At 41.2% G+C, this 144,179-nt stretch overlaps 2 protein-coding genes across 2 annotated transcripts; one reads left to right on the top strand and one right to left on the bottom strand.

Moving 5' to 3' along the window:
- Positions 1 to 8,504: 8,504 nt before the first annotated feature.
- LOC147425743 (uncharacterized) lies at positions 8,505 to 87,350 on the top strand. The gene is made up of 4 exons (XM_086499858.1): positions 8,505 to 9,566; positions 84,712 to 84,998; positions 85,232 to 85,432; positions 86,233 to 87,350. Exons 2-4 carry the CDS (start codon positions 84,876 to 84,878, stop codon positions 86,974 to 86,976), a joined length of 1,068 nt encoding a protein of 355 aa, XP_086355984.1. The 5' UTR covers positions 8,505 to 9,566; positions 84,712 to 84,875; the 3' UTR covers positions 86,977 to 87,350.
- On the bottom strand, positions 48,123 to 49,368 carry LOC147425744 (uncharacterized). The gene is made up of 2 exons (XM_086500108.1): positions 48,584 to 49,368; positions 48,123 to 48,498 (listed from the first exon to the last, which is right to left on the bottom strand). The coding sequence occupies exons 1-2, from the start codon at positions 49,366 to 49,368 to the stop codon at positions 48,123 to 48,125; spliced, it is 1,161 nt and encodes a 386-aa protein (XP_086356234.1).
- Positions 87,351 to 144,179: the final 56,829 nt, after the last annotated feature.

The following is a 144,179-nucleotide window of genomic DNA, read 5'->3' on the forward strand; positions in this document are numbered from 1 at the left end:
CGGATGGTTCTTGTAGTGAGAGAGAGAGAGAGAGAGAGAGAGAGAGAGAGAACTGATCGGTGGCTTTTTGCATGGGTTGCTAAGATGTGTGGTGGGTGTTTAAAGACAGACAGAGTGCGTCCATTGGTGACATTGCACTGCTGTCCTCGCTACTGCACACGGTCATTGCCATTTGTGGCCTACTGCGTGTGGTCTTTTATAATCTATCATTGGACGCTATCTCACCTGCAATCGATCACTGGCAGTTGTTGCACATGCTCTTCAACCTTGCACTTGAAAATCGGGCTCGCTCTTTGAAAACAAGAAGCTTATTATTCTTATTATAACCATTTTACTTAGGGATCTTTCCCACGATATGTTATGGAACATTGGGGCGGGGGCCTTCAAGACTAAGCTAGGGATTTTCTTTTGATCAGCTCCATCTCAAGGTTCTTGTAGTCACCTCCTACCTTGAGAGAAGAAAGAAGAAATATATACATATAAGTGTGTATGTATGTTTACACCTATTTTGATTTAGGTTTCGTGCTAGATCCCTTTTTCATCCTATGATGTTAAAATATTTTATTATTCTTCTACTTCCTAGCTCTATGAATGATAAAATCCTATTACCTATCTTGCCATGATCATATAGGTCTCCCTTGCACTCATCTTCTCTTCACTCTTACAAGGGAATTATCTTGGTTACTCTAAATTAAAGCCTCAAACTGATCACCATGCCATGAAACTTCATATGCACTCTGCTGCTTAAAATACCATGGTTCAAGCTATCATAATCGAATAGCTCTCCCTCATTGCAATTTGATGAAGGATTATCCTTAATGCATCGTAAAGATTCAAAGATTTTCCAAAAATATGTCAATCAAGATAAACTCAAATGAAGCTAATTAGAGTTATATAATTGCAGTTATCTCTGATACTTGATTGCAAAGATCTACATTTCCAGAAATCAAATTGTGCACCTCACTTGGATATCGAATTCACGATTTCGATGACTACATGTTACCAAGATCATACAAAAGCTTTGATACCACTACTACAAACAAAAGCGTCGTGAGCTCTGCAAAATACCGAGAATGACATGCTACAAGCGATAAAACCACGAATTTTCATACTTGACGAATCGCATAGCACATAATTGAGATTGCACGCAAACTGAGAGAGTCAGAGAGCACGAGAGAATGAGAGAGCACATGCAGGTGCACCTCCTAGAGCAGAGTGCTACGTTGGCACGACGAGAGAGAAGAGAGGAGAGGAGAGAAGAAAGACACGAGGACTGGGCGCAATCTCCCCCCGTGCAAGAGTGACCAATTCCATCTTGCATGGTCAAAGTGAGTACAAACTCACTGGTTGATCATAAATGGCCAAAGCTCGTAAAGAGCACCTGAATAATAAAATGTACATAAAATATATATCTGTTCACATAGGCCTAGCTCAGTCAAGCCTTTTCCACATGTCAAGTGCAATAAATACCAAAATATCAATTCCACTACAGCTTCTTGCTCACGCATTTGGTCAAAGTTGGTTGCCCACTTGCCCCCTTCCTCTTTCTGCTCTATGCTGAGGCGATGAGAAGATTTTTTACTTCTCAACAAGTTGGTTTGCGTGGTCCTGAGCTTCTTCTTCGGACAGATGAGCTTCTTGATGCTGAGTTTGCTAATGACTGAGCCTTGTACTTGAGAAGGCTCTTGAGGTGCTTTGATGTGCATTAGGTGGATTGATCAACTGGAGAATGACATTTGCTTTCCGGGCTAGTAGTGCTCCTACACCTGATTGGTCGCCAGGTGAGGGTTTCAGATGGATTCCTCCAAAAATTGCAATTCGCTACTTGGGTTGTCAGGTTGGAATGTACTTGTCTCCTAAGCAACAAATTGCTTCCCTCCTCCTGTCTATCAGGAGGAAGTTGCTACATTGGAGTTCGGTACATCTTTCTTTGGCAGGTAGAGTTGTAGTGGCCAACTAGGTGTTGTTGGCTAGTATCTAGTACATGACATCTTCTTGGATTTCCTGTATCAGCCAATTAGAGAGGCTGATCAGGAACTTTTTTTGGTTAGGGCGCGACACTCAGCTAACGTGGGCTTGGCAGGTCATCACTCTACCATGTTCTCAGGATCATTGACCCAATAGAGCATAGTAGAGCCCTTCTTGGGAAGTTTGTTATACGAGGACTGCTTCTAGGGTAGGATCCCTAGAAGAAGTTGTTCCTTCAACGGATTAGAGCTTGAGTGCCTCATGCAGGAGACCCTTGGAGCCCATCCATAAGGTGGATCTTTACAAAGATTCACAAAGTTGGTAAGAGTAGGAGACTAGAGGATCGATTTGCTGCGAGTCTACTTCACCCATGTTTTTTATGTAGCCTTCTCTAGTAGAGGTGGTTTGTAGCCCTATGGGCTGTTTGATTAACTAATGGTAGGATCTTTTATTCCAAAAGAAAAAAAATAGTTTGCAAACATATGGTGAGGTTTACCTCTAAAAGTAGGTTTTTCAAGTCGTTAGAAAATGGTTAATGTCGAGTAGTGGTGAGGGGGCTGAGTTGCACTCATTTAACGTGGTGGGTTCAAGTTCGAGGGTCAATTTTTGATTGATGGGCGTCCTTCGAATTTCCAAGATTTTATGATTCTTCAAGCATTCCAGTGTATTTTTCCTCGAATTTTCACCAGTAAAGAATCCTGGCGGGGTTCAACCCTCATCTCAACCTACAATGCACGAAATGGTAGGGAAGGAGGGACGGTAGACGCGGATAAAGAGGGAGGGGGTTTTGTCTCAACATGCAGGACGACTCACAAGTTATGGATTGAAGGGGGGATCGAAATGCAGCAAGCTGGCGCTGCAGGGCAGCTGGTTGCGTGCTAAGCGGTCAAAAATATGCAGCTAGCGACAAGTTGGCCACGTTACGAGGAGGCCACTTTTTGTGAGGGTAAGCTAATCAGCAGACGCCTGCTTTTGGCGGAAAAGCTACTCGCATGTCGTGAGCCGGCAGAGTTTTTGCTCCCGGTGCAAAACCCTATACTCTTAAACAAACCCTTGGAAGTTGGCCCATTTTTTTCCCAAAAACAAGGGGCAGCCTTTGCAAGAATGACCGTCTCGGTTTCACACATGCCTCGTCGCTAATCAGCAGACGCGTGCTTTTGGCGGAAAAGCTACTCGCATGTCGTGAGCCGGCAGAGTTTTTGCTCCCGGTGCGAAACCCTATACTCTTAAACAAACCCTTGGAAGTTGGCCCATTTTTTTCCCAAAAACAAGGGGCAGCCTTTGCAAGAATGACCGTCTCGGTTTCACACATGCCTCGTCGCTAATTAGCAGACGCCTGCTTTTGGCGGAAAAGCTACTCGCATGTCGTGAGCCGGCAGAGTTTTTGCTCCCGGTGCGAAACCCTATACTCTTAAACAAACCCTTGGAAGTTGGCCCATTTTTTTCCCAAAAACAAGGGGTAGCCTTTGCAAGAATGACCGTCTCGGTTTCACACATGCCTCGTCCTCTTCCTATTTATCTTCACACTCCACACTAAAACGCACCTTAAACCCCCTCTCCTAAAGCCATTCCTCCCCTTAGCATCTAGCAAAATCATCTCCCATCCCCGTCAAGGTCTAGGATATCGATCGTGGAGCATAGCATCTGGACCGTAATCTATTGGCTTTTACTTGGTGGAATTTCAACAGAGGCCAACTGACGCCCAACAGCCTGAACGCCACAACTGGGGGGTAATCAATGCACGCCATCTCAGCAGGCGAAATATCACCAACTTTCGACAGCTCAACAACCAGAATACGCCTTGGCTCATTTGATGTGAGACAACTCAGCAGCCGTAATGTGCATGGCAATGATTGCCTGCAAGAGTGCACACTTTCTTCGTCAGAGAACAGTGCCTGGTCCCACTCCGCAAGTGCATCTACCCATTGTACTTGCCTACAGGTGTGCACACCTTCGTCGTGAGAGAACAATGCATGGCCCCCTACCCCTGGACCTTGATGGCCGGGAAAGGTCCTTTAGTGACCTTTCCCTTCGTAATTATTTCTCCCACCACTGGCTCCCCGCCTCTGCGGGTCACCAGGGGATCGCAATAATTACGGGGAAAGGTTCTTTAGAAGATCACTAAAGGACCTTTCCCTACCCCATACAAGACATTTTACAAAAAAGTTTCCACACCCTCCCACCCCCAGGGGATTCACCATGGAAACTTACCACACCACGTAAGTGCAGGGGAGGGGGGGGTTTCTACAAGTCACATAACCGTTAAGTTAGAGACAGGTCCCCAATAATTTATCTCCCAATCTTAAAAATAAAGGAGGGGGTATCATATGTATAGGGGGGAGAAGTGAAAAAAGGTGAAAATGAGAGGAAGTTTTTGTGTTTCAAAATTATGGCTTCCCAAAAGAGTCTGCCCTTGAACTTGTGAGTCAATAGCTACAAAGATACATGCAAGAACTAACACTGCCTTCTATCAACTGCTTGTTTTGTGATTATAGTTCATTTGTTGAGCGATGAAAGCTCTAAAGAGTTTGTATAGATGCAAATTTACACGAAGAACTTAACACAACTTTACAACCATGTTTTTTGAGTAATTTAGATGGGTCAAAATTGGATGAGTAGCTAAAGTGCAAGCTGAGCAGGCACATAGTTTGAAACTCAAACTAAGACACATTTATGGTACATCTAGTTATCAACAGTAGTGGTTCCTTAGTACAATGCTAGTCTCTATGTTACACGCTCTTTGACTAGTTTTACTCAGATAGATCATGTGAGACCCAAATTTTATATGTAAGATATGGGTATGATAGTTTTTTACATTGATTGTCATGTAAGCGTAAAAAGGGGGGTTCGTATTCCCTAATATGAGTCGTATATAGGGGTTTTATCAAAGTTGTCCGCTCACAGGTGGCATCCCGTTTTGTATATAGAGTGAATCCCCCGAGCTCCCACCTAAAGACACATGCCTTGCGATGCAAATTCACACCCTTAAGGATGCAAGACAAGAATGTGGTGGATCCCTCCCCCCATCAATAATGCAACATTCTCCTTCTGTGGCTCAGATACTTACCTTCGACTCTGCCCATTGTACACAAAAGTTGTCCTCGCCTCACACAAGAACTCTTCATAATCCTTGTTCTCTAAATAGATCGACAATCTATATCTTGGCAAATATCTTGCATACTATGCACTATGACGTTGCAACAGTTAGCCAGTCTTTCAAAATTAAGACTTGAAAAGGTTCCATGTCTACCTACTTAAGAAAGCAAGCAATGTCCACAACTACTGGTCATTACTAGCTCAAACTAGCTAAAGAAGCCATATGGTAGGCTCCCTCCTCTCCAAAATGTTAAACAACATGACCTTTTTCCCTCAGAGACATACTGACTAACTACCAAGTTGCCAACACTATGGCTAAAGTAAGAGATGTTGATGACGTGGAGAAAGAGTTTCTCCTCTTCATTACTCAATAGTGGTCGTGTAATCTATTAAAGCTTTTGAATAGCCATCCAAAAAGCTAGATACAAGGATTGAGCATCTTTGTTTTTTAAAAGTGCTCTGTTGAGCTTGAATTGCTTTAAACTCAGAAAGCTACAAAGAGCCTTGGCATATCCTTTGCATAGGGGTTTCCAAAAAAAAAAACATCAGAGAGGACAATTATCATCCCGACTTACCTTACTTAGCTAGAAAGTAATGGCATTTAGCATTTTAAACTAGAAGGTAGAGTCCACCTATTTGTTGAAATTAAGAATCAACTTGACATAATTAATCATTCTAAAATCATACAACAATAAGGAGAAAGATCGTGCCAAGTACTTTATGGCCAGTAAAATATGTGCATTATGGATAACCTTTGTGTGTACATCATTAGGGTGTTCTTTTCCTTTTTGCAATTAAGGAAAGAAACCCTAAATGTGTTTGCAAAAAGAGGAAATTAAAAGCATGATGGGCTCATCATTTGGTATGACCTCTTGGTGAAATCTAGTAGGGCTTTGATTGATGTCATAGTAACGAAACAACCAACCTTTCGCTTTTTAAACAAGGACTTTAGCCTTGTTATCTTCCACGAATTATTTAAAATATTTTGGAAGCTCATCCCCAAGTAGCACTTGCTTCCAACACCTTTACATTCTTTTCTTACACTAGTATCACTCTCACACACACTCACTCACTCACACACTATATATATATATATATATATATATATATATATATATATTGTGTGTGTGTGTGTGTGTGTGTGTGTGTGTGTGTGTGTGCGAACCTGTATGGTATATATACATATACAAGATATGCATATATAGGTTTGTGTATGTGTATACACTAATACTTAGAAAATTATGATATAAAATGCTTGTGAAGAGCATCAAACGAGAGATATATTTAAGATTTCTACCCTTTGTTCCTTCAATTATTGCTCGGGGGTTGCAGTATGTAATCATGTTAATGTATAACGTGAGTTCAAAAGGAGGGGTTTTAAAATACCAAAAAATTAGGGAATTTAACAAAGATACATTAAAATAAAGAGTTTTTATATACGAATTTGAAAAAAATCCTAAAATAAGGGATCATTTTATTCATTTAGACATGTTAAAAGAGGGGTTTTTTTCATACCCCGCGAACGCACGTTACATAGGGGGGTATTGAACGGTGAACCCCCCGAGAACTCTTGTAGGTTTTCTCTCCCTTCTAGTTTGAAGTTATAAAGTAAAATTTAAATTTGGTAGGTTTTATTAGAGCATCGATGATGTGTGCGAGCATGTGTGTGTGTTGATGTGCCCCCACAAGGATGCAATCTATCAATGAAGGTAGCTAAGGCTTTACAAATGTGTCCTTCTTGTCCCACAGACAAAGAGGTTTCTTGTCCTAATATCTCATATCACTTATTTGAAAGGCACTTTTCCACATTCTCTTGGCTAGATGTTCCCTTCTCATCATCCTTCCTTATCAATGGAGATCATCTTTATTTCAAAAAAACAATTGAAACTTCCATGTTAATGCCAATCAAGGCACTTCAAGAGAAAGGTTATAGGCCGGGTTTATGAGGCATTTCAAACATCTTCAAGAATGAGTCGAGATCAGGCGTGCACATCAGGTATAATTACATCGACAAAAGGGACTAAACCATTACTGTCAATAGACATTTCAAATCTCTTTGATGCACTCCTTAATATAATATTTTAACCTCTCATCCACATGTTTTTGAGGTGGCTCTTTTTGGTCCAAGAGAGTTAAAGGGTTTAAGGATGGAATGTATTTTTTAGTATCATATTCTAAATAAATATGGTGTAGACTACTAGGTGCGTGCACTATTGAAGAGACCTCCCTCTCACCTAAGAAGCTTATATTTTCTTTGATTAGAGAATCCTTTGGTCCTTGTCCACTTATAGGTTGTTCAAGTAGATAGTGGAAAGATGCCAATAGTGTGCTATTCGACACTTTTCAAGGACTTGCATAGTGAATGGATAGGCCCACCTACTTAATTTTGTCCCATTGATACAAAGGGGCCAAGGGATCAAAGAAGGTGCCCTACTACATATTTAAAGCAATATAGGCACATATGATCAAAAAATTTGATCCATTTACTCATAAGCTTTGAATTGAGAGAAGATAATATGACATCTCTAATGGAGGAGTAAATGTGGATGCAATTGATAGAACTTGGGAGTGGTCATGTGATGCATAGTTATTAGTTACATTTTGAAATAACTATGTCTAAAACATGGTCACAATATGTGCGTCGGGAAGACGTTTGTAAATTGCATCTAATCTAGAAAGCCCTCATCATAAGTGATTACAATTAGTGGGGTCATCTCTTTAGATGTTTCTATAGAATGGAAGGGGTGTTTAATTTTGATTGCGATGTTTAGGTGAATAAGAAGTAGGCCAATACGGGCTAGATGTAAGAGTGGAATGTTGTACACTCCTGATTACATGACAATGGTAGTTTCATATTGAGATGGTTTGCCTACATCTAGCATAGGAAGACACACTGCTAATGTGGTAGAAGCTTGTATAGGATGTAAGTGTTGGAAGTGTAGTCCATTATCCATGGAACCTTTATCCTAGATAATTGTTTCACTTTTCAATCCGACTCATCACTTACAGAAAATTGGGATCATGACTTCCAAGAATGCTTTTAGCATATGGGATAGAATAACTTAAAACAAGATATATTGGACCTTTCAAATTGACATAAACAATGTAGAGAGCATCATAATTTTGTATGTGGAGGTTATTCTAAAAGGTTCATGTGGGCTTTGCTAGAAGTTACAAGTTACCAAGATGCCACAATCAGCATACTAGGGCTACAAGGAGGTGTGCAAGGGGACTCGTGCAATATGGGTCCCTCAAAGGGCCACATGGTATGTACGAGCGTGAGAAGAAACCTTTATTCCTTCCTTACTGTTGTCCTTTTGTAAAGATGATAGTAATACACATGAAAGAAAGCTTTTGGGACTGTGTAAAGAAAACAAAGGAAGGAAATTGGTCAAATCTTGAGCTTGCAAGCTTTTGAGAAAGGCAAAAGGGTGGATTAGGGATGCTTAAGTGAGAGAAAGGGACAAAATGCTCTTTTTTTAGGCTATAAGCATATAAGCGCCAAAATCTAATGTGGTGGCTTGAAGCTTTGGCTATAATTGCTTCCTTCCCTTGCTAATTATTGTGAGGTTTTTGCTGTGTTATTGTGCATGCTCTCTCTTGTGATCAAATAATAATTACTTCCCTTTGCATGGTGACGACAGTACTAAGCTTTTCATATCCATGAGAGAGCGTCAACCTCACTAGCAAGAGATGCATCAGTTAGACCTGCTTTGACAAAACCATTTGAACCTATTGATCAAAGTCCCTATTGTTACCGCAGCCAGCGGCCGCTAGCAAGATCACCACAATGAATGATATTCAGCTTGTAGATGCATTAGCCGTAAATGTATTCAGACCTAAGAATCTAGTGTGGATGATTCTAAGAATACTAGATACTAGTTGCAGCACCATAATATCTTGTTAAGCTTGTAGGCCACTGCCTTGATCCAGCCTCATTACCATAGTACTAAACTTCCTAGTTAATCCATGTATAACAAGGCATATAAAGTAATCAATCATTATTGCAGCTTAGTACAATATACTGGTTATAGTCTGATACATAATCAAGTGACTCTTCATTGCAACACATTCTCATAATTAGTTGAAGCTTAAGCTGGCAATGCTGATTACATTACAGGATCAAGGCAGCCTCTCGTGTTGTTGTTGCTTCTTCTAGATTATATCGTATTGATAGAGGGCATATTGTGTGTGGTCATTGATTAGCTGAAGCTATTGTGGGCTCAGAAAGAAAGAGCTGGCAAAGCGAATGAGGCAAATATGACGCTAATTAGAAGAAAGAAGGATCGAGCTGCAGCAAACGATCTTATGGCGCAGATGGAAATGAGGACGCTAGTTACTCAATTGTAGGGAAACTAGATCTGGTCATCCACCAACTGCATCCTCTTTTCCAATTAAGAAACTGAGACGGCCTCCTCTCCACGATATATTTTATTGCTGGCAACCGCCTGCGTCGGCAGTCCTCAAAAAATTCGGAACCAAGGCTCATCCGTTTTGCGCTTGTAAGTTCTTAATTTCTCCTTCTACTTGCTCAAATTCCCCACGTATATTTACATCACCCACCCGTGTAATTCTGGAAATTTCTTTGGCAACCACACACAAATTCCTTTCTTCTAGTGTTAAGAAAATTAGTGGAAACGAAATGCTAGATTAATTGGAGAGTAGCTTCAGCAGGAGTTAAATCCTCTCTCAAAGTTACGTCTCCCATTTCAGTTATTGAAACGCCCTTGGTCCAAATTAGGAAAATTTAATAATATGATGAACCTAGCTGAATGGAAAACGCTTAATTGTTAGAGGGTGGCCATGCATTGAAAAAAGGAGGAGGGATTGCACAATAAGGTTTAGAACTTTCTTAACATGTGTGTGTATGTGTGTGTGTGTGTTGAGTTTGGGGAGAGAGAGAGAGAGAGAGAGAGAATGTTGTCTGAGGAGGCTGAGTTTCTTATAGACCATATGAAGTGCCCTCAAGTGTAAGATTATAGAGGATGTAGCTCCTATTGGCAAGACCAATGATCTTTTTTGTTTTTTTGCAAAACTCACAATTTGTGAGTGGATTGTATTAAACACAATATAAAATTTACAAACCACCCTCAAGCTCAAGTCGAGCCTTGAGGTGTTGTAAGATTACAAGATGGATGTCTACCGCCTCTCACTGAGGCTAATCATAACTGGCGAACTATAGTTCTAGGCTTTTACTTCTAGTAGGTTGAAAACATGACATGGGTAGCCCTAGACCGGTCTTTGCTTGCTTTAGAGCGTATAGATCACCACTTTGCTTTCTTTTATAATCTCTGAGAAGCTGGCAAGACCAATATTCTTATGTATGTTGGGATCTTATACCAATTGTAAGCTCCACCATCTACGATATTGCACAGTAACAATAAGGATTTGAGAGAGAGAGAGGGGGGGGGGGGGGGGGGGGGGGGGGGGGGCGCAACTCTTAACTGATAATTAGAAATGATCTTATAGATTTTTTAGATAATTCATATACAACAATGCAAAAAAGCTTGAATGGTAGGGAAGGAGGGGGTGGATGAGGATAAGAAATGCAGGGAGTTGGCGCTGCAGCTGGTTGCGTGCTAAACGATAAAAAATAAGCGACAAGATGGTCACGAACCATACGAGGGGGCAAGTCCAGACGCCTCTTTTTTTGGTACTGGTGAGCCCGAATACTTTTTACTCGTCTTATTACGCTCGCACTCACAGAATGTTCTTTGGTCGATGCAAAACCCTATACTCTTAAACAAAGCCTTGGGCCATTTTTCTTTTAAACAAGTGATAAATCACAAGGCCTGCTGCCGAGAGGAAGAGACTATAGTAACACTAAGGGAAAATTATCAAAATACCACTCTAATTTGTGGAAATTTCCAAAACACCCTTCGAATTTCAAACATTCCCAAAATTATATCCTTGTATCTACTTTGGTTGGATTGTTCAAGATTTTCGAATCTTCGTTCATTTTCGACAATTGAGATCCGTTTTTGAGTGTTTAGCATGCAATTGAAGTGGTCACAAATTACCTCACAAAAAAAGGGAATTATGCCTTAAAACAATAAAGCAATTCATCTTCAAAACATACATAACCAACCCAAATTCTAGTTTTCGCATCTTGTATGATAGACAATCAGTTTGATTATGAAAACTTGCAAAATTTTTGTTTTTGGAGAACCTCACAACCAAGGGCATGTTGGAAATTTTGAAGGGTATTTCAAGAATTTATGACAAAATACTAGGAGAAGTTTAGGAATTTTTAAAATTTGAGAGGTATTTTGGAAATCTCCACAAATTAGAGTGGTATTTTGGTTATTTTGACTAAAATTTAAGTTTCAAACACTCTCTCTCCAACTAGTTTGCACACATACACACATTGTTGAATCTCTCTTAGATATCGATGCCAATTCGAAACATTATGATGCCCTTTCGAAACCCATTGAAACTAAACAATTTAGTCTTCGTGATTAAGTGCACATGACACCCAATGTTGGGATAGTGATTAAACTTGAAAACACCAAGAGATCATTCTACAAAGGCAACTAATGGGAAAATTGATAAAACCGGTAGTTATACTCATCGATGCTTTGTATACTTCATCTATTTATGGTACTCGATCCAATCTTCAAGTATAGTAGTATAAGCCCTTTGCTTTGAATACATTTTTATCCACCACCAAAAAGTTGACAAAAACACTGGGCTTGCTAGGGAAGAGAGCAAAGATAAGAAAGAAAAATGAAGAAAATAAATTAAATCTTTGCAAGTTCCTATGCCACCCTTGCACTCAACAAAGTTGACAGACAGTGGAGAGATAGTTAATATGGAGATCAAGATTCTCACAACATACATGGACTTCAAGTCACAACATACATAGACTCCAATGCTACATTTTTCGCTTGCAATGAGTCAATTAAAGCAAGTTGAAATTGACTCAATGCTTTTTTTTGAACTCTACGAAGTAGAACCATTAAAAAACAATCAGTGCTTGTGAGCCAATTAATAAAAAGCAACCAAATCCTACCCAATCACGTGGAGAGAGAGAGAGAGAGAGAGAGAGAGAGAGAGAGAGACTCTCTCTCTCTAAAATTTCTGATGGTGTTGTCTCAGACTCTCTCTCTAAAATTTCTGATGGTGTTGGTGGATATTCAATCCTATCTCGATTCTCCCCTTTTCCATACACAATGGTCACCCTTTTCCATACCCTATGGTCACTTTGCAAAGGCATACATTATTCATTGCCATGTGAAATGATCCGCATGCAATTGCCTAAGTGCTGTGTGTGTGTGTGTGTGAGTGTGTGTGTGTGTGTGTGTGTGTGTGTGTGTGTGTGAGAGAGAGAGAGAGAGAGAGAGAGAGAGAGAGAGAGAATGGTTCAGAGTAGATGCAAACCCTACAAGCTGTTGACTTCATACTTGACCATGACATCTAAATCTGCTCTTCCATTGCCCTAGTCCATTCAGCATCACAAAACAAGTCTACCACCAAACAACCTTCAACATAATGCAAATGGAATTTGAGTCAGATTCTTGTGACTAGCCTGTTTTCATTACTCTTTTCCTCTCGATCTGTTTGGAGCTTGCTTTCGTGCCGTTTCCCTCCCCTCCTTTTGACCTGCCTTGGGCGGATCAACAACTGCCATAGACCCAAAATTTTCCATAATGCATACTACATGTGTCTTGTGACAACAATATAACCGGAAGTGTGATACACAAGGTCATCATACCTCAAGCTCTCCATTATTGTGTGGAGCTGCTCAAAGCTAACAAACACACACGCACACACATATTCTCTCTCTCTCTCTCTCTCTCTCTCTCTCTCTCTCTCTCTCTCTCTCTCTCTCTCTATCTCTCTCTCTCTCTCTCTCTCTCTCTCTCTCTCTCTCTCTCTCTCTCTCTCTCTCTCTCTCTGTGCGAGCCATGCATAATGAGCTACTCATTCTGCTGCATCGCCGTAGTGCAGCAGGCCCGCCGGCTCCCATGGCCAGGAAGTCTTATCCATTTGCATGCCTCGATCAGGCTCATGAAGAGCCGTCGGACTCTCAAAGATCGTTTGTTGGCTATAAAACACCAGCGTATCCACCACTGTGATATTCGTGGCAGGGTCTATGAGGAGAAAGGGGGTATTGCTTATTCAATGGCAACCCCGCCCACGCCCTCCCCAACTCCTTCACGCTGTCGAGAGCCGACTCCGCATCCTTTCCTGCACCAAACATTCTCTCCTGCAATGCCCAAACCAACGCCACTTGCGACTCTATCCTAGACTCCCTCCACCCACAACCCCGGAAGATTCGATGCCGCTATCTGCTTCCACATGTCGCTTGCCCCTTTCAAGTAATCGCATGCCATCACTATGCCATGCTTCCCTTTATATAAGTGCCTAATCATATTCTTGTTGAGCTTCTTTATCAAGGGCGGCCGAATGTTGCGTTTGTAATCGCGTGTAAGCTTCGTGAATGCGAAATCCAGGATCCTGTAGACCTCGTCTTGAAAGCATATGAGGCTATCCTCTTGGAAAGGCCTTTAGAAGAAGCACGCAGGGGACAGAGCAGCTGTACTCAGGCCCGTGCTTCCGTGGCAGCACAAGCTGCGCAGAATGGGGCGAAGCACTTAAAATGGCACCTTCAACATCATCAGAAAGGAAACAAAAGCATGCTAGAGAGAGAGAGAGAGAGGTTCCATCTCTTCAGCTTCCTCATTCGACCTCACCCCTGCAATGGCCGTTCCACGTTCATCGCCAGCAAAGAAATCTCCAAGAAGACCTGCGTTGTGAATATTGCAATTGAAGGTGAGATGGCATGAGCACGGGGCGAAGAGTGCATCAGAATGCGCAGATGCTAAGATGTCTTTCATAAGTTGATGTTCTTGTGAGAGACACAGAGAGCACAGCCCCGCGCGTGAGAGCGAGAGAGAGACAGATAGCATGCGCACATGCCTACCAGCGGTGGCTTCTCCCGGCGAAAAAGAGCTCTGACCCCACCATAGGCCCGCCACGCTCCTGCAACTAGCCATCGTGAGACTCAACGTGGCCATCGGAACTTCGCGCCTGCTGCCTTAACGGTCACCCGCGGCGAGAGCCGTTTGCCTAGAGGGAAACGGTTTTATTGGGTGCGACAGATGATAGCTCGTCTGGAGAGTTGACTTTTGTGATTGCCCTTCTTTACCACGGCCGTGGCTGGAGCATGTGCGCATAGTGCCGACGGGCGGTGAACTTAATGACCCGATCGGCAAGCCACCGGGACCCTTAGCATGTGCGCAGGCTAAGAGAGAGACGACGATGAGGACGCGTGTCCTCTGGATCGAGTAAAGAAACCAATCACCAAAAAGTTAAAACCTTTCAATTTCTACAAACCTTACAACTTGGTCATGGAGGATGCATCACGAGAAAAGAGGAGCCAGCTTCCAGACTCTAATTTCGAGCATATTCAATAATCTAATCTTGGAAATATCTTGCCTCAAGATCTTTAAACATGAGATTGTCCCCCCAGCAGGTCCCGAGCGACTCTCGGCAATCCAGTAAGTCATCTGACATACCAATGACCACATTGGATCCTTCAGCAACCCCCAAAAGGCTCAAAACTAAATCGACATATTTTTCATTAGAGACAACCCAAAATCTTTAATACATGTCCATCATTAGAGTTACACATTCTTCATTTAAAATGAATGTCCACTATCTTATTTCAACCGATGGGCAATTTTTGCCTATCAAAAAATGCTTTAAAATACAACTCAATTTTTTTCTATTTTAGTCAGCAAAAAGAGAATGCATCTCTATAGCCTTTGCCCTTTGGGTAGGCCAAAAAAGACGCAGGCTTGGCGATAATATTGGTCGTCTTGATTTCGCACCTGCCTCCTACCTTAACCTCCTCTCCTACAAACGTAAAGTCGTTCCTCCCCTTTGCCTCTAGCTACATCCTTAATGTCATCACATAGTTTTACACTATTTTTCTTGAAGTCTAGGTAGGATTTTTCCTTTTCTCCTTCCTCTCAACCTATAATTTTTAATAGTGGTGTGGCCGGCAGCCTTCGGCTGCCTCTTTCTCTATTTGCATGTGGTGTCGCTGAGTGCGCAAGGTTGCAAGGCACACTACCGAGAGCTGTCGGACAGAGGAGGTGCTGACGCGTGGTAGGGAGGGGGGGGCGGAGTCCCTCCCCCCATTATATATGTAAAGATTCAAAGCGGCAAAGTTGTAGGCTGACACAAACATTTTCCGAACGCTAATCACAACAATATATTGTAGTGCTGCATCAAACGACTTTCTATATTGGTCTACATTGCTCTTTTAAACGGAATCTCGCCAGATCCCATCCGTCTCTCTCTCCTCTCTCTTCCCTCGGCCGTCGCCCGATGTGCTTCGCCATCGTCGTGCTGTGAGCCCTGCCTGCACAGCAGCTCCTCAGCAACATCTGGAGTGAGGCGCAGCCCCTCTCGCCCCCGGCCCTGCTTCTGAATAGGAGCTCCTTGCACGCTACTCGCCGCCACATCTGTGTGTATACTCTGCACCTGCAACCGTCCCATAAACCCTGCGCAACAGTATGTCTGCCATAGGGCTCAGCCACCTGTCCGGTGTCCACAGAGGGGAAATAAAAAGGTGTCTCTCTCTCTGCCCCTCCTGGCTCCGCTGATCCGTGCCCCCGTCTCTCTCTGGCTGGATGTCCTTGCCGCCGCGCCACGAATCAGACACAGAGAGAGCCCTGCCTGAAAACTCCAAGCTTCCTTCCCTCGCGATCCAACCCCATCACAAAATCAATGCAATGCACAGGAAGCCAAAAAAATCTTCCCGTCTCTCTCGCTGTTGCTGTCTCACAGGCAGCATGGCAGATGTCTCTCTCTCTCTCTCTCTCTCTCTCTCTCTCTGAACAGGTCTTGAGTTCAACTCTCCTCGTCAACTAGATCTTTAAGGTCTCTTGGATAGTTTCCTACGACGTTAACACTCTCTTCTTCTTCCTGTTCCACCTCGCAGGTCTCCTTTTTTTTCCTCACAGCCACAAAGACCAATTTTCGGGAAAAATGTGTCTCAGCTTAATATCGCGCCGTTTTGAATTTAAAAAATGCCGGTAGAGGGCAAGGGGAAAAGGAACAATTCCCCCCCAAAATAGAAAAAATAGTATAAAAACCTAAACAATAGACCTAATTTTCTACGATTTCCTCTTGGCAAATTCAAGAAACGGAATTTTGTATGTTTTTGCATACGAGTAGTCGCTCTAAGTGCTCCAGGTGTCAAGTGAGACTTTGACTCCTCAATTTTCTAGCGCTTCAAACTCCTCTAACCACTTGGTGGGACGAGGCTCTAAAACACTTAGCTTTACTTTTAATCCCTTCAAACAAAGGTATCTCCTTGGATTCTAACAAAATTAATGAATGCAAAATGGGGAGGACTTATTCGGTCTATCTGATTTGATTAGGCCGAATCTCACTAGATACTGATCTTTCCTCGCTCCTCTTTACAAAAAGAAAACACTCTATTCGCTCTATCTCCATGGCATGTTCCTGCGATAGACAAGAGTAATTCAGTACGCGCCTCGTTCCCTGGTCACGTCCTGTTCGTCCTTGCCTCTGGCTCCCATGCTTTGCCCTGTGCATTGGCGTTCACAGACGTAGATCTTCCAAAGAGCCACCATCCCGATCTACATCGCGCAAGAAGCTGGAAAAACAGACACGCATGCACATTCCTTCCGGTAGCCAAGCTGGCAAGCAGAGAGAGAGAGAGAGAGAGAGAGAGAGAGAGAGAGAGAGAGAGAGGATTTTTGCGCAGGAAGCTAGCTTGTGCTCCACGCTGAGGCTTGCAAGTTTAATCGAGGGAGCAAGCTCGTAGAGAGAGCTATGATGTCGTTCTGTACAGTCTGTACACTACGACTCTCTCTCTCTCTCTCTCTCTCTCCCCCCAAAGCAACGCCAGCTATGATTCCTATATCCCTCCGATCTCACTTCAGCTCTCAAGACTCTGCGCATGAGCTCCAAGGCTTCCATCCCGAGTTGTGTACTACAATGCCGATAGCATGAAGATCACCGCGTCCTTTCGAGCCAGACAAAATTAAATCTCTCTCTCTCTCTCTCTCTCTCTCCGCCTACGTGCACGACACATGGCGTCTTTGATCTCCTTGGGCCTCTTCTCCCCACCAATCTCGCGTGACCTTCGACCCAAACAGTAGGCTGCCTACCTCCAACCCTTGCCGCATCGCATTTGTGTATACATGTCGTGCGTGCACAAGTGCCGTCATTTTGCTTGTCCCCTAGTCACGAAGCTGGTAATATCTATGCCCAGGCAATTAGTCCCCAAGGGAATTTTCAAGCACTCCAAGAGAGAGACTGACGTCCCTTCTTGCACACGTCAAAACAAAACACAAACAAAAAGATAAATTGTATTCCCTTTATTTAATTCTGGTTTAGCTTGCAAAGGATCTTCTTTGATTCGCCCTAATTCAACGTTGGCACCACCTATTTTTGCGTCTTGACTGACATATTACAAACAAAGCACTGGAAGCTTTTTAGAGATTGGTATTGCACCTGTATTATAATTAGCACTTGAGAGAGGACTTAAGGCAGGGGCTTTGATACTTTCGGGGTCATACATAGTCTCATCAAGTGTTTGATGTTTCTTCCCATTGTATTAAAATCTAGTTTAATACAAACAAACAGAACGATTGGCTAGATTACCACTTCTACACTAGGTTCGTTTAGCCCAATCAGGTTGCATGAATCTATGTAGAAGATATATATGCATGTATCTTTAATTCCTATTGTAGATACATGGGTTTTTTTCTAGGTACTTAACATCTTCTAAGTAGTACTCCAATTCAACCAAAGAGGTTAAAATAAAATACTTCTACATTAGGCTAGCTCAATCCAACCAAGAATATCAAGTCTCTTTCAAAATTGATACATACTCACCAGCTTGAAATCAATATGTTGCAACCTCAGGGAGTCCAATGTATAAGTATGGTTATATACCACGTGAGTTCAATATAAGGGGATTTTTATTTCTATAAATTTTATGCAATTTAGTAGATACACATTAGCAACGGGGATTTTTTTTCCCATTTGAAATAATTCATAAAAGAATGGGAGCCAATCTTTTCATGTCCACATTTTAATAGAGGGGTCCACATTTTAATAGAGGGGTCTCCGAAGTACTGTACAAACTCATGTTCCATAGGCATGTTCTTAATAATGGAGCCCTCGAGGTTGTACCGGCATAGGCTTTGTATAGCATAAGACATAGATCACGATGGGAATTTAACATGGAACAAGAAGGAGATAAATTGTGTTTTATGGAGTTTGACCCCATTAAGAAATTTAATGGAGCCTCCGAAGTTGTACGAGCATAGGCTCTGTACGGTATAAGACATACATCACGATGGAAGTTTAACATGGAACAAGAAAGAGATAAATTGTGTTTTATGGAGTTCAACTCCATTGAGTTATTTTATTCTAGTGACATTCATTTCGGTGAGTCTCACTACAACACGTCGCGTAAAAATCGGCGGCGCAGATATCGACGAGACAAGCTTTCTTTTAAAAGTAAAATACACTAGAATAAGCATCGTAATAAACACCGGTATCGTAGCGTCGTTATATATACCGGTAATCACGGTCGGAATATACCAAGTTATAATCGTCAGAATACACGCAGTTATATACGCCTGTATGCATGCAGTTATCCGCGTCGGAAATTTTATTGATACCAACGGTTCTTCCGAGACCTGTACCGGCATATATACCAAACTCAGTTCCAAAGGCCAAGCCTGCAAAAAAAAATTTGGGCTGAGAGGGTTGGGAATTGATGTTGCATGTACTGCAACAAAAGAAAACAACCCTCTCTACCCAAAGGAAGAGTGCACAAGCAACCGCACTCCACATATAAGTTGACGCTAAAGAGCGGGTGTATACAGATTAACAAAATTGTAAACAGAAGCAAACCACAAAATCAAAATCTTAATCATGACAAGTTCTCAAAAGCATAACCATAACGTCGACTCCCCAACCGTAGGCACAATGGCATAACCATAACCATAACCATAATCTGATTGCCAAACCATAACTATCATATGATTGCCATACCATCACTGAAAACCACAACCAAAACTTGATTGTCAAACCCTAACCATACCATCATTGCAAAACCATTACCATAACTTGATTGCCAAACCATGACCAAAACCTTTGTGCCATACCATAACCATAACCTTTGTGCCATATCATAATTGCGAAACAAATCATAATCACAAACAAAATGCAAAACCATAAACATAAGCACTACAAAACTGTACATGCAAACAATCACTGAGTAAAATTGTATCAAGAAGACCACAGCTACAAAAAAGATTGTACAAAGAAGACTGTATGAAGATGACTGAGTAAGACTGAACAAAGAAGACCGTCATGGTAATGCCTCCTAGTAGACGTCCTCTCCCTCCTCTTGCAGTTGGGTCAAAAGGGCCACAAGTCCATGCTTGTACCCATACTTCTCCTCTCGACGTGTCGGAAGGCGCTTCACGGCAACTTCCTACAAAATTATGCTTTAATCATGAAATAAACTCTTCAAACTTCAGATATATTTTCCACAATGCAAAGCATACATTGAATACTTACAAACTCATGTCAAAGTGTATCATAGCCTCCACTCCCAAGATGTGATGCTCCAGCAGACTCCAAACGTGCTCTGGTTGCATCTCTATGCTGCTGAAATATGTCTGGATTGTCTTGTGTCTCTCGTACAATCCCCGCCCACTCCTCTGCGTCCAACCATGCCATCTTTGAACTCCCGGCATTGTACATGTCTCTCGCCTCTGATCGACAGTGTGACTTGTGGCCTTCGCCACACCCAAAATCCAGTCATTCGAAACTTGATCGTATCCCTCCACCGGCTTGTACTCTCTGTGAATAGCCTCGACGATGTAACTCTTTCTTTCATCATCGGGATTATCCCAAACCTCCATCACAGAGTGACCAAACTGAACTGTACACAGTTGTCTACTTCTCTGCTGCATGGCCTTTCCGACCCTATCCACCACAACAGCCCCATCCCTGCTCTTGTACACCTTGCTTGGATCATGCTCGTGTGATTCTCAAGGTGTACGTGGTGTGTCAATTAGTGAACTATCTACTAAAGAGAGTGGAGAATGCATGGGGGATTCATCAAAGATTTCACGTGAGTGTACAATTGCTACAAACGGGAGCGTCGCGGGCCCTGCAAAATAGAAAAAAACAATATACTACAAGCCATGAAACGAACAAATCTGCATACCTCGAATCGCACAACACGTAATCCAAGTTGTACACGAGCAGAGAGAGAAGGAGAGTGTGGTAGAACGAGAGAGCACGTGCAGACGCACCTCCTAGAGCGGAGTGCTACGCCGGCACGGCGAGAGAGAAGAGGGAAGAGGACAGAAGAACAACACAAAAACTGGGTGCAATCTCCCCTCGTGCAAGAGTGACCATTTTTCTCTTGCACGTATTTAATTTATAGATTCTTGAATGGTCAAAGTGAGTACAAACTTGCCGGCCGGTCATAAATGGCCAAAGCTCATAAAGAGCACTTGAATAATAAAATGTACATAAAATATGATATCCTTTTGCAATAGCTTAGCTTGGTCAAGCCTTTTCTACCTGTCACAGCTACAATAAATAATAAGATATCAATTCCATAACATACCTCTCCGTTGGAAAGAAACTGTCCTTGGTTGCAAAGATAAAAATCTGCAAACAATACTTGTCAAAAACAGTGATTAGTATGTTGTGTCAAAAACATCACATAATAAAAGAAAAATTTATGAAACTAAACAACATTAGCTTATGCCTGCCATCATCCACATACTACCTATTCGAGTGTCCCATACCACTAGAATAAGCAGTATATGTCATACCCTGATGAATCAAGATATCATTGGTCACACTCATCATTAATCTCATAATGTCAAGTCTCATCACATAAACACTGCCATAATAATCACCAGATACCAAATCCCAATCCAATTCCCAATTCCACGATATAAGTCCAAATCCAAATCACTGTCATTATGTACCCGGGTAACAAAATCATACCCGTTGTAGTGGTGGCCAGCCACTGTAGCATGATTTTGTGATTGGTGTTGCCTTATCCGGTAAGTCTACACCAATAAAGCGTGCTGCCTAAATCGGCGAATCTGCACTAATGCTGCCTAAATCGGCGGACCTGCATTGGATATTGTTTAAAAATAATAACTCTGAAGTTCATCAATGTGCTGCCTAAATCGACGGAATTGTACCAAGATGAGTATTTACACACTGCCTAAATCGGGGAATCTATGTGTTGGTGACCAATGGAGTAGGCTAGACATAAAGGAGAAAATATATTTACCATGTTGCCGACATCACAGTGTAGTATATCAAAGCCCTTAAAAATTGTTGTTCACTATCCCAGAGCACCTTAGCTCGCTTGAGTAGCTTCATAGCTTATTGACAAATCATCTCAACAAAAATTCCTTTGAATACAATCTTCGGGGTGTTTGAGTATCCTTAGATGAGTTAGAGAAATGTAACAAAAACAAATGAAGATTATGATAAAAATCATTTGATTATGGTCAAGCAAGGCAGATGCGTTTATTTCCTTAAAATTGTGGTAAATGAACTAAACATAGTGGTGTGGAGCAACGCTAATGTACAACAACTAGTAAAATGTAACAATGAGCTATTCAAAAAGGAGAAAATCCAAAAAATCTTCACAGTTTGAGAAGTCTAACAAATTTGAAGTCCTTAATTAAGAATGCAGGATATTTGATAATGTTGATCGATACAAGGAATCTCACAAAGAGCGTGCAATAGAGTCGAGTCGTAATTAGAGGAAGTTGGAAAAAGTGGTTACCGAGCAAACTGGCAGTAGGAACATGAGCATAGAACATTTTGTACTAACATGTGCTAGCATTAACCAACTGAATATAAAATGATAATAGCATTGCTAGGAATCGCAAAGGTGTTTAAAATATTGTGCTACGTACCGACAGAATACCATAAAAAAATCTTCAGTAAAATAAAGTCTCTGCAAATAGTGTGATATAATCCATCATGTGTTTCGAAACACTTGCTGCGTAAATTTGTGTTGTTACCCATCGCAAATGTGTATCATTCATTAATGTTCCTCATAGTGCTTTAGGTAGATTTGTGGATATTATTATCTAGCCAGATTGGAGTTGTTGATGGGGTGTATTGGCAATGTAATTGGGGGGGGGGGGGGGGGGGGGGGGGGGGGGGGGGGGGGGGGGGGGGTAAAGGGACAGGGATACGAGCAGAGGCCAGGATACAGGTACCAAGAGAAAGCGATATCACAGTATGGCATCGTCCAATATACTATGAGATAGGAAGCCACCTGTATTGTCTGTTTAGAGAGTGATTTTAGACTATTGAGCATGATCAGAGATGCCTTAGGTTGTTTGTGCTATCTAGAAGTGAATAGACACTAGGAGAGTTTCTTGAGAAGAGGAAACAATGGGGGGATATTTAGAGAGGGAGACCATTGAATGCGATAATTTAGAGACTCGGTATTGAAAGAAGCAAACTTCACGGCAGACTTTGGAGGTCACCTATACCAAAGGTGTATTGACTAGCAAAGTCATTAAGGTTGAGAGAGCCATACAGAAAAAATGAAATGAATTATTTTATGAGGCGTCTTCAAAAGGCAACACCCACTAATGAATTCATGACATTGGACAACCTAAATTGATGGACGAAAACACAACCTAAATTGATGGACGGAAACACGAAGAAAATCATGTGGTATAGCCTAGATGTAATTGGATGAATGTGGACAAGGTGGTCACAAAGCAAGGTAGCAGTAGGATTATTTGTAGATAGGAGCATATAACATTTTGTACTAGCTTTGGATGTGTGGTTTGTCAATGTACCAATCGCTTCAATATACCGTCGCATCTAATGCATCACTTGATTATACCATCTTCCATAACCCTAATACCCCAAAACTTGCACTTCAAAGTTTGTTATAGGTGACGATCAAAGAGAACATGTGTAGGCTATCGTCAAGTTCACCTTGGAAATAAATAAATAAACATATAAAATAAATAATAAAAATTTGAATTTGAACATGTGTAGACGTGTTGCTTTCTAGATATGGAGATGGAGATTTCGGTGAGCTGTAATAACTATACAGAGAGACAGATATTCACTTCGCGAACAACGGTGGTGCCAGAATTTGTTACAGCTAGTGCTAACGGTGGGGCTCATGAGCATGCAATGTAATAGTGCAGCTGCAATCAGCAGCTTCACAAATTTAAGCTGGGAGGAGGTGATTGGTCATGCCAAAGCGTTGATTGCCTTGAAGCAGGCCATTATAAGAGATCCCTATCAGGCCCTCATGGGCTGGATCATTTCCCTCGCCAACAACAGTTGGCATTGGTAGGGCGTAACCTGGCTTCCGCACACCTCCAAGGTCTTGTCCATCTCCCTGCCAGACCTCGCCCTGCATGGCACAGCCTCTCGCCCTGCCCTTGCCTCTCTTCAAGGCCTTACTTCCCTCAATCTATCCGGAAACTACTTCACTGGCTCCATCCCTGTTGCCTTAGTCTTATGCTCCACAAGTTTGAGAGATAGAGATAGAAAAAGAGAGAAGACTTAACACTAGGCGTGGTCATGAATCCAAGTACAGTAGTATGTGAGCACCTCACCAGAAAGCCATAATAGAATTTTGAATATCAACCCGGCCCCTAGCTTAGGGCTTGGTAATATAGTCTATATCCATCATTTTACAAAAAAAAAATTGAACTTGAAAAATTTATGGATGTGAACATCAACTCCCAGATATGAAAGATCATATAGAACACGCACAATATGTGTGTGTGTGTGTGTGTGTATGTGTATTTTAAAAGGTCAAAGAGACCAAACTGAAACAATCTATGTGGATCTAATCTATTGTTGGTTTTTTTTTTCAAAATTATTTATAAATGAATTAAAGTTAAAGATTACTAAAACTAAAAGCATAAGATAGCAAGGTGTAAATCATCATCATCACGATCAATGCCCAAGGATGCCTAGGGTTGTGCAAAAAAAAGTATTGTAGGCGCGGCCGCGGCAGAGCTTCGTGAAAGGGCCATCCATCGGAGGTAGTCCTACTAGGAAGGGGAAGAGAGATGGAGAAATGAAATGTTATATGAATAGTTTACAAAAGGCTCGAACTCCATATGAAGCCATAGACTCTACAATCTGTATGAATCTAATCTAATGGCAAGGTACAAATTAAAATGAAGTAAGGTTAAAAACTGAGAAGAAATAAATAAAAATTTAAAAATTCAGCAGCATGTGTTATCGTTGTCAAGACTTCGCAGTCGTCTTGCTGGATGAATGTCCGCTTCTTGATCCCTCTCTCTGCACGTCACGCCAGGACCAGGAATGGAAGGTAAGTTGGAGAAGAGCTGGACCATGCGAGAGAGGTGAGGTTGGGCAGAAAGAAGGCATTCATGGGAGTTAATGAAAAGATGAGGTTGGGTTGCAAGGAGACACAATGTAGGTATTCGGATCCTAGAGAGAGAGCTGCAGTACTTCGAGGAGTTGCAAGCCATGCGAGTTAGCATTGCCAGCGGAGGGACCTTAGAACTGGTAGCTTGAATGAGATACAAATTTGTCAAAGTCCGCCTAAGTAATTAGATGGCGGTGGGGGGGGGAAAAGGGCGCCATGGGAGAGAGAGAAAGAGTTAAAAAAGGGAACTAGAGTGGGTAGTCGTTGTACAAGCTGCAGTCGAGATAGAAAGAGACTGAAACTGTTCTGGTTGGCATCTACGAAGCAGCTGCAGAGCCGCAAAACTGGAAGGCCCTCATGCAAGCGAGAGTTCAATGGTTGGCTGCCGTGGGCATGCGAGAGTGGAGAGAGAGATGAGGCAGTGGAATTGGCGGCTGTAAATGGGAGAGAGAGAGAGTTTCGCATGGTATGCGGGTTGGTGTGCACGTGCACTACAACAACGACGGGCGGAGAAAGCGAGAGAGAGAGAGAGAGAGAGAGAGAGAGAGAGAGAGAGAGAGAGAGAGAGAGAGAGAGAGAGAGAGAGAGAGAGAGAGAGAGAGAGAGAGAGAGAGAGAGAGAGAGTAAGTGGGTGGGTGGTTTACCACCAAAGAGAGAGTGAGAGTAAGAGATATTGCATGACCTGCAGTTTTTTTTAAAAACACTGTGCCGCAAAGTTTATTGGAATGTGTGGGATTTTCCTTTTTTTCTGTGGCGGTTGCCATCGCGCCGCCATGCGAGGGGTGTGAGGTGCGTCTGTAGCCATGCAGCAAACCAATATAGGCGCGTGGATGTGGATGTTGAGAGAGGCATGGTAGACAGAGAGTGTGCACCAATTGGGTAAGGCAAAGGATCCCGACTTGCAACTGTCGAGGTTCGCTCCTTATTGCATGGAGGCACAATACTAAAGTCACTGATGTGAGGTCCATCTCCTCATGAGCGCTGGGCTACATGGCGAGTGAGTGCACGCCATACAGGCGAGAGAAAGAGAGAGAGAGAGAGAGAGAGAGAGAGAGAGAGAGAGAGAGAGACTGCATGGGGTGCTAGTCACCTGCAACCACGAAAAATAAAACAAAAAACAGTGGCGAGTTGGTGATGCATGCACTGGTCGACAGGAAAAAATAAAATAAAAATCATTTTATGTGGTCGGAATACGACGCTATCGTAATGCTAGCTAGGAGAACTTTTGCTAACACCTCTGGTCGCTGTTCCCAACAACATTGCTTAGAGTCCGAAATGCTAGGGGTGTCGCCACTACTGGTACAGGTGTTGTTGCAATAGATTGGAATGTCTAAGTTGTGGTAGCGCTAGTGGTGGTTAATTTACCATTTACTACGACTAATTTTACTAAAATCTGAAGTTTTTTCTTTTCTCAGGCATGGGATGGGGTTGAGCACTATTAGAGATGGCGTGGGATCATTTGTGATGAGAGTCGGAGCGAAGGTTGAGCAGGGTGATGCTATTGTCTACGCGAGATATTAGCAGTCAAAAATAATTTACTACAAACCATTGTTGTTGAGGTCAATAATTTACTAGAAAATTTCTATCCTATATAATCGCTTACGGTTGCATCCCATATCCACTACTCATTTCTTGATTCTACTTGGTCGATCTCAGTGTGAAAAAAAAACATGCGTCCTCTACGTGGTCTTGAAACTTTCTGTCCTTTTTCTCTAGAATTAGTCTAATACAGACAATCAGATACCGTAGCTCTCTCTCATCTATTGATATCCCTAGATCTTAAAAATCAAATGCAAACCTATTATGACTCTTAGCAATTTTCTACCATTCAAGCACCTACTCTTACAAAGCATGTGTAATTAAACACTCAAACAAAATTACATACAATAATTAATACAACCATGAGGATCGTTGACGTAAAAATGAGTAATTAAAAGGGACTTAGCTCCACGTTTGTCATGATCTCCCTTTCTGCAATCCATATCTCACTAGGAACGATGATCTGTGCTCTGATATATACCACTGCTACAAACGGGAGCGTCGTGGGCCCTGCAAAATAGCAAAAAACAATATACTACAAGCCATGAAACGAATAAATCTGCATACCTCGAATTGCACAACACGTAATCCAAGTTGTACACGAGCAGAGAGAGAAGGAGAGTGTGGTAGAACGAGAGAGCACGTGCAGGCGCACCTCCTAGAGCGGAGTGCTACGCCGGCACGGCGAGAGAGAAGAGGGAAGAGGAGAGAAGAACAACGCAAACACTGGGTGCAATCTCCCCCCGTGCAAGAGTGACCATTTTCCTCTTGCACGTATTTAATTTATAGATTCTTGAATGGTCAAAGTGAGTACAAACTGGCCGGCCGGTCATTAATGGCCAAAGCTCATAAAGAGCACTTGAATAATAAAATGTACATAAAATATGATATCCTTTTGCAATAGCTTAGCTCGGTCAAGCCTTTTCTACCTGTCACAACTGCAATAAATAATAAGATATCAATTCCATAACAACAATAGCGGGGTTTTCTAAGGCCAAATGGATAGATTTTACATAGGAGGGTCCCGTATGTAGGGGTTTAAAAGGCAATTTTATTGCACACAGGTGGCGTCCCCCTATTACTACTAGTGAATCCCCCGTGGGGGGACGCTCTCTCGGTGGTGTGGACGCATCGGTAGAACCGCTGCCATAGCAACCACCGCCTCCAGAACGACGCCTACCTCGTCTCAAGGATGAACCATCCGTCGGTGTATGGGACACACTAGTCGTAGGCGTTGGGTTGGCTGTAGTAGGTCTAGAGGAACTTGTTGCCCAAAGTTTCTATGTCATCGCGATTTGCTTTGGTGTGAACTCTGTCAAAAAGAGATCCATCTGCTCGGGTGACATGCCGGCTGGAGTGACAAGAAAACTAAAACTAGGAGAGTATGGCTCATCATCATCGGCCATGGCTACAGATACACAAATAACACTCAGAAAATACATTAGTTTACAGAAGAAACGCTTAATCAATACAAATTACAAATACAACGAATCGCCAACACAAATGAATGAATCTAAAGTGTATTGTAGACTCATAAAAAGAGTTTTACAAAAGAGTTCCTAGTAAAAATCATTAGTTAATCTCTCGTTTTGTATGAGATTTGATGCACCAAAGATGTCTATCTCAATCTATACTTCTGCATCTTCGTTATCAAACCGTACTTCCTCATCGCTCTCCACATCAGCTTCAATATTTGACACTTTATCTCTAGGCTCAGGAATATGCTCATCACTGACCTCCAGCTCAAAATCCAAACTTATATCATCCGTCGGCCTTGCACTTTGTTTATGAATCACCTCTTTGACCTCAATGTCCAATCCTTCACCCACTTACTTGCTCCATGGAGCAACTTGAACAACATAGAGCCAGCGTAGTTTAGACAGATCATTTTCATCATTTTCTCTTCACAGTGGATTGAGTGTGAACACAACTTCTTCATAATGCTCTGAAAGTACGAATGTATCCCACGCATCTGTCCATGCCCGCATAGAGTTCACCAATCCTCTCTTGTCTTTACGCACAGTGGCATTAGGGCTGCTGGTAATAACTTTGAACCACTTGACATCAAAGATAAAAATATCAAACTTTCTAAAGCTGGTTTTCAAGATGTCTTGGATATAGCCAAAGTATTCAAGTTGGCTAGTCTCTGTGTTCTCATCCCTGGCACTACTCCTACTTTCTTGGATGAAGCTTGACCTAACACCACTGTCGAAAGTGACCGATCCGTTGCACTCTGAAGTGTTTCCCATGTGACCACAAAGATCCATATTGGTGATATTGCAGCCACAAAATTGAAACAGACTTAACGTTATTAAAGTAATGTTATCATGTGGAGCTCGAAAAGGAAGTTGTGAAAATATACATGCCAATCGCAACCCCTTGACATCTCCTCTTCCTCTTCAGTAATCAACACTCCATTCCTCTTTGCCTCTGAGATTGTCGTAACTAACCACCACCCAGTTGGAAAGTCAGGCAATTTTTGAAGATGATCTGGAAAAGGAAGGTTTCTAGTGGCACAGTTGCGCTTGAATTGCAGGAGATCAGTCAAGCATTGTTGTTTTTTCTCTTCGTACCTCTCGAGCCACTTTTGCATGATGTCTGAGTTGAGAAGGAAAAATCTCATAACCTTTTCTCGCATTGTGATGTCCATCTTCCTAACGATGCCTTGTCCCTGCGGCTCGTCCCCTGTCACCTTTACGTTGACCTCAATAGTCCATATTCGGGGCATCTCTGGATCAATTGAGATAAAAAATTCACTGATGAGAACAAGAGACTCTTGTACAAGCCATCCTTCGGCCATGCTACCCGCAGGGTGATCCCTTTGACGAACGAACCCCTTTAATCAAAGTCTTGATAAATATCTCCAAGAAGAACATCCACCTGCTATGGACTGCCCCAGCAACTGCAACTTTATCGACCACATGCACAAGTACATGCATTTGGATGGTAAGAATGTTTGTTGAAAAGTACTTCTCCACCATGCACACTGCTTCAATAACATTTATGCGTGCTGCATCAATGTTGTCTTCTCTTATCTCTTTTGAACTGATCCAGCATACCAACTCACTGATTTTGTAGATTGTTCTTCTAATGTCATCTATCAAACAATCCTTTATGACAATTGGTAAGATAAACTGTAAAAATGTGTGCCAATCCTGAGACTTAAGACCACTGAGATTGTCATCTCTTGTAAAATCCATTCTCAAACATCGCATGCACCCAATAAATGAAGATATAGCCTTCTTCACTTGTTGTTCCTCTGCACGACTCAAAACCCATGGTCCTTTTTGTATAGCAAACTTCCCATTGGGTTTAATTTGAGGCCACATCTCTGGCATTCAACCCACATCATGCAGGTCATCTCTTTGGGCCTTGCTCTCCCTTTTCCCAATGATGGTTTTCCATATGATCTCCCCCACATTCTTGAAGATGTCCATTGGGTCGAGCAAATGATTAATCAGCAGGTCACTCCAGTACGGGAGTTCATGGAAAATAGAAAGTCTTTTCATTCCATGTGGCATCCAATCTCCTCTCTTCCAGCCACATGTTTTTCCAATCGCTCTCTTTCTGTGAATGCATGTCATGTATGCATATATTTGGTCCACATAGCTCATGTCCTTCAGGAAAAAATCTACCATGCTCCTCGTAAACCGTCTTGCTCAAATGCTCAGAGCAGCGGAAGCCAAGTCGAGGACCACATTTCGGACATGCATGATTGCCCAAGTAACTCAAGCTTGAAACATCACAAAATTAAAATATAAAAGCATTGGTATAGCCAGGAATAACATGTGTGTGAGGGTTTCAAAGGCACTTACCTTAGCACTCACCAAAGCCTGGCCAATCATGCATGGTTCACATGAGAATGCCTTGCACATGTACATTCTGTTGTCCGATTGGTTGGGACATATCAACCGCATCGATTCCTATCCACAAGATTTGGAGCTCTTGTATAAGTGGTGCCACATAGACGTCCATGTTCTTTGCTTTGTACTTTCCTGGGACGATTAGTGACAACAACAGATGGACCTTCTTGATAGCTAGCTATGGTGAAAGATTATAATTAACCAAACAAATAAGCCATGTGCTCCATGAAGAACTCCGTAATCCAAATGGGTTTACTCTGTCCATTGCCAGACCAAAGTGGATACATCGAGGCTTATTCTTAAATGTAGACCAACTTTCCTCTATGTGCTTCCATGCACAAGATTCAGTAGGTACACATCATCTGTCGATCTAGTATTTGAGTGCCATGTCATCAAAGCGGCTATGGACTTGCACCTGAACATGCTCTTTATTCTTGGAATGATAGGAAGTGTGGAAGGACCTTTATAGGGAAAAATTTTCCTTGTGTGTCCTCTCTATACTTGTTTGATCCACAATTGGTACATTGTTCCAAATTTTCATACTCATTGTAAAAAAGTATACAATCATTAGGACATGCATGTATTTTGTGATAATCCTGGCCCAAATTAGTAAGAAGCTTTTTAGCGGTTGGATGTGTAGGGGGCATGTGATTCCCTTCTGGCAAGATTTGCTTGTTGAGCAACCTGTCGTTACATGAACAAGTCAGCCCCTTGATCACATTATCAAATTGTAATTTGTATTTTATCATGCTTAGGATACAATGTATTTACCTGAAAAGCTCTGTGACTGAGGCGTCAGACCACTTGTAGACAGACTGCGAATTAAGCATTGCCAACGCGGTACGAAGAACTGAGATTTTTGCACCATTGAAAAGCGGCATGCGTGCAAGAGTTTTCATCATCTTGCCCTCTTTATAGTTGCTATCATGCCGTTGATATGGACGGGATGGTTAAGGTTGGTCCGCAGTATTGCATTGAATGTTGTTGTCTTCTAGGTTTTCAATGATGGGATCCATGTCAAAAAACACGTCTAACATCTGCTCCATCTCTACTTCTTGAAATGCCACATCAGATATTGGTTGGGAGGACTCAATCGATGGTTGTTCGTTTGAAAATCTTCTTCTCTGGGATGAAGTTGGAGCAAGATCTACTTGTGGAGTTTGATCTACTGTCTCTAGACCATGAGATCGATAACGGAGATGTTGTAGTTGCTCTATCGAAAATAGACCGTTATGTGTGCTAGTCGCAGATTTTTTGTTTTCGAAAGGTTTGATGCTTGCAATGCGCACAAGAACATGCCATCCTATTGTAACTACACACTACTAACTACATAACAATACATGATAACCTCGCATTCTCTAGCCAGGCCCGATCCCCTTGCACACCTCGGTCTAGAGGTGCACGGAGATTAGGACCACAGGGTAATAATCTCGTCTTTATTGGTGGTCAATGACTATATATTAAGGTTGTTGAAGTCTGTGTACACTTTTGAAGTCTGATTGCATTATTTTACTTTGTTTATCACTTTCCGTTTGCATTTTGAAGTACACAAGGTGCTTTTGAAGTCTGATTGTGTTATTTAACTATTTGCCACTGGCTCTAACAACCTCACATTCTCTAGCCATTCCTGATCTCCGCACACCTCGGTCTAGAGGTACACAGAGATTAGGACCACAGGGTCAATGACTATATATTAGTGTTTTTGAAGTCGGTGTGCGCTTTTGAAGTTCAATTGTGCTATCACTTTTCAAACCTATAACCTAAACCTAACCTATAACCCATAACCTAACCTATAACCTAATTAAACCTAACCTGTAACCTCACCTATAATATAACCTAATCGAAGTCTGTTTGCGTTTTTTGAAGTACACAAGTCATTCTTAAAATCCGTTTGCGTTTTTTCTACTTTTTGTCGCTAGCTCTAACTTAACTTATAATCTAACCTAACCTATAAATTAAACCTTACCTAACCTAACATAACCTAGAACATATAACCTAACCTATAACCTATAACCTTAACCTAACCTATAACCTAACCTAATCGAAGTCCGTTTGCATTTTTAAAAGTACACAAGTCATCTTCGAAGTCCATTTGCATTTTTCCTACTATTAATTTACCGCTAGCTCTAACCTAACCTATAATCTAAACATATCCTAACCTAACATAACCCTAAACCTAAACCTAACCCATAGGCGAACCTAGCCGAAGTCCGTTTTCATTTTCTGAAGTACATGAGTCATCTTTGAAGTCCATTTTCATTTTCTCTACTATGAATTTGCCGCTAGCTCTAACCTAACCTATAATCGAACCTAACATATAACCTAAACCTTACCTAATCTAATATAATTTATAACCTAATCTATAACCTAACATAACTGAAGTCCCTTTGCGGCTTTTAAAGCACACTAGTCATCTTCGAAGTTCGTTTGCATTTTTTCTACTATTAATTTGTCGCTAGCTCTAACCTAACTTATAATCTAGCCTAACTTGTAGCCTAAACCTAACCTATAATCTAGCCTTAACCTAACCTATAACCTAACCTAATCGGAATCCGTTTGCGATTTTTGAAGTACACAAGCCATCTTCGAAGTCCGTTTGCATGCATTTTTTCTACTATTAAATTGTCGCTAGCTCTAACCTAACATAACCAATGACCTAAACCTAACCTATAACTTAATGTCGCATAACCTATAACCTACCTAGCCTATAACCTAAACCTAACCTATAACCTAACATAATGGAAGTCTGTTTATGTTTTATTTACTATTTGTCTCTAGCTCTAACCTAACCTATAACCGACACAATCTTGCATGGTGAATGGTGTGTATTCTAATCCAACCATTGCTGTCAAGGTGTTATCTTAGATAGATCTTGCTTTGATGAAGCCTTGTTAGTGAGGAGTGACGCCCTTATCCAAAGTGAGAGAGAGTCTTGGGCAATTGACTTGGCAATAATTTTGTAAGCTACTACTGACATCATGGTTATGGGCCGCCAATGTTTCAGTTGGGAGGATCATATTTTTTTTGAACCAAACCTATAACCTAAGCATTAGTTAACTTAACCTATAACCTAACCTAACCTTTTACGTATATACAACCTATGACCTAACCTAACCTAACATGTTGCCTAAACCTAACCTATAATCTAGCTAACCTAGCTTACAACCTATAACTTAAACCTAACCTAGAACCTAACATATAAGCTAATCTAACATAATTAACGTCCTATAACCTAACCTAACCTATAAACTAACCTAACATATAACCGAACCTAACCTATACCATAAACCTAATCTAACCTAACCTATGACCTAACATAGCCTAACGTATAATTAACCTAACTTATAACCTATAATTTAACATATAACCTATACCCTAACCAAAAACTATAACCTAAACCTCATCAACCGCATAATTTCTAAATGACATAATTCAAATCTAAATTTCTTCAAAACATAATTTCAAAACAAGATTTTTCATGGCATAATTTCAAAACAACATGATGAGATGGTAGCGTAATTTCATAACATAATTCCAAAGCATAATTTTGAAATAAAATTATCACAAACCATAATTTCACAACACAAACCATAATTTCAAAACCATTTTTTTCCAAATCATTATTTCTAAACAAAATGGCATAAAAACTTAAAGCATTGAAAGTTTAAAGCATGAAATTTTATTTTGTCAATATACAAATTAATTTAATGCATTAAAATTTTGAGCACTCATGTGCGGCCTATTTGAGCAATAAAGGGTCTTGTAACATCCTTGAACCTGCAAAAATGCACACACACACACACACTATATATTAAACCCTAAACCCTAAACCTACAAGCAAAGTTGAAAAGTCTCACTTTGGTGTTAGAGAGTAGTCCACAAGCAAGATTTTCACCTCCAGCAAGTTGTTAGGCACCAGATCTGCAGTAGTTGAGGAGGAGGAGGGCAAGAGAAGAGGCACAAAAACTAGAGAAATGCATAGGGAAAGATCCGCGGGTTTGTGTTTGTAGGGTCCGTCAGTACAGGCATCGGTCCAGGCGTCGAAAACTCATCTATACATATGTAGGAAGAGACATCGGTAGCTGCGTTGAAAATTCAAAAATGGTTTTTTTTAAAAATTCATCTCCCTCCATACTTAGCTACACATATACCGACGCCTGCCATTAAGGCCGGTAATTTGGCACCGGGATTTAAGCGACCTCTTGTAGTGTTTATACCATATCATGGGAGAGTAGTATGTATGATAAAGATTAGATTGATTATAAGAGGCGAAAAGATAAACCATGCGGATCACATCCAAATAATACCTAGATAAATAACTACCTTAACACTCCTCAATTAAAGGTAGCCTAACTATGCACTTCTTACAATTTACTTAGTAGTATAGGTACAAAAATCATGTGTTAATAATGCCTAATTTCTAGCTTCGAGGTGCAAGCTACAGATATAAGGTCGTGCATTTAAAATAGAAACAAGATATCTGTATGAATGAGTGGGGTAGCTCTTGATACACACCCTACTATCTAGATTCTATGATGGTGCTCACATGATACACACCCTACTATCTATGATTATGGTTCATAATTAATGATGGCCAAAAGATTCAATCCTAGTACAAATAGTGCCATTGTAGAGCATGTCATGTATTGTTGTGTGTATATTTTGTGCATGTGTGGACTTATTTTTAGATGGGTATTGTGTGTGATCATTGATAGGCTGAAGATCTTATGTGTTCAAAAATAAAGATCTAGCATAGAGAAGTAAATTATGAGGCTAATTATTACATAGTTAGAAGCAACAAGGCTCAAGATGATCTGATGTAGATGGGTATGATGTACATGCAACAAACAACACTAATTACTCAAACACAAAACTAGATCTGGTCATTTGGAAAGCACATCCTCTTTCTCAATCTCAGAGGGTGTATCTTTAAAAAACTATTCATATAACATGTGTTCAAAGGGATTAAAAACCCCCTTTATTTACATGCTTAAGGTAATAAAATAATCCCCTTTTCTTCAAAAACTTAAGGATTTTTCTTTAACACTAGGCTTGTAATGAGCCACAAAATTGGCTGAAGCCACAAAACTGGCTCACATCAAAATTCTAGTAAATGAAACATGATTTTTTTATATGACATCAAAACATGAAACTTTTTAATTATAGGTTCAAAATATGAAAAAGGTTTCTAAATAAACAATTTACATGAAAAGCTCAAAAATAAAAAACACTTTTCTAAAATTAGTAAATTTTATGTAAAACTACACTTCAACACTTAACTTGGAGAAGCAAAAATATATGAGTCTTTGTATATGGGTTAAAAAAGCTTGGTACCTACTCTGCATTCTCCTGCGAAGCCATTTTGTAAGCGATTATTATCTTGCCCGAATAGAATCGCGAGTATCGCACTTTGAGCTTTAGTTAATAATCGCATATGCAAATTGAGCCTTTAGTTAATAATCACCTTTTGCTTGCTACCCTCTTGATACCTTTGCTTTAGAAATAAACACTTTTGCCTTAGCCTTCCCATCCTAAACAATTATTAACTTCTTATGTGAAAAAGAGAGGTGGTCATTGCACCCCTTCATTGGGAGGATATACCTGGTTGATAGGGCCTTTGTGCCTTCAAAATCCGTACACTTGCTAATGGAACTCGACGTGCTGGCCCTAAGTGAGGACATGTAAAATTTTCACAGATGTTAGCGATGGTGAAAAGGTCCAAAATGGAGCTGGTTGTGCCAATGGATGTAGGCGGTGGCTCGGTCTTGAGGCCGATGCATGACACGGAAATGTCAGGCTCCAGCTCGCCAAAGATATCAACCATGAAAGAGGTCAAAATTATCCCGACTGAGAAAGTTCCCTCTAAGGAAACAAGAGAGAAAATGGGATCAGTGCAAGGGTTCAAATTCGAGGTAAAAACCATCAAAGACGGGGTTCCACAGGGTCCCATTAGTGCGAATGTAAATAAAGCGCCAAGTGCATCGGCTACTTGCAGGCCAGGTGTATCATTTGCTAGCATACTCAAGGGGCCTAACTCTAGGGATTATGGAAAAGGCGCAGCAGAAGGGATGTCAAGTGAAGGAGATATCAAAAACCTACAGAATGCAAAAGCTAGACTTCAACAAGAGCTCTTGGAAGTCAACAAAATGATTGAGGCCGGCCCTAACAACAACAAAAGAACTTGCTCCCATTCAGAATTCAGTGGGCTAGTAGAAGACGGGTTGGAAGATCGAGCATTCTCTGCTTTAAAAAAGTCTTTGCCACAGCAGGTGGAGGTTGCCGAGGCTATTACCGTAGCGATTCCACCAGCACTTATAAAAAAACAGCTAGCCAGACAAGCTAAGCTGACGCTTGTATTTGGGTTCAGTGGAAGAATCCCGAACAGGTTTGAGATGATCCGATGGTTTCACGGCCCTCAAATTATTGGTCATGGAGGGGCAGTTGAAAGTACTTCCTACCTAGCTAAAGGTTTTTGCTCAGTGAGATTCAAAGAGGCCTCTGATGTGGAAAAGATCCTTGACAAAGGGCCCCTAGTATTTAATAGGACTACGGTGTGTGTGGTGCCTTGGGAGCCAGTGTTCGACTCAGTTGAATCTTTGCAAGCATTTCATCTAGTCTGGGTTGAGTTTGTGGGACTGCCTAGCTGGTTGTGGGATAATCTCAGGTTGCTTGCTAGCCAACTGGGCACTCCCTTATTTATACCTAGCAAGAGAGGGTCTGGCAGAACCTCAAACAAGGTTTGTATAGGATGTGATGTGTCTGAAATGCCACCTAAAAGCATAGTTATCAATGTCGGAGCTAGGCTTGTTACCATTCCGCTAAACTTTACTTTGGGGCATGTTTTAAATGCAACAACTTTGGTCACTTTGCCAAGGATTGCCCCTTGAATTCTAATGGTACTGCAGCTCTGGCAACACAGGCCCCCAATAAAATGGAATCCCGATGGGAGGGCTGGAGAAGCAGGGAGACAATAACCAAGGGACTAATACAGGGAAGGATGAAGGAGAGATGGTATGTGAGAAAACGGATATGAAGATGCAGGAAAAGTTGGTGGAGGAATCAATTCCCATACAACAAGCTTCTGAAGGTACAGACAATAATAATAGGATCATACTCTAGCTGCTACCCCCAAATTTATGACAGTGACAACGGCGATGGCTATCCAAGTCCCTAGTCTGATAAGAGCCAAAAGAGTTAAGGCAGTGGCAAGAGACTCCAAAGTGCTGCAAGTTGTCAGAACAATAGAGGTGAAAGGATCTAGTTCATCCTCCACCCCTTCGAAAGGAGGGGGGTTCAGTGTGCCTCTGCACAATCCATTTGCAATACTGCAAGAAAAGAGATCCTCTGACTTGGAACCCCCGGATTCTCCTGAGACCAAGGAGAAGGGGAGGGTGGGGGGGGGAAATGATTCGGATGCTTAAGAATTCGTCCCTCTATCCCAATGAACCCGTATTAATGATGGAGTCTCTCACTATCCAATCTTGGAATGTAAAGGGGTTGAAAACCCATAAGAAGAGTACCCTATTCTGAGAGGAAATAAAAAAGGAGAAGACAATCAACTTTTGGGCCATCGAGGAACACCACCTAGATGCCCATAGCAAGAGGAAGCAAGTGCTAGGAAAGAAACTCGTATTCTATGGAGAAGGAAATAACGGCTTCAGTGGAGTCCTCAACATTGTGGACAGAGAATTGGAGCCGAATTTGTTTCTTAACCATCCATCCGGCAAAATCCTGGGGATGAGAATCAGATGGGAAGGGCATCCCCTCACCATTGTGAATGTGTATGGCCCTTGCAATGAAAAAGATAGAGCTAAACAATGGATGCATCTCAGAGATACCCGTATTGAAGGGGAGTGGTTATTGGTTGGCGACTTTAATATGGTGGAAAAGAGCAGGGATAGAACAGGATCCTCCAGTGTGTCGGCTGGCTCAGAAAGGTCTAAATGGAAAATTTTGTGTGAAAAGTGGGCAATGATCGACTTATGGGAAGCTGGCCCATAGAACAACACAAGCCTCCAGTACGCCCGCACTTCCTCCAGACTGGACAGATGCTATTGCTCGCACCAAGCTGACTGGATATCGACGTTGTTGGAAATGAAGGTGGTCCCGAAAACAATCCTTTCGGATCACATTCCTCTGCACATACATTTTAAGAAGAATAAAGAGGAGGAGCATACCCCAAGAGATGAGAAAAAACTGTTGGTAACAGGGGCACACCTATTCAAAGACCCTCTTTTCAGGAATCTAACCAAGAAAGCACTGGGTAAGCTAAAAAAAGATGTCGACCTCAACAAACACAATGTGTGGGACCTCTTTGCTTGGAACATCCAAAAAGCAATCAAAACCGCGGGCCCCCAAATCAAGAAATCTAGGGAGGATCACCTTTTGCATCTTATAGCGGAGGTACAATTGCTTACCTCTATAAAATCCAATGGGCATGCCACTGCGGTCGAACACAAAGGATGGCTTGAAGCCAAATCGAACCTTGCGAATGAGCAGCTAAAAGATATCAAAAAGGCTAGACTTCTCTCTAGGGAGACTTTTCTGCAACCGTAAGCCTCCAATCAAGCTCAGTGTTTTAGGTCTTAAAAAATCAAGTAGAGCCGGGGCCACATCCGCTCGCTCGATGATGAGAAAGGGACAACAGTTCATAACCAGGACGAAATGGCTGGTTTGATGCTGAGCTATCTCAGCCAAATCATTGGACGACCGGAGTCCCAGCCCCAAGAAGTGGAAGAAGCCAGAGGAACCTTACTTCAGAGTGTCAAGAAGGAAATTCCCCAATCAGAAGCTAATAACTTGGAACGGGCATTTTCCGAAGACGAATGTTCACTAGCATTGCAAGCCCTTCGTAAGGAAAAGTCCCCTAGTTGGGATGGGATGACAGTGGAATTCTATAAAGAATTTTGGGATGATCTCAAGGCCCCAACCACAAGTTTGTCCAATAAAGCCATGGTCGAAGGGTCGTTGGAGACAAGTGTGAAGAGAGGGCTTATCAAGCCCATCCCAAAACAGATCTGTTTTTCTAAACTGAAACATTGGTGCCCTATAACAATGATGTCAGTGGCCTACAAAATAATAGCTAAAGCAGTGGCCCTACGACTGGCCCCCTTACTAACCAAGATCATCTCCCCCCATCAACATGGTTTCATAAAAGGAAGGTCCATTTACGATAACATCTTGGCAGCAATGGTGGGCATAGAATACGCAACTATCACAAAGCAGGAGTGCGTTCTGCTGCAGTTGGTGGACCTGGACAAGGCCTATGACAGAATAATATGGACATATATAGAAGCCATCATGGAATCTCTAGGCTTTGGGCCGTGCCTCTATCGTTTGGTTTGTGTAGTGGGGGCTAGAAGTCAGTCAGACCTCCTATTCAACGATAGAATTGTGGGCTCTTGTGAGGTCAAAATGTCTATTAAACAGGGATGCCCTCTGGCCCCCCTACTTTTCGCCATAGGATCACATCCTCTAATCATGACACTCGAAGCTAGTGTTGAACGAGGGGAGGTGCAAGGCCTTGTTTTACAGGGAAATTTCCAACTCCTGGCAAAATGTTTTGCAGACGATTCTTTCCTCTTCTTGAAAGCGTGCCCCTAGGTCATTAGAAAAGCTCTGGAGATTGTACAAATGTTCTCAGTAGCTTCGGGGTCCCAGTGAAATATAAAGAATTCAAGGATGATTTCCCTATCGAAAAATGACTCATTTGACCCTTCTGTCTGGTCGGAGGAGATTGTCACAAAAGGGAATATCTTTAGACATCTAGGAGCCCCCTTGGGGGTGAATGTAACTCACAAGCAAAGATTCGTGTGGGTGCTTGAAAAAATCAAAACAAAAATGAGTAGGTGGGAGTATGCTCTTCTCCCATTCCCAAGTCAGATAAGAGTGATGAATGTCTTTATGATTCCTTATATTGCCTTCACTAGCCCGCTTCTCAAGATGGCTAAGTGTCACTGGAAAGAGTTCTTAAAACCATTAAAAATAATTTTATGGAAAAATAACACGAAATCTTCCAGAACATGGCAATGGGCCCGTTGGGAATCAATTGCTCGGCCAGGAATCAAGGAGGCCTCGGAATTATCAACCCTGTGGCCCATGCAGAAGCTTGTTGCGCCAAATTTGTTGTTTCCTTGGCTAAACAGGATCAAGTTTAGGTTGTCATGATCAGAGATATGATAGAAGCAGTTGTACTTGGCTCGAAGGGTGGAAAGTGGAGAGGGGTGGAGATTCATGACAAATTGTTAGCCCCGGCGTGGTCTACCTTAAGACTGGGGGGCAGTTCAGGAGAATAGGTAAGAAAATGTAGTAGAGCAGCAGGAGTCTTAAAGTGGGGGGAAGAATCCAGATACTTCAAGAACTCCATCCTGCATTGGTCCCCTTGGCTCTCCAAAGTTGTAGATTCTCCACAAACTCCCTATTGGATTGAGACAGCCAGGAAGCTGAATAACAAGGGTCTGAACCGGCTTGAGAACTTCTGGGACAGTGGCAACAAGAGTTGGAAAACCATTGACCTGATGGTTGCCCAGTACCAACTTAATAGCTTGGAGGTCTTGCTTGTCCACAAAGTGATGAAAGAGCTTGACAATCTAGTGATGCCAATCTGTGATTTGGAGTTGGACTGGAATGCCTGGAAATGGCCCGAAAGCAGTCTATTGTGGAAACCCCATACTAAAAGCATTTATCAGACAATGATGCAAAAGAAGAATTGGTCTAGTCCCCTTAACAAGCTATGGAAAAAGAAATGGCCGGAGGAAAGGTGGGAGAATGTAATGGAGAACATTTGGAAGCCAAAGGTTCGGCAGTACATGAAGGTTTTCTTATGGAAGGTTGTTTGGGGTGCTTTATCGATGGGGGTGAAGATTCATGAGAGAGGGATTGGGTCAGATTGATGCTTGGGGTGCAGGTTAGCTAGTGAAGATCTGGCCCACCTATTCATGGACTGCCCAACTATAAAAGGCCTCGCAGGGAAAGTATGCAAGTGGGTCCAGAGAACATGGAAAATTAGTCCTGCACTCCTTGTCAACACTCAGATCGTCAGATACTTTTTCTTTCATAATGTATGGCAGACAAGGAACCGCCGTGTTTTTGAAGGAGGATTTGAAGTGGCAAGCTTCGCAAAAATTATACAAGAAAGCAAAGTGCTAATATGGGCACTCAGGCGCAAGCAGCACTCAAAGGATTGGTCTAGGACTACTTGTGCCTTGTTGTCAGCAGATGGAATGTCTAGGATGGCCATCGATAAATAAAAGACATCAGAATGAGGCGGGGTGGTAGGGGTGTTTACCCTCATTGTAATTATGATCCCTGGATGTTGTCATGGCTTAACATGAGCATGACAAAACCTTGTAATTTTTTGGGTTGCTCAATATAATACACTCACAATTGTGAGTTTTGCTAAAAAAATAAATAAAAAAATTCTTGGTACATCTATCACATACTATTGAGGGATTTTTCAAAGAAGTTTGGGTCTGTTTAACAATGATTTGATTTACTTTCAAAAGAAAATAGAGAATTTTTGTCCATCCGCACAAATTAGTTGTAGAAGATGGCAATGTGAAGACACCTTTAGACCTTCATTTAGCTTTGTACTATTTTTTATCAACTCATATTGAGTGTTGGTCATAATTCCTTGAAACCATTTTCTATTTAGATAACTAACATAATGTTGATTATTTTTATACAAAAATCTCAAAAAGCCACAAAAGTGGCTGATTTTTTTACGGGACTAGTGTTAAAGTCAATTGAAAAACCCCTTTTGTTAATATAATCCTGTTAAAATTTAAAAGTTTTTCCAATTAAAAAACCCATTTATTTGAACTCACGTGGTAACTTACATATCTAAGAGGTGAATCCCCCCACGAGTTCCCCATAAGGATACTATGATGGGCTCCTCTACACGATATATTTATTGTTGTCAGCTGACTTCGTTGAAACCCCTCAAAAAAGATATTCCTATTTGAAAGTAAGATTCATTCAATTTGCACCTATAAGTTTTTAATGTCTACTTCAATTCTCACCTTACATTTGCATCACAACTAGTGTAATTTTGGAAATTTTATTTTTTGCAACCACACAGAATGCCACTTTATGAGAGGAGAATTTGAAGATTTGAGTTATTTTTACTAGTTTTACATTATTTTTCTTGAAATCTAGGCAGGTTTGTCCTTTTTTTCTTCCTCTCGACCTGTATTTTTTATTTCAAAAGCGGCACAACTGGAAGTGGAGACGAACGCTAATCCCAAAATTTTCTATGCCACATACATACTTGGATTGAAATTTTAAAGCCCTTTATAATCTATTTGGAAGAAATCAAATTAGCTTTCAAATGGCTCTTTCTCTCAAATTTGTCATGAATTTACCGCCCCACCTTCAATAAATAGGAATATGATGGCCCTTTTCTTCACCTCAAGTGGCAACGTAGTGTTGCAGGTATATTGATTGAGCTAGCCCCAATAGAGTGCACTAGCCACACTTTTTTGATTTTAGAGAGTAAAATTGATCAAGCAACTTGATCTGATCCACTATATTAGTATGAACAGGCAATGAGGAAGAAAAAGTCCCTTAGGTGGGATGGACTAACAACCACATTTGTAAAACAATTTTGGGAGGATCTCAAAATTCCGCTAGTGAAATTTGAGAACAATGCGCTCTTGGAGAAACAATTGGATGCCAACCTCAAACAAGTTCCGATCAAACCTATTCTCAAATTGGTTTGTGGCTCTCTTCTAAACACTCGCGTCTTATCTCAATGATGATAGTGGTATACAAGCTCTTTGCCGAGGTGATTGCATTGAGGATCGCTCCAATCTTGAAAAAAATCATCACCCACCATCTACATGGTTTTATCGAAGGACATTCTATTTATGGTAACATCTTGGTAGACATAGTCTGCATTCGATATGCTACTTTCACCAAGCAAGAATGCATCCTTCTCCAATTTGACCAGGATAAGGCTTACGCAAGAATCTCGTGGTCTTACATTGCAATGGTCATGAAGACTTTGGGTTTTGGACCCAAAATGTATGGGATAGTCCACATGCTTGGGGAGGCAAGTTACTCTAAGTTTCTCTTCAACGAAAGGCTAGTGGAAAGGTTGGACGCTGTTACGAGTTTTTTGGAGCAATGGATTGTGCATTTGTAAATACCCATGCATGGTGCATCGAATAAAGGATTGCCCATTTTCCAGAGCCAGGTGGTTACATGGGGCCCACATGTGTACAGGTAGGGCAGCATGTACATAGTGCATCGATTTTCACTATCAACAGTACTAGTGTGTTTTTTCTATAATAATGAGGAGTTGGTAGTGCATAAAACTTCTCGAGGAAGCTATCCACGGACCAACGACATGAGGTAAGTAGGTGCGTCAGATGGCATCCAGTGGCGTCAGGAGGTCGAATGGGGTCAATACTTGCACGTGGATAAGTACGGACACAACGTGGATGTTTTCTTGTTATCATTATGCAAAAAGGTCATCATGAATACCATATTTTGGGGCCACTTCACGTGGTTTCGGGATGCATTATTGGAAAAAGCTGAGTGCTAGGTGTGCGGATGGATGCAGCAGGGTGACAACTATGCACTGCGAGACCACTTTTTTGCCTGGTCGGGGTCCATTTGAGGTCAACTAAAAGGCCAAAGGTGCCCCAGTAATAAATCTAAGTGTGGGAACTGAAAAACCTGAGAGAAGACTAGAAAAACGTGGAGAGAAGAGGAGGAACAGCCGCAACTGAGCTTTTGCTATTTTTGGAGCTTGTTTTGGCCATAAACTGCTCATCCGAGGTCGGATTTGAGCACTTTGACATTGTAGACTGGGGTTTTGGGCCATTCCGGACGCGATGGCACTGTCCATTTTGCCAAATTCTCCACTATTTTTTTTTGTTTTTTTGGTTGTGTAAGTTTCTCCTATGAACGAAGCTTCTGCTCCAATTTGTGATTGTATCTAGCATATTTTACCCATAGTGTGTGAGCTATTTGCTCCATTGGTGTTGGCCCAAGCTCAATTGTATCTAAAAATCATAAATTATCCTCTTTTGAGATGAGTTTTTTGGGTGTGTGTGTGTGTGTCTCTCTCTCTCTCTCTCTGTGTGTGTGTCTGTGTAGAGTGGGTAAATGGGTAGTCTCTCTCCTCTCACTCCATCGGTGTGTTCCCTGTCTCTGCCTGGTGGGTTGTGTAAGCCGAGTGGTGCCCCATAGTTTGTGTGTGTATCATCCCAAGAGTGTGTGTCGGGTCATTATAGAGGCATTGTGTGTGTTTCCATCCCGCTCACAACGCAAAGCAATCGATCAAGCAAGTCTAACCCCTTTCCCTGTTGCTCTTTGGTATTGGCTCTCACCCTCTCGTAACCTAGTGTCGAAAAAGGGAAACTTCAAGGTTTGTCCCTTCTTGGAGGTAAACAATTGCTTGCAAAGTTGTTTGCAGACAATTCTTTGCTCTTTCTTAAAGTGGAGACACAAGTGCTAAGAAGAGCCCTTGAGTTTGTCCACCTATTTGCTACTACTTACAATCAACGTGAAAGATTGAGAAATCAAGATTGATTTCTCTCTTTGAAAGTGGCTCATTGGACCCGACGGAATGGTTAGGGGAAGATATTGGTAAGGTCACTATGTTCAGGCACCTAGGTGTTCCACTAGGGGTGGATATATTGCGACTAATTCTTGAAAAAGATAAATAGCAAAATGAGAAGATGGGATTTTGTGCTTCTCCTCTTCCATAGCACAGTTACTTTGATCAATTAGTAGAAAGTATTTTATTCTATATTTTCTCACAAATTTACATACTTCTAAGGGTGTTGAAAAAATGATCTTGAAAAAAATTATAGATTGAATAGGAAAGGGGTTCCTTTTATTGGTGAAAATTTCACCGCCAACGGGTTTTATAACTAGTCCTTGAATGCACGTTGTATATAGGTTTTACATATAGTAACTCCCCAAGCTTGCTCCCCAAGATTCCTGATACCTACACTGAGCTAGTATACAAAGAAGATTGGTTTGCCCCACTCACCAAAATATGAAAGAAAATTTGGTCGGAAGAGCGTTGGCAAAAGAGTGTTAATGCCATCTAGGAGATCAAATGGCCTCAATACTTGAAAGTCTTTATCTGGAAGGTTCTTTTGCGAGCCATGCCTACTAGGATTAAGGTTTGCACTAGAGGGATTGTCACTCACACTTGCTCAGGTTGCATGAGGACCCCCTACTTCTATTATAGCACCAGGGAGTTCACTAAAGACTATGTAACATAGCACATGTGTTGAACAGAGGGGGTTTTCTATTCTTGTGAACATACAAAAACATGTGCACATTAATCCATTTTGGTAAGCGCACATGATATAAGAAAATTTTACATAGTGAGAATGCCCTAGGGCTATAGCAAGTGCCCTGCCTCATGAAGGTTGGGCGCTAAAGTTTGAAAATGGGTATGGAAGACCGGAATATTATCTTCTTTACAGATTCTAGAAGGGCATAGTTTGCAAAGCTAGGTCATTTTGGTTTGCAACCAAATGAGTAGATTTTGTTACCTTAATCATGTTTGGAAGTCTAGGAACAGAAAGACTCATCAATCCTTACTACAACTTAGTGCAATATATTGTTAGTCTCCTCTAAATAATTTATTTGCAACCATAGCTTGTGCCTCATTAATTACCGTAGTTAGTGTATGTATAACATCGCATTCTAAGACACATATACCTCGGGGGGGGGGGGGGGGTTTACTACGTATAAATTGTGTATATGGCGTGCAATAAAGGACTATTTCTAAAACTCCTTATCTGTGAGTTTTTGACAAATAAAATACACTCTTTTCCATTGCAAAATCTTAGCTAGATTCCAAGTTTGCCTTGAAGTAATTGCCTTGAAGTAAATCGCTAAAATTTTACTTAGTGTAGATATGAACAATTTCTTAAATTTTAAATTTTTATGGCCATTGGCCTTCAAAAAGCAAAGTTGAGCCACTATTTTGGGACTATTTAATTTGAGACTGGGGTTTGATAAAGACTGGGGTTGATTATATTTTTAACGGTCTAAAATTACAAAATCTTAGCTAGATTCCAAGATTTCCTTGACTATTTGAGACTGGGATTCGATAAAAACTGGGGTTTATTATAATTTTAACGGTCTAAAATTGCAAAATCATTGCTAGATTCCAGGGTTGCCTTGAAGTAAACCGCTAAAATTTTGCTAATCTTTTTTTTTTTCCAATTCCATTTTATGGTACCCTTCTGTATGTGAAAATATGAAAAAAAAAAGAAATTTAATAACCCCTTATGATGCACTCACGTGATAGTCACATAATTATTAAGTGACCCCTCTGAGACATATACTCATTAATCATTAGTGCGGTGGTTATACTCTATTGCACAATCAAGTCTCTCTTCACTGCAGCATATTCTCATAATTAGTTGAGGCTCACAATGTTAATTACATTATTGAAGTAGGGAAGCCTTTGGGTGTTGCTTCCTCTTCTTACTTATATCGTAGTGTGGTGGGGAGGTGGTGGGCTAATTATTAGATAGGTATTGTGTGTGATCATTGATTAATTGAAGATCTTCTGGGTTCAAAAATAAAGGTATGGGATACGAAGGCAATTACGATGCTTATTATTAAACAATTAAAAGAAAAAAGGCTCAAATTGAGGATCTGATGTAGATGGGCTTAGTGTACATGCAACAAACAACACTATTTATTGAAACAAAAAACTGGATCCAGACATTTTCTAACCACATTCTCTTTCCCAATCAAGAAACCACGAGGGCTTCCTCTACACAATATATTTATTGTTGGTAGATGACTCTATCGGGACCGCGCAAAAACACATTTCTATTTGAAACCAAGGCTCATTCATTTTGAAGGTGTAAGTTCTTCATTTCTCCTCCTAATTACCTCATCTACACCATATATTTACAGTTATATTACAACCAATGTAATTTGCCAAATTTCATTCTTGCAACCACACACAGTTCCTTTTTATGAGAGGAGAAATTGAGATTTTTTTTACTAGTTTTACACTATTTTTCTTGAAATCTAGGTAGGATTTTTCCTTTTCATCTTCCTCTTAGCTTGCATTTTTTATTTTAAAAGCGGCACAATTGTGAGCCGAGAGAAATGTGCTAATCACACCATTTTGTAGGCCACATACATACTTGCATTGAACTCTTACAAGCCTTAAAAATACATTTGATTGAATCAAGTTAGCTTTAACATGGCTCTTTCTCTTACATTCTCCATGAATTTACCTCCAGAACTTAGAAATATAGGAATACAATGGCCCTTTTCTTCACCTCAAGTGGCAACATAGCATTGCATAAGTATTGGTCAAGCTAGCGCTAATCCTTTGATTTAACTAAGTACAACGGATCAAGCCACTTGATAGAAATCACTATATCAAGTAGTATGAAACCTAGGCTGTTGAAACACCATCTAATGCTCTTAGATGGTGTTCTGTTGAAACACCATCTGAAGAGATTTGTTGGATCTTAGACTACTAAGTGTGCTTGCCCATCAAAACATATGGAGCTTCTTCAAAGATCAACATTGTGTCTTGATTGGCACATTCCACAAACAAAGTTCTAGAAGCTTTTTGGAGACTTGATAATTAGCACTTGAAAGAAGACTTGAACCAGAGCGGGGCATACTTAGTCTCATCAAGTGTTTGACGTTTCCTAAGTTGTATTCAGAAGCCAATTTAATACAAAGAAACATAATGATTGCCTAGGTCCAGGAGCGGATTAAGGCGAATCCGCTCAGATGCTACTGACATGGATTTTTTTCGCGCACAGCGAAAAAAATTTCTGCTGACGCTGACGCTGCAGCATTCGTGACAGCCGCAGTCTTCGGTATCGACTCCGTGGTAGATACTCTACTGAGGTCGTGGCAATCATGACACTATTCACACGGTTTGGGAATCATGACAGTGTGCAGATGCGGTGTATGACTATTCTGTTGGTGTTCATGACAAACATGAGACAGAGATCAAGATGAGCCAAAGTGTCAAGCAGCTAGAGATTTTTGGTACACAAGGAGCACAAAACAGAAACTGCTGTTAGGAGTATACAGAAACTACTGTTGGTCATCGCAAAGACGAAGATCTGTTAAACAGTCTGTAGATTGCATAACAGAAGGAGCTACATATTTTGTACAGACAAAAAGGTTAAACCATCCACAGAATTTGCTTGATTTACATTATTAGAAAGCGCCACAAGTTCGAATACGATGTCCAGAATTTATCATGCATTCTGGCTGCGATTTAGCATATTCGAAAACCTAGATAGTATTGCATTTAACCGGTTGACTTGTGCTTTCAAAGCCATTAGTTCTTTGCCGAACGAGAAAATCTGCTCTTCCAGCTTTGTCACTTGTACATCTGCAACATTGATTGCATACTCCTCAATAGTGTTTCTCGAATTATGTATCGCTTCAATAACTTCTGACCGTAGTGAACTTGTGTTTCTGCTTTGGTCTCCAAGTAACTCTTTCAAAATTGCAGCAAGAGCATCCTCTATCCTATCAATACGTGCGTCTTCTACCATAGCAAAAGAGTCATCAGGTTGTGTTTCGCTTAGATGAACCATGCGGGTTTCGTCCTCTTCATCCATCTGATCACTGCAACAAAAATAAATCACCATGAGCTTATATTTTTTGGTCAGATTGAAAAGTAACAATGTTATTGCCAACAAACGGACCAGACTATGCAACTGTCGTTACATCAACACGGTGTACAAGCGGAATGAAATCATCTCCTATTTCTGGACTTCTTATCGCAGGTTCAACATCAAAATCGTCGACAAGAATTCTCGGTGGACTACAAAAGACGTACACGACAGTCAAAAAGTTGACAACAGATACAACCACGGTTAGGCTATCATAAGCATACCTTTGTGTCTCTTGCCAACGGGAGTTGAACCACTCGGCACGAGATTGAGTGTTTGGATAGGCATCATCACTAACAAATATATTTAAAATGTCTTCATACGTTTTTGTGGATGGGTATATCATACATCTCCACAATGCTTCGATTTTTGCAAGATGCATTCCACGGCCTTGGTAAGGAGTTATCCAACATGATGATGGGTAGTAATTCCCACTCTTCAACATTACATGTAGTGTAGACAGAAAGTCGTTTCCTGCTGGATGTCGAAGCTTAAATTTCCAATACATTAGCGCTCTATCAAAGATGTTTGCTGGTGTTAGGCAAACCCTGTTCTTCAATTGATCAACACCATATAAGCTATACAATTCTACACCGGCATTCACATCGTCACTAGTTATATTGTGGACAACCTTTTGAAAGTGTGGTTCATCTTGGTCTTTCAGACAATACCCCACCATGACTTCAAACGTATGCATCTTGTGCTGCTTTAGGCCACGGCACAAAACCATTGCACCTGCACGTGCCGATTTAGCCCAACCTAAGTACGCTTTTATCTTCCTGTTGACAGCAATCAATGAAGTTGCCCAAATACGGATAATCATTTGTAGGTGAAGGTGCAGTAGCACTCCTCCTCTCTCCAATGCACATAGTCCTGCTAAAGTTTCTCATTCAAGAAACAACTGCATGCACCCCAGCAATCCTACATCTATATCACCACCGCCAACAGATATGGTGACACTGACTTCCATTACTCTCGCCTCCGGTTTCTTTAGTTTTGACGAACCGGCATTACAACCCCCAGTATTCATGACAGGTTCCTTCCCTTTGCCCCGCGCCTCAGACTTTAGCCTGGCCATTCTCAAGCCACCTACTATGTGGATACTGTCAGACACAAAGTGGCTCCAGCAGCGCCCCCATCAAATCCACATCAGCAAACTATACAAAGCATCTAAATACAGGCTATGATAGATCTTTGCAAACAAATACTACTCACTGTGTGTACCCAATAGCCTGATATTTTCCCTCATTGCGTATAGCACCCAAAACAGATAGCATAAGCACTCAAAGAAACACTGCAACCTGCACAGAGCATCTAAATACAGGTTGTGATAGCTCTGTGCAAACAAATACTACTCACTGTGTACCCAATAGACTGATATTTTCCCTCATTCCGTACCACTGACATCTCGTACCACATCCAACAAACAAAGCATGGCGTATGCAACTAAACACAGAACCAAACAATCACCAGCTGGTGTCGAGACCAGTAGAACAACACAACAAAGGTCAGTGCATTACCTGTGTGTGTCACGACGACTCGAAGAGAAGTCCAGCGAGGAGCAGCTCTGAGGCACACTGCGAGCACGCTGTGAAACACGCTCCAAAAAAATCCAACCGTGCCTCTCTAGAGCCTACCCGCAACTCGTCGCCCGTGACGAATCAGCCCTGCATGGACGTGTCAGCCCTGCATGGATTAATCGAGGCAGCATCTCGATAGATTCTATCTATTCTAGCTGCTTCCCAAAATTGGGGCGCGATACTAGGCTCTTTTGGCCCAATCAGATAGCAAGAATCTATCTAGAAAATATATATGCCTTTACCTTCAATGCCTATTGTAAAAACATGGATGTTTGCCAAGTATTTAACACCTCCTGATCATACTTAGAGCTAGTTCAATTTAACCAAAGAGGATGAAATACAATAATTCTACATTAGGATAGCTCAATCCAACCAAACGTAACAAATCTTTCTCAAAATTGATACATGTTCATATTGAATTCTTATGTTGCAGCCTCGGGGAGTCCAACGTATTAATATGCCATTTGAGTTCGATAGAAGGGGCTATATATTGAAAATTTTAAGCAATTTATTAGATATACATTAGCAAGAGGGAATTTTCAAATCCATTTTGGAATGATATATTAAAAAAGGTGTTGGGGGGTTGGGGGGGGGGGGGGGGGGGGGGGGGGGGGGGGGGGGAAGGCAATATGCTCATGTTCACATTTTAATAGAGGGGTCTTTGAGGTACCTTACAAAGGCGTGTTATATTTGCGGGCTCTTAATAATGGAGCCCCTGAGGTTGTAGCAGCATAGGCTTTGCACAACATAAGACACACATCAAACAAGAAGGAGATCATGAATTCTGCTTTATGGAGTTCAACCCCATTAAGCAAACTAATTCTAGTCATATTCATTTTGGTGAGTTTAGAGCAAGACCATAGGAGATTAGTATGCATGATAAAGAATGGTTTCATTCAAAGAGGTGGAAAGACAAACCATGCATACTTGGATCACATCAAATGGTTTTGTGTCCAAACTCATGATTGTCACACAAAATTCATGTGCTAATATACATTTGATAGTTCTAGCCTTGATACGAGAGTAGTAAATATAAAGTCATGCATTAGAAGTGGAAGCAAAGGATTAGACTCTTACCCATGCATATCCGATATTGCTTCAGTTGCAACCTTGCCTTACTCTTCACAATTCCTTTGTTTCCCAGTGGCAAAAATTTCTTCCTTGCTTTCTTGAATGATCTCCGTGAACCTTGCTGATTCAATGAGGTTCTAAAAACGTCGAGAGTTCCCAGCCTTGTAAACGTGTTTGAAGCAACAGAACCTGACAATTTGTGTATTGATTAGAAGTGGTTGGCTCTTGATCACCTTCCCACCCAAGAAAAGATCGTTCTTGAAGAACCCAATCTTCCATGTCTTTCGAACCCACTTGCATATCTTTCCTGCCAGGCCACAGATTCTTGGACAGTCCTTGAAAAGGTGGGAGTGGTTCTCACTTGTTGATCTGCATTGTGGGTGCCATCTATCTACATGACAAAGACCTTGGTGTTAAGATTTCTAGCTATTTCAATCCAATGGTTATTAAGGCCCAAGCCCTCGACTATGAGATCCCGTGGAGACCAATGACTAGCCGTCCTTTTCTTAGTATGTGGTCTCTTCCTTCCACACGAGTGTATATGTGGCTTTACAAGTCATGATGCGTTTCTCTAAGAATGCAAATGTTGCTACCAGGAAAAACATGATCTCTTTTGATGCGGTGTCATTCTTTTGTTTGATAGGCAATTTTTTTTACAAAATCCATGTCTTACAGTTAGTTGTTGTCATGAGTATCATTAAGCTAATAAGCCATAAGACATGGCAGAGCCTTGGGGTTTTCACCTTTCAAAACTACCTATAGCAAGTGGTAGAACCCTAGGGGCATAGCTATTTGAAAGATGAGCTTCGAGACACAATAGTATCCACCGTTGCTCAAAAAAAAAATTCCATTGTCTAAGAATATTCCTAATTTTCTACCTTAAAAATAAAAGTTCAAGAAAATTGCAACCTTGAAAATGAAAATGAAATTTCAATGAAATTGTAATCGATGTAAATAAGCTAGTGATACTTGGTAGACAAGATGGTAGTGCGTCCATTTCCACCCTTAACTTATAATTACTTAGTAAGGTATCAAAGCAAGGTGTCTCTCTCTACATAAGGATATGGAATATTGGAGTTAAGCGATGGCGAACATACAAGGTGAAAGAGGGTAGGGTTGCGTGCAGTGAATCGTAGCCTTGTTGAACAGTTTTAAACCAAGACGCATAAAGCTGTCACGTCTATCCCCTCCTTGATTTTTTGTGTGAATTACTTCCCTCGTTGCACCTGCAACATTCAAGAGACGTTGCTATTGACTCCCCCCGCTATAGCTTGCTTGGTATGGTTGTTGAAACTATGTGAAGCCTGCTGCTCTCTCGTCATCCTTGTAGTCAACGTGCCCTCTCTCTTGAGAGATACTCGCTTGAGACATACTCGCTCGATGTTAAAAAATTTGAATAAGCAAGAAGATTCCAATCGTCCTATTAAACCACATGCCCCCCTCTTCGCCTATCCTGAGCACGTAGCCAATTTGCATCCGCTTCCTACCTTTGCCCTTCCTCCCCTCGCCGCCTACCTTCACCGCCAAGCTTGCTGACCTGCTTTTAGCCTGGCGCCCCACTCCAGGCATTGCAAAACTATTGAGAGAGAGAGAGAGAGAGAGAGAGAGAGAGAGAGAGAGAGAGAGAGAGCTCATGCCTGCCTCCCAATTGAGGGGAGACAGAGAGCCTTGTGAAAAACAAACACATACACACACACACACACACAGTTCCATCTCCTCAAAACGGCCCGTCATGTCCCTCGTGAAATCTTTAAACAATAGCCCTTGAGCAACATGACGAGAGAGAGAGAGAGAGAGAAGTACCAGTTCTCATGCTGCATGAGAGTTCTCTGATTTTTTTAGTTTTAATCAAATATAAGTGTGGCAGAGAGAAGAGAGAGAAGCTGTGTAGATTCTCCTCTCATTTCCTTTTCAAAATGTGTAGAGCATATTCACTTGTCACCTTCTTAAACCATTTGTTGCAAGCCATGTTGCAAGCCATGCCGTTCTGCTGATAATACCACTTGTGATAAGGCAATTTTGGCAATTAAGTGCTCTCCAAACTTCCAAGGAATTATCGCCTACTACTAGGTGCGTTTATCTTTGGCACTACTTAATCATCGCTTAGCCCTATTGAGGCATTTTTTCTTTTGTTATCTTTGATGTCCTTTGTTCTCCTATTATATTTGGTGCTCTTGCCTATTGTTTGTGCATCTACTAGGGATCCATCCCACCATGGCACGGCCCTGTTTGCCCCCCCCCCCCCCCCCACCCCAAAAAAAAAAAAAAAAAGTTTGCTCCAGGACAGTTCCTAGCATTGATGCCAAGATACTACCAATAGAGGAGGACATCCAAAAATTCTTGGAGATGCTTGTGACAAAAAAGATGTCAATGCAAAAAGGCATCATGTTGATGGACGAAGGGGTTGAACATACACCGCGTACATCAAACTCCATCAATATGAGAGATGAAACAGTGATTAAGGAACCGACCTTGCTAGTTAATAAAGAATGCTCGGTTGAGATGACTCTCCCAAAAAAAGATGATGTGATCGATCTCAACACTAAAGGGTGCTATTTTGAGGCAAAGCCACTCAAGACTGGGGAGCCTCAAGGAACCATTTTCACAAACACCAACAAGTTGGCTACCAGCACTGGTTCTCTCAGACCAAACATTTCTTTTGCAAGCATTTTGGAGGATCCTAATCCTTTGGTCTGCAACAAGGCAAGAATTTTTTTAGGGATATAACGATGAAGGCCATGATAAACTGAAGAATTTAAAGCCACTGTTCAAAGACGAACTGAAAGAAATCAACAGATAGATGGAGATCGGACCTAGCGGTAACAAGAGATCGAGCTTACGGACGAAAGTGGGGGCTTCTCGAAAATGGGCTGGTGGATTGATCTTATAGTGCTATGAAGAAGTCTCTTCCGCAGCAGGTGGAGGTTGCAGAGGCCATCACGTTAGCCAATGATTTGGCTTCCTAGCCATTTCGTCTTGGTCTTGCGTAGCATTCCCATTCGCATATGTGAGTGACTGGACGAAGCCCAGGCTTTTCTTGATTTTCAAAGCCCTAAAGAAGTGTGCTTGATTAGCGGCCTCCGGTTGAAGGAAGGTCTCCCTGGATATCAATCTCGCCCTCCTAAACTCCTCGAGCTACTCCTTGGCCAGGTTGGCTTTAGCTTCCAGTCATCTTTTGTGTTCTTCTTCGGAGGCTAGCCTAGTAGCTTTTTTGGAAGTTAGACAAGGAACCTCTTGTTTGAGCTCCTTCCAATGCTCTTCCCGGGCCTTTTTCATCCGAGGACCGGAGCTTTTGATCTCTCTCTATATACTTTGAGCAAAGAGATCCCAAGATTTAGGTTTTTCTACATTTGTATATTTATTGAGTTTACTCAAAGCTTTCGTGGTTAGCATTCTAAACATAGGGTCCTAGTAACAAGCAACCTCTTACTCCCTCTGGGGGCTTGCCCCTCCCCTTTGGCTTTCTTGAGTTTCATGTGTAAAGGTAGATGGTTTGAGGGGCTCTTCATTGCCATTACCTGCATTTCAAGCAGCGATAGGATAGAGTTAGCTTGGTGAGAGAATTAGCACCTGTCAAGTCGGGAATCCATGCAAGCATACTGTAGGCTTGTGTATGTGAAGCGCTAGCCCGGCTTGCTATTCTAGGGACCCACCTCCCATAGGTCCATCATAGCCCATTTCTCACAGAGATCCATCCATTAGTTTTTTTAGAATGTGCCAACAGTTTGGTTGAGCCTGTACTGCTTAGAATCAGAAAGTTACAAAGAGCCCTCACATATCCTTTGCAAAGGGTTTTCAAGAGAAAATACATCAGAGGGGATGACCATCCTGACTAACCTTACTTATTTAATTTGCAGCTCTTACTACAATGTATTTGGCAGTCCAAAGATGTGTTGTTTCAAGGAAAGTGTAATCCCTTTGACACAGATGATGTTCTAAAACCATAACTTTGAAGATTTTAGGTGGAACATTTTGAGTGCTCTCCACTAACGACATTGTACACAACCTACGCAATGACAAACAAATCCACTATTTTGTCCTGAATCTCTACTATTTATGTACAATTCTCCTCAAGGGGAATTTCCCTTCCCCTTCTTTCCTTGTCCTCAAATGAAACCTTTTAATTTCCGTGCGGGGGAAAAAAATGCGTCAACATGACATAGTGAACACTTTTCAAACAAAGGGAAGCTCCCAATGCTTTAGATGAGTTTACTAGACATTAGGCCTAAAAAACTATAGGAAATATTCTTTGTCAAGCTATAAAAGTTTTATTTTTTATTTTTTTAACAAAACTCACAAGAGTGAGAGTGAGTGGTATATTAGATAACCACAAAAAGAATTACAAACCACTGATAGCCCTACTCACACCGAGTCAAGGCATCATCAGTACATAAAAAGTCATCCGTCCCCACCAAATACATTGTTGATCTGGGAGCCACCTGGCCTTAAGGACAAACGGCTGACAAGGCAGCCACCCTGATAACAAAGCAAAGGTTGAATTGGGAGCCACCCATCCGAGGGAAAACAACAAGGACAATCAGGTTGCCACCAAGCCCACGAGGCTCCCACCTTGCATGGACTGACCACCGAATCGGCCGCTGATAGCATCACCACAACCTCCATCGCATATCATCAAGCAAAAAGGATCTTAAAACCCCAACCAGAGCCATGCTTCCAAATAGAAGTGAACCAACCCCAAGAGAACACATAAGACTGAGCCAACATGGTTCCAAGGAGTGCACCCGCAGGAGAAGATGCAAAAAGAACAACATCTACCATCGAGTATCAGGCCATTAGGGTGGGCAAGAACCTACTAGAGAGAAATCACCACTAAGGTAGCTCAGAAACACACCGAAACCACATAATATTTCCCTTCTTCTCAGTCACCAACAGAACATGTAAAGCTATCCAGCACCCAACACCCATCCCCATCTGAGGACCGTAATCCTCCCCGCGAAGGGTTGCTAGAGGTTGGGAACCGCCCACTCGCCCTTCTAGAGTGTCCCCAATGCCCCCCCCCCCCCAACCCTGGGACCAGCACCGCAGGGTTAAAGGTCGTGCAGACCAACACATAGCCAACCCTAGCATGTGATTTAAGATTAGCTCAAAAATTCTTAAAATAATATATGTTTACCTATTTCCCTTCTCAAAGGGCTATCTTAGCATGTCAAAAATCATCATCATTACACATGAAAATGAATGATTAACATTATGTATTCCATTAACTACACTACTACACAACCTATTGTCGGTTCTTTTTTGGTTTGATTAATGGGAATCTTTACAGATTCCTTTCCTTCCCTCCTTTCCTATCCATACCTTCCCATTGTTGCAATCTTGTCTTGCAGCCATAGTCCCCCCCCCCCCCCCCCCCCCCCCCCCCCCCACCCCCCCCCCCCCCCCCCCCCCCCCCCCCCCCCCCCCCCCGCCAAAAAAAAAACCCTTGCTCCCCATTCGTCCGTGTTGGAATTAGGGTTGCAAGAAAACACACACAGCTTGGAGAAGACGAAGGAAGATCAATGCACACAATAGAGAGTGTATTATTTAGTGTGCAATGGAAAGATAAGTTAGACCTAGAGTTATGGGCGTATATACAATGCACGGGGGAGAAAACCTCCTAGTGAGGGAAAAAATTCCCCGGCGGTCCTAAGTGTGTTTACACACATCACTGCCACATGTATATGATAACAAATCCCCCTCTAGAGTGATGCAGTGAACGAGAGCTGGCACATAGAGTAAAGGGAAGTGCCATGCCCTGAGGACATGATCACTCCACAAAGGGGAGTAATTCCAAAGCTTTGCATAAAGCTTCAAAATTCTCACGAGACAATGTCTTTGTGAAAAGATCTCCAAGGTTGTCCTATGTTGGCACATAAGCCAAGCTAATCTCTCCTTCTGAGAGTCTCTCCCGTACAAAGTGGTAATACACCTCAATTTGCTTTGTGCGAGCATGAAAAACTAGGTTCCTCGCAACTGCCAATGCGCTTTGACTATCAGTGTAGATAGTGTTAGAAGTATCATGTCCAACACCCAAATGAACAATAAGGCGTCTGAACCATACACACTCAACCGTAGTTGTGAAGACTATCCTATACTCGGTCTCACTAGAAGTGGCCATAGTAGATTGCTTCTTGCTAAACCATGATATACATCAATTGCCAAGCATGAAACAAAAACCACTTGTGGACACTCGCGTGTCAAAACAACTACCCCAATCTAAGTCCGAAAAAGCATGTAATTATGGCGGCAATGATCCCCCCTTGGGATAAAACAAGCCAAGATCTAAAGTGCTACTCAAGTAGCAGAAAATCCTCTTGCCAAATAGCCAATTCTTAGACTCTGGGCTGCGCATGAATCTGCTGACGTGTGAGACTGTAAGCTGAATATTCGGCCTCAAGTTGCATACATAAATGAGGCATCCAGTAGCAGTTTGGTAAAGAGTGACATCTGTACAATCATCAGCATCATGAAGACTCAATTTTAAACCTATTCCATGGCAGTGGAAATAGGTTTGCAATCCTCAAGTTCAAACTTACATAGCAATGTCTCTATATAACTTTTTTGACACAAGGAAATACCACCATCACACTGCTCAAACTGTATACCCAAGTAATGATGCAACATCCCCAAATCTTTCATCTTGAAAGTAGCATTCAAATCAGCCTTAAACTCAAAAATATGTCTCTCATTTGTTCCAGTGACCAGCAAATCCTCTACATAGAGAACCACAGTGAGAAATACATCACCCTCACGCTTGACATACAATGTGCTTTCTATTGGATTCGTACGAAAGCCTCGTTTGACCAAATGAGTGTCAGCCTTCTCATACCAAGCACGAGGAGATCGCTTCAACCCATACAAAGCTTTCTTACATTTGCACACTTTATCCTCTTGTCCTTTCTTCACAAAACCGCGAGGTTGCGTTATGTAAACTTCCTCAAATACGTCACCATTCAAAAAAGCAGTAAAAATGTATGATTGATGTACATCCCAACCAAAATGGGCTTCCAATGCACATAGAAAACGCACAGTAGTCATATGACAAGTCTCTTCATAATATATGCCTTTTTGTTGTGCATGACCCTTTGCAACCAGTCAAGCCTTATAGCGATCAATCATACCATCTGTCTTGTGTTTCAACTTGTAAACCCACTTCGTACCAATGGCCTTTTTGACAGAAGTAAAATCACATAAAGTCCATGTGTCATTTTCTATAAGGGCATCATAATCTGATTGCATGGCAGCTATTCATTGAACGACAGAGGTTTCTCAACATCATGTAACCTAGACACAACCAAATCATAACAATATGATGCATAAGATGCATGGTGAAAGCCTGAATGAGTACGACTAGATAAAGGTGCATCCAATTTACTGTCATGCAATGTATGCACCAACCATTTTGGCATACCTCTAGCCTGCTCATTTTCAGCCCTTTTGTCATCAAATACATCATGTACATCTGCATCAGTAATAGGCTGATCTGTAACATTTTCAAAAACCCCCATAGGCTATTCATTTGCCTCATTGAAATTTACATTCAAACTTCCAGCACTAAAAAGAGGCAACAAAGAGTCATAAATGTCCTGTGAGCTTACATTATTGTCTCTAGTACATGACAGCAAGGGTTGAACAGAATCTTCCAGAAACACATCCCGTGAAACTAGAATACACTTTTTTTGTGGATGATACAACCTTTAACCTTTTCTTTTAGCATTATAACCAACAAAAATACATTTGACAGCCTTATCATCCAATTTTTTGCGTTGTGTCTGTGGCAGCAAATCATATGCCAAATAGCAAAAAACACGCATGTGCTCAATAGAAGGCTTTCTATCATTCCATACTTCATATGGAGTCATAGATTGCAAAGCTTTCGTAGGACACCTTCTAAGTACATAAGTGGCACACATGATTGCCTCAAGCCCAAATAAATGCGGATAAGCTTGACTTTTGACCATACATCATTCCATTTACGTAAGTGACCTATTTTTCCTCTGAGAAACACCATTTTGCTGAGGCGTATAAGGCACTATACATTGATGTTTTATCCCATGACTAGCCAAAAATGCATTAAATTCATGAGACATATACTGCCCCCTCAATCGGAACGGAGAGTGCCCATAGTACATTTCGAGACATTTTCATCCATACCCAAAAAATGTTTGAAGCACATAAATACTTCAAAGTTTGCTTTAAGCGGATATACCCATGCATGTCTGGAACAATCATCAATAAAAATCACCAAGACGTAAAGGTAATTCCCCAAGGACTGAGTATGCATGGGCCCACAAACATCACTATGCACAAGCTACAACCTGCATGTTGCCCTAACTGAACCATCCTTTGGAAACTTAGAACGTTTCATCTTACCAAAAATATAGCCTTCACAGACATGTTTGACAGGTGCTTCAAGAGGCGGCAAAGAAGCAACCATATCAGATTTTTGCAAACGCAACAAACTGGAAAAATTCAAATGACCAAAACATGCATGCCAAAGTTTTGCATCTGAAATAGCCTTTGAATCCACAGCTTCATTTGCAAAAAATTTCCCACACTTGTCATACAAAGTGAGCTTATAAAGCCCACGGCATAAAATGCTAGATGGAAAAATTTCATCAACCAAAACTGAGATCATGTAGTATTGTACATCTGTCATCCACAAATCTGACTACAAGACCAAGTCTAGAAAGTGTAGATATAGATAAAAGATTCTTCTTGATCCCAGGTATATAAAGTGCATCAACAAGTGTAAAAGAACTGCCATTTGCAGCAGTAAGCACAATCTTTCCAACTCCCTGAATCAGATAAGAGGCATTGTTGGCACAAGTAGCTGAATTCCCATGAGGGATGGACTCAAATGATGTGAGGTAATGTGATTTGTAGCACCACTATCAAAATACCACACATCTGAATCTGCAACAACTAACATGCATGCATCATGGAGAGTATGATTATAAATGCACTCTGCAGTAGCATCAACATCAACATCATAGTCTCCTTTCACAGAAGACTCAACAATGGCTGCATTGGTAGTGGAACCAGCATTTGCATTGGAACCATCCTCTTTCTTCTTAGCCTCTTTGGCCTTCAACTTAGGACACTGCTTGATCAAGTGATCATTAGCTTCACAATAATGGCAACGCATCTTCTTTTTGCCCTTATCACCAGAATTGCCAGACGAAGTGCTGCCAATAGAAGCATTGGGAACATAAGTGTTGCCACTCGTCGCAGAACCATAAGAAGTGGTTGCATTGCTGTTACCACCCTTTCTTTGAGAAGCAATAAAAGCCTGTTCAATTGCACGCTGTCTGGCCCTGTTTTTTCAGGAAAGTGACTCTTGCAATAGCAATGTGCATAATGCATCAAACTTCTCAACTTCAGGATTTCCTTGGGTCATAAGTCCAAGTACTAGCAAAATTCTGGTAAGAATCTGGTAAGGCATCAAGAACAATTTTCACAAGGGAACTGTCTGAAATGACTTCACCTGCAGAAATAAATTGCTCATTGATATCCTTGACACCAGCAAGGAAAGTGTCCATATCATCTTCCTCATGCATAATCTTCGATTCTAGCTCTTTACGTAGCAGAGCAATTTTAGCCTCATTGCGACTTACATAATGGACAACTAGAAAATCCCAAGCCTGTTTGGCAGATTTTGTTGAAGAATGTGAGGAGTAATAGTGCACTTCATAGACAATGCAGAATGTGAGGAGTAATAGTGCACTTCATAGACAATGCAGAATGTGAGGAGTAATAGTGCACTTCATAGCAGATTTTGTTGAAGAACGTGAGGAGTAATAGTGCACTTCATAGACAATGCAGTCAATGCATGAACTTGTGCATCTTTTACATCCCAACGAGTTTGTTCTATCGTAGGCAAAACAACTCTAACAGCAACATTTTTTGCAGCAAAGAGCTACAACATCCTCAACATTGCCTACATCCTTAGAACCAGGACATATATCAATTCCCTACACAATATTATCGACACCCTTTGACACAAGAACATGTTGCATCCTGTAACCACACATAGGGTAATTGTCCCCATCCACTCTATCGTCGATAGCAAACATCTTGAACATATCTGTGTTGTTGTCGGCCATGACGAATGCCTGCACCTAATGTGAAAACTGCCCAAAAAGAGGAGAAACGAAGTGAGAACAGCACATGCTATATAGCACAAACCGTAGAAGACTGTAAGGGACCTGTTATGCAAAAAAAGGCACTACAAAAATTTTGCACAAAATGATGAAATAGGCTACGCAATACTTCCTATAGTGGAAAAGGAGTCCAAAATGAGGCCGAATTAGAAATCAGATATAGTGAGGAGGCGTGTGCTGGAGCTGCTAGCAACTAAGCCCGAGGGGATGCAACCTGCTCTGATACCAATTGTTGGAATTAGGGTTGCAGGATAACACACACATCTTGGAGAAGACGAAGGAAGCTCAATAAGGCACACAATAGAGAGTGCATTACTTAGTGTGCAATGGAAATATAAGTTAGCCCTAGACTGATGGGCATATATACAATGCATGGGGGAAAAACCTCCTAGTGAGTGAAAAAATGCCCCGATGGTCCTAAGTGTGTTCACAAACATCATTACCACATGTATATGGTAACAGTCCGCAAGAAAGCGCATCACAAATTATTCTTTGAGTAGAGAACACTTGCACGTGACAATTTAATTAGAATTCACGAGTGTGGGACTCCCGTTGCCTTTGGCAGCGGTGCTACCTACAGTAGTAGCAAAGAAGTCTTTCATTTTTTTTCCCAAAACTCACAGTTTGTGAGTGAATTGTATTAAGCACTGATTAAAAAACAGCTGGCAGTGACGGCCAGTCTGTCTCAAGCTTTTGGATTTATGGGAAGGATACCCTCACAGATAGAGCTCATCATATGGATTTCTAGTCCAGTGGTTCTCAACCAAGGCGGAACGATTGACTACATTCAATATTTGACCAAATCATTCTTCACTATAAGGTTCAATGAGCTTGGGGGATTGACAAGATGCTATCCAAAAACCCATTATAACTCAACCTCTCCCCAATGCGCGTCTTACCATGGAACTCGGTCTTTGAATCCCCAGAGGCCTTCAAGGAGTTGTGCCCAGTGTGGGTGGATTTTTCCAACTTGCTAGTCTGGTTGTGGGACAACCTCAAAGACCTTGCTACACTTTGGGCATCACTCTATTTGTACCAACGCAAAGGAAATTAGGGACATCAAAAAATAAAGTGTTCATTTGCCTTCTCCAGAAACCATGGTGATCAATGTAGGGGCAATTTTGAAAGTTATTCCACTTAGTTTGATACTTTTTTGGAGCATGTTTTTAGTGCAATGGGTTTGGTCACTTTGCTAGAGACTGTTGATGGGAAGTGAGGCTATGGTGGGTGCCACCTTGAGCAGTCCGTGGCAACAAGGAGAGAGTGCCGAACGAGATGGAGAGAGAAGGTACGAGAGAGTCGACACAAAAAAATCAAAAAACACGCTATGATTGTATTTTGCTTGTGTATATTCTCAAAAAAAACATTACATATATATAACAAAAGATGTGCCATGCAAACTGGTAAAAATTATTGAAGCTTCATCTTCATGCTTCAAGCGGTAATTCCCATGGGATGACATCAGACAAACTCGACCACAATTGGCTTGCATACCCAACACCCCCCCCCCCCCCCCCCCCCCCCCCCCCCCCCCCCCCCCCCCCCGCCCCTCTCAAGCCCAAACCACGGACTATGGACTTGAGACAGACCATGGCAGAGTCCAATCACCTGAAACCATGAGTAGAAGTCCCTCCCTTGATTATAACATGTGTTTGTGTGTGCACTTCCCTCAAACAACCATCAGTGTGAGACACACCAGAACTCGACCAAACAGCAAAGGATGGTCTTACCACTTGTTATGTGTCAATGTCTATAACCCGCACAATTTTGACATGATAACAACTAACAAGCATGACAAACTAAAACAAACCTTTGATATGAAGTAGATGATAATGTTGTCAAATAAAATCATAGCAAACCTGTGTGACACTGAACATGTAAAACCAATTTTGAACTATGTAGATTGTTGATGGACCAAGTTCTTGAAAGAAAATCTTCTTTGTTCTTGTGGTTGTCAATGTATTTGAGCATGTCATAAACCTTTCTTGGCACTTTGAACATGCCTATGCACCACATGTATGTTACCATATACATGTGGTAGTGATGTGTGTGAACACACTAGGACCGCCGGGGCATTTTTTCCCTCTTTAGGAGGTTTTTTCCCCCGTGCATTGTATATACGCCCATCACTCTAGGGCTATATATCTTTCCATTGCACACTAAGTAACACACTCTCTATTGTGTGCCTTGAGCTTCCTTCGTCTTCTCCAAGCTGTGTGTGTTTCTCTGCAACCCTAATTCCAACAATTGGTATCAGAGCAGGTCATGTCCTCCCGGGCTTAGTCGCCAGCTTCTCCAGCAAACGCCTGCTCACTTCTCCGATTTCAGTGATCTTTGGCAAGCCTTCGAGGTCGACAAATACTTTGGGCTCAGAATTTTGATTTGGGCTCATTTCGGCCTCTGTTTCCACTACAGGCAGTACTGCACAGGCTATTTCGTCATTTTGTGCAGAATTTCTGTCAGTGCCGTTTTCTACATAACAGGTGCCTTATAGTCTTCTACGGTTTGTGCTATATAGCACAGGTTGTTCCCGCTCCGTTTCTCCTATTTTCGGGCAGTTTTCACATCAGGTGCAGCATTTACCATGGCTGACAACAACAACACAAATGTGTTCAAGATGTTTGCTGCTAAGGACAGGTTGGATGGGGACAACTACCCTATGTGGGCTTATATGATGCAACATGTTCTTGTGTCAAAGGGTGTCTGGAACATTGTGCAGGGCATTGATGTACGTCCTGGTTCTGAGGATGTAGGCGATGTTGAGGATGTTGCGGGTCTTGCTGCAAGGATTGCAACTGTTAGAGTTGTTTTGCCTACAGCAAAACAAGCTCGTTGGGATGTTAAGGATGCGCAGGCTCATGCATTGATTGCGTTGTCTGTGAAGCGCACCATTGTTCCTCACATCCGTTCAGCAAAATCTGCAAAACAGGCTTGGGATATTTTAGCAGGTCTTTACGCAATGAGGCTAAAATTGCTTTGCTGCGTAAACAGCTGGAGTCGAAGATTATGCATAAGGAAGATGATATGGACACTTTCCTTGCTAGTGTCAAGGATATCAATGAGCAACTTATTTCTGCAGGTGAAGTCATTTCAGACAGTTCCCTTGTGCAGACTGTTCTTGATGCCTTACCAGATTCTTACCAGACTTTTGCTAGTACTTGGAGACTTATGACCCAAGGAAATCTAGAAGTTGTCAAGTTTGATGCATTATGCACATTGTTGTTGCAAGAGTCACTTTCCAAAAAAAACAGGACTAGGCAGCGTGCAGTTGAACAGGCTTTTATTGCTTCTCAAAGAAAGGGTGGTAACAGCAATGCAACCACTTCTTATGGTTCTGCTGCGAGTGGCAAAAATTCTATTCCTAATGCTTCTGTTGGCAGCAATTCATCTGGAAATTCTGGTGATAAGGGCAAAACAAAGATGCGTCGCCATTATTGTAAAGCCAATGATCACTTGATCAAGTCATGTCCTAAGTTGAAGGCCAAAGAGGCTAAGAAGAAAGAGGGTGGTTCCACTGCAAATGTTGGTTCCACTACAAATGCAGCCATTGTTGAGTCTTCTGTGAAAGGAGACTGTGTTGCTGATGTTGATGCAGAATGGGCTTTTAGTGCAGAGTGCACTTACAATCCTGTTGTCCATGATGCATGCTTGTCAATTGTTGCAGATTCACATGTGTGGTATTTCGACAGTGGTGCTACAAAGCACATTACCTCACATCGTGAATTGTTTACCTCTCTCGAGTCTGTCTCTCATGGGAATTCAGTCACTTGTGCCAAAAACGCCTCTTATCCAGTTCAGGGAGTTGGAAAGATTGTGCTCACTGCTGCTAATGGTATACCGTTCCTTCACACTTGTTGATGCACTTTATGTACCTAGGATCAAGAAGAATCTCTTGTCTGTATCCGCACTTGCTAGACTTGGACTTGTAGTCAAATTTGTGGATGACAGATGTACAGTTCATGATCTCAGTTTTGGTGATGAAATTATTGCATATTGGCTTTTGTGTCATGGGCTGTATAAGCTCACTTTGTATGACAAGTGTGGACAAAATTTTGCAAATGCTGTTGCAGATTCAAGGGCTATTTCAGATGCAAAACTTTGGCATGCACGTTTTGGTCATCTGAATTTTTCCAGTTTGCTGCGTTTGCAAAATCTGATATGGTTGCTTCTTTGCCACCTCTTGAAGCACCTGTCAAACATGTTTGTGAAGGCTGTATTTTGGGTAAGATGCAGTGTTCTAAACTTCCAAAGGATGGTTCAGTTCGGGCCACATGCAAGTTGCAGCTTGTGCATAGTGATGTTTGTGGGCCCATGCAAACTCCGTCCTTGGGCAATTACATGTACTTCGTGACTTTCATTGATGATTACTCCAGGCATGCATGGGTATTTCCGCTTAAAGAGAAGTCCGAAGTTTTTATGTGCTTCAAACAATTTTTGGCTATGGCTGAAAATGTCTCGAAATGTACTATGGGCACCCTCCATTCCGATCGAGGGGGGGAGTATATGTCTCATGAATTTAATGCATTTCTGGCTAGTCGTGGGATAAAACACCAATGTACAGTGCCTTATACACCTCAGAAAAATGGTGTTGCTGAGAGGAAAAACAGGTCACTAACGGAAATGGCACGATGTATGGTCAAAAGTCAAGCTTTGCCGCATTCTTTTTGGCTTGAGGCCATTATGTGTGCCACTTATGTACTTAACAGGTGTCCTACGAAAGCTTTGCAGCTTATTACTCCATATGAAGCATGGCATGATAGAAAACCTTCTATTGAGCACATGCGTGTTTTTGGTTGTTTGGCATATGCTTTGGTGCCACAAGTGCAGCGTAGAAAATTGGATGATAAGGCTATCAAATGTATTTTTGTTGGTTATAGTGTTGGAAGCAAAGGTTATAGGTTGTATCATCCGCAAACAAAACATATTCTGGTTTCTCTGGATGTAGTGTTTGTGGAAGATTTTGTTCAGCCCTTGTTGTCATGTACTAGAGACAGTAATGTAAGCTCACAGGACATTTATGACATTTTGTTGCCTCTTTTCAGTGGTGGAAATATGAATGTAAGTTCCAATGAGGCAAATGTACAGCCTATGGGGGTTTCTAAAAATGTTTTAGATCAGCCTATTACTGATGCAGTTGTACATGATGTACTTGATGAGGAAAGGGATGAAAATGAGCAGGCTAGAGGTATGCCAAAATGGCTGGTGCACACTTTGCGTGACAGTAAATTGGATGCACCTTTGTCTAGTCGTACTCGTTCAGGCTCTCGCCATGCATCTTATGCATCAGATTGTTATGCTTTGGCTGTGTCTAGTTTACATGATGTTGAGGAGCCTCTATCTTTTGATGAAGCACAGAATTCAGAAAATTGGATGGCTGCCATGCAATCAGAATATGATGCACTTATAGAAAATGACACATGGAATTTATGTGATTTGCCTCCTCGCAAAAAGTCCATTGGTACGAAGTGGGTTTACAAGTTGAAACGCAAGCCGGATGGTGAGATCGATTGCCATAAGGCTCGACTTGTTGCAAAGGGTTATGCACAACAAAAAGGCATAGATTATGAAGAGACTTTTTCTCCCACTTGTCGTATGACTACTGTGCGTTTTCTATGTGCATTGGCAGCTCATTTTGGTTGGGATGTACATCAATCAGACATCATTACTTCTTTCTTGAATGGTGAAATATATGAGGAAGTTTATGTAACGCAGCCTCGCGGTTTTGTCATCAGCGTGAGGGTGATGTACTTCTCATTGTGGTTCTTTATGTTGATGATTTGTTGTTCACTGGACCAAATGAGAGACATATTGCTGAATTTAAGGCTGATTTGAATGCTACTTTCAAGATGAAAGATTTGGGGCTGTTGCATCATTACTTGGGTATACAGTTTAAGCAGTGTGATGGTGGTATTGCCTTGTGTCAGAAAAGTTACATAGAGACATTGCTATGTAAGTTTGGACTTGAGGATTGCAAACCTATTGCCACTCCCATGGAAACAGGTTTGAATTTGAGTCTACATGATGCTGGTGATCCTGCTGATGTCACTCTTTATCAAACTGTTGTTGGCTGCCTCATTTACGTATGCAACACGAGGCCGGATATTCAGTTTGCAGTCTCACAGGTCAGCAGATTTATGCATAGCCCAGGGTCTAAGCATTGGTAGGCTGTCAAGAGGATTTTCCGCTACCTTAGTGGCGCTTTACATCTTGGCTTGTTTTATCCCAAGGGGGGATCATTGCCGCCAGACTTACAAGCTTTTTCAGACTCAGATTGGGGCTGGTTGTTTTGACACGAGAATGTCCACAAGTGGTTTTTGTTTCATGCTTGGCAGTTCATGTATATCATGGTTAAGCAAGAAGCAACCTACTGTGGCCACTTCGAGTTGTGAGGCTGAGTACAGGGTAGTATTCACAACTACGGTTGAGTGTGTATGGTTCAGATCCCTTATGGATGATTTGGGTGTTGGAAAGGACACTGCCAACACTATCTACACTGACAGTCAAAGCGCATTGGCAGTTGCGAGGAACCCAGTTTTTCATGCTCGCACAAAGCACATTGAGGTGCATTACCACTATGTCAGGGAGAGGCTCTAAGTAGGAGAGATCAGCTTGGCATATGTGCCAACACAGGACAACCTTGCAGATCTTTTCACAAAGGCATTGTCTCATGAGAAGCTTGAAGCTTTCCGCAAAGCTTTGGGCTTACTCCCCTTTGTGGATTGATCCTGTCTACAGGGCATGGCACTTCCCTCTACTCATGTGCTAGCTCTCGTTCACCGTATCACTCCAGGGGGGATTTGTTACCATATACATGTGGTAGTGATGTGTGTGAACACACTAGGACCGCAGGGGCATTTTTTCCCTCTTTAGGAGGTTTTTTCCCTGTGCATTGTATATACGCCCATCACTCTAGGGCTATCTATCTTTCCATTGCACACTATGTAACACACTCTCTATTGTGTTCCTTGAGCTTCCTTCGTCTTCTCCAAGCTGTGTGTGTTTCTCTGCAACCCTCATTCCAACAATGTATTTCTTGGGGGGTTCACTATGTGTAAAACTACCATATCACGTGCATTCAAGACATGTTTGGCTAATCATTAGCAGCTTAAAGCATTCAAGACATGTTTGGCTTGGGTTAGCAACTGATGGTGTCAACCGAAGAGTGAGAGAGAGTGCAGAACGAGATGGAGAGAGAGGGTATGAGAGAGTTGACACAAGAAAAACATGCTATGATTGTATTTTGGTTGTGTATATTCTCAAAAAAACCTTACATATATATAACAAAATATGTTCCATGCAAAATGGTAAAAACAATTGAAGCTTCATCTAGCAACAGCCAAGCCTCACCAAGTTTGCAGCTCGCTACATTCCATAGTATCAAACCTCCCATGAAGCCACCTCAAAAAATTGTCGTGCCCACGCCCCCCCCCCGGTCGATGGATGAGGGATGGCAGCAAGTCTCCGTGATTAAGTGCAAGCGAGTGAAAACATTGGCACGGAACAACTTCCACCAAAAGGATAATCCTCCAGATCATCAAGATGCCCCCATCAATCTAGTTAATGTCTTTGAGGTGCTTCAAGATAGGAATCTAAAGGGCTTTCCTACCGCAGAGCTATCTTCTTCTCAACTAAATGGGAAAAAGGAGGACAACGCAGGAGAGGCGAGGAAGTATAGTTCTTCACATGTGAAATGAATAAAGTTTACAAAGAAAAGCACTCTCTTCTAGGAGGAGGTCAAAAAAGTAACTACAAATTGTTGTCTGATTCAAGAACACCACCTTGACCCTTCTTGCTTTAGGAAGCAGGCTATAGGGAATAAGTTGGTGTTCTATGGAGATGGTGATCTGGGGTTTAGTAGGGTTCTCTCCATTTTTAATAGGGAGTTGGAGCCATAGGTAATGTTTAGCCATGGCTCAGGAAGAGTCCTTGGAGTAAGGATCAAGAGGGCAGGCTAGTCCTTCACCATGATCAACATATATTCTCTCTATGATGGTAAGGGGAGAGCCAAAATTTGGGTGGATCTCAGGGAGCAACCTATCAAAGGTGACTAGTGCATCATGGGATACTTTAACATGGTTGAAGCTCCCAAGGACAAGACAAGAAGATTGGCTAGTCTCTTGGTTGGTGGCTCTGAAAAATCCAAATGGAAGGCACTCTGCAAGAAATGGCATTACTTGATTTGTGAATGAACGTCCGTGGAGTAGCTCTTCTGGCATGACATACACGATCCTCCAATATGCCAGCACGGTGTCCATTCTAGACATATGTTACTCTCCCATCAGGCAGACTGGCTTCCCTCATATGCGATGCTATGTGTCGATACCTCCAAAAGCATGTTAGATCACTTTTCGTTTAAGCTTCACATAGCCAGGGCCAATAAAGGCGCATATTTCCCAGAGGGGAAGAAGAAAAAGTTAGTCTCAGGGGACCATCTCTTCAAGCTAAGGCAAGATGTGGGAGCCACTGACCCTCGCGCATGGTCCTCTCTAGTGCGTAGAATCCAATGTGTAATAAAATGAGCAAGGGCCAAAGTGAAAAAGGCTCTAGAGGACACAAACATGTAGCTGAAGGAAGAGGTAGAGGAACTAGCCAAAAGAAACCAAGAAGGAAGAGCTCTTCAGAAAGAGCACAAAATATGGTTGGAGGCCAAAGCATGTCTTGATGATCTGCAATCTAAGGATATTAATAAGACATGACTGGTGGCCAAAGAGCTTGCCATCAAACCCAAGACCGCTAACCAGGCACATTTCTTCAAAGCTCTCAAAGTTAAAAGAAGAAGGGACTCTAGTATAGCAATTATTGGTCAACCAAAAGTCTACGCTCAGGGGATCTGGGAGGCTAGAGCCCTGCTTCTTAGTACAATTAAATGTGACCTACTTCCTACTAAAGAAAAAGCATTGAAGAGGTCTATCTCTATCGATTGCCTTGCAAGATATGAGGAAGGAAAGAACCTTGGGTGGATGGACTAACTACTGAAATCTTCAAAGAGTTCTAGGAGGATCTTAAAATCCTGATAGTGCAACTAGGTAACAAGGCTCTACTAGAGGGGAAATTAGATGCTAGCCTGAATAGAGGGTTGATCAAACCTATCCCGAAGTTGGTATGATGCTCTTTGCTAAAGCATTGGCGGCTTATTTATATGATGATAGTAGCGACAAGATCATTGCTAAAGTGATTTCTCAAAGACTGGCTCCAACCTTAAATAGAATCATCACCCCCCATCAACATGGATTCATAAAAGGCAAGTCAATTTATGACAACATCTTGGCTGCCATGGTTGGTATTGAGTACGCTTCTTTCACCAAGCAAGACTGTGTCCTCCTCCAGGCCCAATCTAGATAAGGCCTACGATAAAAACTCCTGGTCATACAATGAGACAATCATGAAGGCTTTGGGCTTTGGGCCCAAAATGTGTGGAATTGTCCACTTGTTGCGGGAAGGAAGTTACTTTGATCTCCTCTTCAACAACAAGATAGTGGGAGGGTTTGAGGTCGAACGCTTGATCAAGCAATGCTGCCTCCTTTCCCCGCTGCTTTTTGCTATTGGCTCTCACCCCTTGGTGACTTCACTTGAGGAAAGCATGGCGAAACATGAAATTCAAGGTCTTTCACTACCTGGAGGAAAGCAATTGCTTGCTAAGATCTTTGCAGATGACTCTTTGTTGTTTTTCAAAGCTGAGTAAAATATGCTAAGAAGATCCCTTGAGATTGTTCAACTTTTTGCACATTCCTCCAGCTCAATTTGCAATATTGAGAAATCTAGATTGATATCTCTCTCAAAAAGCGTCAACCCCACGGAATGGCTAGGAGAAATTAAAGGTAAGGGCAGTGTGTTAAGGCACCTAGGTGCTCCACTTGGGATGGGCATTACGGATAAACAAAGATTTGACTGGTTCTTGAACAAAGTTAACAGCAAAATGAGAAGATGGAAGTTTGTGCTCCTCCCCTTTCATAGTAGAGTCACAGTGATTAATGCTTTCATGATACCGTACATTTCCTTTGTATCGTCGTTGCTGAAAATGAGAAAATCCAATTGGAAAGAATTCTTGAAGCTTATCAAGAGGTTTCTATGGAAAAGTAACATGAAATCCACAAACCCTTGCCAATGGGGGATATGGGAATGGGTAGCAAGACCTAAGAATACCGACTGCCTCCCCCTCAGACCAGCTCAAAAGAAACAAGAGAGACTTTCACTTCCACTTTTCCTTTTTCAATTGAATCAACATGAGCATCTCCTCTGATTCCTATAGAAACAAGTAAAAGAAAAGATTGTACCAAATTATACCTCAACAATTGGCTCTTTTCCAATTCGTTAACTAGAATCTCTGAAGATTCCCTTAACCTATTTAAATCGGTGCAATGACTTCAAACTGCCAGGGATGAGCCTCCGCACTATTTGGCATGGGGGCTTTCAAATGGGATCAAGGGTGAGGGTAATCCGAGCCATCGCATGTGTTTTTGTAAATTTGGCCGATTTGTAATTTCGAGGTGAAAAGTAAATTTGGGCCAACATGTAAGTTTGGGTCCGCACCTTGAGCCTCGGACCCACGACCTCCCTCGTGTGGTGCATGGGCTCTAACCACCACTCTTGCACGCGCTCATTGAAGTATGTGGCATTTCAATGCCACATATGTAAATGTGGGCCGATTTGTAAATTCGAAACAGTTTTATAAATTCGGACCGCATAATCTTGTAAATTCGAATCGCAAGGATTTGTCAATTCAGGCTGCCCAATCACACAGCTTACAATGCGTGCGCCTCACCATTCTCACCTCCACCCTTGATCCCATTTGAAGGTGCCCGTGCCATATAGTGTTGAGGAGGGACGACCAAACTTGAATTGGGGCGTCCGCAACCTGAGCCAAGCTAACCTTCTCATGCCTTGTGTCTTGTTGTTGTCTACATGAACTTAATTATTTAAAAGAATGCTCTATCGATCAGCTCTTGTCCTTGCGCACCTACCATGTGCATTACCTACATACTTGCCCCTTGCACGACAGAGCCCCCCCTTTCCTTCTTTCATTTCCTTTACCTTTTGCTTCAATAGGTCTTCCCAATCTCATAAAAATAAAAATTCTTTCAAAATATTAGGGTGGGTTTAGGAAAATGAAGGTGGAAAGTCAAAAGGCATATGAACGTGGAAAGTGAAAAGACCTTTTGTGTCCATATAAAGAGGTGACCAACTTCACATTAGTATATTTGTGTTTCTCCTCTTCTACTTTTTCGTTAGCTTCTTCTTCTCTTTAAAGTGTCCTTGCTCTCTCTCTCTCTTTATCCTTCCTTGTTGATATTGTTGCAAATCTACGCCCTTTGTCATTGCTACGTGCTATAGACTAGCACATTGTTTTTGTTTTTGTTGCAGGAATCTTTGAATTAGGAATACTTTTTAAATTTTTTTAAAGCCATTAGGAATACCTTTTAATTTATCAAACTACTCACTTTTCTCCCAAATAGCATCTCACAGTGATTCCCCTTCATTAACACTAGAATGGTAACCTAACAGGACATAAAAATGTCCTTTCGGGTTTTTGGGAAAATTTTCCAAAACCATAGTAGATCCACTCATTTTGAAAAATCCTTTCATGAGCTTATAGTTCAATAACTACTACATATGGAAAAAATGATAAACTTGTAATTTTTCTCATCCCTTGGTCACTACAAGTCTCCAAAGTTGATGGACAAGTGCATTTTGCCTAAAACAACAATTTCTTACGGTTGACTGCATATAAATAAGAGTGGGGATTTTTGTAGGACATGAGATAATATGCCTCGTTAACTTCAATGGGTTGGTGACCAAAACATATGGTTGCTTTTACCTCACTAATGTTTTTTTGGGCAAAAAAAATAGATACAAAAAAGTTGCATTTTTGCCATTCTGCGGACCTATCATCAAAGTTTCTATAGTCACGCTTAATACAGATACTATATACATGTTTTCTTAGTTCCCTTTGGGCATTTGGATTCAAAAGGAGCCATGGAGCATGTCAAAAGGATAATGAATCTCTTACAATTGGAACCTTGGGGGCAATGATAAAGTGCTAAATACAGCAAACATGAAAAAAAAAACTGGGTTTAGTATTATGACCTCTAGAAACCCATAGAAACTACTCAATATCTAGCCAAGTTTGTATTCTATGATTAGATATGGTTACTGCCTACAAAATACACACAATTGGCCTAAGAAACTAGCAATATTGAGAAAGTTATACTTGCTACTCTAAAATGTATCGTATTGTTCAGCAATAAAAAAACTCAACCATCATCATATACTATGCTATATAGCATATTAGGTCCCCCAAAACTCAAGTAAGATTAGCTTTATGTTATACATTACACTTACACAATCAAAATTGAATTTGGATATCAAGAAAGCCACCAAAAAAATCATAAAAGTGCTAATTTTGGCCAAAAAATTAGGATTATGCAATTCTTGTAAATTGGTCATAACTTTCAATTTTAACACTTAGCTCTCCCTACAAGCATCAAAACATGTTGAGAACTATGAAGGCCTAACCTCCATCCATCCAAACCTCACAAACATGAAGTTTAGAGTGGTATAGTTGCCAACAATTGAAAAAAAGCCAAAAACAGGACCCGTTTTTCCACACAGTTTAGGTTCAAAAAAGTTGTGCAAGAGTAACGTTAATGGTGAGATCTATACTCCAAAAAAAATGCTAAGTTTTTTTCATCTCATAAGGCAACTTTGTGGATATATAGCACCTAGAAATTCATTTTCATACTCTTCAAATAATTCAAGCAAAATGGTCACTTAATAGGACACAAAAGTGTCCAAGGACATAAAAGTGTCATGTTACCATTCTAGTGTTAAATGCTTCCAAAATCGTACATTGGATATCAAATTCCCTCTTTAGTACAAGTTCTTGAATTCCAAACACATTGTGAATACATCCTTAAGTTCTCTTGGATCCTGATTTTCGCCATCGGATCACATCCTCTTATCACGATGCTTGAAGCAAGTGCTACGCGAGGGGAGTTACAAGGCGTGACTTTATCGGGCAATGACCAACTCCTGGCAAAATTGTTCACAGATCATTCACTCCTCTTCTAGAAGACGTGCCCCCAGATTGTCAAAAATCTCTGAAGATTGTCCAAACGTTTTCCGTGGCCTTGGGTTCCAAGTATAATATTTAGAAGTCAAGGCTAATATCCCTGTCCAAAATCGATTCCTTCAACCCTTCTGATTGGTCATGTGAGATTGTCTCAAAAGGGAATATTTTCAAGCACCTAGGGCCCCCCTTGGGGGTGGATGTAACTCACAGACAAATATTTCATTGGGTCCTTGAAAAAGTCAAAACAAAAATGAGACGGTGGGAGTATGCCCTTCTCCCAATTCTAAGCCGAATTAAAGCGATAAATTCTTTTATGCTCCCCTGTATCGCCTTCACCAGCCAACTTCTCAAGATGGCTAAGTGTCAGTGGAAAGAGTTTTTAAAGCAAGTAAAAAGAATTTATGGAAAAACAACACAAAATTCACCACACCATGGCAATGGGCTAGATAAGAGTCAGTCGCTCGACCAGTGGACCAAGGAAGTCTCGGAATCTTTACCCGATTGCCCATGCTGAGGCCCAATTCGCCAAATTCATGGTCTCATTTGCTAAATAGGACCAAGCTTGGGTTATCATGACCAAAGATATGATAGATGCAGCTAAACCTAGTTCAAAAGGGGGTAACTGGAAAGAAGTAAAATTTCACAACAAACTCTTAGCCCCGACGTGGTCTAGCCTAAGTTTGGGGGCATCTCAAGGGAACTGGTAAGGAAGTGCAAAAGAGTAGCTGAGAATTTGGAGTGGGGGGGAAGAAAAAAGGTACTTCAAGAACTCCATCTTGCACTGCTCCCCTTGGCTCTCTAAAGTTGCAAGACAACCACTGATGGGGGCTTTTCACAAGCCAAGCTCCCATAACACTCTTCTCTCGTCCCCACCCCATAAAAACCCCCTCTTATGGAGGGAGTGATAAAACGCATTGGAAAAAGTAAGAAAAAAATAAAGTTTGACTATGTAAATATATAAGAAAGGTAAAATAGGCCACCTCATGCCTACGGGGTAGCCCATCCCCACCTTGCCTCCTTTTTCTTCACTGTTGCCCCGCCGGGTGTCCCTTTTCCTCTCCTCCACTCAAAAGGTCAACCCCCTCTCTCTTCCCTTTGTCCTTTCTCCTTTCTCTCTCCCCTCAAGCTACCCCATCTCTCACAATAATGCATTATAACTCACCAATAATGCACCCTCTAACTCACATGCAACTTACCCTATCTTCCAAAATAGTATACCCCACCCCTCTTTCTCTCTCCTATCATATCCCATGACCCAAATACCCCCCTCTCTCTCTCTAAAGGGCGCCATGTCTCTTGTCTTGTAGCTAAATAACCTCCCCCACACTCAGTTCACTGAAAAAAGGTGCCCACAGACCCATCCCCCCGGTGGGTTACTTGATTTTTCTTGTGTTCACACACATCTGCACACAGATTCACCTCTGAGCACACTCCCCTCTCTCCCCTCTTGTAATTACTTTATTCTCTATGTCACCTCTCACTTTTTTTTCATCAACCCATCTCTCTCTCTTCAGTCTCTCTCATGAGACTGCTGTTCTGGCACATATACACACAAGCCAGACAAGTGGGGCCCACAGTCACATGGCCTATGTAGATAATGAATTTTTTCATTTCTAAATTCTAGAATTTCTCTCCCCCTCCCCTATATAAAGAGGGGTCACCATCAACAAAGACACACACAACATCACCAAAGAACACACTATGCACTGTGTGTGCCTAGTGCACACACACACACCACACACCATCACCGCAATCACCATGCTTGTCTGAGCATGACTCATACCCTTGGCTATGGAAGATAAGGATGAAGAGGCAAGTAAATGAAGGATGATGGCCATATCCTCGTGCGAGTCTTCGCCATCAACTCCCACCTATCCGCCATGTGCTCTACCACCACTCTCCCCTTGTTCATTCCCCTACCCTATGCTCCCCATTCTCATTGCCTCCTTAATTCTCTAAATAAAGCTTGAGGTTTTGTGAGTATGTTTTCTTGCAATGTTTTGGCATGTGAGTGTGTGGCGGAATCGCACACCTAGTCTTGTGTTTGGAGTGAGCTGTGTATAAGTGTAAAGGGGTGTGCGGATTCGCCATCCTTTTGTGGTGCCTAAGTACTAAGCGCCGCTATACCCCTCCCTCACCCTCTATCTCTCTCACTTGATCTCATTCCCTTTCCTCTTCATCATTACTCCCAAGCATCCATCTCTCTTGGGATGAAAACTTTGTTATGGTGGTGTGTTGTTTGCGTCCTAGCCGCTGAAGCTAGGTGGTGCCCCCTGTTTGTTTACCATGACAAGCTCGAGGCGCGCCATTTCGGTCCCCGAGTGTTTTAGAGGCCGTCGGGGTTCGGAGTTCGCTTTGCTCCCGTCATTTGGTGCCCCCACTGAGGATCTTTTCATGAAAACCCTTCAGTTTACAAGACTGAAACCCTTAAACTATATGTGATGGATGAATGGCTAGCAGGATTTGCTAATTGGACGACAGAAAGAAGAAGAAGTGCTCCAAGCACAACTAGATGAACTCCGCATCTCCATCGACGATTGAGTGCCAGGCGTAACGTAATCGAATTGCAGTGGGAGAGTCAACACAACACGCCAAACCCAGTGGATAAACATAGGCCAAGTGCCAAGAAGAAGAAGGAGAGAAGGTCGGAAACCATGTCCGCAACCTACAACCAACCCACAACAACAAAATGGAAGGAGCTCTACACAATAGAGAATCAACACTATTCTACTTTTGAGAAACGGGTAACTCAAGTCACCGAGGTAATTATCACAGTCAGTTTTCAAGTCGCAGCTGATGCTGCAAGCACAGATAATGGAAGCATTGGCTCACACTCTCACTAGAAAACTAGGATCTACTGAGTTTGGTTTCAGGAAAGAACACCACCCTTCCCACAAGCTTGGACAGATGACTAAGCACCTCTAAGCTTCACATGAATCAGTACAACCTACCTCAAGACAGATCACACATACCAACACGTGTACGCTCAATCAAGGTAATACAGGATTTGAAGGCTCACTACCAGCACGTCATAGACACTGCCAGAAAAGACCGGTGGGGAGCGGTTTTGGAGGTTCTGGCATCAGATAAACCATTTGTCTTACCTTTGGTACAAGCAATGTACGTTTGAAAGAAGTTTTAATCTATGTACTAGTATAAGAAGGGTATACCACGCCTCCTTGTAAGTAAGAAAAAAAACTATTTGCAGGTAGAAGCAGTGTGTCTTTCTAGCTCTCTCTCAGTAATCATGGCAAGTGTAGCATTTCCAACATTTAAAGGAAAGAAGGGGGAGGATTTGGTAACAGACTTCCTAGATGAGGCTTTGAAGTAGCATGTGTAGTGAGCAACAAAGATACGGGATGAATCCCGGGTTAGAATCTTTAAGAATCTCATGAAGCTAGAACCTAGATCATGGTACAATGCACTTCCACAAGCAACCAAGGATGACTGGGAACCCTTAAAAACCGCTTTTAAGAGGCGCTTTGGGGGAGGTACCACTTCAGAAAAGTTGTGGGACAAGTTGAGAGACTTGAAGCAGGAGGGTCTTTTAGAATATGCCACCTATGAGTCCAAATTTGTGGATTTGTGGGAACGGTGGGTTGAGTCACTGGCTAGGGGGGAAGCTGCACCCGATTTCCTAAAAAAAGATCGGTTCACGCATGGCTTATGGCCGCTTCTCAAGGAGAAGGTGAAAGGTAGATTCCCGGCTACGTACAAGTTAGCCATTGAGATTGCTCGCCTTAAAGACAAGAAGCTGTGAATGAAAGCCAAAGAAACCGAGTCAACAGAATCAGGAACATCGCGTCGACCAGCAACTACGACAACCACCATTCCACCACCACCACCGGCTCTTGGGGTAAGAGATGACCAACAAGATATGTTGGCCCATATTACTGACCAACTGCAGAATTTGTCTATCCACTTAATACAACAAGGGAGGAGTCAAGAAAGAGATCAAGACCCTGGAAGAGCACGACGACAAAACAGGGAGTATCATTGCTACAACTGCGGAGAAGACGATCACGGTATGTACTATTGTCCCAAACCACGACAAAACTATAATAGAGGAGGTAGGAGGAACCAATTGTCACCCCCTAGAGAAAGAACACCCCCACCCCGAGCACCACCCCCACCAACACAAATTCTACGTCCACCCCAGACACCACTACAAGCATCCATCCCACCTCTTCCACCAGCCCCACCACCTGATCGCCCTGTAAACATCGTAAGGCTAGAAGAGAAAGGAAAAGCCATAGTAGTGGATCCACCCAGAGCAAAGGAGAGGGACAAGGGTAAGGAGAAGGTAACCTTTTTAGAACCACTTGAATCCATGACTGTGAAAAGATCTAGGAGGGAGAAAGCTACACAATCAGATGATGAGAGAAGCATGAGAGGAGAAACTAGCAAGAGGCCATCCAGGCCACGACGGAAATTGGGCATCACCGACTTCCAGCTAGGGGAAAGTTCTAAGCCCTATGATCTAACATTGGATGTGGCAGAGCAAGGACCGAACATTACATGGCCACAGCTGCTACATCTTGCACCAAAAGTAAGGCGACAATGGTCTAAAATAGTAAGTACAAGACGCTCCAAAACAAAGGTAGCCGGAGCAAATTCGGGATGCAACATGGATGACATCCTTCCAATTGTCGACGTAAACATAAAAGGAAAGAGGGTTGGAAACACCTACATTGATGGAGGTGTACAAATCTGTGTAATGAGCGAAGCTATGATGCTTCAATTAGGGCTCGAGGTTGACAGGCCTTCTCCATGCAAGGCAAAGATGGCAAACAACGCAAAAGTAAAGTGTGTGGGTGTGGTAAGTGCCGTGAAAATCAAAGCTTTCAACACTGAGGTAGAGGTAGATGTTTTTGTGATGCCTACTAAGGGGGAGGGCTATCCACTAATTTTGGGAAGGCCATGGTTGATGGCCATGAAGGCAAAACAGGACTGGGGTACTGGCCTTCTACGCATGACCGGTAAGAAAGGGGAGACAATCTACCACGACATGAGGATTGGCAAGCAGAAGCAAATGAATCTGGAAACATCGGCAGATGAAACCACTAGCGAATCTTCCAGTTCTGAGGAGGAGACCACATCCACCGAGGAAAGTGACAGTTCCATTGATGTGATGGGTATCATTATGAAGGATCCACAAAGGGTAAGCACAACTGGTGATCCATCACCAAAAGGGAAACCCAATGAAGAGGAGAGAAAATCACATGGGCTAGGAGGAAGTAGGTTGAAGGGTATGTTGTCTACGGAATTAACACTTGAGGAGAAAGATAGTTTTTTGCAAATGTTGATGGGATTTCCTAACCTGTTTATTGACAACTATGAAAGAATCACAGGCATTACAGTGGTGGAACATCATATTAAGCTGAAGGAAGGGGTAAAACCAGTTGTGCAAAAGCTACGACGATTGGGGGTCATACAAGAAAAGGCACTCTTGGCCGAGGTAAGGAAACTGCTGGAGGCGGGATTCATCTATCCTGTAGAAAACTCAGAATGGGTGTCACCCGTAGTGGTGACACCTAAAAAGAGTGGTAAGTGGAGGGTCTGTGTTGACTACAAACCACTAAATGCAACTAGAAAGAGAGACCACTTTCCTCTCCCTTTCTTGGATGAAATTCTGAATGAAGTAGCGGGTTTTGAATGCTATACCGTCTGTGATGGTTATTCTGGATACTTTCAAATACGCATAGCCTTGGAAGATCAGCTAAAAACCACTTTTATCACGCCATGGGGTTGTTTTGCATACAGGGTTATGCCATTTGGTCTCACAAATGCACCTGCCACATTCCAAAGATATGTCACATATGTTTTTCAACCGTTCTTTGGAACATCCATAAGAGTGTTCATTGATGATTTTTGTATATATAGCTCCCGTATTTCACATTTAGAAAAGGTAACTGAAGGTTTGGCCAGGTTGTAGAGCCTAGGTGGGCAATTAAATGTGGATAAATGCCACATTGGGGAGAGTAAAGTCATTCTACTAGGCCATGAAATTTCAGCAAAAGGTATCAACGCCGACCCAAGTAAGGTGTCCACACTCATAGCCCTACCTTCACCAACGACCGCACGTCAACTGGTCTCTTTTCTACAGAAGGTGAGGTACTTAAGTAGATTCATACATCTACTATCACAACTTGTTCTACCACTGCAACAACTCACTCAAAGATCAACTTTCACTTGGGATGAGGAAAGTGAACATCACTACAACAAGGTAAAGGAGGTCTTAGCCACTCTGCGAACTATCTCACCACCTAAGTGGGATGAAAAATTCTATGTCACCTCAAGTGTTGGTGATGACTCATTGGGGGCTGTGCTACTCCAAAAGGATACGATGACATCTTTCATGAGGCCAATCTACTTCTCTAGTCGAATGATGACAGCAGGAGAGAAAGGTTTCACCCATGTGGAACACTTAGTCCTAGCTCTTAGATTTGCAACTACAAAGTTTAGGTCATATTTGCTGCCTAAGCAATTTGTGATTCTAACCACGGATGAAATATTTCCCTATGTTGTACAACACATGGATGTGTCTGCTAGAATTACTAAATGGCTAGTTCGTCTGCAAGAGTTTGACTACACGGTACAGGTAGAAAGCACGACAAGGGCAAGTTTGGGGGGACTCATGACCTACCAAGTCTTTGAAAGGAAGGAGAAGCAATCTAAGGAAGGAGAAGTCCGATTACCTCCAGTACCACCGATGGTAGAAGGAGCATACTCTCTCTACTTTGATGGAGCCTACAAGCGAGCGTCCGACAAAGCAGCTTCAGGCATAGTGGTCTTTGACGACAAAGGGACAAAGGTATTTTCGTTGGGCCAATTGTTAGATTCACATTCTAACAATGAAGCTGAGTATGCAGCACTAACCAAGGGTCTACAATGGTGCGTCTCGCAAGGTGTACAACGCCTTAATGTATTTGGGGATGCTCTACTTCTGGTAAGGCAAGTAAATGGAGCATGGGCATGCAAGAATCCTAGTTTAAGGACTCACTTAAGTGGTGTAAAAACCTTGTTGGGTAAGTTTGAAGAAGTTCAAATACACCATATCCCAAGGGCTCAAGGGACAAAGGTATTTTCGTGGGGCCAATTGTTAGATTCACATTCTAACAATGAAGTTGAGTATGCAGCACTAACCAAGGGTCTACAATGGTGCGTCTCACAAGGTGTACAACGCCTTAATGTATTTGGGGATGCTCTACTTCTGGTAAGGCAAGTAAATGGAGCATGGACATGCAAGAATCCTAGTTTAAGGACTCACTTAAGTGGTGTAAAAACCTTGTTCGGTAAGTTTGAAGAAGTTCAAATACACCATATCCCAAGGGCTCAAAACCAAGAAGCAGATGCCCTAGCAAGTGAAAGACTACAGGAAGTGGTGGTTGGAGCAATAAAACTAAAGCTCCCTCTATTTCAAGGAAGTGATGCCTTGCCTGACATCATGCATTTTTTGGAAACAGGGGAATGCCCATCAGATTTAACAAAGGGACAGAAGCAATGGCTGACGCAGAAGGCCACAAGGTATCGACTCATCAATGACGGTTTGTATTGTAAGGGTAAGGACCAAATACTCAGAAAGGTCCCTCTCTCTCAGGAAATCACGGGAGTAATTGCTAGCTGTCACGACGGGGTTTGTGGTGGTCACTTTGCCCTAGACATAACAAGTAGGAAAATCTTGCAGGCAGGCTTCATATGGCCTAGCCTCTCAACCGTGATGTACACCACTGGTGAAAAACATGTAAGTTGTGTCAAAAGGCCGGCACTAGGTCACTTATGCCTGAACCACAGACACCTATTCTCTCATATGGCCCATTTGAAAACTGGGGTATCGATGCCATTGGGCCATTACCTAGGGCCAACTCAGGAAAATTCTACATTATCATGGGGGTCGACTACATGACTAGATGGGCAGAGGCTATAGCCACCACTAGAATCACAGCGGTAGAGGTAGCTAAATTTATCTACGAGCACATATGTTGTAGGTTTGGCACACCTTTGGAGATCATCTCTGATAGAGGGCCAGGTTTCAGAGCAGACTTGGTAGGAGAATTAATGCAGAAACTGGGCATTACAAGGAGGCACTCTTTACCATATTACCCTCAATCTAATGGCCTAGTTGAAAAGGTAAATGGAATGGTTTCTAAAATTATTACCAAGCAGGTAAACAATCATCCTAGAGACTGGGATAAGTATCTACTACCAGCTTTATGGGCCTACAGAACTTCATTTCGTACATCCTTGGGATTCACACCGTATCATCTAGTATTTGGTAAGGAAGCAATCTTGCCCATTGAAGTGCAACTACAAAGTCTCAGAGTAATGGCAAGCCAGCTTCAACAGCCCAACATGCATTTGAGAGATCACATCATCAACTTGGAAAGACTGCAGCTGGACAGAGAAGAAGCAATAAATTATTATGCAGCACAAGCAGAGCATAGACGGCTTAGCTTTAATGAGCATCTCCGGAAAAAAGAATTGAAGAAAGGAATGTTGGTGCTCCGCTACGACAATCGCTTCGACGCGCGCAAGGATAAGAAACTCCTACTCCGATGGGAAGGTCCTTTCATCGTCAGGAAAAAGTATGCCAATGGAAGCTACCAGCTTATGGAGGCTGATGGAAAACTTCATAAAACCAGGGTAAATGGTTGGCGACTTAAACCTTATTTTCTTCGATTTGACCAAGCTCCACCAATTGACATTCCAGATGAGGACACACCATCAGCCGCCACCTCTGACGATAATGATCAAACAGATGAGCTAGAGACATGAATGCCTCTAGCCAAAAGGAGAGGGCTAATGATGGGGGCTTTTCACAAGCCAAGCTCCCGTACCCCTCTTCTCTCGTCCCCACCCCATGAAAACCCCCTCTTATGGAGGGAGTGATAAAAGGCATTGGAAAAAGTAAGAAAAAAATAAAGTATGACTATGTAAATATATAAGAAAGGTAAAATAGGCCACCTCATGCCTACGGGGTAGCCCATCCCCACCTTGCCTCCTTTTTCTTCACTGTTGCCCCGCCGGGTGTCCCTTTTCCTCTCCTCCACTCAAAAGGTCAACCGCCTCTCTCTTCCCTTTGTCCTTTCTCCTTTCTCTCTCCCCTCAAGCTACCCCACCTCTCACCAATAATGCATTATAACTCACCAATAATGCACCCTAACTCACATGCAACTTACCCTATCTTCCAAAATAGTATACCCCACCCCCTCTTTCTCTCTCCTATCATATCCCATGACCCAAATACCCCCCTCTCTCTCTCTAAAGGGCGCCATGTCTCTTGTCTTGTAGCTAAATAACCTCCCCCACACTCAGTTTCACTGAAAAAAGGTGCCCACAGACCCATCCCCACCCGGTGGTTACTTGATTTTTCTTGTGTTCACACACATCTGCACACAGATTCACCTCTGAGCACACTCCCCTCTCTCCCCTCTTGTAATTACTTTATTCTCTATGTCACCTCTCACTTTTTTTTCATCAACCCATCTCTCTCTCTTAGTCTCTCTCATGAGACTGCTGTTCTGGCACATATACACACAGCCAGACAAGTGGGGCCCACAGTCACATGGCCTATGTAGATAATGATTTCTTCATTTCTAAATTCTAGAATTTCTCTCCCCCTCCTCCCCTATATAAAGAGGGGTCACCATCACACAAAGACACACACAACATCACCAAAGAACACACTATGCACTGTGTGTGCCTAGTGCCAGGCCGGTGGTCCGCTGCCCCCAATCGTACCTAGCTAGGTATGCGGCGCCTCCCTCGCAGAAGCTCATGATGTTGAGGTAAGTCACAATGTGGGAAATATTGTGAGAATTTGTCCAAAACTTCTTGTGATTGCCTAGCAGTAAAATTGATTAAACGGGTGCATATAGACTTGTTTTGGTTCTCGTATGCATATACTTCTCGTTTGCAAAATAAAGAGTGATATGTGATGACACTTTGGGAAATGTACCTTATGAAATAATAATACAATCTTTCAAGTTTTGGGTTTATATAAGCACCATATGATAAGAATAGATACATTGCGTCCAAAGGAGCTAGTTTGGTTGCTTGAACATTCATCCTTGGTGACCACGGTCATCAATTCGAATGCGGCCACGTGATCCGTTGATGCCCACAGATGTACTTTGTCACCTCACACGGAAGTTATGCAATTTGCCCAAAAAAAAAAAAAGGAATGGAAATGCTATAAAAATTTTGTTCATTTATAATGCTATGTTTCAAGTAGGAAACTAGAGGGTAGACTCATTGAGATGATTAATGTGTGCCTTTCCCAGAAAGATGCAGAATAGATGCAAGCAACCAAGGAGAGTGGTACTTTTTTAGTCACAAGGACAAGAAGTACCCAACTGGAACACGAACCAACAGGGCAACCGCAGCTGGATTTTGGAAAGCAACCGGTCGCGATAAGGCTGTGCACTCTAATTTCAAACGCATTGGGATGCGCAAAACCCTTGTTTTCTATCGTGGGCGTGCACCCCATGGGCAAAAAACAGATTGGATCATGCATGAGTATCGCCTTGATGAGAGCTCTGAGGTTAATGGGGCTTCCTTTGGTAACAATGTAAGTCCTTGCATGAACACAATTTGTATTTTAATGGGTAAAAATGTGATTACAAATCACTAGATTCATATAGAAAACTCTAGACTTGTGTAAAATCTCTAAAATTTTGAGGGCAAGGGTGCCCCACAAAAATGAACCCAGGCACTGGCAGTCACCGTGGGACTACAATATTGCAGCTAGGTGGTTTTTTTTTTTTTTTTTTGGAAGGGGGTGATAATGTATGTATGTTGCAGGAAGATGGGTGGGTGGTGTGTAGGGTATTTAAAAAGAGAATCCACCACACCCACACCACCTCTACCTCCTTTGCTCACGTCAGCAAAGCGCGATGGGATGCTACCACATTCCATCACCACCAGAATACGACTTTCGAGGAGGACCAAGCGAGCCTTGCCGACACCCCCTTCTGCACCCCTGACTACTTCACAACCCACCAGGTACGTGCATGGCCATCTTCCTTTCATCCACTACCACAATTTTGGGTCCTCATATACACAAGAAGATTTAGAAATTTTCTCATGGAGGAAAACGGATTCTTTCTTAGTGTTTTTCATACAATGCATAACATCATGAGCTTCTGCTCGAGAGGCACCGCATACCTAGCTAGGTACGATTGGGGGCAGGGGACCCCCGGCCCCCCCATCGGGCCGGCGGTCCCCTGCCCCCAATCGTACCTAGCTAGGTATGCGGCGCCAGCTCCTTCACAGAAGCTCATGATGTTGAGGTAAGTCACAATGTGGGAAATATTGTGAGAATTCGTCCAAAACTTCTTGTGATATACGTGCCACATATTGTTTGTGCCTTGATGCATGTGTGTTGTGGGTGTGTGTTAGAGAGAGAGAGAGAGAGAGAGAGAGAGAGAGAGCACATCTTACAGAGTCTTGACCATGGTCTCCAACTTAGATAGCATTGTTGTGGTGTATCTGTTTCACATATCACAACATGAATAATCGTGTTTCACATGACCAGAGCCCAATATTTTCAAAACGACTTTTTTGACACATCAAGGAGAAACTAAACAGATTCAGAGAGGGGAATTTCACGTGAATAATTCTTTTTTTATAGTTTTTCCCACAAATAATATCCTGGCTTGTGGAAATTCTAGCCTCTTAAATCCTCTATATTGAATGCTAATAGAATAAAGATTGTATGTTAATGACAATGCAAATCACACCTCTGATTAATGGCATCAAATGGACACTCTTTTCTAACTACTGCATGCTCATGTTGATGGCAGGGAGACCATATTTGTGGAGCAAGGCAAGCATTTTCTTGCAAGGAAGAGGTAGACTATGATGATGACTACGACAATGATCAAATGCCCTTCTTGCATCTTCCACAATTGGAGAGCCCAAAAGGAAAGGTGAAAGATGACCCCATTTCCTATAATGATTCATCTTTCAACACGGTGAAAGATGACCCTCTTCATGATCAAGATATATCTATGAACCATATGAAGTACATCAAGAGACCCACAAGTAGTTGTCTTCACCATTGCACAAGCTCTCTATCCTTCATGCAAGAGCACACTAGTATGGGCACTTCTCCTATAGCTAGCCTTAACAACAATGTTGATCTCAACAATAACAGTTCATCATGCACCTCCACCCTCAACAACGCTATATTTGCATTTGCATGTGCAGATGATGATAACTTCATGATCAACACAAGATCGCTTAATCTTGCGGAGTTTATATGTCCCTCCGATCAATGGACCCATCTCTTGGAAAATCTCCCCAAGGACTTGAGACTATACCACCACGCAAATGCTAATACAAGTGTTAGTGATCATGTATTCACTAGCATCACTAACCCTTTGTTGGGAAATGCTGACCAATTGCCCACAACTAATGTATCGCTCCTCACTCAAGTGCCACTCAGTAGATCGTCCTCGTCGCTCACACATCAACAACTCCAAGACCAACCACTCCCAACTAGTAATGATGATGCAGATATTTGGAGTAGCTTCACAACAAGGTGACTAATGTGAACTCTTAAGAGAGTTTGCACATAAAAGGTGATTAGCTTTTGAATTAACCCCTCAAGCCTTAAAAGATACCACTTTCTCTCCAAGAATTTTTGTGAATATAGTTAGCCCACTAATTGACCACCATTCTTTACCTTTACAAGCTCCATGCTGTCTGCATCTCAATGCAAGTCTACCACCACATTGCGAAGGGCTCACAATATGCATCTTCTAATGTGTTCTCAAGGCACTCTACGTGCTCCAATTGTATCATAGACATCAAATACAAGCTCACCAACCTACTACCCATGAGCTACTCTCTTTGCACCATTTCTTTGTTTTTATAACCAGCACTATAGCATAATAATAATATAACAAATTTTTGTTTTCTTCCCCATAACTGTGTTCATCTTCCTTTGAGCCTTCTGTCATGTATGCTTGAAATGCAAGTTCTTTTATACGTCACTTGGCTCTTTCATTATAGTTTAGGGTATCTTTATGTGGCCAATGTGTCTCTTGGGATGGTCACCCTATGCATTCATTAGCATTTAGGCTCCATCGGGTCTTGGTCGGACACTCTAATCTAGTCTCTCTAATCGGCCACCCGCATCTAGGTCTTCTTCTTGTAGGCATTCCATTTATTTCATTTTATGTTTTGGTGGTGGTACCTAGGTTGTCCACTAGGAAATATGTGAGATAGCACCTGCGAACAAACTAAGGGATTTATAATTAGGTATATTTACAGAAAAATGTACTTACATAATGTTGAAATTAGAGTTGCAGAGAAATGCATACAGCTTGGAGAAGACAAAGGAAGCTCAAGGCACACGATAGAGAGTGTGTTACTTAGTGTGCAATGGAAAGATAAATAGACCTAACGTGATGGGTGTATATACAATGCACAGGGGAAAAAAACCTCTTAAAGGGGAAAAAAATGCCCCGGCGGTCCTAGTGTGTTCACACACATCACTACCACATGTATATGGTAACAAATCCCCCCTAGAGTGATGCGGTAAACGAGAGCTGGCACATGAGTAAAGGGAAGTGCCATGCCATGAGGACATGATCAGTCCACAAAGGGGAGTAAACCCAAAGCTTTGCGGAAAGCTTCGGGATTCTCACGAGAGAATGCCTTTGTGAAAAGATCTGCAAGATTGTCCTGTGTTGGCACATAAGCCAAGTTGATCTCTCCTACTGAGAGCCTCTTCCTGACATAGTGGTAATGCACCTCAATGTTCTTTGTGCGAGCATGAAAAACTGGGTTCCTCGCAACTGCCAATGCGCTCTGACTATCAGTGTAGATAGTGTTGGCAGTGTCCTGTCCAACACCCAAATCAGCCATAAGGCGTCTGAGCCATACACACTCAACCGTAGTTGTGAAGATTGCCATGTACTCAGCCTCACAACTCGAAGTGGCCATAGTAGGTTGCTTCTTGCTTAACCATGATATACATGGACTACCAAGCATGAAACAAAAACCACTTGTGGGCACTCCCATGTCAAAACAACCAACCCAATCTGAGTCCGAAAAGCATGTAAGTATGGCGGAAATGATCCCCCCTTGGGATAAAACGAGCCAAGATGTAAAGTGCCACTAAGGTAGAGGAAAATCCTCTTAACAGCCTACCAATACTTAGACCCTGGGCTATGCATAAATATGCTTACCTGTGAGACTGCAAACTGAATATCCGGCCTCGTGTTGCATACATAAGTGAGGCAGCCAACAGCAGTTTGGTAAAGAGTGACATCAGGAGGATCGCCAGCATCATGTAGACTCAACTTCAAACCTATTTCCATGGGAGTGGCAATAGGTTTGCAATCCTCAAGTCTAAACTTACATAGCAATGTCTCTATGTAGCTTTTCTGACACAAGGCAATACCAACATCACACTGCTTAAACTGTATACCCAAGTAATGATGCAACAACCCCAAATATTTCATCTTAAAAGTAGCATTCAAAAATCTTTTCTGACACAAGGCAATACCAACATCACACTGCTTAAACTGTATACCCAAATAATGAGGCAACAACCCCAAATATTTCATCTTAAAAGTAGCATTCAAATCAGCCTTAAATTCAGCAATATGTATGTCATTAGGTCCAATGATCAGCAAATCATCTACATAAAGAACCACAATGAGAAGTACATCACCCTCATGCTTTACATACAATGTGCTTTCTGTTGGTCTGTTACGAAAGCCTTGTTTGACCAAATGAGTGTCAGCTTTCTCATACCAAGCACGAGGAGATTTCTTCAACCCACACAAAGCCTTCTTACATCCGCACACTTTGTCCTCTTGTCCTTTCTTGACAAAACCGCAAGGCTGCGTTACATAAACTTCCTCAAATATGTCACCATTCAAGAAAGTAGTAACAATGTCTGATTGATGTACATCCAAACCAAAATGAGCTGCCAATGCACATAGAAAATGCATAGTAGTCATATGACAAGTGGGAGCAAAAGTCTCTACATAATCTATGCATTTTTGTTGTGCATAACCCTTTGCAACAAGTTGAGCCTTATGACGATCGATCTCACCATTTGGCTTGCGATTCAACTTGTAACCCCACTTTGTACCAATGGCCTTTTTTCCAGGAGGCAAATCACATAAAGTCTATGTATCATTTTCTATAAGTGCATCATATTCTGATTGCATGGGCAGCCATCCAATTTTTTGAATTTTGTGCTTCATCAAAAGACAGAGGTTCCTCAATATCATGTAAGCTAGACACAGCCAAAGCATAACAATCTGATACATAAGATGCATGGCAAGAGCCCGAACGAGTACAACTATACAAAGGTGCATCCAATTTACTATCACGCAAAGTGTGCACCAGCCATTTTAGCATACCTCTAGCCTGCTCATTTTCAGCCCTTTCCTCATCAAGTACATCATGTACATCTGCATCAGTAATAGGCTGATCTATAACATTTTCAAAAACCCCCATAGGATGTACATTTGACTCATTGGAATTTACATTCGAACTTACACCACTGAAAAGAGGCAACAAAGTGTCATAAATATCTTGTGAGCTTAAATTACTGTCTCTAGTACATGACAAGAAGGACTGAACAGAATCTTCCACAAACACTACATCCCGTGAAACTAGAATACGCTTTGTTTGCGGATAATACAACCTGTAAACTTTGCTTTCAGCACTATAACCAACAAAAATACATGTGTGTTTGTGGTACTAAAGCATATGCCAAACAGCCAAAAACATGCATGTGCTCAATAGAAGGCTTTCTATCATTCCATCCTTCTTATGGAGTAATAGACTGCAAAGCTTTCGTAGGACACCTGCTAAGTACATAAGTGGCATACATGATGGCCTCAAGCCAAAAAGAATGCGGCAAAGCTTGACTTTTGACCATACATCGTGCCATTTCCGTAAGTGACCTGTTTTTCCTCTTAGCAACACCATTTTGTTGAGGCGTATAAGGCACTGTACATTGGTGTTTTATCCCACGACTAGCCAGAAATGCATATAATTCATGAGACATATACTTCCCCCCGCGATCGGAATGGAGGGTGCCCATAGTACATTTTGATACATTTTCAGTCATAGCCAGAAATTGTTTGAAGTACATAAAAACTTAGAACTTTGCTTTAAGCGGAAATTCCCATGCATGCCTCGAGTAATCATCATTGAAAGCCACGAAGTACAGGTAATTTTCCAAGGACGGAGTTTGCATGGGCCCACAAACATCACTATGCACAAGCTGCAACCTGCATGTGGCCCTAGCTGAACCATCCTTTGGAAACCTAGAACGTTGCATTTTACCTAAAATGCAGCCTTCACAAACATGTTTGACAGGTGCTTCAAGAGGCGGCAAAGGAGCAACCATATCAGATTTCTGCAAACGCAGCAAACTGGCAAAATTCAGATGACCAAAACGTGCATGCCAAAGTTTTGTATCTGAAATAGCCCTTGAATCTGCAACTACATTTGCAAAATTTTGTCCACACTTCTTACACAAAGTGAGCTTATATAGCCCACGGCACAAAAGCCCAGATGCAACAATTTCGTCACCAAAACTGAGATCATGAACTGTACATTTGTCATCCACAAATTTGACTACAAGTCCAAGTCTAGTAAGTGCAGATACAAACAAGAGATTCTTCTTGATCCCAGGTACATAAAGGGCATCAACAAGTGTGAAAGAACTGCGATTTGCAGCAGTAAGCACAATCTTTCCAACTCCCTGAACCGGATAAGAGGAATTTTGGCACAAGTGACTAAATTCCCATGAGGGACAAACTCAAGAGAGGTGAACAATTGACGATGTGAGGTAATGTTCTTTGTAACACCACTGTCGAAACACCACACATGTGAATCTGCAGCAACTGACAAGAATGCATCATGGACAGCAGGATTGTAAGTGCACACTGCGCTAAAAGCACATTTCGCATCAGCATCAGCAACACAGTCTCCTTTCACAGAAGACTCAACAATGGCTACATTTGTAGAGGAACCAGCATTTGCAATGGAACCACCCTCTTTCTTCTTAGCCTCTTTGGCCTTCAACTTAGGACACTGCTTGATCAAGTGATCATTAGCTTTACAATAATGGCAACACATCTTCTTTTTTCCCTTATCACTAGAATTTCTAGACGAAGTGCTGCCAGCAGAAGCATTAGGAACAGAAGTTTTGCCACTCGCAGCAGAACCGTAAGAAGTGGCTGCATTGCTGTTACCACCCTTTCTTTGAGAATCAATAAAAGCTTGTTCAACTGCACGCTGTCTAGTCCTGTTTTTTTTGGAAAGTGACTCTTGCAACAGCAATGTGCATAATGCATCAAACTTGACAACTGCAGGATTTCCTTGGGTCATAAGTCTCCAAGTACTAGCAAAAGTCTGGTAAGAATCTTGTAAGGCATCAAGAACAGTCTGCACAAGGGAACTGTCTAAAATGACTTCACCTACAGAAATAAGTTGCTCATCGATATCTTTGATACGAGCAAGGAAAGTATCCATATGATCTTCCTCATGCATAATCTTTGATTACAACTCTTTACGTTGTCGAGAAATTTGCGGTCTTGCCAGGAAAGCACCGGGCTTATGGCTGTGAGAGTTTGTGAGAGAACTCAATAAAAACTATATGAAGGAGTTAAACCATAGATGCCATGAAGACTAGGGTTTGGAAAGAAGTGCAATCAAAGAAGACTCACTCTTTCTCTCTCACAAAAGAGAATGTCAAAACAATACGAAGATGAAAACATCAAGGCTATGGTCATATCGTATCATGGGTAATATGAAAGGGTTAATGGATGAGTTAATGGCATTCAATCTTGGCTGACCAAATAGGCTACGAATTGTTCTTTGGAATTGTAGTTTTGTGCTTACCATAATATATATATTTTGTCTAGTGATTGGGATTAATTGTGTGTACAAATCCTCTTGGTTCATAGCAAGATAACTACGCTTACATCAAAAGAAAAATTATAGTCTATGAGAGGTAGTATGATGGGATCCGGTGATAGAAGTATTTCATTAAGCCTTTCTGGGCCAAAGAGAAACACTATACGTTGTTGAAAGTGTATTTTTCGGCTAATCCATACGTTAATTCTAATAGATCGTACAGAGTGAAAGCGATAGAAATGATCATCATGTGGGTTATTCATCTAGGATAGTATGTGAGAAATGTAGATATGAGAGAAGTGAAGAGATGAGAAGTTTCCCTCCCAAGCCCTATTCTTGCCCGTAGGCAATAAGGATACTGCGGGGAGAGATGTACCTGTAGCAAAGAGAACCTAGAGAGGATGAATTACTAAGAATGAGAGAGATAGGCTTGGTTAAGGAGATGAGATTAGATACATATATATATATATATGTTGGATTAGAGATGAAAATGAAAACAACAAGAAATCAAGAAAACATCAATGTAGAACACATCTTACTTGAAACCCTTCAGCACCATTATTGATGGGAGAGAGAAGAAGAGTGGAGAATTCCACTTTGATTGATACACCAAGTGTAAGACCTTCTTTGATTAGAGTTGATCTTCCAAGGTTAGCTTGTTGCAAGAATGGCTAGTCTCCCTCTAGGAGAAAGTGTAGGCTTGGGCTTATGTTAATGGCTAAGTACAATTAGGCATTACTACTCACTCCCTCGAGAATTCCTCTCATCAATGGCTTGAATGCTTGAGTTCCTTCCAAGGAAGAAGAGGTCCCCTTTTATAGGTGAAGGGAACCCACAAGGGTTTACACAAGAAGAGAGGAGCCAGTGTGAACAGGAATTGGAAAAGTTGGAAATGAGTTGTCCCTGCATGATGTGGGCAGACTGGGGTCCAGTATTTTGATCATATCTCCTCAACCGTAGCTCTAAATAAAAAAGTAAAAATATGGGCAGAAACTTCAGCTCATTAGCTACGATTTTCATTTTAAAATCATTTTTCAATTCGGATTGGAACCTTGTGTAAAAAATTCATCAAAATAGGGTCCATTTATGGCAGCAAAAGTCTTCATGTGGTCTCCTTAGCCTTGACTTTCATTTAATTCCAAAGGACACCTCATGCCATATGAAAGCATGACATTGCTCCTTGACAAAGTTTTGTAATCATGCTTGCAATAATGCATTAAAATAAGTGTATCTTTGAAATCATGCCACCTAGTGTCCCACTAGGATTTGATTCTCTCCTAGAAGCTATTTAAAAAGAAATATAAGAAAAGTATAAAAAATACATAGAATATATATATATTGGAGTTTACCCTAGATATAGGATCTAGCTAGGGTGTGAGATGATAATGAAATAGTAGAAAGAAAGAATCAATGCTTTTTGCCCCAAGTTAAAGAGGTGGAGCTATTGACACTTTTCCCATAGTATTTGTTTGATGGTAAAGTAAGAATACATTACCCTTGAGATAAATAATAAGATGAGATAGAAAGCTTATTTTTATACTTACATACGCATATGTACATTATAGGAAATATAATTATGTATCTAAAAAAAATACAAGATAGATCTTATAGCATGCGTTCCCACTATGTACGTGTCACAGCACGACAACGTAGCAAAGCAATTTTAGCTTCATTGCGGCTTGCATAAAGACCAACCAAAATATCCCAAGCCTGTTTTGCAAATTTTGCTGAACGAATGTGAGGAACAATGGTGCACTTCACAGACCATGCAATCAATGCATGAGTTTATGCATCCTTTTACATCCAAACGAGATTTTTCTGCCGTAGGTAAAACAACTCTAATAGCAGCAATCCTTGCAGCAAGACCTGCCACATCGTGAACATCGCCTGCATCCTCAGAACCAGGACGTACATCAATGCCCTGCACAATGTTCCAGACGCCCTTTGATACAAGAACATGTTGCATCATGTAAGCCCACATAGGGTAATTGTCCCCATCTAATCTGTCCTCAGCAGCAAACATCTTGAACACATCTGTGTTGTTGTCATCCATGGTAAATGTTGTACCTGATGTGAAAACTACTCGAAAAGAGGAGAAACAAAGCGGGAACAATACGTGCTATATAGCAGAAACCGTAGAAGACTGTAAGGCACTGGTTATGCAGAAAACGGCACTAACAAAATTCTACACAAAAAGACAAAATAGCCTGTGCAGTATTGCCTGTTTTGGAAACGGAGACCGAAATGAGCCCGAATCAAAAATCTGAGCAGACTAAGCTCTGCCAGCTCTCTCAAAATTTTTTCAACCTGCGAATGCTCGCCAAAGCTCACTGTAATCGGAGAAAATGAGCAGGCATGTGCTGGAGCTGCTAGCGACTAAGCCCGGGAGGACGCAACCTGCTCTGATACCAATTGTTGGAATTAGGGTTGCAGAGAAACGCACACATCTTGAAGGAGATGAAGGAAGCTCAAGGCACACAATAGAGAGTGTGTTACTTAGTGTGCAATGGAAAGATAGATAGCCCTAGAGTGATGGGCGTATATACAATGCACGGGGGAAAAAAAACCTCCTAAAGAGGGAAAAAATGCCCCGACAGGCCTAGTGTGTTCACACACATCACTACCACATGTATATGGTAACACATAAAGGGTTTTTTAATTAAGAAAGAAAATTTTTTTACATAAGGGCCACTTTTTTTACAAAAAAGAATCCATAAGGGGTACATATAATACTTGAAAATATACAGGTAAGGGATTATTTAAATTTCATACAACTCCAATGTGTGCACATTTGCATATTTTTCCAACCTCGCATAAATTTCCTAACTTCACCTAAAAGTCCACTATAAAGGGAACCCAGTGCCCAACATTTCTCATCATAAGTTTGCAAGCACTAATATCCAACCCAAAAAAACTTTCATTGTATCTACAATCTTGATATTTTTCTCTCAGGTCCCATATTTTAGCAGATCAACCCAGTAGTTTTAGATTTCAACCTTTTCATAGGTCAAAACCTGCCCCAAGTCTTGGAGCTCTAACCTCTCCGGGTCTTGTGGCCCTAGCCTCTCCATTTCTACCTGATACTTTGATAGCCCATCCAGCCTCTTCTCAGCCATTGTCGTGCCTCATCAAGTGCTCCCATTGTTGTCCATCATTAGCATCATTATCATTTGCATTTTCAACCCTCTTTGGGATGATACTACATTTTTCATGCTAGATTTACATTGTTGCAGCCAACGTTCAACCCTTGTTTCCTCTCACATCAAGAGCACAAATCAGCCCCAGTTCTACCCCTTGGTGGACATCAACAACCTCTCATAGAGATGGATCCAAAGATGTATTAAATCAACCCCAGAGGTGCTTCAGTTTGAAGAGTTACCATGACAACATTCACCATGATTCCAGTCAGTTAACTTTGCACTTGAGGCATTGCATGTGTCTACATTCCATTTACACAATCAAAAGAAAATACCACATTGACAATGGAGTGGGGGCCCTTGAGAGGGTTTGTTAGGACCCCATCAAGTGTTAATCTCCTTTTCTCCCTCTCCCTCATCACATCTCGACCTCTCTCTTTCATTCCCTCTATTGAAGGAAATAAAAGGAACCATCTCTCATGCTAAGTAGCACACATTAATGCAAGGAAATAAGTAAAGATTTGTGGAAGTGTAAAGTCAAGATCTTCACCATTTCAATTTTGCTGCACCTGATAGAAATCTCCTCAAGATTGTCTTTACAGCTCGCTAATCTGATTCCAGATGGAGAAGTTATGGGTATTTTGATATTTTTTGGGGATCGGATCTGTTGTCTTTCCACCGGAATTGAGATTCATGCTCGAGTGTGTGGATTGAATTCTATAGAGTTTGGAAATATATTATCAGCATGGGCTAGAGCATGTGCTTTGCATTACTCTAATCGGGCACTAATTGCTCAAACTATGCTCGATACAGCACAAATTACGACTTCCATGAGCAAAGGAAATTTATGTGAAAGCAGATCAAGTTTGAAGAATTGTTGATGTGCTTGGCATTGCTTTGCTATGTATGTGGGCCAAGTGTTGAGATTGGCAATGCTCTGGTCCATAATTATGCTAAAAATGGTGCATTTTAGAAAGAATAAAGGCTGCTTAAGGAGCTTCCAGACTGGAATGTTCTCTCTTAAGTACACTGACTATAGGGTATGTGTTTAGTAATGCTTTGGTTGATAAGTATGCCAAATTTGGTGTTCTTTAGAATGCTTTGGTTGATATGCATTCCAAATGTGATGCACTTCATATATTACAAAAGGTGATGGAGGAGCAGCCTACGTGTTTGACAATGGTTAACATGTATGCCAAATGTTGGTTGAGCTATGCATGCCAAAAATGATGCACGTCATATATTACAAAAGTCAATGGTGGAGCTTCCTATGTGTTTGACAATGCTTTGGTTAATATGTATACCAAATGTTGTGCTTGGAACTTCCTTGGTCAACCAACATGTCAAATGTGAAGTGCTTTTAAGACCACAAGAGTTCTTGATAGGCTTCACATCTAGAATATTATCTCTTAGAGTGCAAAGATTGAAGAATATCTCCAACATCATAGTGGAGTTACTTTTGCATGTCAAATGTCATGCACTTCATATATTACAGAAGGTGATGGAGGAGCTTCATATGTGTTTTCAATGATTCGGTTCATACACATGCCAAGTGTTGTTATTGGCACTACTTTGGTCAACCAACATGTCGTATGTGAAGTACTTTGAAGGCCACAAGAAGTTCTAGAGGATATTATTATCTCTTGGAGTGCAAAAGTTCCAGAATATGTCCAACATTATAGTGGAGTGCAATCAGAGAATGAGGTTGTGCTTAGCAATGCTTTGTGCTAGGAAATATAATGTAGCTAAGTAGATAATTGAGTAGTTTACTTAATGGAGAGAGATAATTTTTTCATATGAGAGACTATAGAGGAGAGAGAGAGAGAGAGAGAGCACACATGATGTACGTGATTCACCCAATGTGGACTACATCCATGGGAGAACAGCCACTCAATGCCTTTAGTACTTCAAAACAAGTAGATTAAAAAGGGATTATACCCTTTTGGAGCTCCCCCCTTGCTTCACTCTCACCACCTCACATCAACTTCACAATGGTTCACAATCTGTTTTTGTATATAGAAGAGGCCTCCTTTTATAGGCCAAAAGGGTTGCCCTCTCTCATGAGAGGTAGTTGTGTGTAGACGCCCTTGTGTTGACACATCTGACTTGGACTCTCCAATGCACCTATGTGTGGACGCCCTCGAGAAGACAAGTCCATCTTGAAATCATCCACCGGTCATTGAATTTGGCCACCGCCCACTGGCCATTGACATTCGACCATTGGCCACCAGCCATTGACTACCGGCCAGCCGACCGATCATTTTGCGGCCACTTTTTGGCCATTGTCCGGCCATAATATTTTGGTGGTCGTGAAAATTTTGGTTTTCGGTGAGTGATTTTTCTTCACGCACGATGGCTTCTCCTCAACGGAGGCCTTACAAATGTGCGTTTTTAGTACAAAAAATTACAAGGGGTAAATCACACGCCATACTTAACAATCTCCCACTTGGAGACTGATCTCCAAGTGGGAGATTGATCTCCACACCAAACATGTGAATACTTTCCATCCTGGCTTCTTATCCTTGAAAGACGATAGAAGATGAGGAAAAGCTCAACTTCTCCTTGTTTAGTGTGGAGACTGATCTCCACACCAAAACTGTGACTGCTTTCCATCCCGGATTCTTATCCTTGAAAGCTGATAGAAGATGAGGAAAAGCTCAACTTCTCCTTGTTGACCACCTTTGTAAACATGTCTACAAGATTTTCACTTCTATGCATCTTTCCTAGATTTAGTCGTTCCGCTTCCAAAAGTGTGCGTATGAAGTGATATCTCGCCTCAATGTGCCTTGTCCTTGAATGAAAGGCTGAGTTCTTTTCAATATGGATAGCACTTTGGCTATCACTGTACAAGACACAATTGTTTTGTTTGAATCCAAGCTCTTCTAAGAATCTGTAAAGCCAAAAAATTTCTTTGTTTGCCTTTGTCATTGCTACATACTCTGCTTCTGTGGTAGAAAGTGAGACCACTTTTTGTAGCTTTAAATCCCAACTTATTGTTGTGCCTCCAACCATGAAGACATAGCCAGTAGTGCTCCTTTGAGTATCTTTATTACCTGCCATATATGCATCAGCATACCCTTGAAGACAAAAAATCAGTTCCTCCAAAGTACAGAGCATTTGTTGCTTTCCCTTTTAGATACCTAAGTATCCACTTCATAGCTTGATAGTGCTCCTTACCTGGGATGTCCATGAACCTACTTACAACTCCCACTGAATGTGCAATGCCTGGCCTTGTCCAGACCCTAGCATACATACGAGAACCTACCACTGTAGCATATGGAACTTTAGACATATAGGCTATCTCCTTTTGTGTCTTGGAGACATTTCCTTAGTTAGTTTAAAGTGACCAGCCAAAGGTGTAGAAAATGATTTTGCATCTTTCATTGCAAACCTTTCTAGTATCTTCTTGATGTAATCCTCTTGAGATAGCTTTATTATCTTCTTCGTCCTGTTCCTTGAAATTGCTGAAAGCGGAAAGAAGCCAGCAGCCCGCCGATACCAAGTATCCTCTTTGCAGCACCTAAATCTTTCATTGAAAAAGATTTATACAGCTCCTCTTTTAGGTCTTTGATGTCCTACATGTTAGCACTTGCAATTAGAATGTCACCAACATACAACATTAGGATGATGAACTTCTTATCTCCCTTCGTGTAGACGCAATGATCTGAGTTTCACCTTTTCAATCCATGATCCAGCATCCATTGATCAAACTTCAAGTATCATTGTCTTTATGCTTGCTTTAAACCATACAAGCTCTTCTTTAATTTTCACACCATTTTCTCCTCACCCTTTACTTCATACCCCTTTGGTTGAAGCATGCAAATTTCCTCCTCTAAGTCATTGTGAGGGAATGTCGTATTTACATCCATTTTCTCAAGATTTAAATCATGATGAGTAGCCACAAGGTTTACCGTTTGCACTCCTTGAGTCTTCACCATCCTCAATCTCCATGTACTAATCATCACATGTTTCTTTTGTTTGTTTTCTTTCCAATTAATCTTTGTACATATTTTGTTCATTGAAAATTACATCCCTACATCTAAAGATTTTACCATCTTCAGGATCCTATAGGCAATACCCAAAGTCACCTTTTCCATAGCTAATGAAGAAACACTTTTTGGACTTTGCATCTAGCTTTTATCTTAGGCTTCTATTTATGTGCATGAAAGCCTCACACCCAAACACTTTGAAAAATGAACTATTCATCGGTTTACTTGTTTATGCCTCCTCTATAACTCCCCCATCCAATGTCGTGAGGTTGACGGGTTGATAAAATACACATACATACTTACTGCTTCCTCCAAAGCTCAAGTTGTAATCCTGCATGTAGCCGCTTTGTGCTCGCTCCATGATTGTTTTGTTTAATTTGTCCTTTCAAAAATTCCATTTTGTTGAGGCGTCCTTGGGGTTTTCCTTTGCCTCCTTCAAATGCCATTGATAGCACAAAAGCTTTCAAAATCTTGGCTGCAATATTATGCCTCCGTTGTTGAATTTGAGACATTTAACCTTGGTACCTACTCCATTATCCACAAAGGATTATCACCTTTGAAATATGGAAAACACACCGGATTTATTCTTCACTACATAAACCCATGTTTTTCTAGTCGCATCATCTATGAATGTTACATAGTACAATGAGTCACCAAGGGATGGTGTACTTGTAGGACCCCAAACATCAGAATGAACCAATTCAAGTTTTTCATTTTTTCTTTCATTTCCTGCTTTTTAGGAATTTTATCGTCTTTTGTTTCCATAAACACAATCTTCACAGAACTCTAAGTCCACCTCTGTCAAACCTAGTAGAAGCTTCTTTGATTGAAGGATTTTCATTCCTTTGGCACTCATATGCCCAAGCCGGTAGTGCCACACCACATTGTCGACTTCTCTAGTTGTTGCACAAGCTGAAGATTGCAAGCTGACAATACACAAGTAGAGTGTACCAACCTTTCCTCCTTTGGCAACCACCAAAGATCCCTTTGAGGGCTTCCACCATTTGTTTTTGAATGCAATGTTGTGACCTTCATCGTCCAATTGTCCTATAGAGATCAAATTCTTACAAAGAGAAGAAACATGCCTAACATATTTAAGCTTCCATTCATTTCCATTGGCAATTTTGACACAAATTGTACCTTTACCGACAATTTGACAAGCTTCATCATCTCCCAAGTATACATACCCAACATTACCTTTTGTGTAATCTTGGAAATGTTGCTTGTGTGGTGTCGCATGGAATGAAGCCCGGAATCTACTATCCACGAATTAGACACATTGTCTAATGAGAGAATTAGAGTGTCTTGCTCTACTTTACCTGCCACATTGTCCTTCGATGCTGGCTTGTTTTCTTGAGACTCTGACTCTTTCTTCTTCTTGGACCATTAATCCTTCTTGATGTGGCACTTCTTGCCACAGTTCCAACATTGAGGAACTAACTTTGTGATGCATGACTTGCTCCGCCTTGAACAATCACGATCCTTTTTATTTTTTATCCTCTCCTTAGGCCTTTCTCTTGTTTTCACTAACAATGCAGCACTTGATGATTCTCCTATGCTTATCCTTTGCATTTCCTTGCTTAGGAGAACACCAATAACATCATCAAACTTAAGATTATTTGTGCAAGAGATAGAATTACTTACAGCCATCACAAGGATGTCCCAACTATTTGGTAGAGACGATAGTATAAGGAGAGCTCACACTTCATCATTCAAATTGATTTTCACTGATCGAAGTTGACTTATGTTGGTGTAAAAGTCATTTACTTGTTTTGCAATTGAACCATTCTCTTGTATCTTTAGATTGAACAAGCGCTTCATGAGAAATACCTTATTGGATGCCGATGGTTTCTCTTAGAGACCGTCAAGTGACTTCATCAAGTCCTCCGTGGTCTTCATCTTTGAAACGTTGAAGGCCACCGTTGACACCAAGCTTAGCCAGATCGTTCCTAATTCATTTCAGTCAAGGACAATCCATGCTTCATTTGCCATTTTTGCAGGCTTCTTTGCAGACCGCTTAGTGGCAAATAAAGGTTCTTCTGATAGAGTGTGTTTTATTTGTGAGCTTTTGATTTCTAGTTTTTGCAATCAAAACCAGTTTTGCGAGCTTTTTGATTTTAGATTTAGAGCCTTTTCTAATGACACAAAAAGATTAATCCAAAACAAAGACATCAAAATATTATGCACAACAAAATACGTCTTCTCATCTCGTAACAATTTGGCTTAAGTTTTTGAGTCTCTTTTAACAATACACACCAAAAACATGTACAAGTTTCAAAAAGCCCTAGTTTTGAGCTTGTACAATTGTCTAGATAGATACCACAAAGCATGCTTCTCTTATTGAAAGGAATTCAAATAAAGCCTCATGTGTCTAGAAAAGCTACTCCACATCTAATATATAAGAGAAATCTCCTTCATTTCATACCTCTACATGACATTCTCTAAGATTTAGGTTCACTACACCACCCGTTTATCTCGCAGGTTTTCCCTAATACAAATGCAAGGTCTGTGGGAGTTAGTGCAAGCTGATGACCATGTTCTCTTCTAGTTGATGCCCTAGAATATGCACATACACATAGTACATCGGCTTACATGCCAAAAACTCTTTATGTGTAGATTCTCTCTTCTAAAAACCGGGAGAGGTGCAACTAGATTCTACCTTAATGTGTACATCATAACAACTCTCTGTCAATACCTAAAAAACTATGTGTTGTTCGATTTCTAGTTTCTTGTCCAAGAATGTTGCAACATACTTGCAACTGACTCCAATCTCTTTTGTGCTTCTTTGTAAATACCATGTCTCCACTTACACTTTCCTGCTACTAGAGCCTCCTTGTGTAAGAGCAGCATTTGTATTGTTCATGCGTCGTAGTGGTGTTGCAAAATCTGCAAATTGAAACCCAATTTGTACCAATCTGTCACTCTCTTCCTTTGATAATTTGGTTCCAATATCCACTTGCCCCAAAAAGTAGGAATCACAGGTGAGAATTTAACTTGCCTCTGTACTTTTTGTGTGTGGCCTACTTCATAATTGCAAAACCATATCCATTGTGAAATTTTCTTGTCTTTAAAAGTTCTCTCAAACGAAAAACAGCGAGCAACCATTCCCACTTGATGGCTCTGTAATTTGTTACCACAACTTCTCTTCCCTACCATTCCAAAACATTTTCTCATGCAATTGGATGGCATCCTTCGTAAAGCCCACTCTTTGCGGAAAACTTTGCCCTCTTGAATACACCTTGTTGAATTCTCCCCAGGCTTCACTGGAATGCTCTCTTCTGCTTCACTATCAGTGACAACATATACTTGTTCATTGTCCTCTCTCCCTCTGGTTTTGCTCTATCTTACTTCCATTACATATCAAGGTTTATGTGAGATTGTACTCACTGCACATGTTTTCTTATTTTGTTGTATTTTCTGTTTGTCACCTTTCATCACAGGCTCCTCATACAGAGGACTACCAGCAACCAAGCCTTTTAATGTACTTGCAAAATGAGTTGGATTTGGAGATTCTCTACGTTGGAACTGGCCATCATTGCTTCTATGGAAGGGCCCGTTCCGATGTATCTGCCTATGGTATATCCCAATCTTTTTTCACATTGAATATATGCATTCAAAATGTCACAGACACATGCATCATAAAGTGAGACTTTACATTTATCACCTTCACGCGTCGCCAGCCAACTAGCATGGATACTCTCTAGCAAGTTTATACTTGGAATTTGAGCTTTCTCCCATGGACTCTTACTGACCTATAAATACAAAATGATTGAAACCATATATATGTAAATCTCTATTTTCATGTCTTTAATAAGAAACAAAAAAATGATTGATATACCATTGTCTCAGCGCTTCTCCAATGGGCAATCCGTTGCTCCCACCAATTAAACCATCTCTCTAAAGCCTTTTTATTCTCGCCTATCACATATTTCACCCACCATTCTTGTATTGTGGAGGCTATACAGGAGGCCTCATTTGTAGTCTTTGCTAAGCACCATGCTTCACACATCTTAATGTGATGCATTTGTCTATCTGAAGCGACATGTTTTTTGTGTGTTTGTGTAGACTCTTCTTCCAATGGAAAAGACACGAGCGCTCCCTCCCCTCCATTACATTATGTTGTCCTCCATTGTATACAACTTGTATTGCCATCCAATTAGCCCTGACTTCATCGGATATAAATCCAGCAAAGTTTGTTGCTTCATACCCACACCTCTTCATAACTTTGTTTAAATTTCTCCAAAATAAGACTTTTGTTTCTAATTCGTCTTCTTTTTTACATTCACATATTGCAATCACATGTAATGCTTGCATGTTGTACACATAGAAGAAATAAGTAACAAAAGGTGTCTTATATCAAAACATGTTATCCAACACATTTTTATAAATTCACTTACCCAAGACCATAAATCGAGCAGGACATAGTTGCCCATCCTTCAATGCAATGAGTATGATCAAAGTGCGCCCAAGCACTACACAAATCTCCTATCCCTCCTTGCTTCATTCTATTGACTAGTTCAACTCCAAAAGAAAATCCTTTTGTGGACATTTTAAATACGTAACATTTGTCGTTAGGTCCTCCCTAGCTTAGAAAACGACTAACATAAAAGAATGGAAAAACACAGCGTTTTTGTAATGATAACCATTTTTGGCTATTTGAAATTGTCATAGTGAGCTACCTCACCCTATCAAATCACTCAAACACTGTGGTTATGTTCACCCTTTCACTATACATAGGCGTGTGTGAGTTAGGGGACTTTTCCCATATCTTCTTTAAATAACCTCAATTAGCTAGTCACTATGCTAGTTGAACCAAAAAAAAAAAAAGTATATTATGGCCTTTTTTGTGTGTAAATATTTCATTGTATATATGGTTTAAATATAGGGATTTTTAGAATTATTTTGATATTATTTAAATATTTATACTTAGGTGTGTGTTTTATTAAACCTATATACACCTTCTTTCATCCTCTTGGACCATAAGTATATTTTTTATCAAAGTGTGCATACTCTAACCTCATATTTTTCTTTTATACAAATCACCCCCACATTTTCACCCTCACCCTCGGGAAAACAAAAAAATTGATTTCTACGTTCTTAGTCACGTTTATTATATTAATTTCATTTACTTGCATACCTTTTCCTCTTTCACCCAAAATAATACTAAAGAGAGATCATATCATATGACTCCAATATTTTTTTCCATATTCATAATTCTTCCATATTTTTTTCTTATTATATACTCATTATTCTAACACTATGTGCTCATTGAGCTAAAATCCATGAATAGTCCATACACTAGTTCCACCATGTATATATTTTTTATTTCATCAATAATCCTCCTCCATGCATGTGTAAAGGGAACTTGGATGCCTTGTATCATGATATGACAAAGGAGCGGCTCACTCTTGGATGCATTGTACAAATTCAACAAAGGAGGGGACCACTAAAAGACTTTTGCAGGCATAAAAAACAAGCTTTTTGGTGAGATTTTTGGCGCCAATCTCCGTTCGGAATTTGAAGAAGTGGTCAATGGAGAAAATGTAGCCCATAAGCTGAATAATCACCTCAAATTTGTTCATGAGTTTTGGAGCTACCACCGGTGAGATAGGATTTTTTGAGTGGACCTCAGTCTGCCCACTTTTCTCACAAAGTAACCTATAGTCTTCACTCACCTCCTTTCCCACTTCCACACACACACATACTCATTCCTCTCAATCCCTCACTCAAACGTGCACCTTTCATGGTTTCTCTCACCTTCTTCACACCTCCCCTCTTATGCACATAGCTCTCATATGAGCTCTCCATGTACATACACCATCTCTATGCCTCTCTCTATTACTTCCAAAGTACAATTCCATCTTACCCCTTTCTATATACATAAAATTCAGCATATAAACCATGCTTAACCTCTAAAATTTGGGAGATCTCATCAACCAAATTACCATTTTCATCGCGATAATCAACCTTGACGGCGGTGGCATAAAGAAGAGAAGAAGAAGAAGAGGATCGATAGTCATTTTGAGAACCTACACAAGTAAGTCCAAAACTTCTTCAAGCTTCACCATCACAAGGATTTCCTCACTTCATTCAACCATCTTACTTCAACCATCCACCTCATTCTACCCATTGTGAATATAACATTAACTTTCTAGTGATTACTAACGCTAACCACTAACATACTAACACAAAATAGCTATTGACCTAAGCATAAAAGACACCTCACCTCAAGACATGTACATAGTAACTCTCTCTCTCTCTCTCTCTCTCTCTCTCTCTCTCTCTCTCTCTCTCTCTCTCTCTCTCTCTCTCTCTCCTTCCTTAAAACTCTACTTTCACCTTATCTACCATCAATAATGCTCTCTTTTGAGTCCACATCCATGACTCGGGCAGACAAAGAAGGCCCACAATGTTTTGATATTCAAAAAAAATCATAATCCTGATTTGTTAGCTTGTAAATTAGGATTTACAATAATCTTAATGAGTAATCTTCAACCTATAAATAGGCCCCTCTCCTTCTTGTAAACCAACCTCCAATATCTCACATAGCACCCCAACACTCTATGCGTGAGGAGAGACTTAAGTGTAGCAACCACTTTCTGATGCTTCAATTTTGGTGTAAGAGAAGCTTTCAAGCTACACATTTCAAGTGAGAGAGCATGAGTTCAAGAATTTCAAAACCATTGTTGTATATGCTTCTCCATCATCAATAAATTGAGGTTTGGTGCATCAAAGGCATGATTCGACGTTCAAATCTTCATCCTTCCATTTATGCAATACGGTTTGGTGAATTCAAGGTGACTTGTGTATTTTGAGTTTCTATCGGTTGATCTTGTTTTAGAAAGTGTTTTAGTGTGTTTTCATTGCCAATTTTGTGTCCATTGTAAGAGGGTATTGTGGTGAGAGGTCTCCCACACCCTAAGATAGTGTGTGTGTGTTGCAATGTTTAGCATTCACTAAGCATTGAGTTAGTTTTGTACAAGCTCTACGATAGCATTATAACAACCATTTCCATTTGCAAGTCACAAATAAGATATTACACAAGATCCATTCCTCTCTCTCTTCCCTTTTCTCTAGCTCTCTCTGGTCCATTTTGTGTGTGTCTTGTTATGAGGTTTCTTGTGTGTGTTTTGTAGCATACTTTCTTGGGTGTGACAAAATCTCTCTTTCATCCTAGTTCGCATACCATAACTAGGTGGTGTCCCTATCTTGTTTGGGTTTGGTTGTGGGTTTGTTGTTGTGTTCGCTTATGGTTGCCCCAGTCCCAATTGAGCAGCACGAAATCCTGGAGGGGTGTTTAAAGGTCGTCTGTCTTGTTGCCCGCCCCGAACCACCTCAATTTTGGTGCCCCCACTGAGGAGGACTCATGTATTTTTGTGTAGGATCAACCTTTGGCATAGTCAAGTAGTTTGCATGAATCACGAGAATTTGTATGATCCTTTCATTCCCATTGCAAGACAAAAGGTACACAGAATTGTTAGTACTAAGTTGCAATTTCAACTTGTAATTCGTAGAATTTTAGGTCCTCTTAGGTTGGCCGAGATAAACGCTTCAGTAAATCCTTTTATTTTGCCTTTCATTAGGTACGACCTTAGTTTGGACGTCTATATTTTTGTTTTGTTTTAAGCATGGATAATGGACCAAGAATAGAGGTTTTTCCCTTCCATTTCACTCAACACATTAGAATAAACATTGTAATTAGTAGAAATTTTCATTTTCAACAACGTATGGTGTTCATGTTTGGTGCCCAAAGAGTAGGAGAAATTCTCGCGTCACCAAACCCTGTCATCCTACCTCTTATTGATTATCATAGGTCATCTGATGTGAATATTTTTATTTTGTTGTAGAATAGATTGCAATTTAGAAGAAAAAATTATTGTGCAATTCTTTCTAAGAAAGAAAAACAAAAACGTTTTGTCACTTTGAAATTGATTCAATGGAGACCCAACGCCAAATGTCCGGATATCCTCTTTTCTTTGGAGAGCCTGGAGAGGATGCAGAATTATTTTTAGCAAATTTCAAGATGTCTTGCCGTATTAAGAGGATAGTAACTGATCAAGAACGTGTAGAAATGTTTGAGGTGGTCCTTAGGAAAGATGCTAGCACTTGGTTTGACTCTTTTCCTGAGGAAGTTAAAGGGAATTACACGGAAGTTGTGAATCATTTCAAGAGATACTTCTTTGATCCCCAAAACACTCAAAAGCTATAGCAAGACATTGTTTCTCACAAACAAAAAGACTTAGACGGCTACTACATGAAAAAACAAGAGTTTCTATGTCTTTGGGCTATATGGGTGAGAAATGTTGCTAACCCTGGTGATGGTGCAGATTTTTTAAAGAAGGAGAGGTTCATAGCCTGTCTCTTTCCCACACTCAAGATAAAAGTTGAGGCGGGTGCACCTGCTACCTTTGACACAGCTGAAACTAGGGCTGTTGAGAAGTATAGGAAACTCAAGTGTCTAAGAGGAGAGGTTCCAATAGAGGGTCCTAGACCTAAGAGAAAATTACAAGCATCAACATCGAGAGAGATTTTTGAGGTAACATTTGAAGTGATTGAGAAGTTAAATGAATCTTTAGGCAACCTATCAATCCACCTTGCACAAGTTGTAGGTCCAAAGGGACAAGCAAAGAAGTCTGAAGAGCGAGATCCACAACCTAGGAGAGTCTTGCAAGGTTGGAATTGCGGAGAGTCTGGACATAGGATGTATGATTGTCCTTGGCCCCGTAGGGAGCTAGGGAGACTTAACTTGAATTACCCAATGATGAATGCAGGTGATGGAACTAGTCAACAACCAAGGCTTCTACAAAGACCAAATGGACCAAGACCACCTCCACAACGGATAGAAGGAGTTCCACCTTTGCTAGATCCAAATGTGCATGTGGTAGAGGTGAAAAATTCAAATGAGGTTGACATGGAAGCAAATGGAATTAAGTGTGGCCAAGGAAAAGGTAAAAATAAAGAAGGAGTCACATCAAGGAGTGACCATGGACGAGGCAAGAAGGCAAAGGAGACCAAGGAAGCTAAGAGGACTCCACGTCATATCAATCTCCAAGACTCCCTCTTGGACATGGTATGGCTCCATACAACTTGTTGAAAGACATGAGAGGTAAGGGTCTTAATATCTCATGGCCTCAGTTTCTTGCATTATGTCCACAAGTTAGGAGAGATTTAATGAAAGCAGTTAGCACTAGGAGAAAGATAAAAGAGAGTGTGCCTGTTGTAAAAATTGCGCATGCTGAAATGAATGAGGATATGACACATGTGCTAGATTGTTACATCAAGGGAAGATTGGTTAGGAAAGGTTTAGTGGATGGGGGTGCACAAATTTGCATTATGACAAAGGGAGTCATGCAAAGACTAGGCATGCACATCCATGAAACACCTGAAATTAAAGTGAAAATGGTAAACAATAGCAAGGCTAGGTGCGTAGGCATTTACAAAAATGTTTTTGTGGAGGCCTTTGGCATTAAGAAGGCAGTGGATTTCTATGTTATGTCTACCAAAGAAAATGGTTACCCATTTATCCTAGGAAGAACATGGCTAATGAAAATGCGAGCTTTGCAGGATTGGGAGAGTGGAAAATTAATTTGTAGGAATGACAATCATAAGAATGTTGTCTTTGACATGAAGGAGCCACGCCAAGAGGAGCTCCATGGAGAATCGTCTCAAAGTGAGATAGAAGAAGAATGGACCGATAACACTTCAAAAGAAGAAAGTAGCGGCAGCATTACTGAAGAGGAATCTTCCATTGAAGTCATGGGGGTAAGGTTTAACCCAACCAACCAAGAGACCTCTTGTCAAGGCTTGGAAGAGGTAGGTACTCAAGAGAACCAAAATGTGGAAGATGAAGGAATGTTAGCAAGTATGTTGTCTACAACACTTACAAAGGACAAAAGAGAGGAGTTCAAATGTGTGTTAAGGAAATTTCCTAGGCTTTTTGCTAAAGACTACACCAATGTGCGTGGAGTAGATGTTGTTCAACACAAAATTGAGTTGAAGCCAGAGGCCACACTTAAGGCTCAAAAGCTACGAAGGCTAGGAGTCATCAAGGAGCAGGCTTTACTCAAGGAGGTAAGAATTAAGCTTCATTAGGTGAAATTTGGACTCACAAAGGGGCCCTTTAAGTAGTTTGACTTTACCTCTCTCTACTAAAACGGACGCATGGATAAATTTTTGCAAGCCAACTCCAAAGTTGGCGGAGGTTTGATAGTTAGAATGTCCTCTTCAAGCTCTATCTACTGATATATAGCACGCCTTGAGATTCGTCATATTTTAGAAGATTCTTTTTTTTATTCAATTAGATTCCGACAGAGTTGTCACATCATAGGTGAATCAAAAAAAGAATCTTCTAAAATATGAGGAATCTTATGGCGTGCTATATATCAGTAGATAGAGCTTGAAGAGGACATTCTAACTGTCAAATCTCCGCCAACTTTGGAGTTTGTTTGCAAAAATATATCCATGTGCATGTTTTGGTAGAGAGAGGTAAAGTCAAACTCCTTAAAGGGCCCCTTTGTGAGTCCAAATTTCACCTAATGCCAGCAGTAGGTTTCATTTATCCAGTGGAGAATTCAGAGTGGGTCTCTCCCGCTGTTGTCATTCCCAAGAAAAACGGCAATTGGAGGGTGTGTGTCGATTATCGTCCACTCAATGAGGCAACAAAAAGGGATCACTCTCCCCTTCCATTTCAGGATGAGATACTAAATGAGGTAGCTGGTCATGAGAAGTACACTGTGTGTGATGGCTACTCGGGTTACTTTCAAATAGGTATCGCATTGGAAGGTCAGTTGAAAACAACCTTCATCACTCCTTGGGGTTGTTATGCTTTTAGAGTCATGCCATTTGGCCTGACAAATGCTCCTGCAACTTTCCAACGCTTCATGAACATGGTGTTTCAAGCATTCTTTGGAAAGTCCATTAGGGTTTTTATTGATGATTTTTGCATTTATAGCTCAAAATCATTGCATCTACAAAAGGTAGAAGAAAGGTTAAAAAAACTTTACAACATGGGAGGTCAGTTCAATCTCGACAAATGTCACATAGGTGCGGATGAAGTGATCTTGCTCGGTCACAAGGTTTCCTATAAAGGCATTGAGGTGGATCCTTCAAAAGCAAAGGCTCTTATTGAGCTCCCATCACCCAAGAATCTCAAAGAGGTCATCTCATTCATTCAAAAGGTGAAGTATATGTCACGCTTCATTCACTTAGCTTCGGAGTTGGTTCATCCTTTGCAAAAGTTGACACAACAAGTAAAATTTGCATGGTCTGATGAGCTTGAAGAATATTTTTGTAAGATCAAGGTCATTATGTCAGAGCTACCAACACTCATGCCTCCTTGTTGGGAGTACACCTTCTTTGTTAGCTCTAGTGTTGGGAAAGAAACAATTGGTGTTGTTTTGCTACCACAAGATCCCCATAGTACCAAGATACGACCCATCTACTTTGCTAGTAGGGTCATGAATGCTTTGGAGAGAGGCTACACAGAGTCAGAACTCATGATGCTTTCTCTCATGTTTGCGGTGAGAAAGTTTAGATCCTACTTGCTACCAAAACCTTTTGTAATCCTCACCGTAAAAAATTTGTTTCCTTGGGTGTCATCTCAAATGAATCTTAGTACTAGGATCTCAAAGTGGATTATGGAGTTTCAAGAGTTCCAATACTCTCTCAAGGTAGAAGATAGTGTGCATGCACAATTGGCAGGGATTCTCACTTATAGAGTACACAAAAAGGAGATTAAGGTGCCTGAAATGAATACCCTACCATTGCCACCACCAAAAAGTATTCCTAATGCCTTTACCTTGTTCTTTGATGGAGCTTTTTGACGAGCCATAGGAAAAGCAGGGGGAGGGCTAGTGTTGCTCAACCCAAGTGGAGAGGTGGTCATGAAAGAGAAGGTAAATCTACCAGGCTCAACTAGCAACAATGAAGTAGAATACGACACACTACTTCATGGTTTAAAGATATGTATTGGCCAAGGTATACAACGTCTCATGGTAAAGGGGGATGCACTTCTCATTGTGAAGCAGATTTTAGGAATTTGGGCATGCAGGAATGAAAGCTTAAGGACAAAACTTTATGCCATTCGTACGTTGTTTAATCAGTTTGAAGAAGTGCAACTATATCATATTCCTAGGAAACAAAATGAAGATGCTAATTTACTTGCACAACAAGCAATTGTGTGTGTTGAGAAATAAGTGCAGGTCATCATGATGGCAACATTGGTTAAGCAACCAAGGTACCAAGAATTGGAGTCATTGACTCCCATTATTGGCTACATTTTGGAGGGTGAGTTTCCACAAGACTTCACGAAGGCTCAGAAGAGGAGACTCATGAAGAAGGCAAGCGTGTATCTCTTCCTAGAAGGATCCCTCTATCAAAGAGGGAAGGATCAAGTGTGCACAAGAGTACCAACTATCGAGGAAATTCTAGCCATTCTAAAAGGTTTGCATGAAGAGGCATGTGGTGGTCATTTTACCCAAGAGCTAACTGTCAAGAAGATTTTGCTTGCGGGGTATGTTTAGCCAAGTCTGCATGTGGATGTCCAATATTGGTGTAAAATTTGTCACAATTGTCAGGTAATTGGGAATAGAAGATTGGTTTATGGTCCAAGGCAAACAGTGCTTGCAAATGGACCCTTTGAAAAGTGAGGCATTGATGCTATGGGTCCTTTGCCTGGACAAAAAATGGTAAACTCTATATTCTAGTGGCTGTAGACTATATGACTAGGTGGGTGGAAGCACAAAGTATGGCAAAGGTAAATGAGAGGACAGTGAGCAAATTTGTCTACACTCACATTTGTTGTAGATTTGGCACACCTTTGGAGATTGTTTCTGATAATGGTCTAGGGTTTAGAAAGGGCTTGCTCATAGAAGTCTGTGAAGAACTTCACATTCTACATTGTCACTATCCCCAGTCAAATGGTTTGGTATAAAAAGCTAATGGTGTCATTGCAGGCATCATTAAAAAGATGGTGAAAAACAAGACAAAGTTGTGGGATGACTTCTTGGATGGTGCCTTGTGGACATATCGAACCACATATAGGGAATCCATGGAGTTCACACCATTTCACTTGGTCTATGGTCAAGAGGCTTTGCAGCCTATCGAGCTCAACATCCCAACGATACGGCTTCATGGTAGAGGTGCACAAGATGATCAAGAGGTATGGATGGATTGACTTCTTACACTAGTAGAGCTTGAGTGGGAAAGAGGAGCAGCCTATGAGTTCTATAAGAGGAAAGTTACACAGGCGAAGGAGAAGCTTGACAAGAAACTGAAGGACAAAGGCATCAATGAAGGAGATCTTGTGCTAAGGTAAGACAATTGACTCAATAATCGTTTTGATGCCAAGTTTGAAACCAGATGGAAGGGACCATACATAGTCAAGAAGGCTTTCAACTCAAGTTACTATCACTGCTTATGGATTTGAATGGGAAAGAGCTAGCACTCCAGGAAGGTTAACGGGTATTGCTTGAAGCCCTATTTGAGTCGCCTTCTACCAAAGGATCTACCAAAGGTTTGTCAAATGGCAGCTATCTCATGTAGCTATTGTTCCATGAAGCATGAGTGTAACCCCAGCCAAAATGCTAAGGGGCCTAACAATGAAGATCTCGTCAAGGACTCTGAAGCACTCTCTTTGGAAAAGATGCTCTATGATGGTACATGAATATACCATCATCCTAGAGGAGGGCTAATGATAGCCATTTTTCGGCTATTCGAAATTATCATAGTGAGCTATCTTACCCTATCAAATCACTCAAACACATCATCCTAGGGGAGGGCTAATGATAGCCACTTTTTGGCTATTCGAAATTATCATAGTCAGCTATCTTACCCTATCAAATCACTCAAACACTATGGTTATCTTCACATACATAGGCGTGTGTGAGTTAGGAGACTTTTTCTATATCTTTAAAAAAAAACCTCAATTAGCTAGTCACTGGGCTAGTTGAGTTCAAAAAATAAAAAATAAAAAAATAAAAAGTCTTTTTGTGTGTAAATATTTCATTGTATATATGGCCTAAATATAGGGATTTTTAGAATTATTTTAATATTTTATTTAAATATTTATACCTGCGTGTGTATTTTATTAAACTTGTGTATACCTTCTTTCATCCTCTTCCACCATAAGTATATTTTTTGTCAAAGTGTACATACTCCAACCTCATATTTTTCTTTAATACAAATCAACCCCACATTTTCACCCTCACCCTCGGGAAAACAAAAAATTGATTTCTACTTTCTTAGTCACGTTTATTATATTATTTTCATCTACTTGCATACATTTTCCTCTTTCACATAAAATAATACTAAAGAGGGATCATATCATATGATTCCAATATCTTTTTCCATATCCATAATTCTTCCATATTTTTTTCTTGTTATATACTCATTATTCTAACACCATGTGCTCATTGGGCTAAAATCCATGAATAGTCTATACACTAGTCCCACCATGTATATATTTCTTATTTCATCAATAATCCTCCTTCATGTATGTGTAAAGGGAACTTGGATGCTTTGTATCATGATCTGACAAAGGAGGGGCTCACTCTTGGATGCATTGTGCAAATTCAAAACACTAAAAGACTTTTGCAGACATAAAAAACAGGCTTTTTGGTGAAATTTTTGGCGCCCATCTCCGTTTAGAATTTGAAGAAGTGGTCAATGGAGAAAATGTAGCCCATAAGCTAAATAATCACCTCAAACTTGTTCATGAGTTTTGGAGCTACCACCGGTGAGATAGGATTTTTTGAGTGGACCTCAGTCTGCCCACTTTTCTCACAAAGTAACCTATAGTCTTTACTCACCTCCTTTCCCACTTCCACACACACACATACTCATTCCTCTCAATCCCTCACTCAAACGTGCACCTTTCATGGTTTCTCTCACCTTCTTCACACCTCCCCTCTTATGCACATAGCTCTCATATGAGCTCTCCATGTACATACACCATCTCTATGCCTCTCTCTATTACTTCCAAAGTACAATTCCATCTTACCCCTTTCTATATACATAAAATTTTGCATATAAACCATGCTTAACCTCTGCAAATTGGGAGATCTTATCAACCAAATTGTCATTTTCATCGCAATAATCAACCTTGACGGTGGTGGCATGAAGAAGAAAAGAAGAAGAGGAGGATCGATAGTCATTTTGAGAACCTACACAAGTCCAAAACTTCTTCAAGCTTCATCATCACAAGGATTTCCTCACTTCATTCAACCATCTTACTTCAACCATCCACCTCATTCTACCCATTGTGAATATAACATTAACTTTCTAGTGATTACTAACGCTAACCACTAACATACTAACACAAAATAGCTATTGACCTAAGCATAAAAGACACCTCACCTAAAGACATGTGCATAGTAACTCTCTCTCTCTCTCTCTCTCTCTCTCTCTCTCTCTCTCTCTTCTTCTTCCTTAAAACTCTACTTTCACCTTATCTACTATCAATAATGCTCTCTTTTGAGCCCACATCCATGACTCAAGTAGACAAAGAAGGCCCACAATGTTTTGATATTCAAAAAAAATCATAATCCTGATTTGTTAGCTTGTAAATTGGGATTTCCAATAATCTTAATGGGTGGTCTCCAACCTATGAATAGGTCCCTCTCCTTATTGTAAAAAAACCTCCAATATCTCACATAGCACCCCAACACTCTATGTGTGAGGAGATACTTAGGTGTAGCAACCACTTTGTGAGATTCACTTTTGGTGTAAGAGAAGCTTTCAAGCTACACATTGCAAGTGAGAGAGCGTGAGTTCAAGAATTTCAAAACCATTGTTGTATATGCTCCTCCATCATCAATAAATTGAGGTTTGGTGCATCAAAGGCGTGATTCGACGTTCAAATCTTCGTCCTTCCATTTATGCAATACAGTTTGGTGAATTCAAGGTGACTTGTGTATTTTGAGTTTCTATCGGTTGATCTTGTTTTAGAAAGTGTTTTGGTGTGTTTTCATTGCCAATTTTGTGTCCATTGTAAGAGGGTATTGTGATGAGAGGTCTCCCACACCCTAAGATAGTGTGTGTGTGTGGCAATGTTTAGCATTCACTAAGCATGGAGTTAGTTTGTACAAGCTCTACGGTAGCATCAATAACAACCATCTCCAATTGCAAGTCACAAATAAGGTATTACACAAGATCCATTCCCCTCTCTCTTCCCTTTGCTCTGCTCTCTTTGGTCCATTTTGTGTGTGTCTTGTTATGAGGTTGCTTGGGTGTGTTTTTTAGCGCATTTTCTTGGGTGTGACAAAATCTCTCTTGCATCCTAGCTCGCATACCATAACTAGGTGGTGCCCCTATCTTATTTGGGTTTGGCTGTGGGTTTGTTGTTGTGTTGTGCTTGTGGTTGCCCCAGCTCCAGTTGAGCAGCACAGGAGCCTAGAGGGGTGTTTAGAGGTCGCCTCTCTTGTTGCCTGCCCTGAATCGCCTTAGTAGCAATAGTATATTGTCGTATCCATCACTGACAACCTAATCCTGTTTAGCTTTCTCATTTGACAAAATACTTTGGATCCCCTATTTTGAACAAGGGGCATCATTTCCTTAAGAAAATGGTTAAGCTGTACATTAATGGCTTCTAAATAATCTTCTTTATTCAAAGATTGGAATAGCATTTGAGCAGCTAACATTTGTACTTTTCTAGGACCCCCCTTCTCAATCTTTAAAACTGTCTTAACAAGATTGTGCACCTTTTCAAGAGATACCCTTCTAGTGCCTGGCTGTACATTGTGGTCATGCACTCGCAAATGGATCACCAAACGTGTTATTGTTGTTTCTTTTGGCATCACATAATAGATCATACACTTGCAAACATTTGAACAAATGAGCGTTCTGTCACAATAGCGGCACATTACTTTAGATTTACCTTCGCTAGCAGGATAGCCCATGCTGATTTGTCTGTCCAGATGTCCATGAAAGAAGGCATCATTATATCTCCTTTCATCAAGGTAAAAAGAACATGTCACTTTTCAACCATGAAGGCTTCTAAGACAATAAGTCAAATGCACAGTGCAATCATTGATCGATGATGGGCGAGACCAAAGGTGACCGTTGTACTTTTGCTCCATATCAAACATCCTTTTATTGTTGTGAATTGGAGGAAGCTTGAAACAAACATTGTCATTATAAAAATTTGGTAGCTCATTAACCTTTTTGGGAGATCCACATATCTATAAAATTTTAGACAACTTGCACGATTTACCTTTGTCTTTCATCCATGAAATGATGGATGTATCATTTGAATACTCGTGCCTTGTATGCTCCACCCCATCTTGTGTGTCTTGAAAGGGTCCTGGTGACCTGGTTAATTTCACTGTCTCCAAAACAATTGCATATGTACCTTCATCAATATGTGCCATCTACAGAGCCCGGCATGTCCTATTTGGCAACCACTATACCCTATATGGCACCCTCTTCTAATGTGCCCACTACATCCTCATTGGTGCACACTACTTTGTTTGTTGCAGAGTCTTCACTTGGTCAAGAGCCTTGGGAGAAAAGGCCGATCACAACATCTGTTGGTAAGTTTAAGAAAATTGCTAGCAAATTTGTTTTCCATATTTCCTAATTCAAGGCTAATTTGGATAATGCTTGCAGGGTTCCATTACCAAACCTCTATAGATGTTTTGCTTGTGGATATATCACAAATTGATAAGTTTGCCCTTGATAGGTAGATATCCATAATGTCTACTTATTTCCATTTTCTTCCTTGCATTGTTCTATGATTTTGAACATGATTCATGTTTGGTTTTCTTGTAGCATCAACAATTTTTTTGTGACATAGAATACAAATCTATATAACATATATGGTGTGCCATGTCGTGAGGTTGTTAGGATTATCTTTGCATATTTTCCTACAAGTTTGCTTGTGGGTGGTCTAGGACCAATCCCATTGGGTAAGTAACTTTTCTTTGGATTAGTACCTACAGCTAACTATGGTTGTATGCTTACATGTCATCATTCACTTTTGTAGAGGGCATGAGTGTTCCCAAGTGGAACACATTTTCCAGGGGTAAAGTGACAAGGTGCATGGATGTTGCTTGTGAGTTTTTGGTTGATGAGGGGTTTTTAGTCACCATGTGCATGGTCGAACATATTGGAGATTTTATTGCAGATGCAACTAGGGTAGGACTTGTGATCTTACATAGATGGACACTCATGTAGAAGGCATATCGGCATCCACTCACTAGAGAGGCAGTGAGATAACAAACTTAGTTTCATAGTTTAATTTCCTAACTAAAAATATTGTAACTATGACATTCATTCTTTGAGTTATTTATTTATGCACGTACTTGATCTTACCATGTGTCTTTGGTGTCGTATTGGCCATCCTGTGCCACAGTATGATAGAGAGACAGGGGAGAAAATTGTCGAGAGATTGTTTCTAGCAGATTCTAGTTACATGATAGATGATGTAGTCTTCCCCATTGATATTGATGGTGTTATTCTTAGAGGTGGGGCCGAGTGGTCTTCTTTGTTCTTTTGGTAAGACTAGTCCAAAGTATGATACTAGTGAATGTTATGGTATATATGTGTTTGCATTAGGTTTCTAATTTACTTTTTATATGGTCAAGTGGTTGCTGGCAACGTTTACTGAGCCTCATGACTATGTTTTGGACTTGTTTTCGGGGTGTGGTGGTTTGGGCCGAGCTTCTGCGGAAGATATGAGGCATTGCATGTGTCTAGAGGTAGATGATGTTCTCTATGAAAGATGTTTGATTGACATTTCATATGGACCTATGAAATGTTGATTGCAAATGCACACTTGGTTGAGGAAACTCTATTCTAACAGTACACATTTTGATGTTTTGATTTATGTTTTTATGTACATGGCAGCCATATGACATTGACATGGCATTTTGGTATGCTCTATACATTTCATTTGGATGTTTCATTTTGGTATGCTCCATACATTTCATTTCGATGTTTCATTTGTGTTTGTTTGGTACACAATGGCCACATGATGTGGAGACGACTTTGATTGGAGATTTCCTATGTAGTTAGATTATGTTGACACCATTGTCTTATGTGTTGATTTTTGTGAAATAACAAAAATGTTAGTGATGGAAATAAGAGCTTATGTGAAGGAAATCCCATATGGGAGCCCAAAAAAAGGTGTACAATTTTTTAATGAAGAGGTCTCCATACAAAGGAGACTCTGGCAAAATTTTTAAGAATCATGTTTTATGTAGAAGCTCAAAAATACATACAAATGGTGCTTTTTATAAAGTTTCATTTTGCATAAGCATAGACATGCTTCCATATTTCTTAAAAGTGTTCGGTAGTTGAAGGATTGTTCTATGATGTTTTGAGTTTTTTCACTACACAAAATGATACTTAAAGATATCATTAGTGTAAAATTAGGGCTCAAAAGCTCAAAAAAATAGTTCCAATTATAAAAGCTCGAACCTGAAAGCTCGCAAAAATAAAATCCCCCTTCTGGTAGAGACAATCTTCAATCTGCATCTTCGAATGTTAGTAGTTTTTTCCGTTGAACTTCTTGATCTTAAGCTTCCCTTCCTCTGCCGTTACTCCCACTCAATTTAAGGAATCATTTTCTTGAGATACTTTAGCTACGAGCAAACCTTGCTCTAATACCAATTGTTAGAAAATATGACGTAGCTAAGTAGATAATTGAGTAGTTTACTTAATGGATAGAGATAATTTTCACACATGAGAGATTATAGAGTAGAGACATAGAGAGAGAGAGAGAGAGAGAGAGAGCACATGATATATATATGGTTCACCCAATGTGGCTACATCCACAAGAAATCAGCCACTCAATGGCTTTAGGATTTCAAAACAAGAAGTAGATTACAAAGGGATTATACCCTTTTGGATCTCCCCCCTTGCTTCACTCTCACCACCTCACATCAACTTTACAATGCACCACAATGCTTCACAATCCATTTTTGTGTAGAGAAGAGGCCTCCTTTTATAGGCCAAAAGGGTTGCCCTCTCTCATGAGAGGCAGCCGTGTGTAGCCGCCCTTATGTTGACAAGTCCGACTTGGACTCTCCAATGCGCCCATGTGTGGCCGCCCTTGAGAAGACAAGTTCATCTTGAAATCGTCCACCGACCATTGAATTCGGCCACCGTCCACCAGCCATTGACTTGCAACCACCGGCCATTGACTACCGACCATTTTTCGACCGCCGTTCGGCCATAATTTTTTGGCAAAATGGAATATTCTGGCAAAGTTAGTCTCGTGCAAAGCTCGAGACTGGCCGTGAAAATTTTGCTTTTTGGCAAGTGGTTTCTTTTCACGCACGATGGCTTCTCCTCATAATGGGGGCCTTACAAATGTGTTTTTTTAATACTGAAAATTACAAGGGTAAATTAGGCTCCATACTTAACACTTTCGTCGATATGTAAACCGAAGGTGGTGTATAGGGAAATAGCCACCCGTAAGAAGGTGGCCGTCTATAAGGGAATGAAAGCAATGACTACCCACAGAGCAATGGCCACCCTTGATTAGAAGAGGGGCACTTCAAATGTGAATAAACAAAAGAAAGAGAAGAAGGGGATGCAAACAAGAAGCAACAGGGAGCTTGCACTAGATGTCACAAGGCTCATATTAGCTCGCCTTAGTGACGAAAAATTATCCACAAGTCATGGAAAACCCTCTCAACACCATCAGCATCAAAACCTATGTAGGTCTTCATTCGGCTTGCCATGTCACCAGGGGATGCTTCCGATGACAAACGATAGCGATATTTTTATTGATGATTGAGCCATTAATAGTTTTTGTTTTTAATAAACATACAAAGAGGGAGTTAGAAATGATGGAGGGAGTTCCCTCAAGAAAAGAGGGGATTGAGAAGAGAAGCTCTCTCAAAAGCTGGGAATTAGAGCCCCGTCCCACCAAGCCACTACAGAGGCTAGAAAGGCTTAGCGAATCATGCTCCAAAAGTGTTGATATCCATCACGCGACATGGAGCTTGCCGGTAAAAGCAATGTTAAGTTCTCTCTATCTGATTCTAACACCTTCGAAAGGCTGAACCATACCCTCAAGTTCAATATATCTCCCTCTTAATCAGCTTCAAGAGATCTAATCATAGGAATATCTCACTCACTTTTCTTCTATTCAAGGGATAAAGCCCTATCTAACCCTCTTACGCCCTTAAATTTTTTAATAATTTCTTCCATATCTCTCATGCTTAGGAGCTCTCGCTCTCAGTTGCATAATCAAGCCACCCTACCTTTCTCTCTTAGAACCATATATCTCCATCACATCTTAATCTCTCCCATAGCCTCAAGCCATATATATCTTATAATTATTAAAAAATCTATAAGCTTTCTTACCTTCCTCTCATACCAAAAGCTCTCACTCTCTCCCAAAGCCTGTATCCATACCTCTTCTCATCCTCGTAAGAATCCTCACTCCCTCTCTTTCTCAATTTTAAGGAGCATAAAAGGAATCAGTAAAAAAGGATCAGGATGGGGCATAAAGGAGTCCAGGAGGAAAAGAATTTAGGAGCTTTAAGGAGTACAGAAGGAGAAAAATTAAAGCACAAAGGTCAATTTAAGGAGTGCTAGCAGTGCCGTTAATGGTGATAAGCTACACCCGGTGATAAGCTACTTTTGGTGTGTATAGAACAGTGTGTATATTCATGGACATGTGTAAAAATAAATGTAAATACATGTATTTGGAATCTTTGACAATGTGATCTTGCGTTCAAACATGGTAGACAATGTGCACATTGTCCATAGTTAGGTTTGCATGTCGACAATCATACACATATGTACCTGAACAAGGTGTCAAAGCCTCATATGTGGTTCCACGTGGCTCCTTTTAACCCTATGGTATGTCTTTGAGATTTCTAGAGTTCAAAAAATTCATGTGGAAATGTGGGTATGCTTATCTTGCCTTCAATGTTTGACAAATGCGATAAGTGTCTATTTGCGATGGCCGATATGCACTGATGTGTGGACCAACTTAGAAGTGGTGAAAAATAGAATGTTGTTATGTGGCCATTGAATTTGAGTATGAAGGACCACTCCTATAACATTTTGAGCAAATCCGAGTCCATTTTTGGTTTTTCCCACAAAAAATGGCCGTTGGGGGTCAAAACTACCAAAAATGGTTCTAAAAAGGTTAAAAATGGGTGAAAGTCTTTTTGTTTTCCATATCAAAATTGGTGGCCATGGGGGTTCAAGATATGGGGGTTCAAGATGAGGAAGTGTGTGGGGAAAAACATATGAGAACTTTCACCTTTGTGTGTGGAAGTGGAAGCAACATTTCTATATGTGCTTCTATGCAGTCCCGACTCGTTAGTGTCTTGTTTTTGAGTGTGTAAAGGTGTGAGAGAGGGGTTCTTATCTTCAATTTTTCATTTTTAAGAGTAAGAAATTTTTGAGGTTTCCATGGATATGTGTGTTTAAGGAATTGAGGGAGAAAATTGCAAAACTATGTGACCCTAAATCGGTACCATTACGGTTGAGGCTACACCAAAGAGTCTAAGAGAATGGAGTTTAGTGAAGCTTTTGCAATGGTTTAAGAGAGGCCTTTTGTGGCTAGGGATTTTGTGATTTTGATGATCTTTCTTGTGACTTTTGGTAGCCATCACGTGTGATTCCAAGCCTTGGTCAGCATAGTGTCTATTGGAAGGCAAGGGCTTGTAGTTCGAGACATTTGGAGCTTGAATTGAGTTTGGGGGAAGCAATTTCTTGGAGCTATTGAGTGGTTTTGAGTGTGGTGAGGGGAGTAAGATAATTTCTTGTGGTTTTTTAAGGTGTGATTGAGTGTGAGTGTAAGCGTTGTCTTTTGCTCTATCATCTTTTGGTAATCCTACTAGGGAGCGGAGCAAAAATTTGGTGTTTGTGCACCAAGGTGAGTGATTTTGTTGTTAAGTTATAGTATCATACGAGAGAAAATGGTGGTGTGTTTAAAGCACAAGACTTCAACTTTTGTGGAGTTTCTTAAGCAAAGGAGAGGCAACTCTGAGGAGATGGCGACCAGTGGACCGGTGTTTAAAGGAAACAAAGATTTTGTGAAGGACTGGATTGTTGACTTTGAGTGGCATACCCTTGGAATGCATATTGTAAAGTATGAAGGAAAGATTCATGTGTTTCCCCTTGCACTAAAAGGAGAATATTCTAAGTGGTTTGAATGACTGGAGGGAGACAAAAGGTAGACATGGGAGCAAGTGAAGCAAGCAATTTTTGATAGGGTTGGAAAGAGGTTGATTGTGATAGAAGCAATGACAAAGCTGAGGGATTTGCAACAAGATGTTCATGATAATTTTCAAGAGTTCTTGAAGCATTTCAAAGGGATTTGGGTGCAGTTAGAGGCAGCATCCAAAGTACCACCAAGGGATTTCTTCAAAGTACGTCAATTTATGGACCGCTTGCATCCAAGTGTATGGGAAGGTATATAAAAAGTATCCTAAAGCATTTGAAAGAGAAGTGGGAATTTTCAAGGTCAAGAGCAAAAAGATCAAACAAAAGTGGGAATAAGGTATGACATATACTAGGCCACTGGTAGTGCAACCAATAGTTGTCATGGTAGTGGATGATAGAGTGAAGTGAGTGCTTCAAGGTCTTGATCCCATTATAGTGAGGGCTTTGCATGATCTTGTTGGTCAATTACAAGATTTGAGGATTAACATAATGGATAGAAATCAAAGAGAAGATCAGCCAGCTAGGAGAGGCAAGGGACAAAGTCTACAAGGAAGATAATACAATTGTGGTGAACAAGGTCACTATGCCCCTGATTGTTCCAAACCACAGAGAGAACGAGAAGGAAAGTCTACAAGGAAGATAATACAATTGTGGTGAACAAGGTCACTATGCCCCTGATTGTTCCAAACCACAGAGAGAACGAGAAGGGATATATCCCTTTTATGGACACAATGACGGAAGAGAGGAGGACAAGGAATTCATTAACGTGATCACAAACATGCAAACATGTGAATAATGTTGAGTGATCGCACCTTAAAAACACATAATTACGTTAGATGTTAATGTAATTTTCTAGTTAACCCATGGAAACCACCTTAACCAGTAAGCTCATTGGGATTTTCTTATTTCCCGATAGGCCCATCGGGTAATACTCAGCACAAATTGTACACAATCAAGGAAGGAGAAAAAAACCCCAAAAAGAGTGGGAGTTTTTTCACAACATATCCGATCGATATATGAAGTGCTAATGTAATTGTGCCTAGTCACAAAAGCAGGTAGGGCTCCACATATTAGGCCTCAAATAGAGTCACGGTCTGAAAGATATGCTAGCCTAAAGTTGGAAGGCATTGCAAAGCCCTGACGGATAGGGTACGTGTGGAAAGGTTTTCAGAGCTGAGTTCGGTGGATAGGATTGGAGTGCTCAAGTTGTGGAGCATGTTGTTTTTTTAGGATCATCAGTTGGGGCTCTAGAGTGCTTGGGGGATTCATCGTTCATCAGTACCCCTCTATATAACGTGCGTTCGTGGGGTATTAAAAAAACCCCTTTTTTAACATGTCTGAATGAATAAAATGACCCCTTATTTTAGGAAATTTTTCCAACATAGAATATAAAAACCCCTTATTTTAATGTATCTGTGTTAAATTGCCTTAAATTTTTGCATTTTAAATCCCTCCTATTGAACTCGCGTTATACATTAACAGGATTACATAGTGCACTCCCCAAGCTAGAGTGCAAGTGATGGGTAGTGGAAAGTTGGCCAAGGGCCAATTGTGTGCCCACTTCACTACATTGGATAGCATGCCATCTCGAGGTTTTTGAGCCTACCAGAGTTCCTAGGGGTAGTGCACATCACATGGCGTTAGCACAAATTGATGGTTCCCCAGTCGGAATTCCAAGCGGCGAGTTATGCCAAGTTGAAGTCAGGGGCACCAACTCAGGGTAAGGTGTCATGTGGTTTTTGCCAATTGTGGCGGATTGGATTTGCGGATGGAGAATCTCAAAAATTGGCAAGAGCTTGTGTAGATTGAAGCTAGAAATGGGGAGTTTTGGGTGTGCTTTACAACTTGGTGGTTGGACCCTCAGACACCCAATTGCAAGGCAAACAAGTTGGGGAGGAGTTTGATACCTTTTGGGTGTGCCATGTGGCCACCCTTAAAGTCCCACATGATGTGCAGAAGAAAGTGGTGAGTGGAGAGTATAAGGGTTGGGTGCTCACTCCTAATGGGCATCACAAGGCATTGAGAGAGAGCTTCTCAAGATCCCTGCTATGGCAAGTGCACAAAAGTGCGCTGCATTGGCATTGGTCTTGGAGGCGCTCGGCAACGCGGGTGGCAAGGGGCCGGTTTTGGGCAGCGATGCTTCGCAAAGATGGTGATGATGTGGTAGTCCTTTTTGGGGTGGTTCCCATGTCCCAAAGTGTTTTTGAATGCAAATGTTTCAAGGGAGCAACAACGACTCCATTGTTGCCCCCCCTTGAATAATGGGTGCTCGTATGAGAGAGGGGATCACCGTCTTTCTAAAATTTCCTAGTAAAGGCGCCAAAGTGAACCAATTGAGAACAAGATTCTAAAATTGAGAAGCGCCTCTATAAAGGAAGAGAATTTTTTTTTGGGAGAGCTTCATCTTCTTCTTTTTTCTTTGTTGAGGGTGTAGTGAGCCCAAAAGAGGGGGCTTTTCCTTTAAAACAAGGAGAAAAGGAGGAGACATTTTGTCGCCGCCACGGAGGTGTGTGCTCGTGCATGAGGAAGCCACGAGGACGGTTGTTGAGCCAGTTTTTTTTGGCAAACCAAGAGGCAGCTATGGCATTATAAAGGAGGTTGTATGAGCTTTTTGTTGATGAATAGAGAACCCCTTTGAAGTGCATCATTTTTGTTTTGTTGACTCCCTTTCCCCCTTCTCTTTTGATCTCATACAGTGTGTTCCCAGGTGTGTGTCGGCATGCGTACCCCCTTGACAATTGTGTGTGCACAGAGAGAGAGAGAGAGAGAGAGAGAGAGAGAGAGAGAGAGAGAGAGAGAGAGAGTGTTTGAGTGTGTGGGAATGCAAGAAATGAGGGCATTTGCGGATGTGGGGTACATGTTACCACATGTATATGGTAACATGTATTGGTGCATTAGGGTTGAGGCTACACCAAAGAGTCCAGTAGAGGGGATTTTGGTGAAGCTTTTGCAATAAAAGAGGCCTTAAGTGCCTAGAGCTTTTGTGTTTTTTATGATATTTCTTGTGACTTTTGGTAGCCATCGAGTGTGATTCCAAACCTTGATCAGCTCGACTCAATATGTATTGTCCACAGGAAGGCAAGGGCTTGTAGTGCAAGACATTTGGAGCTTCCATTAGGTTTTGGAAAGGATTTTCATTGAGCTCTTGAGTGTTCTTGAGTGAGGTGAGGGGATTAAGAGAATTTCTTTTGTTGTATTAAGGTGTGATTGTGTGTGAATGTGCGTACAATGTCTTTTGCTCCATCAACGGCTAAGTTCTATAATTAAGTTCCATGTCAAGTATATTTTATCAATTTAAAGTATCAAGATGTCGTTTGTAAGCTTTCAACGTGTCTTCCAAACCTTGTGCATAGAGAGTGACTTGGCAAGATAAGTGGCCATCACTCACTATATAGTGTCCGTGGGAAGGCAATGGCTTGTAGTGCAGGACATTTGGAGCTTCCGTTAGGTTTTGGAAAGGATTTTCATTGAGCTCTTGAGTGTTCTTGAGTGAGGTGAGGGGATTAAGAGAATTTATTTTGTTGTATTAAGGTGTGATTGTGTGTGAGTGTGTGCATGATGTCTTTTGCTCCATCAACGGCTAAGTTTTATAATTGAGTTCCATGTCAATTATATTTAATCAATTTAAAGCATCAGGATGTCATTTGTAATCTTTCAAGGTGTCTTCCAAACCTTGTGCATAGTGAGTGACTTAGCAAGATGAGTGGCCATCACTCGTGGTAGGTAGCTATGGTGGTGAAATAATTGACCGGTGATGATCCTCCTCTCTTCTACCTTGTGCCAGTGATAAATGTAGATGAAAATTCATCCAAACATACCATGTGTTGAACTTGATATCTCAATGTTCTTCTTCGCATAGGCTCTTGATGGTGCAAACTACTTATTTTTGCTTTCTCTCTTCTTCGAGGATGACTTTGATGCAGATAACTTTATTTAAACATCCCTCTTCTCAGAATATGACCACACAACATAGACTCCTACGTTGAGATTTTTCTCCTAGCATGGAAAATAAATACTATAAAATTGCTTATTTTGAATTTATTTCGACATCAGCTCTACTATTGGATTGGACTTTTCATTAGTTTCATTGAATGATGCCCTATTTTTTAGGCTAGTTCAATGTTGCTTTTGATATCAGCTCTACTATTGGGTTGGAGTTGTCGTTAGTCTCATTGAATGATGCCCTGGTTTTTAGGCAAGTTTAGTGTTGCTCTTGGCATCAGCTCTACTTTGGGCTAGAGTTTTCATTAGTCCATTGAACGATTCCCTTCTTTTTAGGCTAGTTCGGTGTTTCTCTCGGCATCAGCTCTACTATTGGGTTGGAGTTGTTGTTAGTCCCATTGAATGATGCCCTACTCTTTAACTTCGTTCAATAGTTGTGAAAGTTGTTGTTAATTTCATTGAATGAAATTCATATCTATTATAAAATTGCAAGTTATGTTGTCTTTAAAAATCGTGAAACATGTTATCATTGTATCATAGATGGAACCTTTGGAAACAAAGGAGTTAAAAACAAAAATCTCTCATGATCACATATATATGTGTCCTTGCCACGGAGGAGATCACCTCCACATTGGAGAGTGAGACACTCATAGAACGGTTCTTTGAGAATATAGTTGAAGCAATTTGGACACACTTCTCCACTTACAATGCTAAGGTTATCTGTAGGCTAATGGATAGTGTTGTTGACAATATGACACAATGCTTATGAAACTTGGGCTCTGATGCACCGACAAATGCGGATCCAGTAAAGCTATAGCACTGGACCCCAATATATGGCAGCCATCTTCTTTTTTGAAGCTGCCTCTCAAGATGCAGCAGTGGGAAGGTTTGAATCACAAGCCAAGATAGATTGTGAGCATTTAGTGTGCACCTGCTTTATGTCCCGGTGCACCATTGGTGTTTACCTCGTACCCAAGGCCATCAAGCATGGTAGAAATCTTAACGAAGGAAGATATGGAGTTGTGTCAGAGTGCATTATTAAAGGACTTACTTGGTTGCCATCCAAAGTCCATGGCCTTTCTCACCTTCTTGCATGAGTAGTTTTAGTTATAAACTAGGGGATATGCACAATGGTAAGGAAAATTATGGTAATGGTGAACCAAGGAACAATGAATACTTAGGAAAACAATGCACACCTAAGTATAATTATTTTAAAAAAATACCAAAACAATAATAGTAAAAACACCTATATTTTTGTCATATATACTTTTTACTTTTATTTTTATTTATTTATTTTTTGTTCAACTAGTAGAATAACTAGCTAAATGAAGATTTTCAGGAAGATATAGGAAAATTCCCCTAACTCACACATGCGTATGTACAATGAAAAGGTGAAGATAGCAATAGTGTTTAGGTGATTTTGATAGGGTGAGGTAGCTTATTATGACAAATACAGATAGAAAAAAATGGCTTTCATTAGCCCTCCCCAAGATGATGTACCATCAAAAAGAATATTTTTCAATGAGAGCGGATTCAAGTCCTTGCGATGTTTTGTGCCTCAACCAAATTTCATTTTTTAGTTAATGTTTTTTCCTACTTTTCCTACTTGTTAGGAGTGCAACAACCACACAAACAATGATGCGCAAACATACTTTCTCGCAAAACAATCTTGTATACTTGTAGGTAGGACTATTTTCACCTACACCCTTTGACTTGTTGTTGCAAGAAATTTAATCAATAATAAAAGATTCCATTGGATTGCAATCAATAGCTCTAAGTTAGATATAAGAAGGCAATGAAGCTACAAAATAGTTTGATTACACAAGTGCTTTAAATTTGAATGAGAGTTGTACATGGGTCTATATCATGTTAGCCTTGTTGCATTGCTGCAACAAAGCAACTTTTAAAGCATCAATTAGGAAGCTTCAAGTTATTTGTTTCAATTTGAGATGCAATGCAATTTGAGGCATACTTTTGTGCATAAAGTTGGTAAAATCTAGCTGGGATTCCTAGAAAAAAAAACATACAAATATCTTTTAAAGGCTAGAAGGTATTGCAATAGGCACCACAAGTAGCAAGATATCAAATCACTAGACTAGGGGTGCAAAGGAACCTTTATGGATAAAACCAACACTTGTTCTTGCATGGGGTATTTTCCATAGTATCTAGTGCCAAAACAGGCCCCAAAAGGAACCAAAAGCAGGTATAATATGTTGTGGGGTCAAACAAGTAAAAGTCGCTTGGTGGGGCACATACCCCTGATATGTGTTGCCAGGGAGCCCCCAGAACCACCCCATAGCATATTATACCTGGTTTTGGTTCCTTTTGGCTCCCTGGCAACACATGTCAGGGGTATGTGCCCCACCAAGCGACTTTTACTTGTTTGACTTTTTAACCACCAAAAAAAAAGTCTCTTGGTGGGGCACATGCCCCCAACATGTGCTGCCAGGGAGCCCCTAGAACCACCCCATAGCATATTATACCTACTTTTGGTTCCTTTTTGGCCCTTAAATAGTATTTTTTCCCCATGCAAGATTTTTGCCATGCACAAAGTGACTTGCTCACTGATTTTTTTTTGGCACCATTGCCTCTCCCACCCTCCCTAGTAACTTGGGTGATTGTCAACACACAGAATTGGAGCACTATAGGCCTTAGATGATATGATGCTTGAAAGTATGAAGACCACCCCCCCCCCCCCCCCCCCCAAAAAAAAAAAAAAAAAAAAAAATCATACTTTGTTACCATGTCTCTCTTAATTTGTAATGTGAAGGCATCTACATGGACTAGTGAGATGACAAGTGCCTGAACCCATGCATCATCACCAAACCAATGGACAAAGACATTGAATCCATTTGTCACATTGACAAGTGCTTGAACCCATGCATCGTCACCAAACCTGTGGACAAAGACATTCCATTTCTATGTGGATATTGTAGGTTGCTCCTTGCATGCGTATTGGATTGCCAATGTATATTGTTCTTCATTTTTCCAAGTGGTGAAAGTCATGTGTGTCCTTCTCGGCACTACAAATGGTACCATTTAATGGAGTTTTCACTCACGCTTTCCCACATGTTATTAAATAATGGTAGCAATATCTTCAAGGTTATGGGCACTATGTGAAAAGCTACTTAAAAATGGTTTTGCACCATTTTTAAGCTACTTAAAAATAGCTTCATTAGGCTACTCAACATACATGTTATATTGGGATTGGGGGGGATTGTCCACAATCTTTTTTTTTTTTTTTGGCAAAGGGAGAGGTTTATGACACAAAGGTAATTCTTCCTCCTTTTTAGTAGAGATTGATGACTTTCAAGAGCCTCCACTTGTTTCAACCTAAGGCTCACTCTCTTGTAGCCAGTCGAAGTACACATCCATCGCCTCTCAAATGTGCAAGGGCCCTATGTTGCACAATTTGCATTGAGAATCAAGATTTAAATATAAAAACCTATATTAAAGACCCAAACAATATTAAAAACTTCAAAATTGACAAGCTTCAAAAGTAAAATTTTGCAAAGTTTTATTAAGTGAACATTGGAAAAACTATATAGGGATGGATTGCTTCAGATGAATGCATTGGCAAAGTCAGATCCTTACAGACAAAGCTTCTTTCTTTCTCTTGTGCATAGGGTTGGTTCCAGTGTACTCAATTTCCAAAATAGTTCTATGGCTTTTAAAGTGCAAGGAGAATGTTAGGGCTTTCTTGTGTAGCCCATACAGGCATTTCATTTCATCGAGGATGTTTTCTGCATCCTCTACATTGTCTATTTCAGTAGATCCTTTGAGTGGTTAATTCCACCTAAAAATTGTCCGCAATCGCTATGCCTTGAGTGACCACCACTCCTTTGGTTCTTGAATCTCTCCATTGGTCTTCCTTTAATTTCTACTGACATTGTAATACTTAATGTTTCTTCTATGCTCTTCCTTTCCTTTTATTTTCTTAAAGATAACATCTACAACATGTAGCAAAATTGGAATTACTTATGGCCATTACAAGGTTGTTTCAACTATTTGGCAAAGAGGATAGTATCAAGAGATCTTGGACCTTATCATCAAAGTTGACTTTCATCGATCAAAGCTAATTTATGTTGATGTTGAACTCATTTGAATGTTCGACAATCAAACCATTCACTACCATTTTTAGTTGAGCAACTGCTTCATGAGAAATACCTTGTTTGATGTAAATGGTTTCTCATAGAGGGTATCAAGAAAATTTATCAAGTCCTCCATGGTCTTCATCTTTGAAACATCAAATGCCATCATTAAAGCCAAGCAGAGTCAAATTGTTCCCAACACCTTTTAATCAAGGATGTTCCAAGATTCATCTTCCACTGTTGTACGCTTCCTTACAAGGCTTCCCAATGCCAAGTAGAGATCTTTCAAGTAGAGATAATCTTCGATCTACATCTTCCAATGTTGGTAATTCTTAACGTTGAATTCCTCAATCATGAACACACCCTCCTCTGCCATCACTCCCACTCAATTAAAGGAGTACTTTCCTTTATTTGTGGTTGCAGTGATGAAACTTTAGAGCTCGGCAATGGTGAATGGATAATAGTAGGTAGACGTCGCGCAGAAGATTTACGAGGAAAAATGCCTACTCGCCTTACCGTTATACGTGTTTGCACCATAAAAGCTCCACTACTTACCATTCCTAGAGTCCTATGCACCGCAAATGATGTGGCATACATGCATTGGATAATACTCTCCATCTTCTTTCAAATGATTACTACTGATAGTCTGACTGAGCCTTTTCCCCATAAAAACTGATGATTTTGGTACTGACATGGTTTTGTCGTACTGAGACTTTTTTGACCTTTTGACTGCCTCTGGAGCTGGCTGTACATGAAAAAGGCTTAAAATAGCTGATTCTAGAATTTCCTGGTCTTCAGTTCCCAGACTACCAGTACCCTTATCCCTAGAAGCCTCTCTTTCTTCTGAATAATAGAGCTTGATTTTAGCCCCATTATATACCCCTGGCAATAGTAATCCAGATAAATCTTTCAATCTTACTGTGCCATTGGAGAACACCTAATCAACTTCGTATGGACCTGCCCAAGCTATCTTTAAGTTTCTGTTTCTTAGGGCCTAGTTTTGATTGATATAGAAGAACCAAATCTCCTTTTTGAAACTCCCTGACTTTGATTCGTCTGTCATGCCATTGTTTCCTTCTTTACTGAACAATTTCCTGTTCCAACATAGCCCTCTGCCTTAACTCATCTAGCTGTGTTAACTTCTCCAGTCTTTGTTTCAAATTGTGATTAAAATCCAACCCATACTCGACTGCCATCCTGAGACTGGGTATGACAAATTTTATAGGCACAATAGCTTCAGTGCCATACACCATTCTAGATGGTGTCAATCCTGTAGTGACCTTATAAGATGTTCAATATACCCAGAGAGCAGTTTGAAGTTTCAAATCCCACTGATGTGTCTCTTTCTGCACAATCTTAGTGAGAATAGTCTTGAGAGTCTTGTTACTGCTTTCGGCTTGCCCATTGCATCTAGGATAATATGGTGTTGATTTTCGATGCTTGACTGAAAGCATATCCATGAGAATGTCCATAGTGTCATTTATAAAGTGTGTATCCTGGTCGGACACAATCTCCACAGGACATCCGTACCGGCAAACAATATTTTCAAATAGAAACATAGCAGTGGATTTTGCTGTGTTGTCGGGAAGAGCCTTAGCTTCTACCCATTTGGTCACATAACAAGTGGCCATCAATATATACATATTCTTCCTAGGAGTTTTCTTGAAGGGACCCATAAAATCTAGACCCCATTTCATAAAAACACCCAGTGGGCTGAACCAGTGTTAGAGGATTCATATCTGCTGTTGTGGGTCTGCCCCTTCTTTGGCATAGATCACAAGTTTTACAAAAGCTTCTAACATCATATGTTAAAGTCTGCCACCACAATCCAGCCTGTAGAATCTTCTTGGAAGTAATATTAGTAGAAAAATGTCTTCCAAATTCTTCATTATGTGCCTCTGAAATAACTTGCCTTTTTCCCTCCATAGGCACACATCTACGAAGAACCCCATCAACTCCCAATCTGTAAAGTGATCCACAAATGATGGTGAACTTCAGACTCTTAATAATCAGAGCCTTCTTCTTATTCTGAGTCCAGTTGTCTGGAAATCCTCCCTTAGAAAGAAATTGATATACCTCATACAATTCTGGATCACTTGATTCTGCAGTTGTTAACTGAAATAGTTCTGCATTCACTAGCTCGTCTCTTAAAGACACCTCAAAGTAGCCATCCGTACTCCTGGACAGGAAATTAGCACCACAATGGATTTTGTCGGGCTTATGGAAAATACAAAATTCAAATTCCATCAGGAACATCATCCATCGTATCAGTCTGCCTTGAATAATGATTTTATTAATCACAAATAATAAGGCATGATGATCCACATAAAAATAAAATAGCTTGCCCAGCAAATAATGTCTAAATTTAGTAGCACTAAAAACCATCCCTAAGGCTTCTCTTTCAGTAGTTGTATACCCTTGTTCATCCTGACTGAACCTCGACTGACAAAGTATACTGGATAATCAGTTCTTCCTTCTGGCTGAGCCAGTACTGCTCCCATCGCCAATCCTGAAGCATCGACATGTACATGAAAATTGACATCCCAATTTGGTTGTCGAAGGACTGGCTTACTGATAATAGCATTCTTTAAATTTTAAAAACTCTCCTCACATTCAGCAGTCCAACTGAACTTGCTGGGCTTCTTTGTAAGTTCATACAAAGGTAATGCCTGGGAAGCAAACTTGTGCACAAATCGTCTATAAAAATTGATATATTCCAAGAAAGAGCTTAACTCTGACACATTTCGAGGCGCCTTGGCCTGTTGGACACATTGGATCTTGTCATTGGCCATTTCTATACCATTCCTGGACACTACATGTCCCAGTAGCTGTCCTTTCCAGACTAAGAAAACAGATTTGAATGGGTTCAAATAGATCCTCTTTTCCTAACAGTGCTGGAAACCATTTCAATAAAAAGTTCTTCTCCTCTACTGAATGTACAGTGAAGTCATCCATAAATATGGCAAGGAATCGGTGAATAAATTCACTGAATATTTCCATCATACATCGTTGAAAAGTGGTTGGTGCATTGCAAAGATTGAATGGCATCACCAGATACATAAATGCTCCCCACTCAGTAATAAAAGTGGTTTTACTCCGATCTTCCGGAGCAATTTGTAATTGGTTATAGCCACTATAACCATCCATAAAGCTATACATCTCCTATCGTGCAATTTCATCAAGCAACATATCCTTGAAGGGTAATGGAAAGAGATCCTTAATTGTCTGAGCGCTCGGCTTCCTACAATCCACACACACTCTAAGCTTTCCATTCTTCTTGGGTACCACCACAATAGGGAACAACCATCCACTACTGGTTACTGCAGTAATGAACCCAGCCTTTAGAAGGTTATCAATCTCTTCCTTGATCTTCTTAGCGTAATTTGGATTCATTCGGTATTGTTGCAGCCGTACTTCTCTGGCATCTGGTTTCAATGTTATTCGATGTTGACATACCTTTGGATCTACTCCTTTAAGATCAGTATGTTCCCATGCGAACACATCCTTGTACTGCTAGAACATATGTCCGGCCTTCTCTTTCATCTAAGAATTCAGATGTTTGTTGAACTTGATCAATCTAGGATTTTCCTCAAAACCTAAATTCCATTTCTCTATTTCCTGATCATATGGAAGTAACCAGTTAGGCCCTCCACCCTTTCTCTTGATTGACTCCTCAGCGTAATCCTAAGACGGTCCCCTGAGGTCTAAACTGTTATTCTGATTTCCAGTAACTTCTTCAGAGTGTGCTTGTTCAGAACCCACTGGTGCATTGGAATCAACTGGTTCTTCAGGCCTTCCAGTCAACTAAACTGGCCGTTCTCCAAAGTTCTACTTAGTGAACTGGTCTGGAAATTGCTTCTTTTGCTTTTCAGTCTGATCTTTGTCCAATAACATTGCGTTGAGATCTATCTCGGTTTGAAAGAATATTCATTGCTGCCAGCATTCTCTCAATTTTCTTCACCTTATACTTCTGGCAAAGCTCTTCGGGTCGTAGCTCCTTTCTCTAGCTCCTAGTGTTGTTCGTCTAAATTTGAATTCTGCTACTGGCACTTTGAATTTTCAAAGTCTCATTAGCATAGTGGTGAACAGCCTGTGCCGTTCGTAGCCATGAGCATCCCATACGCGCCTTGCACATCTAATACTAGGAAGTTAGTTTTGAACTTTTCTTTGCCCACTCTTATCTGCATACTCTCTATCATACCAGTTGTCTGTACTACTCGATGGTCCGCCATACGAACTTTGAAAAGGTGCAGGTTTTAGATTTGTAATTCCCATCCTTTGCTGAAGATGTGCCCCCAGGATGTTTACTCTTGCTCCTCCATCCAGTATGACACCGGATAGTGGCTCCCACTATTTTCTAACTTTATAATCTACCTGGATCACTGGCACTTCATCATCTTTGACAGCAACCAAGTCAACCGTTCTGGTTTTCGCCTCAGCCTTCCTTCGTTGTCTAATGAATTTCACTGCTTCAGGCAAAGTTTTTCTAATGTCCTCTAACTACACCGTGAGTTTTTAAATTCTGTCACAAATCTTGACATGAATTTCCTCCCTCTCATGTTGTTATCAGAACTTGAAGAATTGGTAGTATTTGCACAATACCATTCCTTTGTTCTAGTGATTTCAGCTCCCTTGTCAGTCCCTAACTCTTCCATCAGTCCCTGAACTACAGCCAACATGGTCTCAGGTGTTCCAGACCTTGACTGATCTAGTTGTGCTTGCTCAGAAGACTGGGCTGGTATCTTCTGAATGACACAAGCATCAGAATTCTCTGGCTGCTCTGGCAGCTTCTTGGCTAAATCCTCTATGATTCTCGCCGCCAATTCTCTCTACTCCTACCATTCATCAACCACCTTTTCTTTACCCTTGGTCTTTCACGCCTCTCTCTACTGAGCCCATTTGCTACTTTCAGGAGTGATTAGTTTCGATGGGTTATCTGGGAGTTCCTCAATAACCACCCCTTTGCTGCGTGTAATTGCTCGTACAGGAATTGGTTATGAGGCCTTCGTTTGAGTAGCCGCAGTAACAGGTGTTTTTGGACACTGAGCCGCGAAATGCCCATACTTACCACAAGTATAGAAATTCAGACTTCAACTATGGAAATTACCACGACCACGGCCCCGACCAGTACCCCCTTGGTACCTTCCGCACCTCGTACCAGTACCACTGGTACCTGATTTCACTTCTTGGGGTACACTGGTAGTCTCCACTCTTATTGGTTCATCATTGGTAAATGCAACCACAGACATATCTTTTCCCTTCTTGAAATGATGAATGCAAATGCTACAGTTGTTCCATAGATGGCCGTAGGCTTTGCAATAAGTACAATGTGGACATTCATTGGAAACATGATCTTTGGATTTACACTTTGAACACCAGGTTTCCACTCTTCTTACTGGTTGTCTAGTCTAGCTAATTTCAGCAATCTGTCGGGCCATCTCATCAATGTTTCTAGACCAAGACCCCTTCTTAGCCTTGTCTTTGCTCTTTTCATCTGAGCTACTTTCAGAACTACTGGTGGTCTTACTGGAATCAAAATTCTCAGTAGAAGTATTGCTACTACTGGACCTCCTCTTCTTATGACTCCTTTCCTTCTTAGCCTGATGTTCCAGCTTCAGGGCTCGTTGCACAAAATCATTAAATTTCTTTGTTGATGTAGGCACCTTCTGTTACCTAAGCTTCTTACTTCGGAAACCATTTAAAAACCATGCTCGCAACCTCTTTCCTGATGGTGGTTCCTGCAGCTGCCTAGTCAGCTCCTTGATTTTCTCAACATAACTTCTGACTGATAATTTTCTTTGCTTTGTCTTATCCAGTTCATAGAGAATATCCTCATCTCCTCTGTTGTCTAAATATTCCAATCGAAAAGATTTGAGCAGTTTATTATATGATCTGAATTGGCAAGTTGGGTAATGGTAGTACCATTTCCTTGCTGCCTCCTTTAATGTTTGAGGAAAGTATTCCCCACAGTCATCTTCTCAATACTTTTCAACTAAGCATATTGTTCAAACGCTTGGATATGAACATTCGGGTCATCTTTCTTTCCACCTTTGAACACTGGGAAAGAAATTTTCAATGAAGAGGTGTAATCATGTCGATCAGCATCGTTTCTGCCTCTTCTCACCTTAGGAACATGACTCCTTCTTGAAGATTTCTTGTAATGGTCTGTGTCTATATCCCAATCAATTTCTTCCTTAGTCTCAGTTTCTGTCTCCTCCTTGGCTTTTCTACTGGAACTATGGCAACTACCTTTACTGCCTTTGGCTCCTTCATCCCCATGTGTGGTACGAGAACTCCTAGCTTTGCGTTCCTCCCTCTCAACCCTTCTTCTTCTAGACTGACTAGAGTGCTAAGAGTTCTTAGCCTCATCAGCATGACTGTGCTCCTCGTGAGCCTCAGTCTCAATCATCAGTTCATTCTTAGGATTAGACTCTTTCTGACTCCTCAAGGATAGGGTCAACGTGGTAGGATGGTTTACGACCACAGCTGGTTTTGGGTGCCATAACTTCAGCTGAAAATTCAAACTAGGAGAAGAGTCCTAGTCAACGAGCAAACAGCTCTAGCCACTGTGATCTCCAAAATGGAATTGGAGTTGATCGCTTTAGATAGATGATTCCAGTGTTAGAATTTACAGCTACTGGTAAGTCGTCAGTTCAGTCAGTGAAATTGGAATAGAATATGGAAACTCAATTGGAATAGTTAACTGAACTGAAATACTCTACTGGAACGAGAAACAGACTGAATGAATAGAAAAGTGTTTCAAATTCAGATTCAGAGTTTATGAAGAACGAGTACAAGGTATACCAGACTGAAGCACAATTGACTATTGTAGTAATGATTACATAGTAGAATTACAAGTGAAGAGATTGTAGCTCAGGAACAGCTTCAGAGACTAAAACCAAGAGACTAAGAGTAAGAAGTCAAAAGACAAGCAGCCCAATTAGAATGTAATGGGTCCTATTTATAGCCTCTCGAGGTTATTGTGGTAACTGTCGTGGTAATTACTCATTGATCCACTGTTCGCCTTCTAGGAGACAATTCCCGCCTATTGAGACTGTCTTCGCCGTTTAAGTTTTTTTTGTGGTTATTTTTCTTCATAATTACTTTATATAAAATCTTCCAAGAAGGATATTGTTTTGTGGACAAGCATTCAGTGTGACATTCATCACTCATGCAAGTCTTGTAAGCAATGTCAAAGCATGGCAAGCTCTGAAGCAAATCACAAAACTACCCATGCTAATTGATTAGAAAGATAATTTAATGATTGTGCATATTTGGCTTGGCTCTATCGCAAACTTGAGAAATTTTTCAAGTATTCATAACGCTTAATTTTGAGCCCTCAAGCTTCTTAGTTAGCGGAGATAAAGTAATTTATTGTGCTCCCATTTGTGTGTGTGGGGGGGGGGGGGGGGGGGTTTGCACTTGTGTGTTTTGTGCGAGGCAGGTCTTGAATAGAGACAAACAAAATGAGCTTATTATTATCTTTTCTTTAAGAGAGAGAAAAGACACCAACTAGTTGTGCCTGCATACAACCACCCAATCGGGCCCCACGTCGTAGCTCCATACAAAATAGACACGTCACAATTGCTTCCAGCTCCACCAAGCACAGGCCTGCCCAGTCCTTGGGACGATGACCACAAGTGTTTTAATTATCGACAAGTGTGATCTTTACCCAGGAGGGCAATTGATTTCCAGTGCTTGCAGCTTGTTCAAGCTATTCTTGTAGCCATCGCCCCTTCGTACCTATTGTTTGGTTGGGGCAAGAACCCTACTGGTGTCGCTCAGCCAGTCCATGCCCTTGTTCGCCCACTGCAGTGGCCTCTGCTACTACAATGCGACCTCAAACATCACCTTAAAGGGTCACCTCGTGCTCTCGACCCCACCAAACGCGGCACCCTGGGGCAGCTTGCCATCATCCACTACCATTTACCCCTTCTGCAAGCCCAACCCCACCCTCATCAAACCAATCAACTGGTCGATCTTGGCCCATCGCTCCCATCTCATGATTCTTGCCATCATTTTGAATTTTTACCTCAGCTTTGCCAGCTGTCGTGACTCGTAGAGTCAAATTTTTTTTAATTTTGAAGTCAAGCTCGTCTAAGGAGGCCATTCCCACACTTGTCAATTATACTTGGCAGCCCTTGTGACCTCGAGAAAATTTGCGTCTTCAATGGTTTTGTAAAAGCAGTTACAGCTAGGCTATTCACATCAGGAATAGAAGGCACTTCGTAGCAAGTTTCTTCAAGAAAGTCATCACAAAGCAAATGTGTCTATTTATCAGCACTAATAAACAATTTCCACATGCACTAAATGAAAGAGTTGTTTTTGAGAGCTTTTTCCCACATGGTTTTTCCCTCTATTGTACATATATGTGCGTTGTGTCTTCCTTTGCATTTTGCATTGGATTAGAATATCGACAACAGCAACATCACAATGTGGCAGAACAACGACGACATTACAAGAAGTTATGTAGTATGTGGGAGAGAATCCTCCAACAAACAACAAACGACATGTGCTTAGCATTCTCTCAATTGTACCTTACCCTCTATTTGTGCTAGGAAAGGCTTGTGTGTGGCTCTGATATTTTGTGTGCTAAGCATTCTCTCAATTGTACCTTACCCTCTATTTGTTCCAGGGGAGGCTTGTGTGTGCCTACACTTTAATATTTTGTGTGCCTACACACTTTGTGTCTAAGGGTGAAAGAGTACGAGCAGAAGTGCGGCACGAGAGAGAGAGTGCGAGAAGAAGAGCACGACGATATGGTGAACTCGCTCTACTGTAATGTGTAGAGCATAGTGAGTTCTTATTAGGTTTTTACAAAAGAATATGTGTACATACCTGGCGGCCCGCCCACTTACCTAGGCGACCACATTGGGCTTTATACCCCAACAACCTCCCACTTAAAGTCCAATGTGGTACTTTAAGTGTAAGAGAAGCTACTATACAAGCTAATATACAAGAGATGTAGAGAAGTGATGTACTACCCTACACCTAACTACTTGCAAAAATGCGCAAAGCTCTCTGAGGGAAGTCCTTTTGTAAGTAGATCAGCAGGATTTTCTGTGGTGTGAACTTTGACAAGCTGAAGTTGCTTATCCTCAAGCATTTCCCTGATGAAATGATACTTCACATCCACATGCTTTGTCTTTCAGTGATAAACTGGATTGCAAGCCAATTGTATAGCACTTTGACTATCACAATATAACACAGGCATCTCTTCTTTGATTCCCAAATCTGTTACTAGTTGATTAAGCCAAATTGATTCTTTGCATGCCTCTGATGCTGCAACATATTCAGCCTCTGTAGTAGACTGAGTAACACAATCTTGTAATCTAAAACGCCATGATACTGCTCCACCAGCCAATGTAAAGACATACCCTGACATAGACCTTCAGTTGTCTAAGTCACCTGCATAATCTGAGTCTGTAAAACCCTTTACACTTAGCTCCTGACTCCCATAGCATATACGCATACTCTTTGTAGCTTTCAGGTATCTCAATATTCCTTTCACTGCCTCCCAATGTTTCTTGCCTAGGTTTGACATGTATCGACTTACTACTCCCACTGCAAATGCAATGTTTGGGCAAGTAGCAAACATTGCATACATCAAACTACCCACTGCAAACGCATATGGAATCTTATCCATTTCAGCATGTTCTTCCTCAGACACAGGACAATCTTGTTTGCTAAGTTTCACATATGGTGGCAATGGAACACTCAATGCCTTTCCCTTCTCCATATTGAAACGTTGCAAAACCTTGTCAATATACTCTGTTTGAGATAACCAAATCAACTTCTTTGATTTGTCTCTCTCAATGCGCACACCAAGTATATGACTTGCCTCACCCATGTCTTTCATGTCAAACGATTTTGCCATCTTTGACTTCAAAGCTGAAATTTCTTCCAAGTGCTTGCCAGCAATCAACATGTCATCCACATACAAAATAAGGATCAGCCAACTGCCATCCTTAGCCTTCTTTGTATATAGACAGTGATCAAACTCACTACATTTGTAGCCTTGAGAAAGCATAAACTTGTGGAACTTATGGTACCATGCCCTCGGTGATTGTTTTAAGCCATAAAGACTCTTTAACAACTCGCATACCAAATCTTCCTTGCCTTTCTCAACAAACCCTTCTGGCTGCTGCATGTAAATTTCCACATCTAGATCACCATGCAAGAACGTTGTCTTGACATCCATTTGGTGCAACACCAAATCTAATATGGCAACCAATGCAAGAAAGCATCTCAATGTAGTCATCTTGACCACCGGAGAGAAGGATTCATCAAAGTCAATGCCTTGTTCTTGCTTAAAGCCCTTGGCAACAAGCCTTGCTTTGTACTTTGGCTGACTATCATGAGCGGTTATCTTATACCTGTAAACCCATTTACAAGGTAGAGCCTTTTTGCCCTGTGGTAATTTAACTAGCTTCCATATCTGGTTTTTATGCAGAGCTGTCATCTCTGACTGCATGGCCAATTGCCAATTCCCGGAGTCCTTCATTTGCACTGCTTCCTTGTAACATGAAGGCTCATTGCAATCAGTCAGCATGACATAGTTCATAGATGGAACAAACCGATCAGGAGGTCGCGTGATACGTCCAGATCTACGCAAAATAGGTGGCTCAGGCTCAGCCACAACCTATGGTTCCAATTTATCCTGTCCTTGCTCCTCTTGAGCCCTAACATTTTGTCTTGCACGTGCAGGTCCATCTTCTTGGAAGACAACTCTTCTAATCTCCTCAACCCTCTCTGGTTTAGAATGATATTTGGATTCATTAAAGTGAACATCATTGCTGCGGATAACCTTTCTGGATTCGGGATCATAGTCTGTACCCCATCTCACCAGAATTACCATAGACTAGAAAGATGCACTTTCTACTCTTTGGCTCAAGTTTGTTCCTAAATTCCTTTGGAACGTGAGTATATGCCTCACAGCCAAAGACTCTGAGATGCTTGTATGAGGGCATTTTTCCTGACCATACCATCTGTGGCACTGAATCCTTCTGCAAAACCTTGCTAGGATATCTATTTATAAGATGAACAGTTGTTGATACAGCTTCAGCCCAAAACCCATTTGGCAGCTGTGCATTAGACAACATACTTCTGACCTTCTCTTGTATGGTCCTATTCATCCTCTCAGCAACACCATTTTGAGGAGGATTGTAAGGAGCAGTAAGTTCACGTTTTATACCTTTTGACTCACAAAAGTCCTAAAAGGCCTTTGAAACATACTCTCCACCATTGTCAGTGCGTAAGCATTTAAGCTTCTTGCCACTCTGATTCTCCACAAGTGTCACAAACGTTTTGAAAACAATAAACGCTTCATCCTTGTGCTTCAGAAAGTAAACCCATACTTTCCTCGAGTAATCATCTATAAATGTCATAAAGTAAGAAGCTCCCCCTAGAGATAGGTTAGGCATAGGTCCACACAAATCACTATGAACAAGTGCCAACTGTGTATCTCTTCTACTGCTTCTATGCTTATGTGGCTGTTGTGTTTGCTTACCATAAAGACAATGTTCACATAATTCAAAATCATTAAATGAAAAGCCAGGCAAATAACCAGAACGAGACAAGATTTCCATTCCCTTCTTGGACATATGTTCTAACCGGCTATGCCACAAAGAAACGTTCGGCTGCTCAGTTACATTGATTACATTTTTAGAGACATTTGATACATAAATCATGTAAAGTCCTCCAGACTTTACTCCATGTGCTACTGTGATAGAACCCTTGGATATCTTCCACATGTTCTGTCCAAACGTGGTGACGTAGCCAGCATCATCAAGTAAACCTGTGCTAATCAAGCTCTTTGTAATTGCGGGAACATGTCTCACATTTTTCAGCATGAAAGAAGAGCCATTCTGAAACTTCAATTGAACATCTCCAACACCTAAGATCTCACATGTCTGCCCATTGCCTAGCCGAACATGATCTTTAGTGGTCACATAAGAGGTCACATAAGAGGTAAACCACTCCTTGTTTGGAGACACATGATCTTTAGTGGTCACATGATATTTAGTGGTCACATAAGAGGTAAACCACTCCTTGTTTGGAGACACATGAAGTGATGCCCCTGAGTCTATAATCCAGTCACTCAGTGCATGTCCATCAGATGCTGTGAGAAGAGCTGAGTCCATTGTATTCTTCAAGAAGTAGATGTCTCCTCAGACTAGACTGTCATCCTCTACAACAGTGTTTGTCACATTTATTTCTTGAATTTTCAATGAGGACTTGTTCTTCTCACCATGGTCTTCAGCTTTCTCTTTGCCTTTTTCTGCTTTCCATTCTCTGCAGTCTCTTTTCATGTGACCCTTCTTGCCACAATGGTAGCATTCTATGTCACTCTTGCCTTTAGCACTGCGAGACTTGCTACAAGACTGATTCCTCTTTCCACCTTTTTACTTTTCTTTGGTCCTTCCCTTGACAACTAAGGATGTTCCTTTGCCTTTGTCCATTGTCTTTCTATTGGTTTCTTAAGTAAGCAGACTGCCTTCTACACCTGCTATGGTCAAACCATCTGGAGGTGCAGAATTACTCAAAGTTGTGCGAAAAGTGTCCCAACTTTCCAGCAATGTGATCAACAGGAACATAGCTCTAACAGGTTCATCAAACTTGACACCTTGAGCTGACAACTGACTGTAGATGGTGTTGAATTCATTTAGATGATTGGACATAGGTGTCCCTTCTTTCATCTTCAAGTCAACAAGCTTCTCAAGCCAGTATACCTGTGAAGCTGCACTCTGCTTCTCATAAAGATTACTCAGCTTTGTCCATGCTTCATAAGCCGACATCTCGTCTGCTACATTGAAGTAAACGCTTTCTGCCAAAGTCAGCATAATGGTAGAAAGTGCCAATTCATCCATTTCAATCCATTCATCTTCGTCCATATCTTGTGGTTTTATCCCCTTGAGCTTTATAGGTTTTATCTAATTCTTTTGTACCAACACGTGCCAAATCTTCTTCTTCCACAATGGGAAATTGATTCCATCTAGCTTCTTGATATTGTAAAGAGCAGTGTCCTGTGATCCAGCCATAGCTACGATTCAGAGTAGTTTACTTTCCTGGGAAAAAATTCGGCAGAGTTTCCCCTGTAAACTGACCTCTGAACCAATATCAACCTGTCAAATGAACCAAGAAAGCTTCAGATTCTGCAGAAATTTTGGCAGAGTCTCCTTTGTAAGATGGCTCTGGTGTACTCAAAAAACAGACCAAAAACAGCTCAAAAACACTGTCTCTCCAACATTGTAAGCTACGGGTAAACCTGTCCTGCACCTGTAGTGTCTCTCACTGTCCTGTCACTGTTCTGTAAGCATAGACTGCGACAATGCCTCAACGGCAGTAAAGCAAAGATGCAATCCCAACTGTCTAACTCACAGTCAATACATCCTAGCTGCCTATCTAAGGGTGCTCGAGGGATCGCTCCAAGACCTGTATCACCGAAAGGATCTCAACATTCGAGAATCCCCCAGCTCAATAAAACCTCACTCGACCCTCAACAAAGGCTGCAGTAAATCTGACAATACATAGACTTCCCACAAAGTCATACATCCACAAATTT

Source organism: Adiantum capillus-veneris, chromosome 25, assembly GCF_014529385.1.
Source record: "Adiantum capillus-veneris isolate H3 chromosome 25, ASM1452938v2, whole genome shotgun sequence".
Classification (NCBI taxonomy): Eukaryota; Viridiplantae; Streptophyta; class Polypodiopsida; order Polypodiales; family Pteridaceae; genus Adiantum; species Adiantum capillus-veneris.

What these genes read in the sequence shown, in the direction of transcription:
- LOC147425744 (XM_086500108.1), bottom strand. Translation starts at nt 49,368, where the DNA reads ATGATTATCCGTATTTGGGCAACTTCATTGATTGCTGTCAACAGGAAG. An exon ending in GATGTAACGACAGTTGCATA is followed by an intron (nt 48,499 to 48,583) that starts GTCTGGTCCGTT and finishes TTTTTGTTGCAG; the next exon opens with TGATCAGATGGATGAAGAGG.
- LOC147425743 (XM_086499858.1), top strand. Translation starts at nt 84,876, where the DNA reads ATGCGCAAAACCCTTGTTTTCTATCGTGGGCGTGCACCCCATGGGCAA. An exon ending in GGGCTTCCTTTGGTAACAAT is followed by an intron (nt 84,999 to 85,231) that starts GTAAGTCCTTGC and finishes TGTATGTTGCAG; the next exon opens with GAAGATGGGTGGGTGGTGTG. An exon ending in ACTACTTCACAACCCACCAG is followed by an intron (nt 85,433 to 86,232) that starts GTACGTGCATGG and finishes TGTTGATGGCAG; the next exon opens with GGAGACCATATTTGTGGAGC.